Source organism: Coturnix japonica, chromosome 5 (assembly GCF_001577835.2).
Source record: "Coturnix japonica isolate 7356 chromosome 5, Coturnix japonica 2.1, whole genome shotgun sequence".
NCBI lineage: Eukaryota > Metazoa > Chordata > Aves > Galliformes > Phasianidae > Coturnix > Coturnix japonica.
Window position 1 is genome coordinate 42,361,113 of NC_029520.1, and position 144,179 is coordinate 42,505,291.

Below are 144,179 nucleotides of genomic sequence, written 5' to 3' on the forward strand. Positions count from 1 at the left end.
ATGATAATAATGATGGCCACGTTAGCCCTGTGATTGTACAATCCAAACAGGACACAAATTAAAGCTATAAATAATATTTAATCTGCAGTACCAATATACGTTAAAAAATAATAATGACTAAAAATTATTAGAATTAATCAAATGAGGGGTGCTGTGTCTAGTATATTTAGAAGGGTGAAGGCAATCCTGAAACTGCCAGATACAAAGTCAGGGTTGGAAAATTGAAAAGGAATATTAGGAGTTTCTGATGTGATTTAACAAAGACAATGTCTGAAAATGTGAGCTAGTAGTTAGATTTCAATTAATAGGGGAAGACTTATTATTAAAGCCTTGTGATTAGCAGTGTAAAATTCTCATAAAGCAGTTTTATAAATATCCCATCTTGAAGCCATTTTGCAGCATCATCTGTCACTAAGCCTCTAGCTATGGCACCTAAGGGATCATGTTTTCTGTCGCTTGCTGTTACATCTTTCTGCTACATATCTCTATACTTGTATTTTAAATCATCCAAACAGTTTGTATGTAACAAGCCCTCAGCCAAGTCCAGGAGCTGTCTGTTCAGAAATTTCAGGTGAATCTTCAAGGCTTTCTGCTGGCCCAGAAGAGAATCTGATGAGAAGGGGGTGAACACCCTCTCCTACCCTTAAATCACAGTATCTTTTGGCCTTTACTGAGCAGAAAATTAATCTACTGATACTAACGAAGAGTACAGCAAAATAGCAAGTATTTTTGTAGGTTACTGAAATGAGAGACTTGTCCAGCTTTTTGAATGATGTGGCAAGGTTTGTAACGTATGTAATACAAGGTGCAGAAACCCCACAACTATGACCACAAATGAGTGTCTATTAATCTGAACAGTATCAGGTAAGATTATGGCTGTGTTCTGAGCAGTCAGGTGCATTTAAAAAGGAGAACGAGCACCTAAAGACAAGAGCAAAGATAGCACAAGAAACTTGGAAGTTGGGAGTAATTACTGATTTGAATAAAAATAATAAAAAAGTAATAACCGTAAACAATGAAAGGGGAGGTTGACAGTCAAGTTGCATCAATGTGTTTGCATGACAAGGCAACACCATTTCAGATGTAAAATGAAGGATGGAACACAAGTGCACCTAGAAATATTGTTTCTGTCCCTATAAGCAAGATAATACTATACTTAATACAGTGATGGATGAAGGCAGTACAAAAGCTATTTCTTAAGGCTTTTTATTTGTTTCCAGTGCTTTGTCTAATCATATTGTGCATGTATATCTCTAAGATCTGAAATTTTAAACAACCTGCATTTTGCAAACACAAAGGATTATGTTAAGCACCAATGAGTTCTTATTTCTAACCCAAAGATTCTTAAGAAAGACTTATATTTGATGGTAGTACTGTTGTTTCTTTTTTTTCAGGTCAGGTTTGTCTGAGTTATGTGTTCATGTGCATATTTATTTAACTTTGTGCTTATTCAACTGGTCAAATTGCTTTATGTATCCCTGACTATCGCCTTTGCTTTCTGTGGACTCTTCTGATTACTGTGAGGGCAAAGATGATCAGCTGGAGACAGCTCATAGTTGAACTTGGGCAGGAAGCCAACCATGTTGTCAGCAGATGTTTTGCGGTATGTGGGTCACTAGGAATAATCTAAACGTTTTTTTCCCCTTTTCAGCACTGTACAGACCTTCAAGCTGACAATTTGACACTAGATGCACAGCTCTCCTACCTCAAAACTATTTGTTATATAAATACAGTAAATTGTTAGTCTCCTTTGGGGTTTCTGTAGCAAACTGAACAACTGTTTTGTCAGAAAGGTGCACATGGTGTGTATTCTCCTCTGTCATGGCAGCATGCTGACCTGGTTTAAAAACATTTGTATTTCTTTGAGAGGGGCTGGGTGCTCCACAGAACCAAGGAGTGACTTGTCCATTTGGACCAAAATTCTGTATTTTTCATGATGTTTTACTGGGAAGAGAATAGAAACTCTTCTGATCTGTCATTCAGGTGCCATTGCAAGAGCTTGCATGTAGTACACTCTCATTTTTGGAAGTCCTCTTCTGCCTCCCATGACCACCCTCAGTTACACACTCGTTTCTATCTGCAATTTCTGAACATTCATGAATATATATATGAATATATCCATGCATACATATATTTGAAGATCTTTCTCTGCATGTGTTCTGTCAGTTTGGTAATTATTGGAATTAGGGTTAGGTCTTTACATCTGGTGTCCCAGACCTTTTATAGAGGGTATGCTTATATCCTGAATCCAGTTTACGAAGAGCAAAGAGTGATCAGAAAAAAGTCTAAACAGCGCAATCTTTGGCCACAGTTAATTACTTCCACCTGGCACATATGGATCTCTTCCCCTTTGAACCAGTGCCTGATAAAGAGTCAGCCCAAGGCTTGAAACTCTCATAAAGGGCCAAGATTTTGTAGAGAGGTGACTGACTGAATTACCAAAGCCTTTCCTCATGCCATTTTCTGCCCTGTAAAATCTGGCTAGGAGTAATAAACAATTGCAAATGTTAAGTATGAGGCCTGGGGAGAGCCTGAAGTAGGATTTGTTCTGTTCCTCATCTTCGTAGCTGTTGGCCAACCATTCCCCACGCTTCAGATCCACTGTCTTGCAACATCTGCATTAAGTGTGTAGTGAGGGAGATTTTTCACGTTGTCACAAGTGTTCAGCTATGTGCAAATTGTTTTTTCTTTTCTGAAGCTCCTTCCTAAGCTCTTGGACAGGTAAACTGGATCTCCAAACACCCTTGGCAGTTTTCGTGTGGGTTTTCCCAACTCTTCACTAAGATAAAAATAAATTTAATTTCAAATCTCATCTTTTTCTTCTGCTATAAATGATTAAATGCATGTGCATGAAGGAGATGGAGGGAAGACTCGGTGATTTGTACTGAAGTGTTCTTGTAACACAAGAAACCTTTCTTGAAGGAAATTGTGTTTCTTGGAGGATTTTTCACAAGCTCATTCCATAAGCAGGATCATCCCTCCTGAAGCTTCATTGCCACAAAATATTCAGACTGACTCTGTGGCCATTAGCTGACATACAGGTTTTAGTGTCAGCAAGTGCACAATCCTGCATATCCCACACTCTAAAATAGATGGAGATGGCAGCTATTTGGTGGCACCAGGCTATCTCGCCATGGGATCAGGGAAACAGGTGCATGACTCAGCCCAAGTAGCAGTCATTAAGAGGGCTGTGAAAGCACCCTCAAGCACAAGTTCCTATGATAACCAGCGTATGCTTTGCAAGAAATTTGCCTTGCCAGGGGTAGAAAATTAAACTTCCCCAGTCTGTATGTGGAAAAAGAAAGTTTACATCAGTAAGAACTTCAGCAGCCATCATTCTTGCTGAACAGCAGGGAGGTAAGAAATCATGTCAGACGCAATTACCAATTACTTCTCATTTTGTAATATACCATTTTTCTAGGCAGCTGGTGAAGTGAATTATCAGCCTTGAAAAGTTAGACCTCACCAACACTTTGCTTTCTGGGTTCCTTCCAACTCTACTGTACAAGGGAGAAGCCAGTGCAGAGATCTTCTGGGGCTCCATGCTGGTGTGTGTTGGCCCTCTGCATAGGCTGGGGCCTCATCCCATCTGATAAGAGGAGGGTGTAAGATCTTGGAGATAGAAGAGAAAAATGGGAGGGAGCAAGCAGCATTGCTGGGGTGGTGTGCACAGGACTGTTTGTATAGCAGGCCAATGCTGTGGTGGTCCTGTGAGGCAACTAAATCACCTTCTCCAGCCTGAGCAGTCCAACTGTTTGAGAAGATGATGAGGACCGTTCAGCCTGGAGTTTCAAGGGAAACTCATCAATATGTATAATACCTGATGGGAGAGTGCAAAGAGGACAGAGTCAGTCTCTTTTCAGTGGTGCCGCGTGCCAGGATGAGATGATGAAACACAGGACGTTCCATCTAAATGTCAGGAAGCACTTCTTTACTGTCTGAGGCTGCTCAGAGAAGTGGGGTGTCTTCTTTGGAGATGTTCAGAAACTGCTAGGATGTGGTTCCTGTCACCCTGATCTAAGTGTCCGTGTTTAAGCAGGAGTTGGATTTGGTGGACCCAGATGTCCCTTCTGATCTTGGCCATTTTGTCATTATACTTTCCATTTGCTCTTCTTTTCTCACTCCAAAGTACTGCATGGTATGGAAGTATAGTCCCAGGGAGCACTGCTTCTTCTGCTGTTTTAAAAACAGTGATCAGAAGAGGAATACTTTCCATCATTCACGATGTTGTTGTCTCTTCATCTTTCCCTTTCCTAGGTGTAATGCAGGCTGTGAAAGTAAAATTCTGTACATTTTGGTACTGTAGCCACGCTGTGTACGTAGAGAAACTGGAAGATTAAGAACAAGAATAACTGAGTGGTAGAGCCTTATATAAAAAATGACAGATGCCCTGGTTTGAAAGGTGACAATTTGCCTATGCAGTGAAATGGTTATGTCAAGGCATCAGGAAATTTGGGGGTTTGAATGCAGAGAAGGAAGCATTTGAAAATGCAGTCTGCCTTGAGCTTCTGAAGTAGCCTCCGAGCTCCAGAACTGATGTTTTGTAATTTTGCCTTATCATCTGCCTGGGTTTATCATGGTGGTAATAGGGATAATGACAGAGAGTCAGTCATTTCCACTTAGTTGCCAGTTTTTAAGTAATAATAAGCTCACAGCGGGTTCGATTTGGTCTGTGCTGAGAGTACCTGGGGTTATTTTCCCTTTGCTTTCTCATGGTAAATTATCTCAGCCCACCAGGGCCAAGCTGATTTTCTAGCTGTAAAAACAGAGAAGACGAACATGCAGCACCGCACTGTACACTTTGCTGCTTCCTCCTTTGTTGTTTTCTTTATGTTATTTAGGAAGAGAAAATTCTCTGAGCCACCTGTTATGGTTTGAATCCAGGTCATAAAAAGAAGAGTAAACTAATAGTGGACTGTCTTCCCTAACCCCCTCACCCCATGCATCTCTCCTCTCTATTGCAGTCCCTAATGGGAGCATTTAAAACCAGTGCTTATGATAATGCCCTTGTTCCCATGGACACCACAGTGCTGCAGAACCAAGATTAATGGAGGACCATTGAGACTGGTCCTAAAAGATTGTCCCTCTTGTGTATTATGGTCTGTCATGCTGCATCCATTAGCAGAGGAGCGGAGGGTCCTCATCGTGTTGGTATCACTGGGACCAAATCGAGCTACTGCAAGATGGCATTTCCATAGCACATCAACAGATCATTTCACCACTGCTTAAGGCATCGTAAATTGGACTTATAGCTCAGCTGCTGGCATAAATAAGTCCCTTTGATAGTTAGTGGAAGACGTTATGACACTCCAGGGTACAGGAGGGGACATTGGCACTGTCATTTTTTTTCTCCAGCCCTGGCACCCTGGTGCCTCTGATCTTTCTGAAGATTCAGGGCACGCGCTCTTCATTACGGTTTGGGCACCAGGGACTTGTTTTTTTTGCAAGATTAATGAGCGCCACGGAAATTCTCCAGCGCATCTCGATAATTAAGTCTTTGTTTATCAAAAAACAAGTTATATTAGGAGCAGAAAATTCGCAGTAATTATTCATAATTCTAACAATTCAAGTATAGCTACCTCATTTGCCTGGGTAATTCTGCTTTTTAATTTCTTGCATACATTTGCATATTAATTTTGCCCGTCGGCTGCAGCAGGCTTTGACAGTTTGTTACTATGTGATGGTTTTCACAGGGGTGCGACTCAGTTGGGTGGCATTTCGACTGGGTGCAATGATAAATTATGAATTTTCTAATTTGCTGAAAATGAAGTAACCCCTTCCAACCCAATTAAAAAAAAAAAAAAAAAAAAAAGGGAAGATTGTGTCTTTTAAATAATATTTCCCAGGTATTTCATCTCTCCATTTTTGTTGTTGTTGTTTTGCAAGCATGTTTTTTTTTTCTTTCTTTTTTTTTTTTTTTTTTTTTTCCCCACTTAAAAAGCAGATGACTGCATTTGCAGCCTTTCAGAATGACTGTGCCTTTCCATACATCAAACATGATTCATGATTCATATATCCCTAGACTATATTCATGCTGTAAATTGGCCACTCCTCAAGCCTCAGGGCAATCACGGATGATAGCAAAGAAGTCCCAGTTTCTTCTCTGATGTCCAATTTGGGCTGTAGTGATCTGTGTGTATGAGTCTGTCTGTCTGTGTGTCGGGGAGCAGGGATTTCAAATGAGGGAAATAAATGATGTGTGTTTGTTTTACATACTTACTCAAGAGGCTGTACTGTTGTAAATTAACTGCTAAACTACTGTGTGGGTTTCCTTCTAATTTCTTAAAATGGTTGTAGAAATAAATGTATATGTATTTATTACTTCAGCTCTGTAAAAAGGGATCTGTGGAGACTTAATTTGTGGGTGAGAGATAAGGGATTTTAGTTCAGTGTTGGTAAGTGTGTTCAGTACGTTTGGTAATTTTATGCTCATAATGCAGCACTTAGAAAAGCACAAGTATTGCTGGGTAAAATTTGTGGTGTTTCATTATACAACTGCAGACGGGCAAAACAGTTTAGAAATACTGTAGGCCTGATGCCATCCCGACTTTAAAGAATCTGAAATAACCCAGCCAATCTGTTTAGCATGATGCAAATACTGTAATTATACAATTATGCTGCATTTTTAATATAGAACAATTCCTATACATTTTGTTGTCTCTTAAAATTCAGCGTTATTAAGAAACCAAGCCATGATTTTATTGGAGGCTACACCACAACCACACGGCAGTAGATCATGGAGGATTTTGACATTAATACCCTACAATCAAGCCGCAGAGAGCACACGGCACTAATGCAAACCAACCACAAAGTGCAGATTACATAAGATTAATTCTGCACGTCCCTGTAATGCAAGCGCAGAGACTCTGTGCTACCATCACCCAGCCTGGCAGTGCAGCACAAGAGGCCCTGACACCGCCTTGCACCGGTACTGCAGCATTATATCAACATTATTATAATACATAGCACAGAATGTACGCCTGGCACAACTGGGCAGTGCAGAGCACAGTGATATTATAATCACACAGCGTTAACATTCATGCCTACAGAACAGAACAACCTGCAGTAATGCTGAGCACAACGCAGCGTTGCCGTAGCCCATATTAGCGTAGTTCAGCACAGTCATGAAGTATGATGACATGTTGCATGTCTATATGTATAAGCAAAAGTAGCTGTTCTCAGGTGGCAGTTCCATGGATGCTGGCATGGCTGGCCACAGCTGTACACACCTAAGACCAGTGTGGGCACCTTGGACCAGAGCACCTTAGAGAAACACAGCTTGTGCTCTTATAGAACAAAATGTGGACCCAAAGCACAAGTCTGTAATGAAACTGGAATAAATGTGTGACATATGCACTCATTACTGCATAATTTGATTGTGGTGAGTGATGCTACAGCTTAGACGCAAAACATTTTGCCTCTTACTTCATAAAGGAAACAACTCATTGCAAAAACACCACAGTAACCCGTTATTGCTTTGTATTAATTATGAGGAAATCTTCCTATATTAAATTGAGTGGAGAATGCAGCTTTGTAAACATAAGTATGTTCCATAAGCATTCCTTGATTTGATGACATTTCAAAGTTAACTGATACAGACGTTAACCAATCTGCTCATTCCTACATGCCTTCGCTTTGTAGCTTTGTATTCTTCTATGATTAACAGGTTTGTTAATATGTCAAAATTGTCCAAGTCGGTGTTATTTTAACAGCAGCTAACCTGGAAATTTCCACCCCGATTTAAGTTCATGGTAAATGTTTGATTCTGAGTAGAAACTTTTTTTTTTTTAATAGTCTTTTCAGTGTGGGAGAATGGAAGTCCTATCTGTCTCTTTTTTAAGAAAGCCAAATTAAAAGCTTGGAAGTGCCTGGGTGATACTACCAGGAATCCAAAAAGTCAGTTTCTCTACACCATGAAGAGCACAATTGCCACAGCCAGGGAAGGATGCATACCATCCAGCTACAACGTGTGAAGGGTGTAAAATGCAGCCACTGTGATGATACTCAGATGTTATTTTTACATCTACAGTAACGAGCCTTCCCATTTTCTGTGTTCTGGCTGGAGACTGTCAGTCTGTAGGGGTCTGTGGGATAAGGTGCCCCACGTTTTGGGCTGATGTGGCACAGGACTGGGAGATCTGAAGGGAGTCCATGTATTGCTGGGATGCAGTGTCACGGTGCAGTATCACAGTCTTGTTTTTCAGTGTCAAAGCATTACTAAAGGGAAGTGACTGATCATTAAGTGCATGCTAATAACATGAGCCTTTTACTGAAAACATCAACATGCCTCAGTAAAGTACCCGGTTAGTACATGACAATATTTATCTAATCTGATTTATATTGGGGCTTTCTATAATGCCCACTGCTGTATCATCTATGCTGAGAACAAACACAGCAGACATGCATAGCGAGGCATCTTCCTAGACTTCAGCCTCCTGCCTTCCCTCATTCTCCTTCACTTTGTTATTTATTATTATTCAAATTTATACATCACTAAACAAAAGAGCACTCATCCCAAGCCACTGATAAACTCTTAAAAATACATCTCATAAAATGAGCAGACTCCATAATTATCCATGGAAAAAAATGCAACAACAACCATGTGACTACAATAAATTTAATCAAAATTACTAACAAATCGCCACCAGAGTTCCTTCCAGCCATATCTTTGCTCATCTTTTGCAAGCAAGCTATAAAGAAAAGACTGGTTTTGCACTGATATCTGAAGGCTGTTTTGAACCAAAATTTAAATGGAGTAGAAACTAACTGTGAAATGTTTTGTCCTTTTTAATACCTGTACTGATTTATTAGGGAAATGATAGCAATAGCATACCTATTGATCTGGCATATACAGCAGCTTGGGTGTAATGCTGCACAACGGCAGCTCTACTGGATGAGCAAGGGTGACGCAAAAAAAAGAACGAACAAACACGTTAGTTAATTCTTGAGTGAAGAATGTTGAGTGAAGTGCATTTCTAAACAGCGGTCCTTTAAGATCAGGGTGGAAGTTAAAGCCAGACTAGTTTGCCTTCATCAGCTGGAGACTAAAAACTTTTCTAATCTGGACTGTGGTTGTTCCAAGGTAGAAGCAGTGAGCTTCTGCTCTTAACTGTACTGCTAGCTGCAGTTGATGTTTACATTTGCCTTTCTGCAGAGGAAGTCTAAGAAAAGCTTGGGATGCTCTGGTCTGGAGTGCATGGGTCTGACCTTCAGCCCTGGAGAGAGAGGTTATATTTGTTTTCTCTTGGGTGTCTTCAGAAAAGAATGGCTGACTAGCAAAGAGAGGTCTTCGTGTGCTTGGGAAGGAGGCTGAAGAGTTCTGCTAAATAGCATGAAGAGGCTTTTGAGGTGTGAAGCTTCCTGGAATGGTTTAGGGGGGCTTCATATAATAGAAAAAACAAACTTGGGACATTCTTTAATCCTTTGGGAGTTGTCCATGTAGGTAGAAGATTAGTCTAAGAGCCAGGCCATGTCAAGATGAGAATCTAAAGCAAAAACAAAAGGTGAGGTGGTCATCAAGTGTTGTCAGCTGCCAAGGGCCCAGTGCCTCAGGACACCGACCTGCTTTCCTTTAGCTGCATAGGTTGTTGGAATCCTTTGCTGATTTCGTGAATTACTTTTTCTTCACTTGTGGAGAAGGGTTAGTGGGTTTGACATTCATTTAAACTTGTTCCCTACTATTTCCTGACCTGAAATCTGTTTCTAAAATTAGCTGTGAGGTGAGCCTAGTTTAGGGATTTAACTCTGTAGACCACACTTTCACAGGCCATTTCCTTTCCCAACACCTCTGTGTTTGACTATCACAAATACTTCTCTGTGTGGATGACTGTAGGTGTTCCAAATGAGCTAATCTTTCTGAGGAAGTTAAATATGTAATATTCCCTTTACATATTCTTCTGATTTGAGAGATGATAGAAGTTCTCATGTTTATTTTTTCAAGATCTTGTACTTCACTTTAGAAGTGTGGTGCTTTGAGTGGTACATACAAGAGTAAAGACAAAATTCAGGGTAGCTGTGCTCCTGACCCATGGGCACTGGGAAGAGGCCTATGAGTATGTTTCCAGGCACCTCATCCACTATTCAGTTTCTTAACAGTGATAAATATTTCACCTGGAAAACAACAACAACAACAACAACAACAACAACAAAACACCAAAATATCTGCACACCATTCATATACAGAAATCTTAGGTATGATTTTGCACTTAAAACTGAATTTGACTCTGCTATTCTTATTAAAAAAGAATCAGAAGCATGTGTAGCCTATCTGTTCAGTCTTTATCATATTGCTCCTGTATTTACCTGCAGAGAGGTGAGTCTAAAAAAAAGACCCACTACTATATTAAGCTAAAGGAATGTATGCCTGCATTACAGAAAGTCATGTATTTAATGCTGCAGATTATCGACATAAACAACTGATAAGTTTACATGCATAAGTACGGTTCTGTAAGTGTACCAATACCTTTTCTTTAGGATAATTTTCAAGCTACTGTTGAATTACTAATTAATTAGCTGTAGTAGATTTTGAAAGCTTCTCCTCAAATGTTAACATGCATGAAGGGAAGAATAAGTTTTTTCATTGCCATAGCAAATCTCAAATCTATTAATCTATAAGCCAGAGAACCCACTAACCAGTGGCAATGTATCAGACAGTTTAGCCCAAAGAAACAATACCTTGTATGTTATTCCCCAGGTACTGCCATATCTTTAAAGTTTCAGCCTGGGAGAGCTGCATGTTGTTTTCTCTTGTGTGCGCAATCACTGCTCACTGTTTTTACTTGCTATTCTTCTAGCTATAGGAGGTGCTCAGCCACCCTCCAGGATGAGTACACAAATAATTTCCCTCCTCCTGTAAAAGCAGAAACTGAAGCAAGGATCAATGAAGTTTCTTGCCTAAATACACATGGTAGACTGTGAAAATACCTAAATCTCAGAAGTTCTTATTCCCTTTTCAGCAGCGACCCTGAGATGCTACATCCTGCCAAATGGACATGCAGACTATTCCACAAGATCATTTTCTAGGTCTTCAGTCATTAGATCAATCAGCTTGCTCAAAATGCAGATGTAGCCTTTTAACTGTGAAACCTTGACTGTTCTTTTATTCTTAGGGGAAAATAATAATAATAATAATAATAATAATAATAATAATAATAATAATAATAAAGGCTTTTTTATCTACGTGGTTTTGAATGTGTAAAAAACAAACACAAGCATCTATGAAAAATCACCATAAAGTCTATAAGGGGATATCTGAAGGTGAAGTGGAAAAGGATGCTGAGCCCAGCTGGACATGGCTCAAACACAGTGCCTACAACAGCTTCTCCTCCCTGGCCTCTGCTGCCTCCATAAGCCATGGCCAACTCTTGGGTCCAGCTGGCAAAACAAAAGATTATAACCTGAGGAAGGTAGGCTACCCCTTTGAGAATAAATTCCTCAGGCTTGGTTTTAGAAATGTTGACTACTACTGTTTGCAGATGGGTGTTTGCATTGCTAGATGTACTGTTCATCTCCTTTAAACAGGAGTATTCCCTAAAAAATGTTTCTCCATTGTTCAAACGGAAATGATTTCAGTTTCTTATCGGCTGGTAGTAAAGTGCAATTGGCAAATCAGACTGAGATGACATCTTTTCTCATTATGAATTTTGTTTTTACAATCAACAAATATATGTCTATATTTTGTCTTCCAAATTAAGCATGTGTAACCAAAAAAAAAAAAAAAAGAAAAGCATTGATTTGAATCACAAAAAGAAACTGCTTAGTTGAAAAAAAAATTGCCATAAACTTAACAGCAGAAAAACTTCTACCACATTTATTAAAAATTGATACTTATCAGTCATCTTCAACGTAACAATAAATATCTGTCAATAATTATTAATAATAAAAATAACAGAGGACTGAAAACGTTTTTAAGTGACTGCGAAAAATATGCAAGGCAGCAAGCTCAGAACCTAAAGCTATAAATACTCAAGGGAATAGTTATTTAACATGTGCTGTAATTTGCACTATTTAAGTCTAATATTAGAGCTGCAGTTTTTTTTTAATGTCAAATCTAGAACTTCTTCAGTGCTTTAACAGTGTTAGGTAAAAATGGTCATTTCTGCATTTGCTGAAATAGGTTGTGCCAAATTTTATAAGCATGTCCGGCAGTCCTAGTCCACATTAGATCCATGAGATCTTTCTGATGATGTGAACAGAACGTACAAAAATGCTTTCATTTTCTTACATTCTGTAAAGACAAACTGAATTTAAATTTCTATAATGAATATCCAAGTACGGCAGTGTGCAGTAAAGTCTGACAAACAGATGATATGCATTGCCTCAACTCTCCTCTTAATAGGTTCAGTCCACTTTATTTGTTTGTGATGCTGGGGATAAATTCAATAGATAATTTTGTGCCATTTAGGGGAGCCATGAATAAAACACAGGATATAGAATCAAGGGAGGGAAAGAGAGAAAAATAATAACTATTCAAATAATTTTAGCCTGAGAAGCAAATAGATTTGACTGCAGCACCCAACCCCCCTAACTGTATTTGTGTACACTGGTTCAGAGTTTAAGATTCAGATAACACTCAGTATTCAAATTTGTCGTAAGCCATATGTGCAGGTGAGAAATTGCAACGTTTTGAACTGTTTAAAATTCATTTTATTTGAAACTGTGCTTCAAAACCAGAACAGTTCTGCTAACATTCTCAACATCACTTGGCTCTTTAATAATATTGCTCAAGATATTTTGAGCAGAGCTAATTTTAAAAGTACAGGTAGTTACCTAGAGTTTACGCCCCTTACCAGCTAAATGAATTGCATCACGTTTACATCAAACTTGATTCTTGTACTTACTTTTAGCAGGTTCTCATCTGCATACCATTGCTTAATTTTATTGCATTTATAATTGGAATGACATGCACAGTGCTCAAAAGGAGAGGAAAAAAAGCAATATTTTAAATGAGCACTTTGGTAGCAGTGGTTTGGTAGGGTGAACAGGTTTTGTTGATGTATTAGTGTGTAAAAAGATTTGAGCACAGGCTGGGAATGGACAATTCTATTATGCCATTTTTATATAAGATATAAACCTAAGCCCGTATATTGGCATCCTGGGGCTTCCTTATTTCACTGTCTCATATTCTTGATGGCCAATTCTGGAGGTAGTTGTGAACCAGGCAAGTTTTGTGCTGAGGTTAGGGCTCAGTGGGAAGCAGAGCTGCTGGGTCTACACAAACCCCATTCTGCCGAACTTCAGCATATCATCTTCCCTTCCCACCCTACTTGCTAAAAGTTTTACAGGCCTATTGTTTCCTAAGCCACCAGAGATGCATTTTGGAATAACCTTTAATTCAGCACCCTGTTTTTATCAGCCCACAGTGCTTTTTGTTCTCCACAAAAGCAAAGGAGTGTTACTTGTTTGCTAACCTAAAAGCAGTGGCAGTATTGAGGAGAGAAAGTAAGACAAACAAAACTGATTAGGGCAAGATTTGCTTTCAGAGAACCTATTTCTGTCACAGGGGGATGGATAAATAAAATAATGTTTCAATAATTTATGCAGCGTGCACATGAAAAACATTCAAAATCTGAAACAAAAACGACATGTAAAGAACGACTGAAGTTGATAACTGCTTTAATCAGTTCAGGTGATAATTCTAAAATAAATGGAAATATGGCTCTTATGTTTGTTTCCTGAACAGTGAAAAGCTTTTGAACGTGCAATCCTTTCGTGGTCTCATTCTCCTCATGGAAACGTGGGGCTGGATTATGTGGAACTTCATCTGCGAGCAGGCTGTGAAACAGGAGGTAGTGCGGGCTGGTGCCTGGCATGGAGCTGCAGGAGGCCGCTGCACTTGGTCTTCACCCCACAGCTCCTTTTGAGAGTAAAGTGAAGCCCGTTCACTGCTCCCTGCCTCAGTTTCTCTGCTTGGAAGATAAGGTGTTTACCCAGGTCTATTGTGTAAAGGACATGCAGATTTTCCAGCCCACAACCTTCCCTTGGTGCAGGAGACCTCCACCTCCTTTTCACTCCCTGAGCTCTGTGTGCCCACTGGGTCGCAGCATCCGCCCTCAGATTCCCACATCAGCTCATTGCAAAAAGAAAAAGAGAATTTGCTATGGCATCTACTTGGTGCTGGCAGGGAAGGTTTAGAGGAGCAAATGGGGCTGCTTGGGGCCTAGGGAACCGCAGGGTCTGAGTAGAAAGGGGAGCCAGTGAGACACGGGGTTGACATCAAGAGCTCTGGCACCTGCATTGCTGCAGCCCCTCTGTGGAAGGGCTAGGGTCTTACAGGCCCTCAGGGTATGACCTGGGTGCTAGGCTCTGGTAGGATGTATGGAGAGGCATGCCATTGTTTGGCAGCAGCTCTTTGTGCCTGCCTGGGGTGGCCTGCAGGAGGCAGGGGCAGGTCACTCCTGCCATGAGAGTGATGTTCCAGTCCAGGGCAGTGGTGTATCAGCCTTGGGAGGCTCTGGGCACTGTTTTAGTGCAGAAGGATTGGCTCCTAAAATGCTGTGCCCAGGGGGGTGCTGGCATGTCAGTGAGTGAAGAAGTTGGAGCCTCTTTTTCCACCTCTCCCTCTCCTTCTCTCTTTCCCCTCCATCTCTGCCTGCCCCCCCTCCCGCCAGCCCTTTGTCGACACTTGATCATTTACATCAAGTTGACATTCGCAGAGTTTACTCAGGGGTCTGTAATTGTATTCTTTCACCGGTTCTGCATTACCAACCATGAAAATGGAATCTTATCATCCCTGACCAATTTTTAATGTACAAAATGATTTGGCCGAGGTTCAAAGGGAGTCACAATTGAAATCAGGTGAATGATACATGTAGGTTTTTTTTTCAGTTTCTCCGTGCCTTGATTTGATTTTTCTCGTACGGCATACAGGGCGATGTAGCTTATTTTTATGTGTATGTGTGTGTACAAGCTATATAAATGCATGTATATACTCGGCACATATATCGATGCGCTATCTGCCTATCTATATTTTGTGTACGTATCACTCAAATTTACCCATTTGCAATGCAATGGATGACAATGATGTTTGCTCTAATCCCTAAAAAGCAATCAAAGAATTGGAACAGGGTTAAAGCCTGCTGATAGTGCACTGCGATTAATGGGACATTATTAAATAGCCCCCCTCCTTCAGCTCCTTTTCCCTCCGCCCCCCTCCCCTGCCATCTTGCCAGATGAAAAGAGGTCTGGGATACAAATTAAATAAATAAGCGAGGTTACATTTACATTATAAAGAATGAGGAAGAAAACAATAGGGAATCCTCCTCACTGAAAGGCATACCATCTCCAAAGGGACAGAGTCCTCAAAGTATGGGGGAGAAGGGGAGTTCCTGCTCTCGAGTATCATTAGAATGTTTTTTATCTTTTGGCAGTTTCATATTGTGAATAATACGGACATTTATAACTCAGTCAAGCTGTTTCTTTCAAGAGTACAGTTCCTTAAGATCAAGGAATCTATCAACTTACATAGCTTCCTCAGCTATCTTATCTAAATGTCTTGCAAACATGAATGTATTTATCCACACATTCCCTGGGCAGGAAGGCAATGTTCTTGTCTCCATTTTATAGATTGAGGAGAATGAGAAAAAGATTCAGGACCTCAAAATAGCTCCTAGGTTTGGAGGACTTGGCTTGAAGCACACAGAACTTCCTTCCTTCCCTCTTCTGTAAGAGCTGCCCCCCATTCTCTCTCCCAAATTCTAGGGTCAGGTTTCTGAAACAACATGAATGGTTTCTGAAAACTGCACTCAAGAAATGCAAGTAGAATCACTGGCCATTTTTAAAACAAATGAGTTCCCTGCGTTCGGGCTGAGATCAGGTAGCCGTCTTTGAACTGAACGTTGTCTCTTCAGTCTACAGGATACTGTTTCCTAAGATGGTAGAGATTCTGTTTTGGTAAAGGTTAGTAAAGTAAAGCTGTACTTCGTGTCTTATATACTTCATGCATCTAAATAATAGCTCTGTGAAAAACATAAAGTAAATCTGGAAACATACTAAAGCCATATGTGCTCAGAAGTAAATCTTGTGTTTGACTTCTCATGAACATGTATCTTAATTTGCAAGTTAAGTTATTTGACATTATTTGACATAAATCCATTTCAAATCTTAATCATACTCCATTTTTAAAGAAAATCTCCCTGAAATATTTGATCACCTTTAAAAATCAATCTCTTTAAGGAGTCATCAATTCCTATAATTTTTGGTGGAACTCCTGAATTGAGAAGACTATTCAGTGTCCTTGTGCCCTTTTTTCTTAGCTGTGAAATAGCAATATAGTAATATACTGAGGGAATAGTATATGTACTATATACTTACTGAGTACACAATAATATAATAGAAACAATTCAAATAGAACCTGTGCTTCTAAAGTTAGCACTGATATAAACTGTAACCTTCCGATAAATACTAATAGGGGAATAAATACAAATTTCCCTACAATCTGTGTCTCTGCTAATAGCGATCTTATTGGCAGAATGTAGGTGTTTCTGAAAGTTCTCGTTCAAGTGCATTTTGCTTGTTGTATACTCTATTTCTCATCTCACTCCTGTAGCTGTGATTTAATACTAGAGATTAGCCTGACCAGAACGAAATTATTGTTCATCTCCCAGATGTATTCTGATAGTGTTTTGATGTTTTATGGTGAATAGTGTTACTAAAGACGATTTGCATACTCCCTTTGGAGTTGTTCTGGCAGGGTGGTTTTCCAGACTGGAGTCAACACATTGCACACACAACTACAGGAACGCAGTTGATTTCTTTTCTTCAGAAGTATCCAGTGACACATCTAAAAACGTGATGATGGTTAAGCACTGGCTCAAAGATGACAAAAATCAAAGAAAGCTTTTCTATGCAAAGCTTTGTTTTCGCAGTCTCTGTTCTTGAAAAAGTGCATGTTGGTGACAAAGAAGTGGGCTCAGCTACTCCTCTCATATATAAACTGTTTGACATTGCTATGAGAGAAATCAACAGAACTGCAACTGTAAATAACAGTTTCCTTGATGCAGAGACAAAGACGGTGTTTTCTAAAGAATGTAAAACGAGAAATAAAATATGTCATTCTTGCTTGAGTTTCAGGACAATGCTTGGAATGACTGGTGATTGTCCTGAGAAACACATTTGGGAATGGCTCGCTCTTTTTCCAATGGAAGGATTCCAAAGGATATTATTTATTTATTTATTTATTTAGGAGGGGAGGAAACTCAAACAAGTGTGTTAGTTCAGCTATTTTAACATGATTTTCAGGAGACTAAAAATGAAATATATCTCTGCCCAGCAAAAAGAGTCCTAGAAAATAAAGATAAATGCACTAAGACACTTGGAAGGGAGGAAGTGTTAATTTTCTGAGTTATGTAGGCTGGCACTGTGCTATATGACCTTGTAACGACCAAGAATGCTGAAGCTTTATTCAGCGTGTTCTAGATGAGAGACAAACTTCATGCTTTGGAAAATTGACTGTGCTTGACTTCAGAAAAATTGCGGTGAGAAACTTGGGATACTGTAAAATCTGCTCTGTGTGTGGCTGTCAGAACAGCATCAGGACAACGGCTCTGATTCTGGCAAAGATGAGATGTGTTGCAGACTGATGGGGCATCTTTACAAATGTTTGTCATTGACTGCTGTATTCTGATATTTAACAATCAAAGTATGATTAAAGACCTTTCTTTTATTTTTGCTACGGTACAAGTCTTTGTCATGATATAAAAATATTAGCACCCACTTCACTGTTTTAGATATGATTTCAATATGATAGCTTCTGCATTTAGCTTTATTGTAAAAATGATTATGTACGTAGTATATTATAATTCAAGATGATCTTCTGGTTTTGGTCACAATGATGTAGAGGACAGTAATATATGGCCCTTGTTAAATAGGAATGAGATGAAAATTTATAACTGGCTATAAGTATTATAATGAATATCTACAATAAAGTCTGCTTTTTAGCTGTTGATTTTTATTATTGTAGAATCACCTGTATCACAGGAGCATTCCTGACATTTCCCAGAGTTAGAGAGATTTATCCTTGGGCTAAAGTGAAATGCCACAGGCAGAAACTGTGATAAATTGTGAGAGTTTTTTATACTGTAAATTATCTACAATTAATACTGAAATGAAGGCAGCTGAACAGACACCCTCCTCCTCTCCAATCAAATCTGGAATCAAAACATCAGGACTAAAACTACCTAAAAACTTTTGTCCAAGTTTTGAGAGCTTATGAGTGATAAAAGAGGAGCTTGTGTAATGAAATCTTAATAAAATAAAATAAAATTAAATTAAATTAAAATATATAGCATCCTTTGGGATTCTATCATTTCACAGCAGAGAACTTAGTCTTTGGAGAGAAAGAAGATTGAGAGTTATATAAAAAAAAGTAGAAGTAACACAAACTGAAAGTGAAAACTAGGGCAAACATTCTGATGCAGTTTGAAGAGATGAGACATTTTAATGCAAACTATTCCGTGTATAAGCTTAATTTTGTTGAATGCTGTTCAACATAAGAAGGTATCAAGGAATCAAAGCTGATGAAAACCTCAGTTTTGATCTCAGAAAAACACAATGGGATAAAGGAAAAAAAAACAACAACCAAAAAAAAAAACCAAAAAACTTTGGAGATATAAAACTTTCAGAAACACTGTCTGCACAATTCCTTAACTGTTATATTTTTGCTTGTTTCTCCATTAAACTATAGCTGCTCTGATTCACACTAGAGCTCCAGTTCATGTGTGTGTTGACCCAGTCAGGACCATACATCAAGCTAACAGCTGAGATTCATTTTGTGAGACACAATTGCTCAGGGCTGTGCATAATTACTGTAGGATTTTTTTGTAAAAGGAGGAACAAATTAGTTTTAACCATGTTTAAGTTTCTTGTGTAATTCAGAGTTAGAGTATGCGTTGACTGGACAGGTGTGTGGACAGAGTACCTGAGAAAAATGTAATCCAGACAGGGAGCTGGATATTGCTTTTCTGCTTGTACCACTGAAAAACATATACTTATCAATGAAAATGGCAATAGGAGAGAATTATCCATGCAATTGTAAACCATGTGGCTGTTCCATGTGTCTTTTTGAGATTGTTCTGGATGTGTCCAGGAGCAGCAAACCCTAGGGACATTGTTCTGAGGCAGAACAGGGTGGGGTCATGCTCCTAGGGCAGCTGCATTTAATTCAGTGGAGTAAACACTTACTGGTGCAGTTCTACCTATTACTCTCTATTGCCCACAAATACCTTTGGAAAAGCTCTTGTTTCTACTTTGTTGTGTGTGTGTGCTGTGTAGTCCTGTCATACAGGATTCTGTCTCATTTACATATTTCTTGTTATTTCTTAGTAATTAAATATGTTTTGGGGGAGTTGTTAAAATAATTTGTAGTTTAACATTTGGAATTTGGAAGTACCAGTGAAAGAGTTGAACAACAATTCTTCAGTGTCTGCAAGGGAGAGTAAATTGCTAGGAAATGAGTTTTATCTGAGAAAGGCTGAAGCCATGAGAGAAAAAAAATTGAAAGAAAAAAAAAAAAGACTGAACACTTTCTAGAGGTATTCTTGGATTCTGTCTCACACAGCCTTTCATCATTTCTATGTTAAATGATTTGTGCAGTGCCCAAAGGCCTGTCCCTGGAGCTGAGCTATTGTCTGGTCATTCCCAAGTCTAAAAGTTCTGTAAGCTTTAGTTGTCTCTGTGTGGGTGCACTGTCACCACGAAATCTCATTGCCCACAGAATTGTTGGAGTTGGCTTTTGTGTAACTTGTTGGAAGATAAGCAGTGCAGAAGACATTGGATTTTTTTTCTCTTAAAAGCAGGCATGACGGCAGCTACATTCAGGTGAGTAATTTGCATGTCCTGGCTCTCCTGAGTAGAACCACATGGGAAATACCCCAAGAGGCCACAATTATGTGGAAAGGAGGCACCTGTGTATTTCCAGCTTCCAGCTGAACTTGGGTCTGCATGCCAAGAGTACAATCTATTGTTGCCTTTTAAATTTTACTCATTACGTGAGATGCTGTCAAGTCAATCTAATATCAAAACTAAGGTTTTGTAAATCAACGATGTGTATAAAGCCTGGCAGCAGTAGAAAAGCTTCCATGACATTTAAAAAAAAAAAAAAAAAAGTCTGTGGGAATCTTAATTTTAAAGAAGCAGCATTTTATTTCTCAGCATTGTTACTCAAAGATTTTGGTATCTTCACGTGTGGAAAAACAGGTAGGGAACCTGATTAGAGACAAGCTCATTCAGTAAAAGTGAGATTGATTTCCCCCTTCTTTCAGTCTATGAGTTGTTTACAAGAAGTAAACAGTGTACATAGGGAGATGTGACTTTGTTGTGATAATCCTGTGCCTTCTGAGTACAGCTGAGAGTAATATTTATTCCTTTTTTTTTTTTTTTTTTTTTTCCTTTTTTAATATAGATGAGATTACTAGGCTTTATTTTATCATCACTTCATGCAGATATTTTCTAATCCTTGAGAAATGGAAAACCATTTTTTTTGTCTCCAGGTCTTTAAATTACTGCATGTGGTATCTGGGAGAGGGAGGAGCTTATCAGGACCTTTATCTGGAGCTGTGCTCATAAGCAGTGAGAGGACAAGAGTGTTTGGAGATTTGCTTTGTTGTTTGGCCTTCAATGGGTTGCTGTTCAATTAATCCTGAAGCACGTTGGACACTACTGCTTTGAATCACAAAGGATTAAGGTATGTGATACTTGGGCCAAACTTTATGAGTAGACTTGATGAATGCTTAAAGGAAAGCTCTGAAGTATCCATACTTCAGTTGCTATCTGAAGGTACTTAAAAATTGTGTCCATGAATCTGCAGGTCAGGTCTCTTGTGGATAAAGTTAATTGTGTTTTTGGTTTACAAAAACACATAGTTTTGAGATACTTTTTCTCCAGTTGTTCCTTTCTAGTTATTGAGACTTTCCATTGCCTTTCAACTGTCTCCTCCCCTTTCTCCATCAGTGCTTGAATTTACCTTCATCCTTCCCTTTCTTACTCATTTCTGCTCTGATTTCCACCTTGTGTTCTTCTAATTCTATCATTCTACCTTTTTCTGAGAGGCCAAGGAAGAAAAGTTTTTTATCAACTTTTCCTCAGGTCTTTGCATGTTTAAGTGATTGAAATAACTATTTTAAGATGGGAAAATGGCTAACCAGAAAAACTTCCTTTTTCTGTTAGGTCTGGAAAAATGGAACTTGGTTAAATGGTGCCTAAATCCACTTCAGGCTCAAGTGCTTTTAGTACTTTTTAAGTTGTAGGTTGTTTTTTTTTTTAAAACAGTTTTTCTGTCTGCATTAAGGAGATGGACAAAGCTTATAGAACTTATAAAATCTAGAACTTATGAAATTGAGGTATTTTTGGCCGTACATGGTAAATTAGCTGGTTTAACCAAATAATGGGAGAATGTAAGGATTGGGAAAACGGTGCTTTATGTTGTTTTACCTGTTCTTGTTCTCTATATATAAACAGCTTCAGTGTTTATCCAGAAAATGCTTACCTCTATGAATAGTTCTTTGTTTTGAGTTTGAGCAACTCTTCCTATTAGTAGAGCCTAGTGACATCAGACTGTTGTACCATGTTTAATTGGAAGTGGCAAGCAAACACTGTACAACTGCTTCTAAAATGCCTGGGAGCTATTTGAAAGCTTTAGCATGTTAGAAGGGTAGATGGCCTGGTTCTATCTTCCTTTTTTTGAGAGAGGGGAGTGGGTGTGGGGGGTGGAGGTGGAAATTAACCTTCCTATGCTCCAGAAGTGTTCTGCCTATACATCTGCCTGGCCTTTGAGGTACTGTTCATTTTGGATTGATTGAATTTCTGCAGATACACCTTCTGTGATGTGATTATCAAAACAACCAACTACTTGCTAATTGACAGTCAGTTTGTTCAGGTGCTATTTATTTTTAATTGGTTACAGGGAAGCTTGGCTATGCTAGTGTACTTGTACTGTAATGTACTATGTGAGAGTCTAAGGTAATAATAGCCTTAGCTACTAAAGCAAATCTAGGAAAGGGCACTCCCTATACTGAAAGCTAACTGGCATCCTGATGCCAAGAGTAGGGAATGACATTTATAGCATCTCATGGTTACAGAGCCTTCAGATAAGCTATCTTCACATTTCCTGGTAGAATTCCTTCTTACAAGGAGGATCACCTTTAGTAGGTTTAGAAACTATTTACTTTTAGTCTCTAATGTAAGTAAGCATGACCTCTACCACTTCAAAGTGTTTTATTTTGTACTATTTTTAATTGTTTGAACGCTATATTTTGACTATAGAAACAAAGCCTAGTGAATGGCATTGTAGTCTTCTAAAATTCATATATCTGTTTTTACATCAAATCTCCTGCCCTGGTCGGAGCATTTATCCAGCAGATGATTAAATCTATTAGGAAGCTGCTCTTGCTTAGCTGCCTTAGTATTGTGGTTTTAGAATTTCATGACAAGTCTGTAATTAATCCAGTGGTGCAGCTTTAGTAATTTTCTGTATATCATTCAAAAAGGGAGAGAAAGAGTCATAAGGTTACTATACGGGACCATGACTACTATTTAAGCAGTTTCAGTGCTTGGAAGTCAAGGGCTTATAGTACCATTTCATATAAAAATGTCAGAGGTAAATATTCCTATAGCCCTTTTAACATCAAATTAAAACTCTCTTCCTAGGAGATAATTAGTTGGTATGCCCACTGAAGTTCTAATTTATTTTGTAAGAAAAGCCTATAATCAGACATTGTTCCCAGCCAATACTTTAGCAATCCTGTGTGCGAGTGGTCATTTCTGTTCCAGCAGCAGCACTTACCTCTTCTCAGTGAAATTTACTTGTACTGCTGAGTGGCCTTTAATTTCAATTTATAACATGGTCTTTTTTTTTTTTGGCCTGTGTGTACATAGTACTACTTCATGGTCTAGAGGTGAGACCACAACCACTGTACCACAAACCATCCTGGGACTGTAGCATATCACCTCAGAGGGCAATAACCAGATAACAGTGGAGATGGAAGGTGGAAGATTGAGAGATATAGTTCTAAAGAAGAAAGAGTAAAATAAATATTCATAAAGATTTGGAGACTTTGGACAATGAAAAATTGCCTGGTGTACTCCAAGGAGGGATTATCAGGAATGATTGCAGGTTAGCAAAGTAATACCCATTGAAAAGTGTTTACTTCTGTTGAACTCTATTAAGCTTAATAGTGCAACTGTTTACTCGTGTGAGCTATACTACTGCCAGCAGAAAGACTAGTTCTTTATATGAGTTTTCAGACCTCTTTTTACTATAAAACAGTCTTAGGAGAAACAAAAAGGTTCCTGAAGGCAAGGCTGTGAGAAGTGGTATGGATGAAGAACTGTGTAACTAATTCTGGAGTATGGTCTTGATGTGGAAGGCAGGTGAATGTAATGAATTCTTTGTCAGTATATCAGAGTGTAGGTGTAAACAGAAAGAACAGGAATTATCTCACAATTGTAAAACCTCAGTTGTGTTCTGACAGGAAATTGTGGTAGGAAATAACAAGGGAAATAAGGTGTTGATGTGGGACATGGCTCATGTGCAGCCTGTAATACTATTGAAAATGAATGGAAGAGCAGGCATCCCTAATTTTCTTAATTACAGTATTTGTATTGTGATATTGCATGTTTGAGGGAGTAGTTTAATAACAGTGTGGTATTCTGAACTTATGAAGTACTTGGTGATAGTTCTCAACTGTAAAAGTCAGGTTTAATGGGATTGAAACTTATTTTCTCCCAATTTTGCCTAGAAATTTTACTCAATGAGTTAAAAGTAGAGCACAAAGAAAAGCCAGTATTGAGATTCCATTTTTGACGTTATGGACCAAATACACATGGTATGTCTCATTCTGATTCTCTGAGTCTGTTTGTCCACATCTTTTGTCCATTATTTGTGCCACTGAAAAACCCAGGGCTTGAATATAGCTGCAATTTTGCTTTGGGGTGGAAAAGCATTACTGGAGCTATATCCAGAAACCTCTGTCTTTTTCCTTCAGCCAGTACAATCATTTTCTCAAAGACCTGTGTCTGGGATTAATATTTTATGCATGAAATGTTTCGTGTACAGTAGTGACATAATAAGAAGAGGCATTTTATTAGTTTGTGCATGGAAGAAGAATGGATTACAGAAACAGGAAGTGTGTAAGGAATGCCTTAAGATGCCATCATTTTTATTACTATCTAAGTTCATCATTTTAAGACAAAAAATGGTTCATGGTTTTTAGTTTTTTATTTTATTTTGCCAAGGCTTGTCTAAGGAGGTAGCACCTCATTTATGTTCTTCATGCATATCTTGTGCAGGAAATAGCCCATGTGGAAAGACAGCAAACGGATATCTGCAGCTGTTGCCACTTATGCTCCACAGCACAATTTTAGGAATTAATGGTTTCTAATCCTGAAAATAATATAGATACAGAATGGTGTTACATTCCAAACTGTCAGGCTGAAGTTCCTTGCTCTTATTTCATAAATATGTTTATAAGAATCTGCCTTAATCTCTCAACTGCAAGAAAAGCTTTAGAGATCACTCTGTGTTTGAAGCTGAAGTTATTGACCTTTGGAAACTCATTGGTAGCTGGGGAAATACACTGAGATATCTCTTTGTTGAAATATTTAAGACAATTGTAAGGCACTAGAGCTACTGTTAGATAAAGCTCCTTCTGGTCTTGCTGTCTACTTGACTGACTGAAGATAAATGCAAATGGTTTTGGCACTTTTGGGCTATTGTTGAAGTGAAGGAATACAATGTGCTTGTCAGACAATTGCATGTTGTTAGACTATTAAATTGGTAATCCCTAGGTAATGGAGGTAAATCTCTCTTCAGAAGCAGTGACAGGATAACTTTAAGATCATTATTATTATTATTATTAGTTTATGGTTTAGTAAAACAATCTGCAAATTGTTACTGACCTCAGATTTTCAGAAATCTTGAATCAAATCCCTTTTCTCTCAAGACATAAAGCAAAACACTGTACTGTTGTCTTTTGTATGACAAAAGTCTTTTTTTCTATCTCTTCCTTGCAATTAGATTGATTGTATTTTCCAAAAAATGAAAGAGGAGGTGATATAGGCATGAGCTGCACTGTAAGGAAAGCACCCAACAACATAAATGTAGTGGTAGAATCATGAGAATTGGGTACTACACAAAGCATTAATTCTAGTAGATTTTAGAGTTACTCTTAAATGGATAGTCACCATAAATGAACAAGATCTGTTCTGGAAATAATGCCTCCTATTTTATTATGTTGTCCTGTAACATCAGAGGTGAATGTTAGTGGTTTGGCAGTAGAGGTTGAGCCTTCCTGCCAACATTCTGTTGCAAGTTGTTGCTGTGCAACAAATGGCAGCAGAGGGGCAGTCTGAGAAAATGTTGTCTGTTGTGGAAGTGTGGATGAAGTAAAAAGTGCATAACTGAATTTCTCTATCCAGAAAAAAAATGGCACCCTTTGATGTTCATTGATACCTGCTGAATGTTTAGAGGCCAAACAGTGGATGCACGGTGGTGGGTGGTGTATTTCAGCAGTGGTAATAGTGATGTAAATGACAAGCTATATTCCAGATGGCAGTGAAGATTCTTATGAGCGTGGCATGCAGGCTCTTGTTCATCAACAGCAAAAGTGCATAGCTACTGGTGGTGTCTATGTTGAAAAACATTTTTGTGGCTGAGAATTTGCTTTATCAAACAGTGTTATCGTGCTGTCTGTATCTGTTGTAGTTTCCATGGAAATAAATAGGAGGCATTACTTTTGGAGTGGCCTACATACAAGCTAGTGGAGAGGGAAAATAAATAATCTTTTTTCAGTTGTTCTGACAGCAAAGAGACATGATAGTGCAAAGCACTTCTGAAAATCAGGCTGCCATTCATATTGTATCTTCATACCAAAGCTGGGTGACAGTGACAGGGTATTGACAAATAAAATACTTTCTATTTCATCCTTTTCTTCATGCTACATTAGTTTTGCTCTCATCAGTAGATGCATTCTTAAAATAAGCGATATCCAAGATGATAGAGAAAAAGCCACCGTAGGAAGCTTGATGTTGCTGGGGTCATGCCAGTCCACTTGTTATTGGAGGCTTGCATCCATCGTCCTAGTTTTATCCTTTTAGTGTCATTTTGTTGTTGCTGACCTTTAAAAGTAAGCAGTTTGTCTATTGTATGAGCAGAACATTTTTTTCTTTCTTAGATAAGCTTTTATAATCTCAATTCTCTTTCATTCTCTTTCTTTCCTATGGCCAAAACCTGCCAGTATTGGTACTGTAAAGCCCTGGATCCTCTCCTGTCCTTTTTCTCACCAGTACCCAACAAATTACTCTGTACCATCCTAGAAACTGGTACGGAGAGAAGAAAAAGTATGAGGAAATATCCAGAACTTGTAAATTGTGTGAAGGACTGAGTGGACTAATCTCAACTATCTTGAGATCTGTCAGTGTGATATTGCTTCATGTATATATCAAAATAGGATAATGCATAAGGTCCATTGATGTTTTATAAAAACAAACCCTAAAAACACTTGAGTAAGAGCAGGCGTAAATGCTAAATATTTGGGAATGAGGTGTACTTTCCAGGAAAATTTTGAAGCAAATAGACTCACAACAGATGTTAGTTTAGGGAGGAAGTGGTTTGATGGATTATTAATGAAAACAGTTACCTAAATTCGTATATTTAGGTGCAACAAGCTCAGATACAAAAGAAACAAAATAATCTTGTTCTAATAGACAAGGCCACATTTAGTAAAATCTAATGAGACTGGGCCTGTTTGACAAGGAGGACACAGGACTGCCTAATTTTTGAAAACATCAAGCTAACATAGTGAAAATGATTTAATGAACATCATAAAGATAGTAGAAAAGATGATGAAAGCAAAATTAGTTTTGGGTGCAATGCAGGACATGAGTATAAGTACTTAAACTGAAGATTGGAAGGTAATAGTAACCATAGAACCACCAAGGTTGGAAAAGACCTACAAGATCATCCAGTCCAACCATCCACCCATCATCAATAGTTCTCATTAAACCATGTCTCTCAACACAGTGTCCAAAGGTTCCTTGAACACCTCCAGGGTCGGTGACTCCACCACCTCCCTGGGCAGCCCATTTCACTGCCTGACCACTCTTTCAGAGTAGTATTTCTTAATGTCCAGCCAAAACCTCCCCTGGTGCAGCTTGAAGCCATTCCCTGTAGAACTGTCACCAGTTACATCAGAGAAGAGGCTGATCCCCAGCTCACTACAACCTCCCTTTAGGTAGTTATAAAGAGCAATAAGGTCTCCTTTGAGCATTCTCCAGACTGAACAATCCCAGGTCCTTCAGGCATTCCTCATAAGGCCTGTGCTCCAAACCCCTCACCAGCTTTGCTGCCCTTCTTTGAACACCTTTCAGGCCCTCGATGTCTTTCTTGCAGCGAGAGGCCCAAAACTGGACACAGTGCTGGAGATGGGGCTTCACCAGAGCTGAGTACAGGGGGACAATCACTGCCCTGTTCCTGCTGGTAACACTGTTTCTGATGCAAGCCAGGATGCTGTTGGCCTTCTTGGCCACCTGGGCACACTGTCGGCTCATGTTCAGCCAATTGGAGATTGACTGAGATTGGAGAGATTGAGGAAGAAAAGAGATTGGAAGTGTGTGAATCAACAAAAGAATGGAGAACTGAATTGTAGAGCACATGCAAATCATCAACATGATGAAATTCATGGAAAAGAAACAGTTGCAGATTAAGATCAGAAGAGGGAGCATAAATAATATATTGATGAGGAGAATGACAAGTTAATGGTAGAACACAGAATTTGCTTCAGAGAAGGTTGGGGAAAGTCTTGAACACTGGCTGGAATGTGGGCATGAAATGATGCCACTGCATTCGCTTGTCATAGTGACAGAAGGCTTTCACAGATCGTCATCTTGTCTCTCGCTGCAGCTCTGGTGTGTGGCTCTGAGAGCAACTTGGGAAATCTGTCCTACTGAAGCTCCTTCGTTACCTCCTGCCTATTTTCAATTTGCCCAATTGTTATTTCTTCAAGTTTCAGCAGAATAAGGCTTAGTGGATTAATTTCATGAGGACGTGACCTTCGAAGCTAATGCTGGTTCTTAGGAGATAGATGATTCCAATGCATAAATAAACTGAGGCTCAACTCTGATTTCTGCTATTGTCCTTGGCTTTGTCCACCATGTGTTTTCTCGTTTAGATTTTTTTTTATGAGCAAGACAGTTGCTTTACAATTTAATAACATGGACATACCATGACAGGGAGCTGTCAAGCCTTTTTAAGTATTATTAAAACCTCGCCTCAAGGAAGATTTTAAATCAGATCACATTATAATCAGCGTGGACTTTGTGTTTGTGTACCAACTTCATATGCTCTTGCATTAGTTTATCTGAACACACTTCTCTTAACTCTTATGATTCACTTTAGAGGTCGCTTCATCTACACAAATTCTTCCTGACCTCACTCCTTTTCATAGATTTTTGTGACCTGGTAGTAGTTTTAAGTAACTCTCAGAACTGTATTTAGCGTTGTTCTCTCACAGACGTTGTTTCAGAACTACCATGTGGGGAACAAAAGGGGAAAAAAAAAAAGGTTCTGTGGTGATTCTTAGTGAACATTGGGCTTGCTGTGACTGTCAATACGTAGATAGCACTGGTTGTGCATAGAATTGGTAACGTCACTTCTGTGGGTAATCCCTGAGCCAAGGAATATCTGTTTGCAAAGCTGGAGAGGTAGTCTTGTCTTAAGGATTGCTGGTGCTGAGAAAACCTCCCTGCTCTGTGCCAAGGTGTTTCATTATTCAATTGCTTTCAAAGTTAGGCTGTTATTCCTGCTTTGAATTTATCAAGCCAGTACGTTTTTTGTCTCCTGATTTAGGGTGCTTTTGCTATCAGCAGACTGATGCATAACAATAATCTGGAGCTCATGATTACACTCCTTGCTAACCTAAGTACGTGGCACTTTAGACCTCAAGTAGTAATGTAGGCTTTCCGGTATTTGGGGCTTCTTTTCTGAAGGCTTTTAAACTAAAAGATCTGGCCAGCAGGACGTGCTATGAAGGCAAGGGTGTAGTCTTTGATATATTATTAGTTTCTGGAAGAAGAGAGACTGAGAGAGTGCCTGGAACCCCTGGACTGCAGTCCATGTTGCTTCCCAGCTGTTAGAAATGCAGAAAGTGTTAGTTCTGCTCTTGCAGATGCAGCTATGCATTACGTTTTTTAATGTTTCTTTTTCCCAAATATGGAACTTTACTCCTATTGTCATCTTCCCTATTATCCTACCAGATGCATTAAGGTGCATGAAGAGTCCTTAAGCCCAGGGGGACTGTTCATTTCGTTACAGCAGACTTTGTGTCCAGAGATTTACCTCTGAGTGTGATGCTAAATGGTAGTCTAAGGAATTTGGGCTAGGAAGCCTACCTTCAATTAAATTGGAAGGGGACATGACATATGAAAGAAGACACTGACTTTCTTATACTTGATCTGACAGAATTTGAGGCTGTTGATCTAAAACTCGCCCTTTTTCATACACTGTGGAGGATGACAGATGTTCAGAGGGACCAAACATGATTAGCGTTTTTGCTCTGGGAGGCACGAGGGGATGTTATGATTTACTTATTGTTGATTCAGTGTGCTTTGTTCAGAAGTTTGTAGCCACTGCTGTTGTTGCTTTTCTAAACTAATGCCTGAGTTTGATGCCTTTCTTTTTTCTTTATTTTTTTTCCTAGTAGCAATGGCTTATTTTGGCTGAGTCTGAAGAGTTTCACACCTCAGCTCCTCGGCTATGCCTCCAGATCATATTGCTACCAGTGGGATTATTTTTTTTGACTGTCATTCATTTGTACTTCAGGCAGTCATCTAGGGGTAGGCCTTGTACTTTAAAAAAAAAACAAAAAAAAAAACACAAAAAAACAGAACACCAGCTCTGACTTGTTATTTTCTGTAATGATGCACAAGGCAGAGAACTTTATGGGGGCAGTAGAAATATAAATATCTTGCCAATACAGGGCAGTTAGGTGTTTGGGTTCCATAGTAATTGTCTGAGGAGCAACTTGAATTTCAAGTAGGTTTTGTATTTCATTGTGAATATTTCACATACTTCTAAGAGACAGCCAGAATCCATAAAGGTCATGTACTATTGTTGATACTGTGTCATTTATCACATAACAGCCAGCTGCTAAGATCCCCCTATGACCATCATTACCTGGCAGCTCAGTTAGTTTTGGGAGGGCCATGTAAGAAGCAAAGGAAGATCAACATAGAGATGACACTGATGCTGGCATAGTGTCAAAAGGCCTGTTCAGAGACATCACCATTGTCTCTTTTCTCTGCAGCACCAGCCCCCAGCTCCTATGAAGTTAACCATTGCATGATAGGAAAATTCGTGCTGCAAAATTGCATTGCTAATACCTCTATTCCATTAACTTCAACTGTGTGCTGAAACCTCTACTTTCCTTCATCTCCTATGTAAATATATTTCTTTTTCTTCCCTCTGCTGGAGAGGTTTGATGTTGGAAGCAATAAAAAGAACAAATTACGATCAAGAACTTAGGAACAAATGAAAACACTCAAAAATCAATGGAGAAACAAACACAAACTGAAACAAATCCAGAAACTGTGCTTAAGGTAGAAAGTACTTCCAAAAATGCTCTTGACATATTATAATATCTGTATATGGTACAGTAAGAAGGTAGTCTTTACCTTGTAGGCAACATAAATTCAGCATATTAATACACAGGCTGACAAGGCTTTTATTTAAATACTGTCTTGAATGCAACATACAGCCAATGTGCATTAACAGCATGTAAATCATTTCTCTGCTATAGCTGCCTTAACCTATTTCTTCTTTCTCTTTTCCAACATTGTCAAAGTTTTGTTTCATTTCTTCCCTTCCCTTGAATAAATGCTGTTTTCAGTGCACAGCTCCAAGCTACCTCTTTATTGCCATTTCCAGGCCTATGGTACCAGGAGTTAATCGCCCTTCAGCTACATATTGTTAACTGTGATGTGCCTGCTACCTATAAAGGAGGAAAAGGCTGCTTTTTATTCCAGAGAATAAGATATATTCTACAGAATTGCTGGGGTGGGGGGAAGCCTTTGTTGAAAGAAGGGGACTACAGCTATTTTTTATTAGTATTATAAAGAAATTCGTACTCCATTGAGAGCACATGCTGCATTGCAAGGGAATGCTACATTTCCTGTGCTATCAAGGCATTATTTGTAGCTTGTTTAATGAACTCAATTTCATTTTTATCTGTACTTTGTATGTAGATAAAGAAACAAATAAAGGAATCAAAATAGGAGATTTTTCTAGCAACGTTTTTGGGGAGGGGAAAAATGATATAGCAGTGTCAACTGCAGATATCTTGGTCACATTGTCAGAATGGACAGCTCAGTCTGTCACTCATTGCCCATGGCAGTGAATTGGGACAAGAGTTGTCGATATGACACTAAACAGAGAATTACATTTTTCTACGCTGTATGGAAAACATAGATGTATTCTTGTTCTCTGTGCCTCTGAACAGGAGAACAATACTGATAGGAGCGCACTACTTTAAATTGTTGTTGGCTATTCACAGCATTGACAATAGAAGGCAGTTGTGAACTGACAAAAAGAAAAATCCTTCTGAAAATGACAGTAAACCATTTGGCATATGCTGAACAGAGAGCAGACTGGTTTTATTCAAACGATGGCTGAATTCTTAAGCAGCCATCAGATTTGTTTGGAGCGATTGTGGGGTGTTCTGTTCTCTTCCCTCTCCCTCCCCCAGGTCTGATTTCAGTTCTTTGGATACCAGTGCAATTAGTTGAAAACTCCTAGCTAGAATTAAAAATATTGTAGCTACTCAATATTACTCATCAAATAGACTTGACGAAAGTCTTGCCTCTGCTCTGGGAGCAGGCATATTGAAACTATGTGGGGAGTGCTGGGAGTGGCTGGTTTTTTGTTGTTGTTTTTTCTTTGTTTGTTTTCCTTGTTCCAGCCAAGCTCTGTATCTGAGTTAATACCTGGAAGCCTTCCTACTAGGGGCATGTAGTTATCTCTTCAAGTACGAGAAAAGAGGTGATGCTCCCCTCCAGTTTGGAAAATAAGTACAGTATTAGTATGTACTCAACAGTGAAAACATACATTCATAATTCCTGGCCTGCCTTTCTAGATGTCTTTGTATGGAAACTTTAAAAATATGGTATATTCAGCTTTCAGCCCATTTCTGTACAAAGACTCTCTTCCTCTATGTTTAAGCCTTAATGTTATCCATAGAAAGCTTAGAGTTGGAAGGTCATTTAGTCCAGTTCCCCTTCCATGAACAAAGGTAGATCAGGTTGTTCAGAGCCTGGTCCAGTCTGCCATTGAATGTCTTCAGGGACAGGGTTTCCAGCACGTTTCTGGGTAACCTGCTCCAGTGCCTCATCACCCTCACTGTAAACAAAAATATCCTTATATCCCACTTGAATCTCCTTTTTATTTTTTTTTAGTTTCAGACCATTTCCCCTTGTCCTGTCACCACAGGCCCTGCTAAAGAGGCTGTCCTCTTCTTTCCTTTAGCTCCCCTTTCAATACTGAAAATATTAAAGATACAATCCCTTATTTATTTATTTCTATTCCCATTAGTCTTCTGGCTGTTGCTCTCTCACCACCAGTTGCTTGGCGCAGAGAGCTCATGAGGAACTCAGGCATGTTGGAGCACGCGGTGTAGCTGATGTGGCTGCTGGCTGCAGCTAGGCTCAGCATGACCGAGTATTTATCTGGGCTTTTCTTGCTGTAATTCCACAAGTCCTGTAATGCTCCCTGGGTTTTGGAGATGAGTTTTAAAAAGAAATAAAATAAGAAGCTACAACAAGGAAAAAAAAAAAATCTCATGGATTTTTTTTTTTTAATTTCCCAACCCAATCCATTTTATTAGTCACGTTTCATGTCCAGTATGTTAGTGAATGCTCTTGTGAACACAAATACAGCTGATGATTAATTTTCTCTGCATTACTTGTGGGAAGGAAATGGGTGGAGTAGTAAGCATCTTTGAAAATGAAATCGCATCTTCTATTCAAGTATCATTTGAAAGTAAATGCACAGGTAACAATGACTACATTCACTTAATAGTTTCATAAATTTGGGAGTAATCCAAATTGATTTGGAACTTATACTGCCTGCTTGACTTCTTTGCAATTATTATTGATGCTGAATAGAATTTACCGGTTCTTGTAAGTTTTGGAGCAACTCCTATAATGAAGAGGAAGTAGCTGAAGATAATAACAAAAAGTTATAATATTTTGTAGCTCAGCAGGTTTTTGTTCCTTTCTTTGACGAGGGCCGAGGGGAGTTTGTACATGAGGCTTTTTATTATTTTATTTAGTGTGATCTAATTGTACTGTGGTATTAAGACAGTACATCTTTAAGTTTTCATGTGTAAGTATGAGCTTTCGTATGACAGAATATCAAAGTGAAAATTAATGTCCGCCACTTGTATATTGCCTAGACGTTACTTTAGAGAGAAAACAACAGGAGCGAGACGAAGCCATACATATGTTAAATTCACATCAGTAATAAAGATTAAGTAGAAGTTAATAGCATCCCAGTCATGCTTGTGGAGGTAATCTCCTTTCTGAAAATTCAAAATTAGATTTGGAGGATCGAAGCAAACAGGGGGTGAGACTTTGGCGTAATATTTTAATCAAATTGTCATGAATGAGTGGATACAATTAAGAATTCTGTCAGTCACAGTCCTGAGCCCCTTTTGTTAGTCAGCTGTTGTGAGGGATGCACCAGGGCATCGTGGGTAGAGATTAAACTTGACCTTTCCCAGGATCTTCATTTTTGACCCTCTGGCTAGGCTTTGCTTGTCAGATGGCTATTTTTTAATTATTATTATTATTATTTTCCCCATTTATTTAATTATAAAAAGACAGCCGCAGAGGTTGGGACAGACAAAGATGTTCTTGCTCTGTGTTGTTTTTTTTCCCCCCCCCCTTTTGCTAAATACAGCAGACAGGGCTCAATAACGGCTCCCCGTCAGCTGCAAAGTGCCCATCTAAACCTTTTTCCTTCATTACTTCTCTGATGTGTACTGTATGTCATTCCTTGGACAAATTTACAGCTGAAGAATCTGTGCCAAAGGCAATACAACTTAACGCGCAGGGAAGTGTTTTCTATTCAATAAGTTGTGCTTGAACATTGCTACAGCGGGGTTGCTTTACTTTTCAAGTCCTTTAGATAACTTGGGCTTCTTTCTACAAATTTTAACTGTATTTCTCTGGGGGTTTTTAAGCGTGGTTTTGGACAATCTTCTGTTACTAAGAAATTTTGTTCTGTGCGCGGTCCTCTTGAGATTATGACAAATTTAACACTGAGATTAAAAATCAAATACTTTTTTGAGTTATGCCTGATGATACATATTTTAATTGATGTTTATGCAAAAATGTTCTTCAGTATGGAACTTTGCTCACTGATTCCCAATAGCTTATTGCAGGATTTTCTGTGAGTGCATATTCTATAGAACCACAGTAATAGATGTTTGTCTCATGGCCTGTTACAACAGTTTGTATTGTAGAATGTTTTGTGGCTCGCACTGAGGCCAGACCCAGCTGCATTAGTCATTCACCGTCTGAAGCAGTTTCTCTTTTCTCTGCTTTGGAATCTGTGGAGCTGCAAATCTATAGCTATCATGCTAGCTCCAAACACCTCACTTGCCTGTGGAGAGACTGTATTAAGCAGACCAAACAAGGAAACAAAAATCCCAACCTCAAAGGAGTGCAGAATTATTTTATATCTCAAATTCACCCTGATTAGCAGTGTTGTTGTTGAAAACCTCTGTTTGAAAAAGATAAAATAAGTGATTTGAGAAGGCTAAGATCATGTTTCTTCCAAGTGACTTTTCCACTGTCCAAGCATTGAAATTGTATCTGAAGTTGGAAAAGCTATAAGAAAAAATAAATAATGTTATTTCAATGCCATAAATGGCTCCCCAAGGCATTAAAGCACATAAACACAACTACAAGAAATGCAAATATTAGAACCAGGGCTCACCACTCATTTATAAATGAAAATAAATCAGTTGTATGCAATAAACCAAGATTAACTTGATGCCTGAAGCATGCTCTATATTAGAGGTTTGCATGTGCACATACATAGGTGGATTGTCTTTTTTTTTATTTTTTTGTTAAATAAAAATGAATTTATTATTTTAAGCTGATTCCAAATGATTCTTTTATCTTCTCTCCTCTTTCTTCTTTTTCCTCTCTGCCTTTTTTTTTACAGTGTGTTTGGTAAATAGAAAGAAGTGCTTTCGACATTGGGTGACAGTATGTAATCTACATTCTCACTGTTTGTTTTACCTTTTGTTACAGAAAGAATTAAGTCTGAGCAACTTGCGCTGGTACATCAGTTTCTTTGCACTCCTCTGTACTGTAGGACCTAATTATATTTTAACACTGCATTTACTCCATTTGCCTGTAGAATTATTTCAAATAAAATGACAGACCTATTGTGTTGCGACATCACAGTAGCTCTCTTTTTGTTGTGGTTTTCTTTTTGGGGTTTGTTTTTTCTTTTTCTTTTTCTTTTTGCCTTTGTTTTAACCACAGAAAACAAGCTCTTCTGTGAATTCAGCAGTAGCAAAAGAAATTGCATTAACAACATTTAAACAAAGTGTTGAAAACATACTGAAATAAATGCTACTGCACTTCAGGGGTTGAAAGGAATATGCATCAAAATGCTTGGCATTTAATTTTTTTTTTTTTTCTTCGGGAATTTAGCCAGTGAAATATAGCTGCCAGTGTCTCAGGCCTGCGTGTGTTCTTCTGCAATATGCTCTCGATCAATCAGATTTGCATAACTAAACTGTCGGCAAGCCCGCTCGGCTGCCCAGGTGCAGGGCCATTTGCATATAGAACAGTGAGGAGGTCCCAAGAGTCACTTCAGACTCCAGTGACTGCTGAGCCCGCAGTCCACACCGCACTGGAAATGAAATTGGAATGACAAAAAAATGGTAGTGCTAGTCTGCAAGGGTGAAATATGCACTTGTGTTTCAAAGGTTATGTAGAGATCACACGACAGCATACAGGCACAAGAACATGCACAAGCCTACAGGAAAGCAAATGTTGTTATGGATATTTTGCTCCCCTTCCCCCAAGCCTAATGATATGTATTTATTTATTTATAGATAGATAAATATGCATATATGTGTACCCCAAAATATCTTTTTTTTTAAATTTGTGTATCACAGTTTCACTTATTTTTCAGTCATATGGTATAGGGGGGGGAAGGAGTGTAGGTGAATTTTAACTGTATGTTTTCTTCCAATTAAGTCTCCTAGAGGAGAGAATATAAATAAATAAGAGACCTTTCCCTTTATTATTTATTTATTTATTTTTCTTTCTGGAATGTGCTTCCACTTTTTCAGCATGCTTGCCTAGAAATGCATCTCCTGTTTCCTAGACTATTTATTACTCAATTAGAAGAGGTAGATGGTGAATAATTACCACAAAGTATTGATAAAGCTGGAAATAGAATAAGAAAAAAAAAATGGATTACAATACTGATTACTAAAAGCTCTTTATCTGGGGCTTGCCGTAGGTATTATTATCAACACTTTACAGGCAGGAAACTGAAATACAATGTGGTGAAGTTATTTTCCTTCAGGAAAGCAGTGATCCATTGATACTCTGGAAGAAACCAAATGATTTAGTGGTTCTGTCTGAGATGTAGTATGAGAATCACTATTCTAACCATCAAGAAACATGGCCTCCTCTTCCTGTACCATGTTTTAAATAGTGTTGAAAGCAAAGGATACTCTTAGTTCTCTTGATCAGGTTGTAATGTTGGATGCTATTTTCTCAAGGCAGTTTTTGGGGTGCAGTATGTGTATATGGTCATGCGTTGCTGGAATCAACTGTACCTCCTCTTGACAGCTGAGTACATCCCAGCCCTGGCAAGGAAGGAGTACTGCAGATTTGGCCCCAGCTGAAATGTGCTGTTTTGGTGGGGGAGGGCATAAGACAAGGTGTCCCTCCTGGTTTGAATGTCAGTTGTTGTCAAGTTGGCATCCTGAGCTGTTTCCATGACAACATCTTTTTGTGCTGGGGGACGAGGTCATGCACCTGTGATCTCGATGAAAAGGACAATGAGAGAATGTACATTATTTAAAGCTTTTATCTTCCAGTACGTGTTTGAGTATAACCTTGAAATTGGGTGAATAAAGGGTAAAGTACATTTCTATGCATAGGAGTGAGGCAAACTGAATTGGTTAGAAAGAGGTGTGAGGAAGATTGGGCGCATTTCACAGTGCGGACTCTTGTCTAAGCTTTCATGGATGAGTCAGGCTGTCTTGTCTCAACTTCTCATCCTGTATATCAGCAAAAGTTTATCTGGAATGGAGTCCATTATACTTGGGAGACTGAAAAGAAGGGAGAGGAATAGGCAGGTAGTTCAGCAACTGGATTTGGCTGGTATGTTCTTTACAAGACACTTAGATCAAGTTGGCTGTTGTGACTGTGCTTTGGATTGCCACCACAGCTCCTATTGTGTGAGGCTCTGATTGAAAACTGAATGAAAAAAATAATTGTTGACATAAAGAGCTTCCAGAGTAATTATGTATTGCTCTCCCTCCCCCTGGCCTTGATTTGCCATGATAGTCTAAATGCTTCCAAAGCTTCACTAAAGTAAGATTGGACCTGCTATTGTCAATTTACTAACACCAAAGCAAGATTGGGCTGGCTATAATTTTCTTCCATTTGAAAATGGTGGAAAACATTGTTGAAGTGGTTTTTTTTCTGATGAAGAATGAGGATTACAGGTGGCTCAATGTGACCAAAAAGAGAATCACAAGACAATTATTTGAAAGAATAGCTAAATAATATTTCAGATGACACAAATGCAAACACAAATTGTATTCTTACCGTTCGTAAACTGTCCTTGTGTTTTCATCTTTGTGTCTAAACTATATAGGTGGATACACATGCTGACATTTTTACTAGGAATGCTTGTATTTTTCTGGCCATGAGTCACATTCTGCATGGCATATTTAAAAGCAGTCCACAGACAACTGCAGTAAAATAGGAAGTTCAGTGAGAAGCATTGAACAAATTTATCCCCAGATAGAAATCATAAATTTCAGAGAAGATTTGGATTTGAATTTTCACAGCTTATATGAATCAAGCGTTTCTTTAAGATAAGAGTATTTAGCGCACTTAGAGCAGCTTTCAAATTTCTGCTCTTTATGTAGGTGAAAGGAGAAAGGAAGAAAAGGTAAACATCACAAAATGAGAAGAATAATTAAGATAGTAACTTAGTGAGGAATGTCTGAGTAATGTATGCAGTTATTAGAAGAGGCCATAAGGGTTAGCTGGTGGAGTTAGGGATGACTGGAGCCCACATGTATCTTTCCTTTCTTACGTTGTAGGAATGCAAGTGACCCCTGCACTGGTTTCCTCATAGAAAATAGAAATTTCAGGCAATTAGTTATTTTCATACCAATGACCTCTTTCTACCAATTTAGAATTGGTGGAATCCAGTATAGTGAGGTTGATGTGGAAAAAAATAAATAAATAGAATAACAGACATAGCTATGTTATAACACTCCAGGGTCACAAAGTATATCCTAGAAGGTAAAACAACCTCTGCTGTGGTAAAACATGACAAGTTAAAGTAGGTTTTTCCTCGATGCTTGCTTTGGTTCAGTGTTGATTCAAGGTATTGATAGTTAACATGTTTCAACTCTCTTGTTCTCTTTTTAATATGCAAGAGGAGACGCTCATTGGTTAGGGTCAGCTGCTCTGCTGTGTGCCACTGGGCTCAGAGATAGCTGAGCAGTGAAAGCAGTGCACAATTGCTGTTACTGGTGATGTATGAGGGAGAGAGAGATCACTGTCACAGTATATCTGCTATTTTCAGTTTAATTAGTAGTCAGAACTTCATTTGTCAACTTAATCATTGCAGACAGACACTGCAGAGATGCAAAGTGGGAGAAAAAATCAGGAAAAGAAACAACAGGAAGGCCCACTTGTATGCATTTTAGATGTTTCTTAGATTAGCTTTTTTTAACTTCAGATATTTCACACATGCTAATGTTTAGATTTAACTGGAAAAAGAATACTACTCAGCTTTTCCAAATCTCCAATTTGTTTATGAAGTAAACAAATATTTACTCCAGTTTCAGCTGCTGAGGGAAACTAGATTTTTCTTGTTCTGATGCTCCCAGCTAAAGCCAAGTTGAATGAAATTTTGCATGAAGTAAGGAGAGAATGCAGTTGATTCATAGAAATCCTTGTCTGCATTTGTCCAGCTCCAGGGACAGGATACTTAACTCCTCTCTGGACAACCTGTTCTAGTACCTCACCACGCTTACTCTAAAACAAACAAACAAAAAAAGCCACACAACTTCTTTCTTATATCCAATCTATGTAGGTTGCAGTCTTGCCCACGGTTGATGTCTGCCAGGAGGCAGTCCTGCTTGCGAAGTAGGCAAAATAGACCGGCATTGCTTCTTGAATTAGGTTGAAAATGCAGGGGGAGGCGTAGCTATTAATTATCAGAACAGAACATAAATTTTGTGAAGATATGCTGAACATGAATACAAGAGGTTGTGCAGCCATTGACTGTTAGATTGTGTGGGGTTTGTGAATGGCCTTCTAGGCATAAGGGCTGGAAGATCGAACTGCCAGGTTTCTGCTGTGATGTAATGAGAAACAACTCTTTACATCTCCCCCTATGCCTTGCTGCTTCTTTTCCTTTTCCCGCTTCAAAAATGGCTCTTCAGCATCTCTCTTTGCTAAGTCCAGTGCCCAGCCTTGTATGGTATCCTGAATCACAAATTCAGATCATCCAAAAGTGGTATTGTAATGTGTAAAATATTGCATATGTATTATAATTAATTTAGTAACTTGGCGCTTTTATGTGATATTATCTTTGTTTCTCAGTTTAGTTTTACTGTCAGTTGTAAAGCTTTCCTTAAGCTTCTTTGTTTTTAATGTTTCTGATATGCCTGAAGTATTTTGGTACGCGGTATTTAAGCACAATAGGAATCATTCAAAAAAAGTAGTACTGGTCTTGACAATGTCACTCTTGCTCCCTCTCCTTCAGTCTTTTGAAGAAACCAGCTATCATTGAAAGCTGTTGGTCAGAACTAATCAAAATGAGCCTTATTCCTACTTTATTAATTTCCCACAATGAATTCTTTCTGTCTCAGTGGAGCCTTTCATTAGGAGAGCTCATAGCTTTTGAAAGAGCAATGAACTTGTATTTCATTGCAATGGCCTGTTGAGTGGTTATGATCCCCGTTCTACTGATGAGAAAACTGAGGAACAGAGAGAAGTGACTTGCCTTGGGCTATGTGGTAAATGGGATTTGAGCACACCTGACTTCAGGATTCAGCCACTTGATTTATCTTCTTTTTTTTTTTTCTTCTTCCCCCCCCCCACAAATCCCTTTTCCTGAAAATTCACGTGAATTCAACAGCTGCTCTCATTTGTACTATTTAAGGTTTCATTTAATATGTTTTTTCTCTCTCTGTATATATATATACACAGAGTATATATGCACAACACATAAAGACAGTATCTTGCTCCCTCTGTCTGTCTTTCTCTCTTTGCATTCTAAATAGAATACCTACAGTGGGGATGTAGGGACTGAACCCAAGATATTACTTGCAGCAAGTTTTCATGTTTGCTGGATGTTGTGGCTCCAAGAAAAGGTACAAGTTCATTTGGTATGTTCCAGTAATCTAATTGGAAAAGTGGAATTACCACTTAAAAGATGTGCAAGAGTGATGAGGAGAGAAGATCTTTAAGTCATGAAGCTAAAATGAACTGAAGTTATATGCTGGAAAATGCTGCTGCTGCTGCTGTGGAGAGAAGCTTTATTTGAAATTACAGAATGAAAATTACCGATCAATGCAGCCAGAATGGAATGATTGATATTTCAATTGCACTTCTAGAAAATTTAACATAGCATAAAGATGTACTGTTTACCTTCTTTTCAATTCCAAGTTTTTGCACATTATGATAAAATATATATATGTGCATAAGTAGGCATTTCCAGATGATGCTGTTGTAAGTAGAAATGTAAAGAGCCACAGTATGTATCAAACTTAAGGGAAAACTCAGCTGCAGTAGTATTTGCTTTTAGGAAAATGGTGTCAAAACCATTCAGTGGTCTTCTGTGGTTGAATTTGTTTTTTCTTTGAGTGATAATGTAAAATGTACGGACCAGGCAAGAACTGCACAAATGATCAAATATCTGTACTTGGAAGTGGACTTCTTGCAAATTCTGTGGAGGTGACCTAAGAGAAGAATTTGAGCTCTTCTTTTTGATGGATGAAATACATTATAGAGATGAAGAGCTTTGCTTTCTTTTGCTTTATGCATGAAACAAGAATGTTTTAGCATTTAGTGGTTGTAATGTAAATCATTATTCTAAAGCTTGGGCCATCCTCATATTGCATTCCTGCTAATGACTTATGATTTATGGCTGTGGCTAAACACTGAACACCTGCTTAAGGAATGGAGAATATTTATTTGCTTACAAATATGCAACACAAAACTGCACAAGGCTTAAAGAATCTATATAAAAGTAGAAAATTTACTTGGGCTTTTGAAAAATCTTGCTTTTGCAATATCTACACCTCTGGCTATATTTGACCTGGAACTACTTCAAGCAAAGAAGATTCCTGTGAGAATGTGCACAATGTGATTTCAAGACTGCCTATTTTTTTTTATTCAATTGCAAAGAAGTATCTACAGAGACAGGTTAAAGCAGCTATATTAGTAGTCTGATTTTTCAGGAATGTATAGCTCATTGTATTTCTATAATCAAAAGAAGAGATCAAGTTCTGTGTGTGGTTATAGAACAGAAATAGCACAATTCTGTCTTCTGCTACAGACTTTCAGCAAATTTACGCTGCTGTAATGGAGTATGGAGTTTGGCCCTGCAGTACCATTATGTCCTATTCATTCCCATAGAAGAAGCTCTAATTTTCTGTGACATCATAAGTGGTTGCTATGGGTATGATTGCTCTGACACAAACATGGTTAGTGACTGGGACATCAGATTTAAAGAGGCTATGTGAAGAGGAACTCTTCAGGAGCTGCAGTCTGTTTTCATGCAAATGTCCCTAGCACAAAGCGGAGGATGAGAAATGCAGAAAATAGAATAAATAACCAGAATTGCCTCTAAATGAAATGTTTTACCAAGTTTTCCCTGAAGCGTCAGCAGCTCTTTAAACATGCTGGTGATGGCCCATCACAAAGCCAGATGTTACCATTTATCAAGTAAAGTAAAGAGCCCCTCCTGCTTCCACAAATATGAACTGAATATGAAATCAAATGGGAAACTGCTGCACTAACACTGGAGAAGATATAATGTAACTTTTAAGCTATTGACAGACTTGAGAGTAAAAGAGGAGCCTGACAGGAAAGAGTAAGTGTCGGCAGCATTACTTGATTCATCTTTCAAAGGCAAAATTGCAGCCATATGTATAGTCTTAAGACACTTGATGGATCTCCTACAGGTTACAGCTTCTTTCTCCTTTCCCTCTGTCACCTTCTCCTCCTTTCTCATATGCAGGTCAAGTGCTTCTTAGGGAAAGGACCCGTTGTAAAAGCTGAGCAGGGTTCCCATAGCCCCAGGCTAGCAAAACGAGTGCGTAAGGCACAAGGATAGCAGTTGTAAATAACTGTTACACTTGCTTGCAAGCATAGTTTTTCTTCCATATCAGTTTGAAACCTAGTGAAGGAAAAAGTTGGTCTAAATCCAGCTGAGAAAGCTGAGCCAGTGCCTGAGTGACAGAGACGTATGTGAGGAGAGGCTAATGCAGTCAGTCCTTCCACTCTTCTCGCTGAGAGCACTGGTCCTCTTGTTGCGAAATGAAGTATCCGGATTCCGATTGACTCCAATGCTGGTTTCTGTGCTGCAGGCAACCTCGGCTACAAAAGGTTTTTTTTTCTAATGATGTTGCACCTAGAAATTTGTCTCCCCATCTCAGCCAAAGAATGTAGGATGGCTATGTAAGGTTTAGTAACCATTGTAATGCTGGATTGTTGTAACATAATGAATTTGGTATTAAATGCAAAATCAATCAAGAACTCCAGGTCTTCAACAAAGACATGCAAAATGACAACAGCCAGTGCTGTTCTAGCTGTAAAGGCCTAATAATGTAAGCATGCAGCGAGAGGAGCAGAAAAACTGATACAGCTGTAGAAAACAGTAAGCTTTTGTGCAGGTAACTGCTTTTTCAGGTCTGAAGGTTAAGCAGCAAACTTCCAAGTATGTATTGAGGGTAACTGTTTGACTAACTTAAAACCTGTAAAGAAAAGGGTAGCTGGGACCTGTGGAGCACTGGGAGATGCTAACAAGACCAGTGATGAGGTCATTGTCTGAATGGATTTTTATTTTTTAATGTTTGAGCTTTTGGGTTATTTGAAATAGCATATGAAGAAAATTATAAAAATGCCATGAAACTAATGTTGCTATCAGGCTCGTGATTTTTAGCTCTGTGTTAGTTTTAAGTTCCCAAACTCTTCTTTATAGAGGTAATGCATATGTCTTCTTCACATGTGAAGTCTGAGAGATCAGAGATGGAAGAGCTGTACTGTAACAGTGTCCTGTGATTACTGATTCTGCACTTTTTATGTTGTGTTTCAGTGTTCACATGGTGCATAGGGGTAAAGTGTGCTACATCCTGGCATGAAGAAGGGATAGTTCCATTGTGCAGTACTGACTGCGGAGATAATGTGTCTGTTTCTGGCTGTGCTCTGGCACGAGCGGTTCCCTTCAGCATTTGGTTGAATTACGTGGACTGCTGAGGTCATTTTAGTAACCACACTGGGCAGTGCTTGGACAGGTCTTGCTGGTGGATTCTCAGCTGAAAGAGATGAAATAAGTACCCTCTGCAACACATGAGCAGAATCAGTGTTGTGCTCTCTTCAAGCAGGGGCCATTCTGTCCCACTGCTGCCACTACCAGTATTTGCCTTCAGAAAGACTGAGGTGAAGTCCACACGTTGTAGTGGCTTCAAGAGGTCCCATGCACCATTTCTGCCTGTGAGAGCTTCCCCTTGGTTTGGTGCCTGTTGTACAATTTGAGCCCAGTATGTTTCAGGAGGGTGGTTGGGGAAGTGGGGGAGGGGGTTGCTAAATTATGGTTGCTGTGGGAACCATAACTTTGAATTTCTTGACATCTGTCCAATGACAATCTCAACATTAACGTTGCATTAACATAGTTTTTTTGCATTTAATTAAAAAAGATGATGGCCTGGAATCTGTTAAGGAATTTAAAGCCAACATTTAAACTGTTTGCTGGGAGCAGAGATGTCAGAGCCTCTGCTCTGGAAATGCTCGCGTGTGCACACTAAGCATTCTGATGATGTACGATAGCCACAGAGACAAGAAGTGAAAGCAAAATGTTTGTAAAACCATTGTCTGTTTGTCTCCTTCTGGTGGTTTTGCCCATCTTTCCTGTCTGAAGGAAACTGTTCTGTCTGAATTTAAAATAACTTGGAAACTAATTGTCTCCAGTTCCCTCATACACTGTCGCCCAGTGTTGGCCACTGACTCACTTTGTGTGCACGCTGAGTTTTCTGGAAGCTCGTTTCTCCAGCCTACGCTGTCGTCCTGCAGGTTCTTGAGAGCTGACTGCAGAAACTCTTTCCATGTGTCAAGATATGCTTGACTATAAATGCCTGACTACATATTCATCCTCATTTCTGGACTTCTAAAAACGTGTTTGGGTTTTCCATGTAATATTCTGGTGCACTTGTTAATTGTTTTTTGTTTTGAAGGTTGTGCAAAAGCCATTTACAGCTGATAGGTGTTTCACCTCAAAGGGTTTGGAGGTGCCGAGCTTTAGAACTCTCTTTTATAACCTTGTGTTATTTCAATAAGTTCAGCTATCAGACAAATAGACATATGGACTATGCTAAAGTTAGGTGATGTAGATAGGAGAAAGATGTTCATATGGCACTCGTGTTATTTAGCCTTCTCTCATAACAGAATACCATACTGTTAAAAATTGTCTATTTTTATGTAATTCTTCCACTTATATTGAGATAAAAAAAAATTATTAGTCTAAGGTTGGCTCACATCATCAGAGCTTCTGAATGTTGGCAACTTCCCTACAGTCTGTTGCAGGCAATAACTGCCAGGGAAGTTGCTTGAACACAAGCAAAAAATAGGTCTTCCCGCAGAGCCACCAGCCCAGCAATGTAAGGAAGGATTTAATACCATGGCCTTAAGAAAGTTTCTGTGTTCTTCACAGACAGTCGTGCCTTTGGTAAGGTGACGGAGGGAGAATATAAAATCCCAGAGTTACTTCAAGCCTTGAAAAAGTTGTGAAAGAAGACTTGGCAGTTAGTAGCTTTATGTAAAAGATTTTTGCATATAAATTGCATATGCATATGACATTTTAGCTCCAACTTTACATGTGTTTTGGAGGTTGGATGCAATCTTGTCCCTGCCTGTCTGTTTGCTTTTGCCATAGCTGCATCAATATTAATCCTGTTGGTTTTTCCCTCTGGCTTTTTTTTCTTAATTTCCCTCTCTACTAGTTTTGACTTAAAAACTAAATTGTTCCTTTTATCCTAGGAAAAAAAAAAAAAAAGGAAACAAAAACGTAGGCATTTCTCTTTCTTTCTTTCAAACAAAAAGAAACATAAAAAAAATCAATAACAAAAAAAACCCACAAATATTCAAATATTGTTCATAATGCATATATATATATATTTTTTTTTTTTAAAAAAAATCTTTTCTTTTCTTTCTTTCTTGTCTTTCTTTCTTTTGGAATAGACCCCTGTATTCACCTAGTTACAAGAAATGGCTAAAGAACCAATAAGGTGAAGAGCTACTCCTTCACTGGAGGCCTTTTCTCTCCTTTGAGGGGAAGGACCATTCTTTAAGTGGTGGTGCTGCCCTGTTTCCTTCCTTCAGCACTATCATCAGAGAAATACAGGCTTTTCCTTACCAAGTGTCTGCAAGCTGTACTTAAGAAATAACTCTATTTTGAGATCAGAATTCGATTTACTGTTTAAAAATGACTGTAAATTAGGGTTTTTTTGTTTGCAAATTTTCAATGAACAGCCTATTTCATTTCCTTTTTGTCTTGGTTTTGTCTTCATGTTTTCCCTAAGAAATTGTGTTTCATTCTTTGGGTTTCTGGTGAACAGATTTGATGAAGAGAATGAGATTTTGGCTTATGTTTTTGAGCTCAGTTTTTAAATTTCATTGCCTCTCACTGCCCTCAAAGCAGAGGTGGCTGTGGACAAGAGGATAAGGAACAACCTACGCTTCTTTGTCTTCATGGAAGGCTGTTAGAGTGGAGAAATTTTTTGCACTCAGCCCATCTAGAAATGGCAGCTTTCCCCCCAGTGTTAGCTGATGAATTTTGCAGCCCCCTTTCCCCTCCAGTTCTAGTAACAATGACTCATTTCAGTTAAGTCATTAGAATTTTTTACTACAGAGAGAGAACTGAAGCTCTCCAGGATATGGTAGCACATCACCTATATCTGCAGTAGAGGGGAGTTTTAACAAGCAGTTTGCAAAACTGCATCTCATTACAAATTTGCTTTTCTACTATCTCACATTTTTGATTATTCAAAATTTCTTTTTGATTTCTTGTTTTTTAAAATTTATTTATTTGTACTGAAACTTCCCTTATTTTTCGTTTGTCGGCTTAATTGTAATGAACTGAAATTTGGAAAGCATTGAAAGCTAGTGATTGTCTTTAAAGCGTCCTGTTTTTAGCTTTTTGTTGGTGTTGATCCTGAGTGTCTTTAAGTCAAAAAGCTGTTGTCTCATAATCATTCTCACTAATTTCCTGAGGTGGATACATGAGGTAATTAATACCTTGAACCTGTGGCCCAAAATAAATGAAATTGATGACTCTGTTGTTCAAGTTAGCCTGACATTTGATTCCATGAGCACATAAAAGTTGCTTCCAGTTGAATAAGAGAATCTAGCAGACCATGGGCTGTAATGATGTGTCAAAAGCTATGACATCTATGCTCAAATCATTTATAAACAGCGGAAGAATTTTAAGAACTGAATTACTACCTGATCTTCAAAAGATACCATGTACTTCTATTAATATAAAGAACAATTGCGGGCTGTTAGCCCTTAAGTTATTTGAATTTGAAATTTGTCAAAAAAGGTGGTGGAGGAGGAATATATCTGCACTCTAATGTGGATAAAGGATCTTCTGTGCGAGGTAAAGTTACTTCTGAAAGAAGAAAAGTTTGAAGAAGCTCTAAAGAACAGGTTCAACTTTCCTTCTAGAGTGCTTTTATTCTAACCTCAACTCCAGCCATCAGCTTCTTTTTGTGCAGATCCCAAATAGTCCTAATACACAAATGTATCTTTCTACTGTCTGGATCCATTCCTGATAACGAGTTCTCTGAAATTCCCCTGGATCTTTACAAACTTTTGTCTCTCTGATGTGCAACATGATGTTAACGTTCTTTTTACTAGAAATGAGTACACATGACTATACATTGTCATAGCAGAACTTTCTGACATCATCTTTTCACCTCTTTCTTAGCTGGTGAAAGCCCTTTCAAAGTGCAAAGAAGGGTCAATATTGTGAATTGATGTTTCTAGCACAGTTTAGCTTTGAGAGAATTGTAGCTAACAACAGATAAATTTGTTTTCTGTATCAGTAAGCAGAACTGGTGCTGCACAGTAACCTTTGTCCCTGGGACCTGGGCGGTGATGTTTAGCTAAACAGATAAATTACCACGTTCAATTTGTCAGCCTATTTAAGGGGTAAAATGAGCAAGTTTTAGCGTGACTGTACACCAGCTCTGTCTTGCTAATTACTGCTTGAATGCTGTTTTTCAAGGCCCTGATATCAACTGTGCACAGCATAGGAAAACAGTAATGAAGGAAGCTTGACATTCTTCTTATAGGGTACGGAGTGTGTAATTTTAGCCTTCTGATTGTTAGATTAGCTGAACATATTCCTATCGTCACCACGCATTGATTCTGGATAAAACGTGATAAAATGTAGCAAATTGGCGGAGGTAATCATGAGGCAGTTTGAAGAAGTCCACTTCTGTCTGTTTGTATGGGAGACACGAAGTCAGCAGTAACAATACCTGCAGGATCCTGTGACACTTGTTAGCTTGCTTTGTAAATAATTTCTCCGTGCTTTCCTGGCTCTGAAAGGGTTTGTTCACTCTCTAACTTTCTGTAGGGTCAACTTGGGGTGGAGGAAAATCTTAGGAAGGAATGGAAGCTGAAGTGAATGGGTAGATGGGATGTGGTTGAAAAGAAAAAATTAAACAACCATAGAAACCCAAAGGATGAAAGCAACCAACATTCAAATATGCTTTGTTTCATTCAGTTAGATGTCTTCCTGGTTAGCAGCTTTGGAGGCAGGGTGATTTGGGAGTTTTGTGTAGTCAGATTATGGTCACTAAACTGTAGAAGAAAACCACAAAAATTTATTTCATGTCTAATGAAGAACAAGTATCAAGCCCAAATCTTTTACTGTACAGAACTAAGTCTGAATTTAGTCTGAACATGTGAATGAGAAAAAGGAAATAGAGGGAAAAAAAGCTTAAAGAAATAAAAAGAGGAAGTAGGGATGGGGGTGCAAAGCGGATGGGGGGAAGACAGCACTAAAACTGCAGTCTTAGCTTTCTAAACCCTTTTGCTTCTCTGATTGATACTTTTCAATTATACCTTCCCATTTCACTGACATTTGAAATGCTATTTTTTTCTAGCGATAACTTCAAATGCTTAAGTTCCAACAGCACCAGTAACCCTGTTTAGCTGTAGTAGTAAATTGGTTCCTTGTACAACATAATGGCAGTGACAGCCTTTTGCTAGGGAAATGAGTTCTCCAATGGGACATGCCTATGATAAGACGTCCGGTTTTGAAATTGTATTTCTCTGTATCAGAATTAAATCTGGACTTTATATTTCTTTGCTGCCAGTGCTCTGTAGCTGGTCCCTATACAGTACGACCAAAGACTGACAAGTAATGCTTACACAGGAACCCTTTCACTTAAATTGGATTTGTCCTTTTATGTTTCCTCCTATTATTAGCTATTAAAATCTCTCAAAACCTTTTTTAAACAGTGATAGGGTTCGGCAAACCTGAAACTCACAGACTGGGAGGAGGAAAAAAGAGAATTCTAGTATTAACAGCAGTAATTTCCTTTCCTAGGTAAAATTAACTCACACTTAGTAAAATACAGTATTGATTCCCTGTGTTATATGGTAAGATATACGGAGTATCTTCATTGTGTTGAGAAAGGTCAGGATTTGAATGTATTGTATTGGCACAGCTAAAGGCCTCTTAAAAAGGATACTGAAGAAAATACAAATCAGTGCCACTCCTGCATACCTTCAGAAAATCCTAGCCAGCTTTCTTCTGGCTGTCATATTGTATTTCTTAGAGCCTTTAATGGTTAAAACAAAAGTAATGTGCTGTCTATACTGTTTGATTTTCATTGGTGCCTGACAGTACTGTATGTGTGTGCATTTTGTTAGTGTATTAATACTGTATGCTGTAATGGAACTGCACAACGGAGGTCACTAGGAGATCATCGCCACATGTAATTTTGTTTTAACCTTAGCTTTACATCGTCATTTAAATAACAAAATAATAATCAGTCTGTGGGAAAGAGGAGTTTTTTCCCCATTTCTTGAGGTAAAAAAAAATAACTCACTGTGATCCCTATATTGCTTGTCTCATTAGAGATACCAATGTTATTTCCTCTTTCTTCAGAGAAGTGTTCTTTGCAATTGGAAAAAAAACCAACAAACTGCTTGGAACTTTAGAGATCTTCAGAAAGAAAACGGTGTATTACATTTCAGCAGTGGTCTCTGACTCATTTCTGATATGTGTCGATGTCTTTGTGGTAGCAATTACAGACAAGAATATGTTCAAACCAAGGTGGGTCTTCAAATACACTTTCTTGTAAATACTGGTCTCATACAGGCTATCTGTATAAGATTTGTGTGTTTTAAAAAGGCTGCAGTGTTTTGTTTTCAGCTTACATTGGCAATTTCTAACAGTGGGTCAGATGATATTTTTCCTAGTTACAGTTGTGATTTCATTGAACTCACTGAATCATTAAAATTATTTTACTAAATGATTAAAATTGCTGCGTGGTGAGTATTTGGCCCTTTAATTGATGATCTTTTTACTTTTTAAAACATTGACCAGAATATAACTTTTACAGCCACTGCCTGTGTTTTCTAAATGTCATTAATAATCAGAAATGTTGAAATCAGAAGGGCAAGTTAAATCCTGTCACTGAAACAGCAAACAGCTTTAGTCAAATGTATTGGCACAGGATTAAAAATGCATCAAGCATGTATTTGTCTTCTCAATGGGAAGCCCTTATTAATAGTTTGAAGAGTAGAAAGCTTAGCCTTATACAACAAGCACTGTAGTAGTTGGGTTTTTTTTGTTGTTGTTGTGTTGTTTTTTTTTTTTAAATAATATATTTTAATGTGTGAAATTGCAGGATGCCAAGGTTGCCATTAGAGCTCCTCTCTCGTTCCAGTAATTTTCCCACTTAGATTAATTCTTTCCTTTCACAAAAAAGCACTTCATAGTGGTCACAGCAGAAATGCAGTGATACTGAGTAGAGAGCAATACTCTTGCAAGGTTAATTACTACACCACTGTCAAAATATTGGACATAACTATAAGGAAATGAATCAGCTCACTTTCTAGGAGAAATCTCTCTCTGCTTTTCTCATATGTGCAAGGCTGCTCTAGGAGAGCGTATATACTTTATTAATAATTTTGGTAGAAATCTGGAGTCATAGGCAGGTTACTTTAGAGAAACGTCCTTCTTTCATTATGACCCCAGTGCAGCATGGTAGCATGAGACCTCTGAGTTCAGTAGACTTGTGGGCCCGACTCCTATTTCATCAGTCTCTTTGAAAATAAAGCAGGTGAACTGTATATATTCAAAATTTTGTTTTGGCTTCTGACTGTAAAAATTTGAAGGAAAGTAATTGGCTTCAGCCTTGTCATCCTTCCCTGTTTAGCCAAGACTTGTGAGGTTTGGGAACTTGAGAAGTTGTGTCTTTGTATCTGGGAGAAAAACACATCTAATCAAATTTTAAAATGAAATTAAGGGAACCTACCAAATCTATATGTGGCCTGGCAGATATCAAAATCTGTGTTCATTAGCTGTGGGCCAACAGGTTGGAGACCTCAGAAGGCCATACTGGAAACTGCAGAACAGAACAAGACTGATTTCTCTACCTCTTTCACAAATTTGATCAAACTCTGCTGTAACGAAGAATATGTATGAGGCTCTCCCTGGCTTATGATTTCCTGCAAGTACTCAAGAATGCTTCTTCTACAGATGGTGACAGAATAGCTAAAGGCAAAATCTGACCAGATTGGTTCTGGATCACACTCTTGTATTCTGAACCAGCCTGTTGATGCCCCTCAGCTGAGTTAAATAAAACTCTTGCTAAGAGGTCACCATTAGTCCACTCCTATATTTCACCTAGATCTTTTTGTGTTGTCACTTCTGCTTTTTGACAGCCAGCTGCTGTCACTTGACCATATTATTGTGGTCCTTTTGCTGATGCTTTCTGGCCAAGCATGTCCTTTTCTCTAGCTGTCAGGGCCAACCCAGCCTATTGCCACCAACTGATGTAACTGGCCTAGAGGTTTTTTTTTAACAAGGCACCCAGACTTAGGAAGCATGTTTCTATGTTATCTTTCACCAGACATCTTTATTCAAGGCACTGCTCATTTGCTGAGGCAGTGCCAGGATTGTGGGTATGGTATAAGTTCTTCAAAGGTAATTCAAAGGTACTTTTTGTGTGCTGGAGAAAAATTGATGTGATCCACTAAGATGTTCCCAGTGTTTGATTTGAACTTCTCATACAATTGGACTGAGAAATGGGCTGAAAATGTTTGAATTCTGACAGAATAAATGTGGAAAATATCTTGTGCTTTGCTCCACTTTCATACAGCACATATTTTATTATTTATTCTTCTCAAATTCTTTTTGAAATATGCTTACCACATTATTCTGTGAGCAAGAACAAATCATGTTAAATTAACAATGCAAATAAAAACAATTAACAAGATGACCATGTCTGCTAATCAGCTCAATCAGATTTGCAAGCTGACAAAAAAAAAGCATCACAACAACAAAAACACAACACAAAAAACAACTCCCCCCTAAAGCCCCAAACCTTCAAACCATTATAATTTGTGATTTTTATAAGAATGTAATGTGTCTTCAAGCTTGCTTGGAAGCTTGAGGCCTTTCCAACAAGTGTAGCTGTGAGCCATCTCCTCACTGGTGATTCTTATCTAACAGACAACTGACCTTTCAGTCTAGGGGCTTTTACCTTCTGCCCTTTAGCAGAAGTTAGCAGTTACGAAAGTGAGAAGGGTGGCTTTTTGAACAGCCAGTCTTTAAAGATGGTGAGTTAAAATCAACACCTCAAATTATACCCCCAGATGAACTCGGCATCCCTGGTGAGCACAGTTCTTAAGCATCTCTTCTGAATGCAGCAGACGATGGGTGGTGGCATATGCACTAAATGAAACTTCTCTTAGATAGGAGTCTTAAAGTTCTTTGTGGTTTTTCTTTCCTCTTCTGTAATTAATGGTGAAACTGAGGCATGGAAACTAAGTCACGTGTCAATGTCCATAGCTTGATTTTTGTATTCAGAGCTGTCTTACTTGTCTTAATTGGCAGTTCAGGTTTTAAATAACTGCCTTTCTGAATCCCTTCCAGTTGTGTACACATGGCATTTTGTTAGTTGAAGCTTATTGTCAACTGGCTTTTTTTCCTCGTAAAAAAATCAATGTAATTTGAATTTTTCTATCCAGACCGAATCCTTGGTAAATTGTTGTGGATGGTTATTGATTTCTTATATATGTGAGTGGTTTTTTTTTATTATTATTATCATTATTTTTTTTTTAATAGCATTAAGATAAACGGAAGTCTTATTGTGTACATTTACAGGACACTTACCTAGACAAAAGAACACATAAGTACACAGCTTACCTATAGGGAAGATTTAGCAAATCACTTCTAGTAACACAAAACAAGGAGAACAAAACCTTTCCATTGCTGAGCAGAATGGGGGGTTTGTTTTCTTGTCACTAATTTTGATTGAACTGAGTCTGTGCTTTTGGAACTGGTTCACTTATAGAAGATGCATACTTTAACTATTTCTTACACTTTTGTGCCCCCAGAAAATGCTATAAAGGCAAAATGTTTCTTAAATTAGGATTGTGAATCTGATTTTCCCCATTGCATCTGGTAAGGGAATGGAAGCATATCTATCTTTTAGACATCAGGTTGATTCTTGCTTCTAGACTGTCTCTATAATAGAAAGGTGAATCTCCTATTACACTTTGAATTCAAGTTGAGCAGCCATTTCTAGAAGTAAAAGATAATGGTAAGTTGAGGAATGTTGATAAGTTTATGAGGTCTCCACCCATCAAATAATTTTCATTTCCAGTGATGCTTAAGGCTTCCAACCTTTGGGATACAAATATTCCAAGAAGGCACTGCAAGATTCCGTTGCAGTGAATCTGAGCCTGACCTTCGCCATCATCTGACATTCTACTGGAAATCCAAATTGGACTCCAAACTGAGTTGGATAGTTTCATATCAGTGTATTTCAGCTTACTGTGGTGGCATGTTAAAATAGACAAAGCAAAATCTGAGATGAGCTACAATTCCATAGTGAGACATGGAATAATAATTTTGGCATAGTAGAATGAAGGAACAGATAAAGAATTCTAGCAGATTAATGATTGGCTAATGTGGGCTTCTTAGGAGAAAATGCACTTCTAGGGAACATGTCATCCCAGGAATGACTTGAATTTTGCGAATGCTGATGCACAGTAATGAACTATTATGGACTCTTAACATTTCACTTTCAAAAGAGCTGATATTTATGTTTTATAATGTACAACTTTTTTAGGGTTAGGACATATACCAGAGTTACTGCAGGGAAAATTTGAATTAATTATTGTGAAATGGGATAATGAATGGTAGTAGTAATCCAGAGGAGGATATTTTGAAATGTTTGATGTCTCTTCTTTTTTCTCTTCTATTTTTTTTTTTTTTTAAATTTCTTTTTTTAAACTTTCATTCTTTTCTGGTTCCCTGTGGAGTGTTCAGTTCCTGGGGTGGCCTGAGGAGCGATCAGTGATGCTGTGCTTTGTGTAGTCTATTACAGCACAGCTGTTCATCAATTAGAATGGAGAAAATAATCCTGCTGTTTTAGAATAGCATGATGTGCCTGCTACGTTATCAGGCAAAATGCAAACTGGATACATGAAACCCATGCAGTGAGGCAGCCAGTGTCAGGAGAACCTCTGACTCAAAGAAAAAATTTCTCCTTTATTTCTGTCTCTCTCTCTCTCTCTCTCTCTCTCTCTCTCTCTCTCTCTCTTTTTTTTTTTTCCTTTTCTTGCCAGTTTAAAACTATAATTATAAACTTGAGCACCCACTCTACCTTGTGACATGAAGGAGCATCCACAGTTGCCCTGCAGGAGCCAGTAGAGCTATTAGTGATTTAGAGTTCAAGAGTAAAGCTAAGAAATCTGAATCAGTGCTATGCTAATGCAGTGTCAATTTTTACACTGCTTTTTTTTTATTCTTTTTTTTTTTTTTTTTTTTTTTTCCCTTTTTCTTTCCATCAGGCCTTCTTTTCTTGTAATAGCACTGGAATGTATGCTGAAAAGCAGATAGTTAGTGCCACTCTGTCACCATATGCCTTTATATTTGGAAATTTGCATAAACAGCAAAACATTAAAACAGGATTTATAACCTCCCTCAAAAATAGAAAATATATGCAGAAGTTTCATAAAGAAGCTATAGTAGTTAAGTTAAAAAGCACCAACCTTAAATCCCATTAATTGGAAGCTGTATGTTATATTGATATTCATAACATCTCTTACACAGACTGTGTAGAGTACAGTATGTTGTTTGTATGTGAGTAGCCCTGTGTATTTCTGTTGTGATTGTTAATTTGTGGAGTAGACAGCTGAATTAAAATCTGAGAGGCAGAGGGGGAGACAGAATTGATCCTCTCTACTCTTCCCAAACACCTTGGTGTGTACTCCAGTGCCACCAGCATTTACATTTGGTCATTATGGAAGGGAAGGGCATACCTGGGATCCTGTAGATCCCCTCCTCCTTGTTGAGATACTAATTGAAATATATAAGAACAGCAGTGACAAATTAATTAGGGAGTGGGGTCACCTCTGTACTCATCACAGATGATTTACAGCTGCAGGTTATGCCATAGTCACTGAATTTTGTCTTGGGTTCAAGACCGCTATCTTCAGCCCTTGTGAAAGGAGATCAGCCCAAGGCTGAGGTTAACTGAATTTTTACTTGGGAATGAAGTGGGAGGTTGTTTGTTCGTTTGTGCTGAAGACTTCTTTATTAAGTAGACTGAGCCTTATTCTGCCTTAACAGTTACCTGAGAAGCATTGGTGTTCGCCTCTGGTCTCTGAATGGGAGGCCTCAAAATAATAATTGGCACCAGAGAATGTCTGGTTGCCCATGTGCAGATGTCAGTAGCCCTTGCAACCACGGTTTCCCATCTCTGAGCACTTCCAATTGCTTTGCAAACCATCATATTGCTTTTTACTTTAATTCTTCTTCTTCTTTTTTTTTTTTTTCCTCTCTTCCTAGATTTGCATTTGAGCTCAGCATTTTGTAGCTCTTCTCACTTGTGTAATTGTACATGTGTATGCATTTATGATTTTTGTTGTTCCCCTCTTTCTTACCAACACTCCTGCTGTTGCATCTTTCACAAACATTTGTCTTCATCTCTCCCTCTAGTAAGAGAATATACTCTTTAAAAGCAAGAATGCTGGAACAGAGATTGTGCTTTATTCATTTACTTTGGCAATTATACTGTAGTGAGTTATTCATTATTCATAATGCCTCGTGTACTTCTGACTAGTGCTATATAGCTTCTAAATGTAAGGAAGTTTAATATGAGACATTAACTGATATGAGATCCTACTTTTATCATTGCTTCTGCTTAGTCTTGCGTCATAAGTGGGGACAAGGTAGCCATTCAGAGTGCAAATCAACAAGTATATAGATCGACATTAATCACTGGGAGTTGAATGGTTAATCTGTACCCAGTCCTTTTATTTATTTATTTTTAATTTGTCTTTTCTGGGAGGAGTCTGAAAATAGAATTCCAAATCTTCAAAAGCATTTGCTAACTATACGGGTCTACAATTTTAAGTATAATATTCGGCTTGTGAGCAGTTTGTAAACAGCTTCTTGAAAAGTCGTGCACTTCCTGTATGTTAGGTTTTGCATTATCTAAACAATTTCTTAGTCCTGTAGATATATCTTTGATTTCATCCATGCAAATCTCTACTGTCAGCACACAGGACAAATGGCGCTCAGCTGGGTACCACATGCAAATTGAGCTCTTTATTTCCATGGAGAATAATAAGAGGTCAGTGAAGGATTTTGCAACTGCCTCTCAGCCTAGTTGGGGCCTTGGCTATATATGAGGTAGTTTTACTGAGATGGCTCTCGTGCTGTTCACGGTAGTGAGTAAATATGTGCATGATAGAAAAGTGTGGAAATAATTCCATAGGTACCTTGAGGAAAAGTTCAGTTTCATTAATTGTGCTATGTATGCAGTAAAGTATTTGGTAGGAATTCAGTGATTCATTTCATTCACCTTTGGCATGTACAGAATTGTCTAGTGTCTCTTTTATTTGTTTCTTTATTTGTTTTACTTAAGGTAGACCCTTGAGTGAGTTCTCCTATAATAAACAAGAAAAAATTTGGGGAAAGATTCACCTGCTGTTTCTGCTCACAGCTGGATGAAAGCCATCCTTTCAAATGCTCACTGCTCTCCACTGACCAGCCAGAGAACTCTGCTATAAAGGGGGATATTAAAGCTGGGGGAGAAGAGTCCGGCCTTTTGAATCCACTCAGCATGTGTAGGGCATGAAGTGGGCAACAAACATTTTCTGCTTACCTATACAGTTGTATCTCAAGTGTATCAGAAGTGCTTAGTAATCAGTCTTCCTAACTGACCTACTGAACACAAAGGGCCAGGCTGGCAAGTGAATGTGATGTTCCCTGTTGGGATGAAATGCATCTTTGCTCTGAGCCAGCAATGGACTCCTGACCTGTAAATCTCAAGTAAATGCTAAGAGCAGTAGTTAGTGTTAGGAATTTGCTTTGGTCTTTAGAGTGCTGCCCTTCCACAGCAACTGGTCTGAAAACATAGGACATGATTTCAGAAATGGAAACTTTTTAGATGCTCAAGATCAGGCTTCCAACTGCTCAAGGGTTTGGGTTTTTGGTGGTGATTTTCTTTCAGTTCATGATTTTGGAATGCTTAACTGATTTCTGGTATTTCTTTAGAATTTTAGACAGGGATAACGGAGGCATGAAAGCATGGCCTTTGTTTACAGTTGTGGCTGCTGTTTGAAGTCATTAGGTCATTCCAAGGTATCCTTAAAGGTAGAAAGGGAAAGTTATGTGTGAGGTTATTTCTGTTGTATGTTCTATGCCATTGGAGACCTCCAACTCCTTAAACTGTAGTCCCTTAAGTGTATTTAGTAGCTGAGCTGGTTTATTGTAGTATCACTTTTACATAGGTCACTATTATGGTTTAATTGTACCTAATCCACAGTATTTGCCATAGTAGCAACTTCCTTTCAAGGATTTATCAGAAATGACTGTGTAAAATTAATTTCCCCATATGCACTGCAAATACAGGGCAGCACAGAGTATATTTTACAGGAGAAGCAATGCTGGTTGCTAGATTTCAGTTGCCACTGTGACTATACACACCATTGATGCGTGGAAACATTGCTTCTGGGCTACTCACTGTGAAACTGCCCAGCAGTTTATGTTCATGCTGATGAAAACACACTTTATTGCTGGTAGTGTTTTTTTTCCAGAAAGCTTTTCCTGAAATTTCTGCATGTTTTATCCTAATTCTCAAGTTCTGACCACTCTTCTTTCAGAATTATCATGCAGGAATGATGAATTTCTGGTGAACAGAAAGAATAAGTGCAGAAAACCTACCCCAACCTTCTGTTTTAGAGTGTGTTTTGGAGGTTTATATGCAGAAGATCTTCAAACTGTGGCCCTTGCAAGAAAAAGAAACTAATATGCTTTTTGCTAGAATCTTACTATATTTGCTTTATTAAAGTTTATGTTGAAGTGAGAGGCTTAAATCACCAGTGAAATTAATTTGACAGTACTTCACTAATTCTTACTTAATGTCTATCAAAGTTGCAATATAGCAACAGTTCAGCATGACTGGTGGTAGAGCTGTGAAGCCTAGTATTGGAATAGCATATTGATTGAACTTTGGCACTAAAGCAAATGTCTGAATAGCATGTGAGAAGAGTAACAGCAACAGGCCTTAAATTTGCCACTGCTTTGCTTGCTTTGCCTAGTAAAAAATAGTTCCCAACAGCAACAAAACAATAAAACCACTCCTCAACATAATAAGATAGGAAAATGAGGATGAAGTTCAAGCTTTATGTAAGTCATTTATTAAATAGCCCAAGTTATCTGGGATAGATTAAACCAATTCAGGAAGTACAAGTTACTGAAAACATAACAAAAGATCCAGAATTCTCGAGCTTAAAGGCAGGTTTTAAAAAGCACATTAGAGACCTCTGAAAAGATAACTCTGAAACCAAAATTGCCATTCCACAATTATTTAATGGATGGAACTCTATTCAGAAATGCAAAAGACTGTTGGATTCCTAGAAAGAACATTTGTAAAACCTTTGTTACCAATACTGTTCAAATCCTTTTGTTCACAAACATCTCGAGTACTTACTTAAATTTCATTGGTCTTGAGTTTAAAGTTGAGCTCATTCTTAAGCACCTTCTGCAATCGAGGTGAAGATTGTGACCACAAATGTTTTACGTTTGAGGAAGACTAGATCCATCTCTACCAGAAAAACAGTTATCCATGTTTTCAAGAGAATGACCTGTACTTACGTAATTTGCGTCCTCTTAAATGTGCTGAGGTTTGAAAACAGGGTGTTACAAACATGCTAGGAAGCTATTGAGGCTGGAACAGAGATCTGTGGATCTGTGTTAAACTTTTCCTTGCTGTGTCCCCATACCTGTGCTGCTGTGCAGTCAGTTTTCTGAACAAATAACCTGTGGTTTAAATATAAAAAGATATGATACATTAATTAACAAAGTTTAAAAGAAAAAAAAAGATGAAGGGCTGCATGTAAGTTTGGAGGAATTCATTATTTACTGGTGTCTGTGGGAGACCTCAGCTTGCTCTGTTCTTCACCCCAGCGTGGAGGCATGTTGATAGAATGCCCAGTGTAACAAAGAACTCACACCGCAGATATTTTTTGAAATGGAAATGAAACATGCGGTATTAGTATCCTGTCAATGTTAAAAAGATATATGAGAGACTAAAACAAACAATTCAAAATGTGTTTTTTCCAGTGCATAGATATATACCTATATACTTATTCTAATGTAGCAGGTTCAGTTGGTCTGTTCTTCTTCCTCCCCCTCCCTTTCTTTTATTTTTTTATTTTTAAGCATATAAATTCCAACCATGTTTTGTGTGAAGGGTCTCAGTGCATACTGACATTGTGAGTGTCAGCTCCAGATCACTTTAATCAGAGAGTGGATATGCATGATAAAACGGATAAGGGACTTTAATCAAAAAATCCGCTGGTCTGGAAACGTGACGCACTCCACCAAACACACTTCATCCCACTTTTCTTGTGCCACTGCCAAGATTTTTATTTCATGAATATGCATTGGACATGATATTACATTAAAATGTGACATTGTTGTGTAGTGGTAGGGATTTAGAATTAGAATAAATAAATAAATAAATAGACTTCTCTAAAGTTTTTTGTAATTGAACATTAGTATCATGTTGTGATTTTACATATATTTATTCACCTACCCCCACCTTCCTCCTTTTCTCCAAAAATTCTTCTTGAATTGCATATTGGATTCCTCCCTTTCTGCTTAATAAGAAAAACAACAGTAACAGATAGATGCATTATTTAACTTTTTCCTATAAGCATAATGTATAGAGTTCTCACCAAGGAATTGTATTTTTGCATATAAAGTACATGTCGGCAGCTTTGTGGCTGGGGGCATTTTTGCTTCTACAGCCAGGAATAACTCTAGCAGAGAGCCCACTCCAAAGTCCATTATTTTCTATGCAAAGACTGCCTCTGAATTTTACAGGATTTGGATCATGCAGCTAATAAACCAAGAAACCCTTTAGTTCTCCCTAATTTTGCTATGTTACATTGTTTCCTGGAAATTGATGAGGATTATAAAACTGAAATTTGCATCATTAAGCCTACACTAGTCTCAGTTTTAGTGCTGTATTTTTTCATGTAGTTGGGCCAATCAGCTTTTAGTCACAATATTTAAGTATTTCTACATCTGTCTCTTTATAAACCTCCACCCCATGAATTCTGAGAACTGATCTCTCAGACAATATACCTTGAAACACACATCCTGGCATGCGGTGAAGCATTCATCAGATTAAAGATGAATGTGTTTGCTGTCTTACCATTTCTCTGCCGCAAATACATACAGGATGGCACTTGAAGAAAACAAATTTGTTTAAATGGAATGGTTTGCATCCGAAAAAAAAAATGTTGGACAGGTCTAAGTGGGTACAAAACTGTTGTCTTCAGTGGAGCTGTGCTTAATTACACAATGGCTTTGCCTTTCAGTACATGAAAACAGGCTACTACAAAAATACTGGTGTGCGGTTTTGTGGTGTATCAGGGGCAGATAACCAGGTGGTATGAATTGTGGAACAGAGTTTTGATTTATTTTCTCCAAACTAGGTGATTTTGGATTACATGGGAGAGTGATGCTGCCCTGTTTTCGCTTGTGATTTGAAATCTGCAGAGGAAAACATGTTAAATGGTTAACGAGTTCTCCTTGCTATTACTATTTTTAAGCTGGAGAGAAGAACTGAGACTATTTACTAGCTGAGGACTGTTGTGTATTGGTTGTTCAGTGAGGACCTCTTCTTGTAATGGATGCTTTCTGAGACTAATTTTAATTAAACTCAAACAAACAAAAATCATAATTACTTGACTAATGATCTGAAGCACCAGTATTTCATAACCTGTGTTGTTGAAATGTAATAGAGAGGCTGCACAGTGCTTGCTTGCTCCTTGTGGAATCGTATGGGATTTTTAAGCAGTAACCAGAGAAGTTGGTCTCATCTAGCCCTTAGCTATGCTCCAAACTTCTGAAAGCCAAAAAAAAAAAAAAAAAAAAGTAACTAACTATTGGCTGAACAGTGACTGACAAGGGCAAGCAATATTGGAGATAAAAATGCAGAGCTCTTTAAACTGCTTCTACACTAAAGTTATGGTCATTTCAAATAGAATTGCTTTATGAGACCCAATTTCTGTAGAATTTATACCTGCAATATATATTTTCTGCTGGTGAAAGCTTGACATTGTCCCAGATACTAATCAGGAAGGGAAACTGTGACTCTTTCAGGAATTTTAGACACTTAGCAAGTTTCCAAGGAGGCCTATGTCTTCTTCCTATAGTTCCAAGTGCAGAAGGTTCTGTGCAAACTGAAAGATGTCCTTGGTATTTATACAGCTTCAGAGGGAGTACTGAGGATTCACTAGCAAGATCTTTCCTCTCGTAATCCAGCAGCAGGGTCTTATTGCTTTTAGTGTCTGTCCTTTTATCTTTTAAAATAATACCTTCCTGAAGATGACATTTTGGTATAATACATCTTTATATGGTTATGATAATTTATAGACTGCTTGTTATATGGAGCACAAACTTGGTTAACTGAAAGCTCCTGTGATTTCTGAGCTCACACAGTGTTTCTAATTAGGAGATGCTTTTTATTGTCAAAATTCTTTTCAAAACCTTTTTTTTCCAGCTCCTAGTATCACCTCCATCCTCAGACACCAAGTCATCTGAGTAAGAAGTTAAACCCTACCACTCCTCTACTGCCCAACTCACGATGTGACAGAGTCATAGCTTTTACTGTAGCCAGGCAGCTTAGGATGTGAATGGAGTTGGTAGCACAGTAGAGCAAGGGATACACTCTTCTGTGTAGATTTCAAAAGGGAGATCATGACTGTGGCGATAGTCAAGCTGTCAATAGACTGCAAAGGACAATGACTTCATTGGAGCAGCATTCATGGTCTGGAATACCTATAGATTATGGTTGTGCACTTGTAGGAGAGCTTTTGGAAGCTGATAGAGATATCTGCAAAGACAGGCATCACTCAGAACTGCCTAATTTAGAATGAAACATCCCCAAAGGAAATTACCATTACAAAAACTATTATTTAATATTAAAGGTAATTGTAATACAAGGGCATGACTCATGTCCTTGTGTTACAATTACCTTAATATTAAATGATAGTTTTCTGAATGGTAATGAGGGGAACTTAAATCTGAAACTCTTTCTTTAACCCTTGCTACTGTGCCTGGGAGTTAATATTTCTAAAAGCGTGTCTGTACAGTCTGTCACCATGTACCCTGTTAGTCACAGCAGGGGATGGAAGGCAGATGTAAGTTTCTCTGTAAGTTTCTCTGTAAGTTTCTCTGTAAGTTTCTCTGTAAGTTTCTCTGTAAGTAAGTTATGCCTCCTGTTTATTTCCTTGGACGCTACAACAGATGCAAAGAGCGCAATATGCACTGTTTAATAAAGCAAATTTTCAGTTACAAAACACCTTTTTTTTTTTTTATGTAGACACCACTGTTCATTATGCATTTTCACTAGCGATGAATGAAAGCCTGCAAGCCATGCTAAGAAATATCTGTGCCAGTGGAGGTGACCTGCTATTCAATTACTGCTATAATGGTGTTGTTGCTAGGAAAATGTTTCCCACGCTGTCCTTCTTCCAGCAGCAGTCAGAAGGTTCAAAATCTGCACTATATTATGGGTGTGGTAGGACAATCTAGCCAATATTGTCAATATATGCTCCATGATCTTCAAACTGGTAAGTCCTGTTATGATGTTGCAAGAGGGAGGTTGTCTTCTTCTGAGAGTCTCAAAGATTGAGACTTCATCTGAGTCAAGAAAATGATGCAGCAGTCAGAGCTGATATTCCAACTTTGCTACTGTTGTTTCCAAATCATGGAAGTCAAATTCAGCTCCATACACCGTTTCCTAGTTGTAATCTGCTGATTGGTGTAGATGAGCTGATCGAGATGTTTGTCATTCGATGCTGTGACAGCTGTGCATGACTGTCCAGAATGCGGCTTGTTTCACACCACTGTCGCCACTGCTGAAATGTACCACTCATCACTTCATTGTGCTGTTTTGTCACAAATCTGCTGTTTGGTCTCTATAGACATTCAGCAAATGTCCGTGAGTGTTAGTGGGTACAGTCATTTCTGTACGGAAGAATTCAGTGACGCACTTGTGCTTCATACGTACTTCCATGTCAGACTGCCCCTCTTCTGCCATCTGTCACACAACAACAACAAAAAGGAGTGGAATATTGGTGGGAGGGTAATTAATATACCATCAACATCTGCCTCTGGTGTTGTAGGTTGACATAATAAAATAGGAGGCATGCTTTTTGGATCAGTCCTCATGTAGTATCAATTTTTTTGTAATAAATTCTGGAATTCTTGCATTGCAGTCTCTTCTGCTGGATAGCTGACCTTTACAGTCACCAGAGTACAGATTACAGATGCATTCTGTTGATATCATGAGCACTCTAGTGAGTTACACCTTGACAGATAGAAAGATTCATACCCTTATTCTTCTGTGCACCATTTTGTCTTCCTAATTTTCTTTCTTTGGTGTGTTTTTTTTTTTCTTTTTTATCCTTGTTTTTTTCTTCAGTTGCTACACAGTTCCAGGTTGTACAAAAAATGTGTACAAAGAAAACACAAACATATTTGATGTCCTGATAGTGTTAGAAAACTTTGAGCATGAGGATTTCTATTCTGTAGAGCATTGCCTTTTTAGTTCCCAGCAGAAAACAGAGGCCTTAGTTCAGAAGTAGCCTTACCATCCCTTGAACGTGACCATTATTTTCCTGCTTATCAGTACGTGATGTTTTGACTGATACTGCACAGTCATCTTTGCTGCAGTCCCATATCTGGTACCTAAGTAGAATTCACTGGTTAACTGTAGGGCGGAGTGCAGAACTGCCCTACATATAATACAATAAAAATAATAAAAGAAATTCTGACACGCTTAGTCAGAATTAATAATTTTGCATTCAGTTATGCTATGTTGGGTCATCTTTATGGTTACATCATGTCATATTTCATTATGTCAGAACCCATGATAGACAGTAAATGACAAAGCAAGAACCACTGTGTGCAGTTTATTAAAAAATTATTAAAAATATATACTGTTTCCTTATCTACTTCTAGCTGTGATTTCAGCTAGAGAACTCCCATTGTGAATTCACGTTATTAATTAGCAGGTTGGGATAGCTGCAAAAAGCAGATAATTCTGAGATAGCAGCACACAGTGCGTTAAGGCAGATATCTCAGGATGAACTCAGCTCTAAGAATAGGGTCTATATATGAAAACAAGTTTAAACTGGGAAATAGGATTGAATATACCATCCTGCTCCTTGATGGATGTTATTGCTTTGCTGTAGATTTAAATATGGGAAGAGGGATTTTGTTCTTACCACTTGAAAAATCAGACTAGTGCACATGGTTTTGCCTGTAATTGTTCAGGTTGCTCTCTAGTGCAGGTAGACTGCACAGGATGTCCCAGGAGATGTGCTAGTCCTTTCTCCTTAGCAAACACCCTACTGCATCAAGAAGGAGCCTTCTCTTGTCCTGAATTGTGCATAAGGTTTGGTGTGTACAGTGGCCATGGCAGAGACAAGATGTGTTGTAGCAGCTCAGGTCAGAGCTCTCTGTTTTTTCAAGTCCCTTGAATATACATTCAGAAGATAGGGAACTGTCTGTATGGCAATGGTTCCAGCTCTGAAAACCCCATGAGTACATATTTACCTGATAGATTTACTTGACTTACTCTGGAGGTCTTGCACAGTTTTCAGGTGGAGGCTTCCATTGCCTAAAATGTAGTGCAGAGCAATGGTGTTTCCACTGCAAATTGGGTTCATTCTTCAGGACATCAGAAGAAGCTGCTGTAGGTGAGGCAGGATCAAGTGGAGACAGTCTTACTGAGATTTCTGTCAATTTACCAGAAGCTGGTGAAGATAAAGAAATTCAGAAGGCCTTTGAGTGCTGGGTGTAGCTTTAGCAGTTTAGAATCTGCCCACAGAAGAATGGTTTGGTCAAAGCATTCAAGGGTTAATAGGCTACTTCTAGGTTTACTGACATTTACAGGCTGGCTGCAAGGACCTCGTAGCATGACTGGTGATATGCCTATACCTAGATTAAAAGGTTCTGAGTTGTATGATGGCAAGATCATACTATATCCAGGAACAGTGTTAATGTAATACAGGCAATGCAAAAATGGCTCTGTGCAGATAATTTTCAGAACTTGAAGTTTGCTTTGTCTTGCTTTTTATAGAGAGAGTATACTGAAGGTGAGTATTACTCACCTGTCAAAGAATCTAGCTACACATCTAACTTTGCTATTATGTTGCAAAAAATGAGAAAGGAGCATCCCTTTATTTATTCCTTTCTCAGCCCTTCAGTGGGTTCAGGGGAGCTGTAGCAGGACTGCTGATGTGCATCAAGTACTCGAGAGATGCATTTCAGATCTGGAGGCAGAAGGCAGGTTTGTGCAGTGTTCTGGTTAGCAGTTGCTATGTGCATCAGGAGGGATAATCGCACCAGACCAGCAAAGTACTTCAAGATCTGCTTACCTTGGAGCATACAGGCAGCCTAATTGACTTAACTGAGATTACACACAGGCTTAAAGTTAGTCATATGCTTTGCTGGATTTGGGCATTAATCCTGTGGCCTGAAGTCTGTGAAAGCTTTCCAGTGAACTCAAAGTCCATTGAAATGAGCTTCCCCCAAAGGCCACTTCCACAGGAACAAACACTACAACTTACTGCAGCACTTTCTGAGGAGCTGGATCTCCTGACAGAGGAATGGCTGACCTGCAGTTTTAACTGGACCTTACCAACTTGTTAGTGAGCTTTTCCCATCTTGTTTGGAGCATCTACCAGCAAATCCTAGATGGCTTCATGGATTTTGTTCATTATCAAATTTAAGGATTATCTTGGTCAATGAAAGCACTGTGTTTGGTTTGCTATCAGTGGTGCTCATTCAGAAGATGAACTGTATACTGTTGTGATTTAACACCAGTTTATGTCTTGAGAGTGAGGGGTAGCAAAACATCAGTATGAAGCTTGCAATTTTACTGCTGAAGAGTTATTTCTTACAGATAGAAAAAAGTAGGGTAAGGAAGCACTTCAAAAAGTTAAATCTTCCATTTTGGATACCATTATGAAATGAATTATTATTATTTTTAGGACTAAAATCAGTTTCAGGTATTACACATGCTCATTCAATTTCCAACTTATGTGGCATAATAATCTCACTTTCTTATTTGTAAAGTAGAAACAAAATACCAGAATGATTACTTTCACATTACATATTTCTGAGGATTTTTTTTTTAACATGAAGTTATTTTTCTCATTGAATTTTTTGCATTGTCATCTTATATTGCATTCATTACCTAAAATACACTTCTTGCTTTCTTTTCTCTAGAAAAACAAACAAACAAACAAAAAACCCCCCAAAAAATAAAAAAAAAACCAACCAAAAAAACAGCAACTACAACAGCGAGCAGAAAAGAAAAAGATGAATGAAACTATTATACCTAATTTTTTTGTAGTCATGGAAGTTGTGATAGCATTTCTCCTACGGGTAACATAATAATAGAATTTGGTTTTAGTTCAGCATTGCTTCTACATCCCTTACTATAGCATTGACTCCACTGTTATGTAGTATTGAGTTTCTCCAGATACACCCACAGTGAACAAGCATGATATAGACGCAGTGGGATTTTGAGGATCCATGCACAGATATAAACGAATTAGGACATGAGATACCTAAAGCACTTGAGATAACTCATCTGAGAGATTGCAGGACTTCAGATGAGGTGGAGATCATGGCTGACTTGCATATAGATACTGCCTAATCTGCTTTGGCAATATGAAACATGTTGTTCCCAATCATTAATATTTTATTTGATTCTGAGAAACAAGTCTAAGTGATTTGGCTCCTCGTCTTTACCAGGAAGCTAAAATAGTGCTTCATTCAGCCTCATTTCACTCTGCTAATTCTCCTATCACAGCTGTCAGGATCTCTGCTCCTTAATTTCCAGAAATTTTCCCATGAAAAGGAAATCAACAGAAATCTTCTTGGGTTGAATGCCACACAAATCTTGATGCACTTCTGCTCTTTGGTTGGGAGATCTGTGGCAATATAAATGGAGAAAAGAACAAACCATCTGCTTTAGAAATTATGCTGTTTCCTCTTAGGTCCACGGCCTTTAGGAAATCACACACCATCATTTGACATCTTAGGAAAGAACTTACCTGGAGTGGACTCGTTTTGGAGATTATTTAAAACAAAATACAATCCTTCCTTCTTTTTTCCTTTCTGTCTTTTTCCATTTTCCTCCCTGTCATGGTAATACAACTCACCAGTTCACCAAGCTCTGGAAAATTTTGCAGATAGTTTACTCTTAATTGGAAAGGTATAATTAGAATAATACTTGGAGGATGCTTGAAATGCTAGGTAGGCTTAGCTATTTTTATGGTTTCAAAAGAGAAAGAAAAAGCCTGGATGGCAAATGTTGTGGAAAGCCCGTTGCACAAGAGATTGGTCTTGGCTTTTTGGTTGATACTACATTGAATGTGATACTGAATAGGCCGTGTACTTTGAATTTTATAGCACTGCCATGTGAGATTATGCGCAGAATTTAAAAATACAGACTGCTGTGTTAAGAAGCCAGAAGTAAAGAGCCCCATTTTTCTTTCTATAGGACTGACGCACAGTAACTATCTCAGCAATACTGTTCTACTTTTACTTGCTACCTTGTGATTACCCTTCTTGCTGGTATTCCCAATTGCTGAAATGGTTCCTTTGCACCTTGCACCTGTTGGTATCAAAGCTACTGGGGTAATGCTGCAGCACATGGTGGTATGAATGCAGTCTGTTGTTTCATGTGCATGACTCGTTGGCCTTTACTGAAAAATATCACTTAACTGCAAATTAAGAGTTTCTGCTTACTATAGAGCTCTTAGCTCTACAGGGAGGTACGTGGGGAAGGGTCAAGATGGATGCAAGCCAGTAAGACTGTGTTGCAGATTTCATATAGTTCTAGATTTAAGTCTGATATTCCATATAAAATTAAATAGTATCAATAGCAAAAAAAAAAAACAACAACTGAAAGTACGCCTTAGATATTTATACATCTGGCCAACGAAATGAGTAGCTGATGTTGTCTCCATGTGTCCTTCTTGCTGTCTGTGTCTGAACAAAGAGGTCTGAATGGTTTCAGATCTGGATGATTGCACTCCTAGTTCTGCAGTTACTGCACCAAATGATGCTGCTATTGGAGAAAGGCTGTGGGTGACCTGTCTGACGCCTGAGAAATTGTGTTTGCAGTTGGTAGTTTGTCACATGTACCAACATGAGTGCAAATGTAGCATGGAGAAGGTCAAAAAAAATAAGTAAATTGCCGTTGTCCTTCTGAAACGAGTAGTTTCAGAAGTAATAGTATCTGTTTGGCTTTGCAGTTTGTGTGAGTGCAACTCTCTCATAGATATTGCACTGTTCGGAAGTGACTAACATCAATGCAGAAAAGGTCTGACTGAATAAAGGCTTAAGTTTCTGGTTTATTAAATCACAGAATCATAGAATCATAGAATGGCTTGGGTTGGAAGGGACCTCAAGGATCATCAAGGTTTAACCCCCTTGCTGTGGGCAGGATTGCCAGCCACTGGATCAAGCACTAGGTCATGTTGCCCAGGGTCCCATCCAGCCTGGCCTTAAACATCTCCAGGAGGGTCGGGGCATTCACAACCTCTCTGGACAACCTGTCCCAGCACCTCACTGCTCTCTCAGTAAAAAACTTCCCCCAACATCTAAATCTCCCTTTCTTTAGTTTAAAACCACTCCCCCTGAAGAGCTGGGCTTAACTGGGCAGTTGCTGCAGGGATGCTGCAATCTTTGCTATGGTTCCAACAGTAAGGGTGAAACTGCAGGAGACTTGGAGGTCTTGTGCACGCCTTTTTGCCTTTGCCACCTTTTAACAGGGATGGTGTGTGCACAAACTCCCGCAGTGCTGACTGCTAAGGCAATGTATATCTGCTGTCTGGAGTGAGGGAGCAGAAAGATTCACTGCAAAGCTGATGAGGCCGTGTGATCTTTGATGCCTGCTGGTGTAAACATTTAAAAGACCTTTAAGTTATAGCATCTCTCCAGGAAGCAAACAATATGGAAACATTAGTGACCATCATTCTCACCAGGGGCTAAGGGAAGGAAAGATTTGTCCTTCTGTGTTACCACAGAAAGCTTCTCCTCTTAGCTAGCTTGCTCATTTATAACTGGGGTTGGAAAGTGCAAACCAAAATGAAACCTGCATTAAAAGAATTTTGTGGGCTGTACAAATCATAAGGGTAACTACTTCACAAAATTCTGTCAACTGAGGCATATATTTAAAAGGTTAGATAAAATATCTCCTACCCATTTTTTTTTTTTCCCAGTTCTTTTCTTTTTATAGTCCACTGCAAAACAACAATAGATAAAAAGGCTGTATATAATGCATGTTTTTTTTTCTTTTTTTTTCTTTTTTTTTCTTTTTTTTTTTTTTTACCTTTCCCAAAGGAGTCTCTGTGCTTCCCACACTAATTGTAGGTTTTTCTGAAAATGCAGCATGAATCATTTATAAATAAAGAGACTTTAAAATCCCTAAAAGACTCCCTGAGGTATTCAGTATTTCAGCATAAAATAACTGTTAAATGGAGTTATTCTGAATTAGCTTTTACTGGAAAGTGGGGAAAATAAAGTTTTCTTTTCACTGTGAATGTGCAATAATTCTTTTACACAGCTACCCAGGGTAATTGACAAGCGATTTTCATAATTCAGGTTTTAGCAAAGAAATCATCTGAAGTGGCTAACATTAAATGAACAGTGCTGCTATTAAAACATAGCTTTCAAGAGAAACTGCATGAGATGTCAGAACCGAGGGCTCTGTGTTGAGACCTTAAAACATAATTCAGGCTATAAAATAAAAACATAGACATTCAAGCTCCACAACAAATTTATACGTACACCCTCCTTGCACATGCATGCATGCACTTAAAAGTAATAAAGAAGGATTTCTTCATCTTTCCCTTGAAATCCTGTGATTATTTTAGTGCACAGATAACCCTAGAAAGACAAGGCGCTCAGGAAAGGAAACTGATTTGCGTGACTCCTTTGGACTTCGTAACCTTGACTGTCCATACCCACCATGCATTCAGAGGTCACATTTGATCTCTGTGTGTAAAATTATGCAGAGGAAGCTTCCTCAACACTTTGTAGTTGATTGACAAATTGGTCTGTCACTCAAATGCTCCTTCAACTTATCGTGAACAGTAAAGAAAATTATCTGTTCTGTGCATATGTGAGAAAAAGCCTGTTCATTAACCTCTAGACTGCTGAAGCTGTGGAACATATAAAGCTTCAAGGAATGTGTACTCTACATGAAAAGTATGCAAAAGATACAGGTGTATGCATATATTTATACACATACATTTGTGTGTGACACATATAGAAATATGCATCTATAGTTGAGTAGCTCATATGATACATATATATTTCTGTGTATGTTAAGTCAGTTTGCAGAGCAAACTTTAGGCACCCTTTATATGAGTTTTGTGTGTGCAGTAGCTACAGAAAGGCAAACACCCCTGAGATGCTTTCCACGAGTATTTGGTACAGCTTGCTTCATAATCTAAGATGCCTTTGACTGTTATCCCTCAGATATCCTGCCGTACACTGTAACTCCCAGATCCTAGGTTATTTACAAACATCGGTGTCTCACAAGTACAAGGATTTAAGAACAGCTAATAATAAAGGCAGGGGCTAACTCGCTCCAAAGGTTAAGCAGAGACAGCTTGGATAGGTATAGTGGAGCTGGGCCTGTCTACATCAGCAGCAAATTTAGTTTTAAGTACCATGCAATACACATTTGGAACCCAGGTACTTTAGCTTGGAGAAAATTTTGCAAGTAATGTATATGTGCACATCTCTTTTGTACCCCTTGCAAACTGCTAGTGTACGTAGTGTTGTTTTTCTGTCTAATCTGGGTAAGAAGAGCTGATCTCTCTGGGCATTTATTTCTAAATGCTCTGTGTGTTGCTGAATGTTAACTATGAGATCTACAGAAAAACCTGGAGCTAAAGGGTGATGACACTTGTGTGCTCTGTTGGTCTCTTTTCTTTTTAGTTTTTAGGTTATTACCCTTAAGCCCTTCATACTGGTACCAGAAAGCAGTGCTGAAGCAAACTCTTCTATTTCAAACCAAATGAAAGTTCTGCTTGATGCCCTGTTTGCCAGCTTCTGTCCCAGCCCTGGTGATAAGTAACACAGGAGAGCATGCTTGGAGAGAGAGATTTTGACAGGATGAGAGAACCCCTGATTTTGTGCAATGCATTTGCTTCAAATTGATGTTGCTGAGTGGCATAGACTTGGGAATGGGGGGGGGGGGGGGGAGGAAGGAATAGCAACATAATTGATCTCAACATAATTTTTATTTTCCTATATAAAACTTCTTTGCTTTTAGTATTTAAAATTTTTCTTTGCCAGTGGCTGACTAGCTTGAAGTCTTTGAAACACTGAGCTTTCTATAAAATCCAAATAATTCTCTGTAAATCAAAGTACTTGGCATGCTTGCTGCAAAGCCTGAAGGTTTTCTTTTTTAATTTTTTTTAAGGTAATCTCTAGAAAGTAGTTTGTACTCATGTTTTCACAGTGATTAAATATGCAAAGTAATTTTCATGATTATCACCCCGTTCTGAACCAAATCAGATGCGGCTATGCTTCTCTTTGTACAAAGCCAGTTATTGGATCAGATTCCAAAACAAATCCCCTGAATTTGGCGGATCATCATTTTAAAAGGGGGCTTGTTAAGGTAATGATTAAATTAAACCACCCCTTTAAGAATATTTAGATCTGGTCCGCCAAGCGGAACGGTCTAATGGTTTTTAAATTAGAAGCTGCGAATGCTAGTGAATTTCTTTTGTGGGTCAAGTGGGTATTAACAAATGCTAAGACTGTTCTCTCTTTTGTCATCACCTTGAAATCTGCAAAGAAAAGCGAAGAGTGAGAAAGACACAAGGAGAGAAGCAGTGTTAGTATTTAAAATCAGAGCTTTTTAACCAAGGGCAGCTTCAGATTTACAAGGTTGGAGAGGAGAAGGTATGAGATGCAGCTGCTAGTAATCTCTTTATACTTCACTCTTGAGAGAGAGACTGAAGCTCGAAGCTTCAAGGAAGTGGAGAACCCAAGTGCATTTGATTCTGGCAGTCTTAAGCTATTGCAGAGGTGTAATAGCCTGCTAACCACAGAAGCGTGGATAACAACCCATACCTGTGGCTTCCAGATTTCTTAACCCTGTCAATTTAAAATGTGCTTTTATCCTTAGATGCAGCTGAGAGTTTGTGGCATGGAGAGACAATTGTTTGCTTTTGTGGAGAGGATGGCTGGGTTCCTTCCAATGCCGGAGACTTCTCTTTTGAATACCTAAGGCAAACTGTATTTGTCACTAGTATTTTTCATCCTCCAGCCCTAGCCGATAGTGGAGTTCTGTGAATATTGGATTTATGGGGCATAACAATCTCCCTGGTGGGAGGAAATCCACATTAAAATATAAACCTGTCAAGTCAGGTCAAGTCACAGCTAACAAAATATCAGTGCTGTTCTTCTGCGGTTAGTTCCTGTTCCTTTTTAGTCATACATAAGTTTCTGAAAATGGCACCTCTTGGGCCAAATTTTTTCTGTACTAAGATGGTTTGAAAGAAAACTGTTGCGTGGGGGAGGTCAGAGGTAGAGTCTGATCTGCTCTGAGCAAAGTGGGAAGAGAAATATGTTTCTGTTTATTGAAACAAAAATCCTTGTGGCCATTTTGTTTATGAATAGCCTTCTAAGTGAAATGGTTATGAGTGAAAAGATGGCTTGGGCTACAGAAATAACAATAAGTGGCAAGGTGCACTTCTGCAGGTGAAAATGTCAGTTTTCAGTTGACTGAATTATGACCCTTTAGAAATTGCATGCTTTGGACATGCAGTTCTGTACAGTTTTTGTATGGCTTTCTGCTAGGCTTGTAAAATATGCACTTAAGGAGAAACATGCCCTGTGTGTGCACACTGAGGGGGGGAGAAAGAGTAGGCTACCTTCATTGTGAAGTGAGTATTTTCTGACCTTACAGTGTGGTTAGGGAAGATGGCTGACTATTCTGAGCCCTGTTTTGTTTTTTTTTTTCCATTGCAAAACAAGTAAAGAGATGAAGGAAAGACAGATTGTCATGCTCCTATCGTGCTGGCTTCATTTCACTGCTTGTGCTCTCCTTAATGACCTGCAAAATGTCCAGTAAGATGCTACTAGAAAGTTTTGAAATAAGAAAAAAAAATCATTAGGGAAGTGTTACTGCTTAACACCTCAGAATTAAAAAAATTCAAAATTCAGGCTTGGTAAACAGCCTTAACCCTGTTCTTTCTATTTAGGCATCCTGATGCGACCATTTCTGATTCACCATGCTGGTTTTAGATATGTTTACTTTCTTGGGAACAGTGGGCAGTTCTACATAACCTTCTATATACTGTGCAGCAAACTAAGCAACAAAGCAAACCAAAGATTTTGATATGTACAGCAGTGAAAATGGTGCTGAAGGACTAACCGAAGCAGTTATCACATATTCTACCAGTTAATTCCTCTCAAGTGGAAAGCTTTTGTTAATCACAGCCAGGCTTCTCTCAAACAAAAATAGTGGTATGCTCCAAATAAAAATCAGTGGAAATAAATAACAATACACAAAACTGAAGAACTAAAAACTCATTTAGAAAGGAACAAAGAGGAGATTACGGTAGATCTGTGTAATCTATCATTGCATATGTTTATTTGGGCTCCCTTCATTACCCTTTAATATAATACAGCAACTACTAAGACTGATCAGATTCTATCTTGTATGTGGGATTACATTGCCACATCATCTTGGTCAAGATATTGGTTTAGTGGCTTGTCTTTCATGTCGCTGTTAGCACCGCTGAAATGCAACACCCATCACCTCACTGTCCTCACATCCACTGTTTGATCTCCATAAACATTCAGCAAGTGTCAGTGAATGTCAATAGGTGCCATTTTTTCTGCATGGAGGAGTTCAGTGACACACTTCTGCTTCGTACACACTTTTGCGTCAGACGCCATTTTGCCAGAGTGCCCCTCTGCTGCCGTCTGTCATACAGCAACAAAATGTAATGGAATGTTGGCAGGAGGGTTCAACCCCTACTGCCGTACCACCAACATCTGTCTCTGATGTTGTGAGCGAATATAATAAAATTGGAGGCATTCATTAGTTTTGGAGCAACCCTTACTACTTAAAGTTTGTTGTAGAGACTCTGTGAGTAATCAGTGAGCCTGGATTCTCGTTTCTGCCTTCACCAAAGTAAAGGTGTGATTGGATCCTGGAATTTGGAGCTGATGGTTCTAAATATATTCATCAGCAGGTTCCTATTTCCTAACAACATCAAAGAGTGCTCCTTTACTTTTTATTTGCAAAGTCCCTGGGAAAATGGCTGCATGCTTTGTCAGGTGGTACAGATTATTTTCCACAAAGAAACATGATAGGTACATGCAAGTATTATCTCTGTATCTAGCAGAAGTAAATGAGAATCAATAGCCCTGGTTTAAAATACCCTCATCTTCTCACCATTCTGGTCATAAACTTGGGAGCCACCCTCTCTCTAGAAGTGGATGCTACAGAGTGAAGTTTTGCCTCAGTGTGCTTTCAGAGCCTGCAGCATTGAATATATTGGGTCAATGCTATCCAAAGGGCAGCACTTGCTCCCAAAATTTTGCACATGAAATCTGTGGCCACAATTGTTTTCAAACTTAAATCACCTGCATAAAGATGGAAACCAGGTGGATGGTCTGTTTTAAATTCAGCTATGTTATGGCTTAAATAGGCTTTCATATGAAAATAAAGATTGTATAATTTCACAAAGATATAAAATGGATATGAATGCCAAGATTTTTTTTTGTGTTATGCTAGAGTATGAACATTTGTTTGAGGATTGAAGCTGGCTATTTTTAGGTATCTCACCTGACATCTTACTTTCACTGCTGAGCTGTAAGGTCAAAACTCTCCTTTTGGGTTATCTGCAGAGGGGATCTGGACTGCATAGTGTGCCCTTGATCCCTGCTCAAAACAGCCACTGACGTCAGCGTGAGTTTCATGTGCAGATTAGAGCTGTGTAAGCGCTTTGTAACAAAATCTGAGGTTATGCAAAAACTGTTAATAGTTTGGAGCTTCCACGTGGAAATAAACATGGGAAAGTTTTATGCAGAGATTGAATAGCAGACTTTGCAAAGTGACGCCTCAGTTTGCTTACAGTGGGCAGTCAGGATTTTCTTTTGATGGGTGCCATGGTTTTGCCTTCAGGTTTTAAAAAATGTGTATTGGAAGCAATACCTTTGCTTTTGAACTTCACCAGTAAATCTTTAGCTGTATGATAGACATAATGGGAATGTTTTTGATCAAAATTTTGAATGCCAGAAATCTGTGGGAAGCAGATGAAGAAAGCGTAAGGATAGGGACCAAATGATTAGTTTAAGTCATAGACTGCAAGCAACTTTCCAACATAACTAGCTGGAGTCAGGTTTTTGTTCTACTTCGTGTGTGTGTCCCCTGACTGGCACGTACTCAGAGCAGAACCTCGGGAATGGGAATATAGTGTTGAGAATCATAAATTGCAAATTGGTCTAAGAACTAAAACCAGTATAATTTGCAATGCTGTGTCAAAGACGTAAAAGTAAAAGTAGTGATCTGTTTTGGCAGGTGAGAAAAGGAGCTTTCCTCCTAAATCTATACAAAATAGTGGCTCTGTGTGTATAACATTTTCAGCAACTCTTGGAATGTGTGCATTTTGCATAAAGCGACAGATTCCTGATGTCTGTGAGTGAATTCTCTGGAAGGCCAAAGTAAGACTACGGACTCCTACCAGGATAGCAGCTTTTTTACCATCACTGTCATAAAGTGACCTAATTAAAAATTGCAAAAGGTTACTTACCTGCTCAGACAAAAATGGCAATCCTTAGATCAGTTATAGTCTATTAGTAAATATTATACACTTTAAAAAGATTTATAAATATGCATTTTACCAAAGCAGTCATTCTGGTCTCTTAGATAATTAATATGCATTGAGAACTTCCCATTAAAGACTTTTGACTCTCTTCTTTTCACTTTAAAAAGCAAAGGAGTTTAAAAAATAAAGAAAGAACAATTCAGCTCCTTGAATAATGATAGGCTTGGAACATAAACCATGAAAAGCCAGGACATAGAAACTTCATTAAAACTTAGGGTTACAAAACTTGTTCTGTAAAGCTGATTTACTTTTTTCTTCTGCTCCTCCTTGACAGCTGGAATTAAAGGACAAAGTGTCAGTTTAAAATTAAACTTCCTGGCTTTGGTCCACTTGTGTTGCAGCCTTAATCAGGAAGAAATAGTTCTGTTGAGGGTCATATTATTTTTGGTCCATGGGAGGGATGCTGAAGGTGAACAAAAGGGCACAGAGCTTTAGGCAAGATGTTGACAGGACTGAGCAGGGGACTACAGCTTTCACTTCAGAAAGGTTTCTGACACAGGGGTTCCATTGTCATATGGAACCAGGAGGGTTCTAGGAGCTGCAGTCAGTGGCACCTGTGCTTCTATGGGGAGAACTTGGCTCTCAATTAGCCTTTAGTCAACTGCTAACTCTCCCTGTGAGACCCAAATATCTGCCTTGCTTTTCTCATATGGGAATCAGCATTTTCTTAAGGCGTATCTGAAGGCAGGACTTTGTCCTCTTGGATAGAGGTCCAAAAGACCAAGGGAGCTGTGATTATGGACTGCTCTCCACAAATAAATGCTGAATTATGGAGATGGTGCTTTTATATTTGGCATGGTGTTTGGACTTGTCAAGCACTTGGCTTGAAAAGGACATGTTTATGTTTAAACTAAAGAAAAAGCAGGAAAAATAAGTGATGCAGTACAATGAGATTCAGTACTAGGAGTACTATGAGTACTAGGATATGTCTTATTTCCTATTGGATTTATTGCGTAAATTATGGGAGGTTTGGAGCAATGCTATGTCTACCACAACCATTTAGAGGTTTATAAACTTAGTAGGCTTCCTAGTGGGCTTGGCTTTGCAAAATCTACTGTTGGGGAAGAACTGTGCAGATGTTACAGGGGATGGAAAATGCAAACAGCTACAGCTGTTCATACAGCTCATGGCTTCCCTGCTTGTGCCCAGTGTCTTTATCTGTGTCTGTGGTATGTGCTTCAATGGACAGGAGAAACCAAGAGTGGCCAGAACTTGTGGAAATATTTTAAATTCCTCAGCTATTTTGGTAAGATGGTTCAAACCATTTTTTTTCCAGGAGAAAAAAAAAAAAAAAAAAAAAAAAAAAGTAGAAAAATGAGAAATTTCATTGATTTTTTTTTTCCCTTAGTTTTTCCAGACTTTCTTAACTTCAAAGATTTAGAGATATTTTGAAATTGAAATTTAAACAACTGTCAGAATTTCCACAGGAAGAGTTTTAGTATTTGATAACAAACTCAGGTCAATAGTTAACAATTCACAAAAGTCTTCATAAAACAGGGCATGCTTTACAGCTCACTGAAAACCATAGAGAGATCTAGAATGATTTCTGCAGATTTTGCATCATGCTTCTGCTAAATCATAAATTCACTCAGAGTTTACCCTGCTTGCTGAAGAAGAGAGACCTTACTATGTTTCTCTAATCACAAAATGATGTTATTTTATTCTGTTATACAACTGAGGGAGTGATACACTTAGTGAAAGATGAATTCTGATCTCCTGAAGTAGCACTAAGCTAAGATGTCTCTCATATTCTTAGACTGATATGTGGGGACATACTTTCATCTTCATAGACGATGTTAATGTGATGGCACAGAAATTTGGAATGAATATAATTCCTGCTGTACCATGGCCCTCATGAAAATGAGATTGTTTGTCTTTTAAGGGTGTTCTGGCAAACCAAAGATTAAATGAGAGAAATAAATGCTCTTCAGTTTTATTAGAGCAGTACATCTCTGAGCTTTGCGGGATTTTTTGTACAACACTGGATAGAGTGAAAGGAACCAGTTGACAGGGAGGTAAACTTCTGTAGTGTTGTATCAGAGAACAAATGCACCCAGCTCTTTGATAACGGGCAAGGATGTTCTGTTGACTTATTTCTTTTTTTTATTGTAGGAATGCCATGCTTCCATAACTAAACTTAGTTCAGAACTTCTATTTTAAATTCTCTTTTTTCCTGCTGACAAAATTGCTGTCGTGCTCCATCCATATCCATGTCCTGGAATGCTGTAGGTTTTCTTGTTCTGTTTTGTTTGTCTGTTTGTTTCTAGAGAGAGTTGCTTTATTGAAATTTCTTTTCTCACTGCTTGCTACCTAAACTCTATCTCTTAGTGAGAAACTTTAGCTGAATCTTTCGAGGTGTCACCATATATCATTATTCTTTTTGTTTAAGTCTCTAGGAGCATGTGCACATGTTTGTGACTGTGTGAAGGGCTGTTTTTAGCTTCCTTGTGTCTCTTATGTAGTCAAAAGAGGACTATCAAACTTGGAGAGACATTCATTCTATGAGTTGTTTATCTGAGTCTCAAATATTTAGTAGGGAAGTCTGGTCCTAAAGCTTTTCAAGTATGTAAACCCTGTTCTTAACTACATTCTTTTACCAAGCCTGAAAATTAGTCCTCGGACTGCTCCGGTATATTTTCTTTTTCACTCCCCTGAGTCTTTAAGGCTGGGATTTCTGGTGTACAGCTGCTGGCAAGCACTCCAGGTGCACTGGGGAGGATCAATACACAGACAGTGCCTATTCAGGCATGCACACCCACCTGAGGTCCATGTCCAGGAGTTGCATTGTATTGTTACATTACTGTGTTCAGTGGTTTGTGTTTAATATTTTTTAAATGAGAGAATAGCAAGGAATAAGAGAAGCAGAGGCTGATGTTTCATTTGTATGATTCCCAGAGCTTTTATCTATTCAAACATGTTTAAAGAAAGAAGTCTTCAGAGTCATTCTGATGTTCCATTTTGTCATACAACCAGAGTCTTTTAAGAAACTTTTCTTGCAGTTAATGGTTTGGAGGAATGACAATATGCAGTATTACTATACTGCTAATACTTACTGCCTAACTTGAACAAATGTTCTAACCAGAAAATGTATTAAAAAATCCGTTTCTGAAACAAACCAAAATAAATCATACACCAGTGTTTTATTATATCATGTTTTATATACAGTTAAGTTTCCAGACTATCTTACTTGCTTTGAGTAAGCATACTGTTGTACTAACAGCCTAGGCTAGTTTTCTCTCCAGCTTGTTTTTCATCATTTTGTCGGATGCTATTTTTTATAGATTTCTCTGTTCAGTAAAAGTCCTCACTTTCACTAATTTAACATTAATTTGTGATTGATCTTTTCTGAGGTGGAGGAATAAGGTCGAAGCATATATTGGCATCCTGATGGTTTGAGCTGGTCATTGCCAGCTCTTGATCAGCAGCCAACTTTTCAATTAGGAGGTGAGAGCAAGTGATCTGTGCTGTTTTTGCCATTTATCTCATCTCTAAGGAGAGACACATTTTGTCTTTCTGAAAACAGCTAAGAAGACTCTGCAGTTCAAGTGCATTTTGATCAGTGACTGATCTCCGCCTCACATCTGAAAAGTTCACTGGGGTTCTCAGCACCTTTCAAAATGCTTGGAGGTGAAGGTATGAAACACAGAAAATGGTCAGAGTAGTAATGATGATAATACCAGGAAAAGGTGGATTGGTGAAGCAGCTAAGATATTATAATCCAAAAAAAAAATGTTATGGGTAATTTTCTTTCATAACCTGAGGACAAAAACTTTATTACTCTTTAAACTCCAATATTGCACCAATTAAATTCCAGCTTAAGAACTAAGGTTTCCAGTCCACTTTTCATTTGAAAATGTATCTCTTATTCTTGTTCTCAGACATCCTATAAGAACAACTCTTTATTCTTTTTTTTTTTTTTTTTTTTTAAATCTTCATATTTCCCATAATTAAAAAGCATGAAGGAATATTAAGTTACAGAAACTTTGGCAATGTGCTTTCAGTTTTGCAGAAGTACATTCTTGAAATAATGCTATTTTCTCATAGAAGAAATAATATATGTGTATTTTTTAAAAAAAAGAAACTTCAAGCTCTTTTCTTTTTTCCTGCTGCATTTGACTTTTCTACCTCACAGCTCAGATTGCTTTTTTTAATCAAAGCAGTAATGGAAGAACAGTCCTTATACTCAAATGCAATCACATTTAATCATATTTAATATCCTTATTTCTCAGCTGATCAGACTCTAAAAATTTGATTGCTTTAGTTTGATTTAAAACTTAAGATGAGTCAAGCCCAGTAGAGAAGTGTATTTTTGTTGTTAGTGTGTTCCAATTGTATGGTTTCTTAAGTTGCTCGAGCTTTTGTCTACTGTATTGTGGAACTAAAATTTCTGAAAAATATCTGTAACACTCTTGCAGTAGAGACACATAGATTAAAATGGTATGATTTTAGCCAAACGTATTAAATTTTTGCATAAGCAAAAAATGATTTGACCTGATAATTCATTAACCTTTATCCGATAAGAAACAGCCTCTGATTTGGAGAGAAAGCATTGTATTCTTGCATCATCCTTTTCTGATGTTTCCTCTGAAATTGCTTCTCAGCAATGGGAACATATTCTGAGTCATTCTTCTCCCTGATAAATCCAGAGTAATTCCAGTTGACACTAAAGACTTCAATTTCTGTCTGCTGTTTTCATTTTCAAGCTGTAAACAAAAGACTACAGCTGAAGTGATGACCCTCATCAGATCTTTTGACTACCTTAAAGTCCATTCTAATTGCTGTAATTACCTTCTGAGTTCCAGAACGTAATCTCTTTATAACACACAAAATGCTTCCTTCCTACTTGTATTAATGTAAAGGTAAACTGTGTGTTCAACATGTCAGAATTTCTTTTGATGTACAGTATGTGGGCTCCTTTATTCTCAAACTGGATTATGCGCTTTATATGAGAACACATTAGTTAAAAGTTCCAAGCATGACCATCACTGATGATGGTAAAACATGCCCAAAGACAGCATGCTTTAAAAACAAAACTTTAGAGACCCATTAGCCTGTTGTGAGCTGGATGTAGGTAAACAATTCCTTGAAATCTCCCATGTGGATGTATTAATTGGAGCCTTACATTCATGAGAATGCATGGAAGAATAATGTTTTCCATGTAGACTGAGACAGCAGAATATGCTAAAACTTGATCCTCCCAGTCCAGCCACATACATAAAATCTGTTAAGCCCCAGAACTGAACAAAACTAATGAAATATTCCATTCATTTGTAATTTGATGCATATGTCTTGGATGGATGAGAAGGAACAGAAAAGGAAAGGTCAGGCTTGTACTGAAGTTCAGGGTCATGTTGCTGTGGATTCTTAGAGCAATCTTAGAAATTGATCTTTGGATTTCTGGAGATGTTAGATCGTGACAATTCAACAGGAAAATATAAACTGTAGGAAAGTTTCTTTTGAGAGATAGCTGAACAGCAATGAGAAGTAATAAAAAATGACTGCATGTTGTCTGTGTTGACATCATACACTAGGAGTTTGTATGGAAATATAGTTTCATTGATTGATCATGAAGGTGAATTTATAAAATAGTGGACACTTCTGGGGAATCTGGCATACTGCAGACGAAGGCATTATATTTATTAGGCCACGTTTATATGGCTTTTTGGTTACTTTCTTGGATGCAGACTTGTTTTCTGCAGAGCACGTATTACCTTCTGTGAAATTCATTCTACGTGCAAAAAAAAAAATCCAAGAACAAAAAAACAACAATAAAGAGGGAATGTATCTCCATTTTCCAGAGTATAACATCCTTATAATATATTCCTGGTTGTTGCTTTCATATGTCTACCCACCCATGCTGTAGCAACTATTAGATACGGTAGAAAATGTACAACATTTGACAGAAGATGTGTACTTTTAGCATGTAGCATGGCTGTCATCCATTGCATGGCTGTCCTCCATTGCCTTTCCTTAAGTCCTGTGTTCACTGCTTGGCAATTTTGGGGGGGGCATTATGGATGAAATCTCTGTAATTTTCAAGCAGTCTTTTAGGGGAAAAACAATAGTAGCGCATAACCTCATGTCTTGGTCATGTTCCAGTTGGCTAGCAGTACTCTGCCTTCCATTGTTCATCCTGTTGTTTCATTCTGATATTGTGTTTGAGCTCATTTTAGTAGCCAAAATTATTGTACCAGGATGCTGCATAGTTACTATATTCCACTCAAGGGGTGGGTGAGTTTTGAAGGTAATGTGAAATGATTCTCTCATAGCTCGCAATATTGTTTGGGGCAGAAGGCCCTGCATTGATATAAGATGGTGATTTAAAGTTTGGCAGATGTTGGGTAACAGTTACCATGCGTTTTTCTTCCAACTTCTCCTAATTCAACTTAATAGGCAAATCATGTTTTCTCTCTGCTTTTCTGATCATCCTCCATTAACCTGCAGTCTTTGATAAATATGCATTGCCTCATAATGTTGCATAAACATTTTTTAGATGGCAAATAGAGAGTAAACAAAGCTCAAGTTAAAATGATATTAAGGACTTTGATGGCTTATTAATCATTTATACAAAGCTTATTAATCAAATGGATACTTTAAAACAAAACGCTTCCAAAATCAGAAAACAGAGGCAAAGCTGGTCTTATCTCTCTTAGGACATGAAGGCTGATAGGAGCCAGTTCTCCAACATTTTTAATTCACTTTCAAAAGTTTAGACTTCAGGAACAAGAGTATACCCCAGTACTGATTCACTGATCCCTGGCTCTGTCTAGACATGGGTCTTTGATTCAATAGCTTTGCCCGTTCTTGGTATAAAATGTTATTAAACCCAAAAGCCTGTCTCTTCCATCATGGATTTCCTCCACTTTCTTTGCTCTGTCATTTACTGCTAAGTGAATGGTTTTCTGACCCTCTATTCAAAGCCTGGTAAAACGATTGCTTTTAACTTGGCTTTGTACACCCAAGAACATATGATTTTAAAAACATGAACATTCCTGTCTCTCCCAGATTAGCTCTTCCCTGATTGAGGTTTCAGCACTCTGAATGTAAGCATAGCATTACAAATGTCTGGTCCAGTGGCAGCTGAGGGAGTGCTGGGCTGGGATGTAAAAATGAACTCTGGAGGCTGGTGAGAAAGAGGAACCACCAACAGCAGGACTATTGATGAAGAATTCTAGCCAGAAAACTGGAAATCTTTGGAGAAAGGTGGAAATAAGCTGCTGGGAGCACAAGGAAAATAAGATGATAGAATTTCTGCATTAGTCTTAAAAGCTAAATTGGCTACTATTTGTGAATCAGTGTTTCATAGGTGGGTGAATGTTTTACTTCTTCTGCAGCAACTATTTCTGATTCAGAATCTCTATGCAGTTGGGTCACAAAAGTAAAGGAGTTGGGTCCCTTGAGATATGGAGTCACAGTGTAATTCTGAGCTCCTAAATCAGAGCTCTAATAATAAGTTGGCACTTTTAGTTAACTTGTTCCAATTAACGTATTCTAAAAGTTATGGGGAAATTCTAGGTCACTTGAAGTCCATAGCAAATTTATGTTGAATTTATAAGGGCCAAGATTTTGCCTGTAATTTAAATGAGGAAGAGCTTCTTTTGGCATGTGCTAGCCTTGTCATGTTGAAGCATAATTTCTTCCTAAGTGCCCAACGTGCCTAGTTGAATGTGTGTTAAAGGATGCATGTCCTGGTCCACATTTAAACATGTTAGCTGGACCATGTTAGAATTCACCCTTTAATTCCTAGTCTAGACAAAGTCACACTGTAAGATCAGGGAGAAGCTGTCTGCAATCTGTGTGATTAATGGGCTGAAAGCAGATGTGAGATATAAAAGAGTTTGTAAGCCTTCTCTACTACCTGAAGGTAAAGTTTGGCTGTCACAGGCAAGAGAAAAGGGATAAATTTCAAAGGAGGCTGAAACTGCAGCCAAAATGCATTATATGATTACACGGCCAGGACTTACTTTGATCACACCTCAAAAGTAAAACAAACACAAGCATGAAGAAGAAAGGTTTTTTCCACCCCAAAATAGCTCAAAAGGATGAATTCATTTAAAGAAAAACAAGCACTCTAGGGCAATGGTAACAAACATGGTTTGGGGTTTTAAATCCCTCTTCCCCCTGTAAGGGTGAACAGGACACTGCAATAACCCTTGCAGTATCACATGAGCCCCAGGGAAAGAAGAGATTGCTATGAATCTTTGCATACTCACTAAGCATCTATCTGGAAATTAGGAGGGTCCAGCTAGTGCACTTTGTGCAGTCTGTTAAGTATGTAACCCAATGCTGAAGTCATCAAATATCTGGATATAGTGCCAGTGCAAAAAAGAGCCACTGTGCCAGGAAAAGAAAATGCAGTAATAGCAACTTGCATGGATAATGTCTGTGGATCACAGAGCTGCAGAACCTGGTACTGTCATCTCCAGTTTAAAGACTGAACTAGAGAAGGAAGACAAGAAAGGGCTTACGCCAGCCATTAATGCTGTGAAAAGTAAAAATCCCAGGTCTCTGTTTCAGTCTAGTACTATGTTACAACTAGTCTTTCTATCGTACAACTAGTAGAAAGGAAGGAGGGCAAGTATACTCATGTCTGTTTTAGTTTGGACTCAGAGAAGCAGGCAGTGTGATGAACAGACTATGTTTGCTATTTGTGACAAGAGTTTAGGCTAGTTAATTTTTGGATTCAGGAGGGCAAAGCAGAGTGACAATTTGTTTAGGTAGTTTAACTCACAGAATCACAAAATCACAGAATTACAGAATTGTAGGGGTTGGAAGGGACCTTTAGAGATCACGAAGTTCAACCCCTCTGCCAAAGCACGCTCCCTACACCACGTCACACAGGTAGGCATCCAGGTGGGTCTTGAATATCTCCAGAGAAGGAGACTCCACCACCCCCCTGGGCAGCCTGTTCCATGCTGTCACCCTCACTGTAAAGAAGTTCTTCCACACATTCGTGCGGAACTTCCTATGCTGTACTTTCATCCCATTACCCCTAGTCCTGTCCCCACGGACTACTGAAAAGAGACCAGCCTCACCACTATGGCTCCCACACCTCAGGTATTTATAAACCTGGATCAAGTCCCCTCTCAGCCTTCTTTTTTCAAGGCTAAACAGACACAGTTCCCTGAGTCTCTCCTCATAGGGGAGATGCTCCAGGCCCTTCACCATCTTAGTGGCCCTCCACTGGACTCTTTCCAAGAGATCCCTGTCTTTTTAGTATGGGGAGCCCAGAACTGGACACAATATTCCAGATGAGGCCTCACCAGGGCAGAGTAGAGGGGGAGGATCACCTCCTTCGACCTGCTGGACACGCTCTTTTTAATACACCCCAGTATGCCATTGGCTTTTTTGGCTACAAGGGCACACTGCTGGCTCATGGTCAATCTGTCGTCCACCAGGACGCCCAGGTCCCTCTCTGCAGAGCTCCTCTCTAGCAGGTCTTCCCCCAGCCTGTACTGGTGCATGCAATTATTTCTACCCAGGTGCAAGACTCTACACTTGCTTTTGTTAAACCTCATCCGGTTTCTTACTGCCCAGCTCTCCAGCCTGTCCAGGTCTCGCTGAATGGCAGCACAGCCTTCAGGCATGTCAGCCAATCCTCCCAGCTTGTCATCAGCAAACTTGCTGAGGGTGGTCACTATCCCCTCATCAAGGTCGTTGATGAAGATGTTGAACAAGACCAGACCCAGTACAGACCCCTGGGGGACGCCGCTAGTTACAGGCCTCGAGACTCCTCAGACTGGGGAATGGCCTGTCCAGAAACGAGGTCAGATCTGAACTCTAATTCAGTTTTAAAATCATGCTGTGTGTACTTTGCTAGAGGAAGCAGTCAAACTCCCTGGGTACGTACTTTAGAACTGATGTTTCTCTTCAAGCCCACTTCTGATGATATTTGGCACTTTACAATTCCAAGCTTTTGTGGGTATTAAGTAACTTTGTAATACAGTATTGACACACACAAAAGACTACAGTTCTCTTTCTCTGCCTTGTTTTCATGCATATGTAGGAAAGAATCCAGGTAAAACTCAGCGGCAGAGTCACTGTGCTGTCTGATAGTGTGCATATAACAAACTGACAACTTGAATTTGTAGCATCCTGTCTTCTCTAATTTTATGCATCTGTAAGTTGAACAAGTTTCTAGCAAGAGAAGGTAGGATCTCCTGGTTTATTCTTCTCTTCAGCTGTTTGTACGTTATTTGGCCTATCACATACAGTTTCAAATCCTCAATTTACTGAGGCTCAGAAAGCTGAGCTGACATATTTGCTCTTTCTAAAGTTCTTTATGGTTAAGGTGGCAAAGATTTTTCATTTTATTATTATTTTTAATGCCCAGTACTGCATCTGTGTAAGTTAGAATTTATGGTAGGTATCCTTATGTAACAGCACAGGGGCAGAAGTCTATTGAAATCTCAGCCAGAAAAAGTATAAGCAAGTCTATGCCAGTGATTTCCTGGAAAGCTATGCTGGTTAAGGTTTTTAGTTAGTTAGTTAGTTAGTTAGTTACTCATGAATTGTTAGCAGAAGTTCTAATAGCAACAGCAACAAAATTACAGTGACCAAAGAAGTATTGGGATATTTCAAAGTGCAAATACTAGAACATTTTACTGATGCTGTAGAATCAGGAATGCTCTTCTGTCACAGATGAGGTCTGCAAACGCATTTTAAGTAATTCCAGCAGCTGTGAGTGTGTCTAATTTGAAAAAGATTGCTCTGATAATATATATATATATGTGTATATATATATATATATTAAACTGAACCTGGAAAACAAACATTTTTTTCTTTGGTTAAAAAAAATCTGATAACAGAAGTAGCAGTGGAGGATGATTTCAATAAGCAATACAAGCATTACTGGGTTTTTGCATTTTTACATTTTCAGTCTTATTTTACAAAATTTTTAAGAGGAAAAATGCCATGTAATTAATGCCACAATTTTACAAGTGCCGTGCGCAACACTGATGGTAATAACTAATATGACAGCCTCAGTTCCTCTGTCAAGGGAAAGGGTGAAGTCTTCATTTACTTCTACTGTAATAGATTAAACTGGAGAATCCATTTTAGTCAGGGAAGTGTGGATGCTGGGGAAGTTATGAGCTTTCTGCACCTTTTAAAATGAAATATTTAAACAAGTGGAACCCTATGTGGTTGTGCATTAAGCTGAAATAGGATGTAAATCAAACAACACCTAAATGTCCTTTAACAAAGTCAATTACATTATATAAGTGTTAACAGAGATGGAACTCCTTTATCCTGTGCATCTGCCAGTTTTTTTTTTTCTCTTGAGATAAAAACCCTTCTACAGATGTGGAATATCTTTTATAACTGCTCAGCATTGTGTTATAAACTTTAAAGAAATTAAAGAAAAATGTATTCTTTATTAATGCTATTGAAAAATGATGTTCTGTAGTCTAAACATCTACTGGAAACATCTACTCAGTTCCTGAAATCATCTCTATTAGATTATGTAGATACCATCTATTGAAAATACTTCTAAACTTAATCTGTCAAGACTTCAAAGAGTCTATAAGCAAATACTTAGATTTGCATTAGATTTTTGACTTTGAAATCCATTATTGTAAGTTCCTTGCTGACTTTGATGTGCTGCCTTTACACCTCCTCTCTGAGAAAGGAGGTGTAAAGGCAGCACATTAGTTTATAGATGTTCACAGACTGTTTTTCGGATAAGGCCATTTAAATCTCTTTTGAAGGTCAATCCCAGCTCTTATCATTCAAGAAGTAATAATAACAGAGAGAGTCTGCCTAGAGTAAGGACTGCTTTAAAACACAAAATAGCAGAGGTGGAATGAACTTACTTAACTCATGACCTAGCACAATATCAGCATTCTAGTGTTTTGCTGTGACAATGCCCTGCTAAGGCAGAGTGTGAAATTTCAATATAGGTGTATGGAATTAAATGATTAAGGAGAACAAGAGGTTATAGTTGTTTACAACTGGCTCTTTCTTTCTTTCTTTCTTTCTTTCTTTCTTTCTTTCTTTCTTTCTTTCTTTGGTTTCTTTGGTTTCTTTGGTTTTTATTGTTACGTACTGATGAGCCATTAAAATAGTTCTTGAAATACAGTAGGACAAACCATGTTCAAACACATGACAAGAATTTCCTTTATGCTGACATTTTCAAGCCTGGTTGCTTAAAGTTAGACTTTGAAAATAATCTGGGAGCAAATTTCTAAGTTTCCCTGGGCCTGATCTTTCTATTCTCCAGATTTTTCTCCTTTGGTGCTAAGTTTTGGATAAATTTGGCCAATAAATGTTGGATAAATTATAAGATGAACTTTGAACCACCGTGAAATGTTACTTCCTTGATTCTTATCATCCTTCTCCCCTGACTGGGAAAAAATGAGAAGCAGCCATTTTTATTCTTTTAAGAAATAGATTGTATCCAGAGTCTGGTTCTAGTCCCATTGCCTCAGTTCATTTTGGTTTCAGTCATTATTTGTTGTATGCAGCAGACTTACATAGACAAAGGATTTCAGAATGTGTTGTAAGGGTCATTATTCTCTAATGATGGAGCTTTACTTTTGAGTGCAAAATCTGGCAAAGAAAGCAATAGAAAGCTCAGAAAAGAATTGAATTAGTTAGTGACCAATGTCTAGCAGGTTTTATTTATTTGTTTATTTTTTATTTTGTGGATTCTGGATAAAATTTGGTACTGATCACAGTGTGACATGTTCTGCTAGGTGAGTGCTGGCAACTATTCAATAACTAGATGAGATTTGTGAGTAGCAAGAATTAGTTTTGAAAGTAACCTTGACCAGATGGAGTTCTGTGTGGTTTCAGCAGCATTTTCTGTCTCACTAACAGGTAGAAAGGAGCTACAAAATGCCAAAGTAGTGCAGTTGTGTTGTAGGAAAGCTTGTCTCTGGTGTTCTGATAAGACAGAAAAGTGAAGCTCTGGAGAAAGCGGTGGTATCATAATGCTGTCCAATACGCAACAGAAGTGGCCAATATCAAAGAATTGTAATATGGAAATATACTGTGGTCCAGACAGGACTACTCTGATTTCAGAAATTTTGTACAGGTGTATTTACCATTGTGTTTTGAGATGTTGATACATGCTGCTAATTTTGTTTTCTGGTGCTTAGGAAGATATAATTACCATACTGTGCTTCACAATGTTTTTGGAGATAGTAACTTTGGAATGAATGATTTTATTTGCAAAGGAATCTTCTTGCCCAAATTGCCTGCAAAATATCACAAAGTTTTCTGAGGAAATGGGAATTTTAAAAGCTTCTGTTTAAATGATGAATAACATGGTAAAAGTTAGATGTGTCCTTCATCGACATGCTTACATACATGCGGCACCTAAAAGTGCAGTTTCAGCGTAAAACATTTGTGCTATGATCCCTTATGTGTTTTCTCACGTAGACAGTTTCAGACCTTTGTTTTGCTTCTGTTGACTTTAGGTGCTTATCAGGTCAACATTCTGAGTGCTTCTCTGCAGATCAGCATTGCCATGAAATATTTGTCATCCACTTTTCTGCAAATGGGGAGTGATGCATAGGAATGAAATGGGTGTTTTACAGACACTTTGTCAGAGCAAGTACTTCTGCTCACCATTCCTAAGGTCTAGGTGACTCTGGATCACTGCAGTAGCCTTACCTGCTTCACAGCTTTTGCAGCAAGAGGAGGAAAATTCACAAATCTGAGCCATTCTTCTATGTGTAGATGTAAAGACTGTTGAACAATTTAACACCAGCTTTTCAACACTTGTGTTGAAAGAATTTTCTTCAGAGGTAGTGCACTGGTGATTTTTTTATCGGTACAATAAATGTATTACTCTGACTGCTCTAACTTCACAGGCAGGTTGGAGCATTTGTGCCACAATCTGTACTGCGGAAGGCTGGAGGAAAGCAACAGCTTGTGGGTAGAAAGGCTACTAAGCCCTCTGCACACCGGGAAACTTTTTTTTATCCTGAACTTTCCAATCTGGCCTAGAAATAAAAGCACTCCTAATGTAGGTCAGGAGGAAAAGAAGTCGTTTAGGCCTCTTACCCTAAGCTTACATGCTGTAGCAGGGATCATTCTTGTCACTGATGTCAAACAGTAGATTTAGATAGCTAAAACTTTAACTCCTGTAGCGATGATGAGGAATATCCAGGATCTACTTAGATAAGTGTAAGCTTATGTTTATTAAATGCAAATGAAAAGGATGTATGCCTCAAATTCTTAAGACACTAGCTGAATCTGACTCAGGAACTTCAGTATGTATATGTAGGGGAATCAAAGTAAACTTCTTTCACAAATACTTTTATAAAGATTCATGATTTAAAGACTTTTGTGGTTATTTCTTTAAAACCTTTACATGTAACTTATTCCTCCATCCTTTGATAGTTAAAAACCAAAGTGAAGCAAAATAAATCAACAAAAATCAACAGCCAATACCGTCCAGCAGAATTATTGCAGGGATCTCAGATTTCACTTACCTATGATGTAGTTCTGCTTGGGGTCCATCTTTCCCCTTTTCCTACTGACCTGACAACAGCAATGTATTTCCTGTCTGCCTGAAGATCACTGGAGAAGTGCCAGTCATAATCTTCCCCTTATTGATTCTGGTCAGCAGCTATTGACAGCTTTAAAAAGATTATGTTTTAATTGGGGATCAGATAGATGGCATTTTAAGGTATTTAATTTCACTTTGTAACTCACTATAGATTATCTGAGTGGTTCCACAACTCAAGGAGGATAAAGATGAATGTGTTGTCCTTTTCTTTAGGTGACCCTGAGTGCAAATGTAGCTCAGGCTAAAGTGACTGAAAATCTTTTTCTATCACTGGGCTGAAAAGGTTGAATGTGAATTCATTAGTGTTATCTTTGTTTAAAACACAGTATCTACACCTTACCAAGCTCACATCTTCAGTGGTCACACTTGTTCTTCATGTGATTTAAGAGAGAAATAGACACACAACTGAAAAATCAAGATAGTGAGTTACAATTCTCATTGCCCTAAAACTGGTATGTTCACTTATAGCTCTACATAGTATTGAGTGTGCAGAATTACTAGCAAAAGGTTTGGATAAAGATCCCTAATTTGCTGATGAATACTTGCAAATAAAATTGAAAACTGTGCTGTAAAACATGTTTCTTTAACTATTCCTTGCACATTCAAAGGAATGAAAATACTCATCAATGAAAAAACAATTCAAGAGATGAGTATTTCAAAAACAGAGATTTCTGAGACCTACACACCATCATGTAACTCATTTTCCTTGTGTCAGCATGCTGGTTGAATCATCATGGCTTCAGAAATCCCTACAGAAATATGGAGAAAATATATTTTAGCCATGTGGACCTGACTGACTCCCTACTCCTGTTTTCTTCCTGCTTTTACATAATTTTTCCCCCTCCCCTTGCCAGAACAGTAGTCAGAAACTATCTGTAGGTTCTCAGAACTGAAGCAGAGTTCATTATTTTGGGCAAAGGTGGAAGTGAACTTGGAGGAGCAGGAGAAAACTATGAAGTGGGATGATGGATCAGTGGGAACTGATTGAGATCTGAACCATTTTGCCATCTGTTTGGCAGCAGTGCTTGACTGGCATGCAGGAGGGTGAGATGGATATTGGGAAGGAGAGGGGGGGAGGCTGTGGTAATCGAAGGGAGAGGTGAATGCACTGCAGAACTTAAACTACCCACTAAGGAGAGCCTCTCAGAAATACCAAGAACTACAGTGTACTTTTGTACAGAGAATTTAATTGAAGTAACCTCCAAGCCCATGTTGAGAAGGCAGTATTAATTGGCTCTGCCTACCTTAAACGTTGAACAGCAATTTATATTTCATGCACTAACTCTCATATGGGCCAAGAACCAAAGAAAACAAGATTTCCTGTGGCTAGGGATGGAGATGGTGCCTTTTCTCTTTACATCAGATATTACATATCCCAGAGCTATTTCCTTACATTGGAAGAGACTTTATTTGTGGCTGAGGTCAGACTGACAGGCTCCAGGGAAACAGCATCAAACTGTCCCCATAAAGTTTATGCTCAGAAAGTGACTTCATTCACAAATGGTTTGGCTTGTGCTATTATTGTTGTTAGTAAAGAAAAAATAATTACAAATACATTAATCAATGTATTGAATTTTGTTGTTGCCAATAGTTTCTGTTTTCATAAAATGGCTCTGAGGAGGAATTCCTTTATCTAGTACATCTCAAACCATTTTTATTTATTCTTTTTTTTTTTTTTTTTTTTTTTTTTTTTACCTAGGCTGAATTCAGCACAGTCCTTTTCATCTTTATGTAGAAGTCAACCCTTTGGTCTTCTTCAGCCTCAGGTTATCCTCATTTGCTTTTACTGGTCAGCAAACACATTGAAAATCTTTGCTAAGATGCTCACTGCTATTTAATGGGCTGATTCAACATCAGAGAGAGAAATGTCTCCTGCATTTTCCTCAGTTTTATCCTTCATGCTCCCAATTCACTCATTCAACTATGCTACCAATAGGAACTGTGGGACTCCACGTATGTAGATGCAATCCCACCAGACACTGATATTTGAAGCACTGTGTTCTGTAGACCTGCTTTGAGCAAGGTTAGTCAACTCAGTGCTTGAAAAGCTGCCAGCCATCTGGTGCCCAGCCTACGCCAGAGTTCAAAATTGTTTCCTTCACTGTTGGTAGCAACAACTGGGGAGCTGGGGGAGCTGAAAGCTTGCTTAGAAGCTGACTTGTAGAAGGGAAAAATTCACTGCAGGCTGAAGTCACAGGGTAACCCCAGATCCTAGAGGTTCATGGACATTGTGCCCTGTAAAACAACCTCTGCTTAGAGGCATCATTAAACTCCTGATAATTAGTAAGTCATTAGGTTTCAACTACACTTAAAGGTTAAAAGGAGAATCACGGGTGATGGATATTTTGTAATTTTCTTTTTATTGTGTTCTTATGTATTCTCTTTGTGTTAAGTGATTCTAGTGCCCACCTCTTCCCCACAAGCTGAAATCAGCTCATGTTGAAACTCTTCTTTGAAAACAAAGCAATAGTTATGTCAGCTTCTCTTAAATTGAGGCCACAGTAAAAAAATAAAAGAAAAAAAGTTAGTGTAGGTAAAGTTTAACACTGGTGACTCTTTTAATTTTTGATCAGACCTTTGGAGATGTGAGTTTGATAGCAAGCTCGAGCTGTATAGAGCAGTGCAAGCAGTGCAACACAGCAAAATGGCAAGATGAATATCTATGCCTTGATGAGATAATGTGGGACATGTCATTTCCTATAGTCAATATTTCCTGTAATAACTCCTTCAGTATGATCTTGTTTGATGAAGTGTTGCTTCAGCACTTCTGTTATGTCTGTCTGTCAATCCACAAACTAGTCAAAGCTGTCCTGTTGCAACTGAAACAAATCTTAAATAATCCTTTTTGAGCTCCGGAAGAAGACAAAGTGTGTCATCCCAGGTGTTCCCAAAGAATTGTGCTAATATTGCTGGGACACCTTTTGTAATAGGCAAAGCACCGTACTGATAGAAATACACAAGTTATTTGCAACAGTTGCGGATTAGTTTTCATGAAGGTGAAAAGCACATTGCAGAAATTTTTGCCCTCTTCTCACTTTCAAATTCAGGGAAATTAAGTAGCCCCTTTAGTGTGCTGAATGTATTTTACTTCATTCTATGCTTGTAACTAAATGAAGTGAAACTAAAAGAAAAGGAACAAAAAGGAAAAATATTACCATGTAATAGAATGAGTGGAGTGGAGGAGTCAAGAGATGCTCTTTGTGATGGCTGGCTTTTTAGCCCTGCTGTGTGTTACAGTGCCAAATCTCAGCTTGTTTACAGCACTTTTGCATTGCTTTTCCTGATATAATCTACAGCCTTTCCCCAGAGCTTTGGCATTTGTAGAACCAGTTGTGTGTCCCATACACCTTGCTGTTGGTCACAGCTCAGGGGACAGCTGAGGACTACTGAGCAGGGAGAGGATACTCTTGTGTCCTGGGAGTTCTTCACTTTTGCAATAGCTAGAGGGTGTCAGAGCTGACCTGCACGGCTGTGTGAAAGCTTGACTTTGTCATGGTTAATAGCAGATATTGGCAGCAACACATCTGAGGCGTGGTGTGACTATGGTTTGTCATATTAGGTGGCAGAAAGCATTCCTCTCTGCACTTTTATTAATCCTGCCTAGACCCGTGGTTTTCACATGGAACTGTGTGAAGCTGCAATTAAAAACCAGAAGCTAAATGGTTGGCTTGCTTTTCAGATTTTTACTCAGTAATAGAATATTTTACCTGCAGATAGCAGCAAACTCCTTTGCATTGCGACATGATATCTTAGCTTGGGGGAAGTACCTATTTAGGTTTGGTTTTTTTTTTGTTTTTTTTTTTTTCCTAATAAAAGAAGGGAAAAAAAAGAGAGAGAGAGAAAAGCAGTATTTCTCCGCCTAATTGATGAATCATGGCATATTTACTTTGTTAGCAGGTTTTTTAGATCACAGATATCCTAAAACTTGACATAGTGGCATGCACTCACTGCAATAACTGCTACTACTGTGCTATATACAGGTAAAAATGAGTGAAATGAAAGGGCATAAGCATTTGTGACTGGCATTTCACCAAGTCTGAAATAAGAGAATGGCCTACCAAAAAATATAGTTTCCATTTTGTAAGAGAGTATAAATTGGCATCTTAAATAGCTACAGAAAAAAAAACCCACAACAACTAGTATTTGAAATGGGGATCATCTGCAAGTTGGGCCCCTTAGGTGTCAATAGAGGAGAGTATCCAGAATCCTGTGTTGTTAAGGGGGGCTATATAGAGTACTAAGTGAGACAAAAAAATTTCATTTCTATTAAAGTAAGCTTTTCCCCCAAAACCCAGAAATCTTTTGGTTTATGTTTGACCTCCAGCTGCTTGATAACAGTCACCTTGGGCAGTAGTTCATTGTATCTAGTATTTTATGGCATAGCATAGTATTCTCAGTCTTATTGGCTGTCAATATTTAGATTGCAGTCACTCCAGAAAATATATAAGCGGGTGCCACATAATGACATTATTTCACTTTCTGACATGAGCTTGAATTAAAAAGAGCTGGATGATCACAGAAACCCCTTTATCTTCTCTGATGGTAGTCCTTTCAGGCATCAGTGGCACAGGGCACAGAGGTACATTTTCATAGGGCTGTTTAATGGCTGAACACTGCAGTTTAGGCATCTAAATTTTAAACTTAATACAAGAAAAGGGAATTTTCCAAGCTGAAGGTGGGCAGGGCTCTGCCTCTAAAATTTTGCTTCAGGTTGAAGTACTTGAGAATTCAGAAAGGTATTGAGTTGACAGCAGCATATCTGAGCCCTCAAATGAAGTTCTTTTCCAGCAGGTACTCTGCTCCCGGTTAAGATTATTGATACATTTTGCACTTGAGTTAGTAACAAGAGTTCACTTTGAAACTGAACTTTGGAAGTTTATGCATTTCTCCCGTTTTCCTAATTTTTGGACTGGTATATGTTAGAAAATACTGTATGTGAGAAAAGTAGACAAATGAAAGATTTTTCATGTTTGTATTTCCTGATGTCCTGTTTTTATAAATGTAAGAGCCTGCCACTGCATTAACAAATTGTCTTGGGGCACAGCTCTTCCGCTGCTAAATTGTCGTAGCTCCAATGTAGTCAGTGGGGCCAAGGACCTGCCTGACTTTGCAATCAAGCAATTGAGTAAGTATTTCCTGTTGTGGATAGTCTACTCAGTAAATATGGAGGGTCTCACCTTACCAGAAATACTTCCATCCTTTCCCTTCCAATTTTTTCACTTAATACTATATGGCTAATCAATAAATTGCTTGATCAGCTGCTCACCTACACAGACGTGTCCTTAATGCTTTCTGTGAGTTTCTAACAACCCCTTGGCACCAGATGTGGAAGTTCTGGGAACCATCTTAAGCGAAGAGACTGAAAATGCTTCCCTAATGATAAATGCATTGCTTCTAAGTGAAATAAACTTGGACCTGTGCAAGTTCTCAGGTTATGCTTTAAAGTCTAGCACAACAAAGGTGCCTTTTGAGCAAATGTTCTAATTTCATCAATTATCATTATTTGATGGTTGTTTTTTTTTCTGTTTTTTTTTTTTCTTTTTTTTCCTTATCCCAGAGCTGCTGATATGTCAAATTATTTTGGTATCTAGGAATCCTTCTTTTAAAAATGCATATGTATGTTTTATAAGGGAGATTATTATTAAGCCTCTCGTATCATTTTCACCATCTTACCACCATCTTAGCAGCAGGTTTTTGGTGTTCTCTTTCTCCTTCAACTATCATTTTCCTGAAGACTAGACTCTGCTGTGAGAAGCTGTTGCTCTCATTTATTCATTCATGAAAAACTCCAGGCTTCCCAAAAAATACACAAGCAATGAAGCAAAAAATAAAAAATGAAAAAAGGTGCTAGGTAATATTGCTGAAGGCTTCTACAGATGACTGTAGCTCTAATTGGAAATGTTATTCTGAACATATTTTTTGTTTTTCTGCATAGTAAAGAAATTCCTTGGCTTATTTATTTTGTTTCTTCATTTGTGCTTCTGTGAACTATTTAAGCCTTGTACATTTCTATTTTCATTTTCAAGGCCCAGCACAGCTTCTTTCCAATCCGTACCTCCTCCTTTCCCTGTTTGTTACTGCCCCACTAAGCTGTCCTGGTAGTCACTCGCACAGTGAGCAAGCAAATAGTTGACACAATGTCTCCTCTTGCTGTGAGAGTCCAACAACTTCATTGTTGGATCAAGCTTATTGCCTGGTCCACCACTGAGTCTGAACTGTAAACAGCTGTGGATCTTTGTAGTCATTAACAGACTCCTCTTGAGTGGTGCATAAGCCTGAAATCACTGGGGAAATAGAATTGGCAAAGTGCCTAATGGTGATGCTTGCAAGTTTTAGAATGGGGGATCTGAAAATGGGCCAGAAACCCTGTTAAGCTTAATTTCATTATTTATTTTCCTATTCATGCTGTGTATTTCCTGATGGGAAACTAAAGAATTCTAGGTTGTGCCCACCAGAAGTTAAATCCCATAGCCTGAGTGCTGCCAGCAGACCTGCCTTAGCAAAGTATTAGAGCATGCCTGTAGGGTGTAGGTAAGTGAATCCCTTCGTCCAGTTTTCAGGACTGAAGTAGAGAATGGCAGTGGCAGTTGTTTCGACTTTACTCTGATAGCAGAGATAAATAAGAAATGGCTTCACTGGAGATGCTGAGTTTTCAATAGCGTCATCACAAGATCACATTTTCAGAGGAAAGGGCGGTGTGATGAGCAGACAGGCAGCAGAGTGAGAGAGTAACCTGTAATCACCAGCGTGGCCTGCAGGAGGCCTTGCACAGATATGGCCACAGGTCTCTTCATCACAGGACATCAGAGAGAAAGTGCATGTACTTTCTCTCCTACATGCCTGTAATACCTGAAGAGAGCAGGATTCCCACAAATGTGCCAAAGCTGGTGAACCAACACTTTTTTGACCAAAACTTTTCATCTGAAAATTCCCAACAAACCAGAGTGTCAGTGGGTATGAAACTGATCCTGAATTCCTTAGAGAACTTACCTGGAATGTAATTTGCTCAAATTTAGAGAGAGAATTTATATGAGGTCACTCGATCTGTAACCTGACACTGCAGGATTAATGGTCACAGTGAATTTAATTTTTGTCTGCCTCTATGTTAAATACAAATTTTGAAGGGATAAATGAGCATGCCCACTTTCAGTGCTGTTGAGTGGCACTCATGTCAGAAAGGAATTTACACTATGGCTCATAATACAACAGAAGGAATGTAATTTGGTTATTAAAAACAAACAGACAAGAACAGTAACATCAAAATACCCCAAACAAAATCATGAATCCTCAACACCAACTCTAGACTGTTTTCTTCCCTTGTTTTACATACTACAAGAAAAACAAATAAATGTGAAAATATTATCAATACAGTATGCTTTTAAATTTCTGAAAGTACTAATAAACACCCTGTCATGAGGTCAAGTTAGAAAAATCCAAGAGTTGATCAAGTGGTAGCTACAACATTGCCTACTGACATGTTGGCTGATGTTACAGGTTAGCTGCTTCTCCATTAATATATTATTGTCTCCTCTTGGGCTGTCTGCATGTTGAATTCCAGCTCTTCTTGCATCTATCTTACATGACCATGTAGAGCTAAAGAGTATTACAGAAAGATGTGTTAAAACTGGAGTACCTACCCAAGTGCTCTTATCAGCACAGTGCAATGCCAATGTATGTTTTAGGCAGTATCATCACTCTTCTAAGGTTTTATTCTTTTAAAGAGTGTTGACAGTTCAGTCAGTCTTTGTGCACTGTGTTTGTACAAGGACTATCAAACAATGAAGGACAGCTAAAAGTACATCTATTATTTGCATGCTTTTTTGTTTTGAAGCACAATTGCTTCAAATATATATTTTATTTTATTTTATTTGGAAGTGAGGTGATCTTCAAAGATGTTACTTATCAGGTGGAGAAAGATTAGTATCAGCTTTGGATGATGCATTTTGGATTTGAGTGTGGCTCAGTAATGTAGTCTAAGGAACATGAGATTTGTTCCTAGGTCTCAGATTTGCTAAAACCTATTGTATTTGCTTTCTAGGGTCAAAAGGGTGTGCTCTGAATCATTCTTTTCCAAGGAAAGCATCTAACTTTGCCTGCTCTTCCCTTCTGTTCTTTATAAAAGTCCTTTAATTTTCAGTGTTTTGAAACCTTGGTTTCCCACAGCAAGAAGTCTCAGAGGCCTTTACTTTCCAAAGCAGATGCCAGGTGAACAAGAAATTGCAGCAGGGGATGTCTCTGTGTTTCTCTTGGCTACTGAAAGAGGTGAGAGTCCTCCAGAGCTGTTTTCATTCTGAGTGCTGGGTACTGACCCATCCAGCAGGGTGTAGTGCTCAGACCTAATGCATGGGAGGAGATCATGGAGAACAAGCAAACCAAAAGACCTTTACTTCCTCAAACTGGGCAACAGCAGTTTGATTTATTCCAGCTGTGCCAAAAGCACCCAGTGATTTCAGTGGTGCAGCCATCAACCCTTTGAGATGGTTATTTCAAACAGAAAGCTTGCAGCATTGTATTAGTGTTAGGGTTTTTTATTGTGGTAATATCTAGAGCTCTTTGCAAGGAACACAGAGGCATTGTCTGAACTTCAGCAATCTGAGACACTGACCTTTTCTTTTCTTGCTCAGGGAAGCTTTTGAGGGTGGATTTCTGGCATGCTCTCTCTCCAGCATAAAGCACTTCTGTATTTCTCCAAAGTAAAATGGAGACAGAGCTGCTTGCACAGGGAAATAAAATAGTTTTCTCTGCACTTTTTTCTTGGGAGTATGCAAAAATCCCATGTGCATTTTTTTATGAATTGGACTCTTCTGTTTTATAGCTGGTAGTATTCATGCTTATTACAATGCCATATTATGGCCTTAGACACTTTTTATGTCCCTATAACATAGCACCCTAGAGAAAGATGCTTCACTAAGCAAGAACCAGTAAACTTGCTACAGAATCAGCGGAATACTTTTCACAAAAGTGCATAAACTTCTGTTCTTAAACATTGTCATCCTTCACCTTAACAAGCACAGAGAAAGGTTCCACTGGTTTCTATGCCTTGTTAGGTCTATCATCTTTTTAATTAATAGTGTTTTTACGAAGCCATCTGAACTGTGTCATTTTCATTATCAGAAAACCATTGCCATTAATGAATAATTTTCATTTCTGATCCTTGATATCATGCTAGTTGATCTCCTGTTTCCATGCCACCGAATGATAGCATCGTTTTCTGCCCACGATCAAATTTAATTTGGACTCTGATTATATTATGCTGTTGCGACTGAAGTGTCAATTTTTGTCAGGCAATTAGGAGCTATAACCTGTGAAGTTAAGTTTGATAGGCATTGTAATTGGATTGTTACAGTAATAGCTTGGAACATTCCCTTTTTTTCTTGCTTCTTTGATTCTTGATGCATACTTTAGTTGTGAGAACAAAGGCATTTTGTTATTATGCAACCATGGGATGTTCAAGACAACAAGATGGAGTTCAGATTTTTCTACTTCCCCCAGATGGACTTAATTTAGATTTTGTTTTGACCACAAATTACGCTAGGATTTTGAAAGAATTCTGGAGAATTTGAAGTAAGGGGTGTGGGATGTGTAGGGGATGGGGGCGGGGTCAAGAAAACCCTGAGAAAGCAAGCTTTGGACCCAGAGCTGGATTATAACAGGGAGGTATACTCAAAATTAAAAGGTTGAAAGGCAAAGAAATATCCTCAGAATGGAAACGTGTCACATTACCTAGGCAACTCTCATTCCTTTTCGTGGCCTGTGTGGTTTATATTCTTTGCAAGTATGGAGGACTATAATTTCAGGTCAGTCTATGGCCAAATTTTCTACTCGGTTAAATCAATAGAGAAGTTGGCCCTGTGGAAAATAACCACAGCACAAGAGCTAACACAAAATGGAGAACACATTTACTTTAATTGAATCTTTGCTGACAGACTAGAAGTTACCTGCTTTTTCTTTTATTTTTTCTAAAAGGGCAGTGGAAAGAGGAGAGTTTTCCCAATGCTCATTTGATGGGGCATTTTTCAAAAACACTGTTATGTAAAAATCAAAAGGTGAAGGGAAACACTGATACTCCAGCTGTTATGGAATGCAAGAAAAAACTCACCTGCAACACCTGGATAAAACTGATTTATAAGTTTATCTGATTTAGAGTATCTGATTTTCAACCTGTAAATCAGTTTTATCCAGGTGTTGTAGGTGAGCTTTTTCCCGTATTTGGGATGCCTGGATGCATCTGGAACCTCTGGAAGCAGCAGTTTTCAGACTGTATCACTCAACGGTCCCTGCTAGAGGGTCCATTTTGTTTGTACTTTGCACTTAGATGCTGCAATATGAATGTATTGTGTTGGTTTCTTTTTTCAGAATAAATTTTTCATTTTGTCTTGCTGTGCAAAACTATTTCAAAGGAGCATTTATGCTCAGACCATATTTGCTTGCCAGTTTTTATTTATTTGGATATATTAAGCCTAAAGATGGAGACTAAGCTTCCTGACATTGCCCCTTTATTCTCATGGTGTTGAAAACTAGATCCTGAAAGGATGCATCAGGGCTGTTACTGAGGGAGTGGATTGCTGATGTAACAGAAACAGCTGCATATGAAAAGATGATATATGGAATAGAAAGTAAGTCAGATGAATTTGAAGGTATTTGTAATCTATTCTTCAGCTGCATCAGAAAAGATGTCCTGAAATATGATAGAAGATAGTGTAGAAAGGTTGAAGGGTGAATGAAAGCTTTTGTTTCAAAAGGTAATAATAATAACTTATTTTGTTGCTTTTCTATTGCCTACTTTTCTTTTTCCTTTTCTTTTTCTTCCTCCCCGGGAGATAAAGACGGGCTACAATTATACCTGAAAAAGGAGTGAAAGTCATATAAATTTTTCTGTACATATGTTCTATTTGTAAAAAGACAGACTCAGAATCTGATGAAAAAGAGCAGTAGGAAGACAAATGTGCACATGAAAATCCATTCCAGGCAGTTGATGTATGCAACTTTCTAGAATCACGTGGTGAGGGGAGTGTGCATTAAATTTCTGCTTTTCTGTTGATCTGATACAGGTTTAGCAATTACCACAAATCGATGTCATTAATTGTAATGTTCTGTAGCAGTAATCAATGAACTCTGTTTCCTGAAAACAGTTTCACCTTTCTGCTATTAGTACTATAATGAAGAGGGTGCAGTATATACTTACATAAAGAACTTAGAATCTATTAGCACCTGTGTTGAACAGTAAAACTGCTGATACTTTGCATGCAAATTGTAGTCATCATCTGAGAAGAAGCAGAGTTCATAGGTTCAATATTCTCTCGCTTTCAGTCTCCCATGTCAGCTGTGTCTTAACCAGCTGGGGGCAGAATTACATTCTGGAAATTATTGAGAAAAAACGGTTAAAATTGAAAATATACTATTTCTGTATCTAGCCTCACTATTTGTACAAGACAATATGAAAAATCCCAGCAAGTATAAATGATGTCTGATTTCACATTATAAAGTGTCAGTGCTTGAGTAGGTTTACATTTGACAGGTGATTTAAATACTTCAATACATTTCTATAACTGTAAGAAAAAGTCTTTATCAGGATTAAAAACTTGACGGAACTATTCATTTCTGTATTATTGCAAGGAGCATTGCTACTCTTTTTGACATGCAGATGTATGAGGCACTGTATTCATCTTCATAATTTATCTAAACATTTCATTATTTGAGAGTATTTTAATGACTGCTCATTTATGTTGTTTTTACTATATTTATCTTTTATACTCATTCCTGAATGCTATGCTCTGAGTTCATACCTGATTATGACAGTACTAGCTGAGATAACCATCTTTTTTTTTTCTCTTTTATTGAGCTTACACTTGGCAAAAAGCTTGTTGGGGTTTTTTGTTTGTTTGTTTGTTTTGTTTTGTTTTCTCATACTGCAGTGCTGTTAGTGCCTACTACAAATATATGGCTTAGCCATCTCACAAGCTCCACCACATTCCCCTTCACATCCATCTCAAAAATAATAAAAAAAAGAGTTGTGAACGTTTCTGTGTTTAGTTCTGAACATCATGGAACTGTTCACAAACTCTCTGTGCAGTCCTGTGTGAAATAATATTAAGACAGACGTCTTGTGAACATTGTGGCATGGAAAGGAGGCACAGAAAAATTACATCTCTAGACCAGTAGAGTATAACAATGTACAGAAATAATGAAGCAAAGCTGAGAAAAGCACAGAGAGGGAAAAAATAACATCACACTTGTATGGACAAGAGATATTTTGCTTCCCTGACTCACTTTGGCAGTGGGTCTGTGATGGTTTAGGAATGACTCCAGGAGTGTTTCATCACCCAGCTATGCAGACCAAACAGGTGAAAAACCACTGACAAGTATAGTGAGATATAAAAATACTGAATTGAAACATTCAATACAATATTGGGATTATATGAAAATTCTGACCAGATAAAGATGATGATTTTTCTGATTTAATTGTTCATTAGTACGGACTACCATATTACAATTTTCAGGTGGGGTTTTCCAAAATATGAGAATTTGGATGTTTGCTTGTGAAGATAAGAGTACATTCAGTTTGCATTAAAATTGTCTCAAAATCCAGCAATTTTTAAATATTTCTGAAAATTCAGGATTTTTTGTTTGTGCTTATGTTTATTTAAAGTATATCTCAAACGTCTAGGAGAAAAATAGAATTAAAAAGTATATGTAGGTAATAGATAACTACTGTTAAATGTCTCAGATCTTGAGATTTTCAAATCAAAAGTAGGTGCTATGACTGAACCAAAGTTCTTTACACGTGAGTAAATTGGTTTTATAGCATGAAGAATGTTTTCCTGTCATGACATTAGTCTAGGAAATAAACAATGGATTAATATTCTGGGCTCCAGTTTTCAAAACTGCTCTCAACATTGACCTGTCTCAGCCTCAGCCTGTGCTAAAGGAGACTATCACAAGCACTACTGGGTAGTTAGCTTTCCACCAGCTATTAGCAGTGCATTCAGCCAAAAAGAAAAGTCAGAACAGTGTCAGCTGCATTGGTAATCAGATAAACAGAAAAACCACAGAGATCAGTAATCTTCATTATAGCAGTGACCATATGCTTCCTAATGTCCGGTGTTTTGAGCTGGGAGCACAGGCAGTTTGTCTGGACTGACCCAGGAGGGGTTTACCCCTCAGGTAAGCTGGCAAATTGCCCACTTGACCACACAATGAAACACAGTCCATTTAAATAGAAAGCATATAAATTATTCTTCAGCTCAGGAATTGAGAATAGTAATCTCACACCAAGCTCTCAGTTCTGTAACTTTCTCTGTTTTCCTTTAGAGGAAACTAGGGCACTGATTTAGGTCTTTTGCTCTTATCTCATCTGCTGTCTTCATGTAACCAGTAGGAATATCATTTTTGAGATTTTTAGCCCTGAAGTTCAGATTGGCTAATGGTTCGTTCTTTTGTTGGAAGGAAGGGAAAGGGGAGAGAAAAGAAAGATGGAGAGACAGACAAATCAGTTACATAAATCTTGTTTCAATAGGAAGCCAAGTTAAACTGCCTTTATCTGTAGGAATTGAGAGGACTAGTTATGTAACTCTTCGGCTTATTTGAAGAGGTGATAAACTGTTCCTAATTAAGCATTCAGCTACAGTCCCATTATAAGACTTTTTTTCTTCTCTCCAGCAGCTCAGTAATAAATAAAACAAAATTGAAATATTAAAGTAAAAAACCCCCAACAACCAACCCATAAAAATCCCTACGCGTTCACATTTCTAGGGTTAAGACCCACTGACAACTAAACTACTTTATGAAAATCGTGATTAAATTGAGTAAGTACTTTTTAAGTCTTATAATAGCTCCTTTATTTATTTATTTAATTAATTTTAATTGCAAGGTCTGTTGTTCCTTTGTATCCATCCCTCTGTCCAACCAAATAATATAATACCAGAGTGTGTATGAAACAAGCAGATTTCAATACTGACTGCGCAAGAGTAAGCTTTTAGGACATGAATAGTAAGATGTTTAAGAAATATCTGGATTTTGGGGGGGGAAAAAAGTCTGATTTCTCCACTTGTGAAGATGTTAAAGAAGGATAACAGCCCCAGAAAACAAAATACTTTCACCACCAAGCTCTGAATTGCAGTGAGATGTTTCCGAAGTCTCCTTTTAAAACTCTCTTCAAAATTTCCCACAAATAAAAGAAAGTCCATTTTCCAGGCATAATCCAGAGGAATTAGAGGGCAGTGATTTCCTGACGAGGTGGCAGAGCTGGGGAGGGAACCCAGATCTGTGTGTCCTTCTCACTTGGCTGCTTTTGTTGGCAGCAGCTGAAGAAGCTGAACTGCCTGTGTGATTTTCTGCAGACTGCATGCACTGCAAAAGCCAAAACTCACAAATGTTCTTACTTTTCAGTACTTCATTATGCCTTGTAAAAGATGTGGTGATTGGGTACTCGTTAATAGTAAGGGATCCTGGATTTTGTTTTGCAGCCATCGTCAGCTGTGACATACACCTTGCTAAGATGCTGATTTCCATGTAGTGCTATGTTGCTGTGATTTATTAGCTTTCACCCAGTCTTGCCTTAGTAATGGGAAAATTAAGCCCTCGTGTTCTCACATTATATTCTGTTCACATTATACCTTTTCCACTATCTCAGTTTAATTTGCCTTGACTTTATATAAAGATTTTCCTCCAAAAGCCCTTTCCTCTAGACCAAAGCAGTGAATTCAGTGTGAGGAAGGCTAGGCATCATCTTTTCACTCAGAAAAATAGAGCACAGAAAAGGAAGCCTTTAAAATGCTGCTATCCGTCTCTTTACTTGATTAGTATATAAAGAGCACAGTACAAGAGTAAGGGCTGAAGAGTTACTCTCTTACATTAATCTCCTCCATTGCATTAAGTAATCTCTTCCTAAAGTGACTATACAAATGCAACACTACTAGTAAAATAAATTTCACAATGGGATTTTTAAAGTATTGTAACCCTTGAATAATTTTCTTTTCTTAACTCAGTCACAAAATTGCATCCCAAACACTATACAGACATCTGCTCTGAAACGTCCTCGAACTGGTGGGATTGGCAGCTCTCTTTACAGTCAAAACATTCAACAAAAAGATTCCTCAGTTTTCCCTCATCACACACAATTATGAGTTTTGACTTCAAATACTTATACTTACATAATTACAGTATTCTGAGATGATGTCCTAAATATATATGTTTCCCTGCTTGACTGTGACTTCATGCAAATTCTCTTGTCTGGGGTGCTTGGTAAAGTAAAACTGAATTAGGAGAGTACAATAAAGCAAGTTAGAGTGTTTAGATACAATAACCAAAAATAAAGTCAATTTAATCTTCCAAAGTAGGACAGCTTTTCAGTGTATTCGTCACTATGGAGATTTAACAGTTGATTCCAAATTGCATTTTAATAGCAAACTTATATAATTGTGAGTCCTGGTGTGTTGCTGCTGAGTGGATTAAGGTTGGAGTTACTAGTTAGACAGATCCTGCTTAGCCTGGTAGTGAAAGCATGCAAGTTTACACATGTGCATGACAGTTAATAACCGCCTTTATAATCACCTTTGGATTTCTCTTTTCTTTCTCACTCAGCACTGTCTAAAAGAGGAAATAAATGTTAGTGGTCAGTGCTGGGGATTGATAATCAAAATTCCTGATTTTTCTTTTTGTCTTTAGTTAGTTTTACGAATGAGAATGAACTGTTATTTTTGCACCGTGTATTTTAAATAAACACTCTTCTCTTGCTTCCCTGTGTATTTGGAGGTAGAAAATATATTTTGCTGGATGTTTTTAGAAGTACTTGTGAGGGAAAGGATTCTCAGATGTCTGTAAGAGATTGCTGAGCACTTGAATCTGGGAGAGTGGGAAGATTATTTTTGGTTCTGACTGAAAAACTATTTGGTTTTGGCAGTGTTTTTTGCATGTGCCCTCTCCCTTCCTACATGCTTGCTTTGTAACCAGTTTTAGTTGCTGTGTAATGTTAAGCAAATGGTTTGCTTTCAATTGGCTGTGCCTTAGTTTCTCCAACTGGTAAATCGTTCAGAAAAATAATCTATTCTCAAAGTGCTGGGAGGGTTAATTGTTTAAAAGTACTTTGAGACTTTTGCATGAAAAGCATTATGAATGTGTAATATATAATTATTATTAATGTATATTTCAAATTATTTTTATCTCTGGAAATTTTCCATTACTTAAAAAAATTAGTTTAATGTAAACTATTGGCCAAATAGACAGAATTGCTGCAATTCCTTTAGTAAAAGTTCAGTGATGGAGTCATGTTGACTTTTATCTTCAACAATCTTCCCTTAAAATCTTTCAGAGACACAGAACTTGAGCCGTGCTCCTAATTGTTGGCTTCAGGCTAAAACTTTTGATCACTTAATTTCTGCTACTTTCTGTTAAACTCGCTGAGTGAAAAGGCTTGATAACATTTTATACTGTCTAATTCTTTCTTTTGGGGAATATGAAAGATGAATTTGACCTTCTGAATTTTTAGTCTAAACTTTGCCTAACAGGGTGCATCCTCATTCTTGTTTTCATTCATATTAATACTGCATCTATCTCTTTTGCCCTGTAAAAAGCTATTAATATTGTTCTATTAACCTCCTTCTAAGTAATAATGACCTTTCCCCTGAAAATGCAATTATTGGACTTTTTTCCCATAATAAATCTCATTTATTAGAAAGTTTGGCCTCGTGCACTTTGTTCTCTGCCATTTTCTTAAAAAAATAAAATAAAATCATGCTTTATTTTCAAATAAGTACTTTACTTTTATTCCGAAAAATATTCTATAACTCATACATTTGGTCATAATTCGAGAGGAGGTAATGATGGCTTGGTTCAGCTGTTTCACTGATTTCAGAAAGAAGCAGCCTCAAATGACAACGCTCAGTGTGAAAATCCTTCCTATGTAAGACAGACAAATCATCTGTAACTGCTTGTAGGGTAAAGATAGTTTTGTGGTTATAGCAGTAGACTGGAAATAAGTAGAGCTGTATTTGTATATTCAGAGCCTTGATGTGTTTCAGATTTTGTATTTTTTGTGAATATTGTTTCTTTCGCTTGACCCATTGAAATAGAATATTGCTTTCTTTAAGCAAGGACTGAAGTAAAGGCTGCAGTTACAGACTCTGTGTTAGAAATCAGAAAGCAGTGAGTGCTGGGGATTCCTTAACAATGACATAAATGGAGTCAAATTTATAACATGGACAATGAAAATGTCCTTTCATGACTTTTCTCCACCCATCTCCCAAATTAACCAGACACACTACTAGGAATGTTAACACATTAGTAATGATTTCAAACAGTATTAAGTCTGCCATATGGGTAGGAATACAGGAGCTACACCATATTCACAATTTTTAAGATGAATAATTATTTTTTTTTAAAGTTTGTTTTTCTAACATTTGCTTGAACTGCACACTTCAGAAAACCGCATCTTCTTTACATTTCCTGGCTCTGTGACTCATCAAAATGAGCTGCGTTAGTCACATCAAATTATGTGTTTTGTAGAATAAGACAGGAAAAGCAGCACATTGAGTCATCGTCACAGGGAGGGCGGCTGCCAAGCCAGTATCAAACAATATAAGGAAAAACAGGCATATGAAACAACCAGGGTCACAGAAACACAGCATAGTGACGGGAAATCATTTACAATCAGGTGAATGTGAGCCTTCTCATCTTTTCAGTCTGTTTTTCAAGAAAGAGAGGCACATGCTATCATGATGTTTACCTGTCAGTTCCTGATCCCCAGTAACTTTCTAAACTATTGGCATCTTTTACTCAAATTTGTTGAAGTGCTAGGGAACTCAAAAACATGAAATTCTTGCATGAAGTTCTTGTGCATTTCATAAGGATTGTTCTTTCTATCAATCAAGATTATGTCTTCTATGCTCCCCTGAGAGTGCTCTGTCTCCATGTGTGGAAATTTTTGCTCAGCAGCTTGCTTGTATGACAGCACTCTGACCGAGGTGTTTTGTTGATAGTGTTATTTGTAGTAAAACACTTTCAATTCTTTGTAGTTTCAGTAAATCACTGTAGTTTAACTGATAACTTGATTTTTGAGTGCTCAGGTCATGCTCCATTCCGGCCACACTTCAATTTTTACTTCAGTTCCCTTAGGAATGATGTTTGAAGCAATTGTACTGTCTGTCTGTTCGTTGTCCCTGAACTCATTTGATAATAAGGCCCAATTCTGACAAAACTGGTTGAGGAGTGGAAGTCCCTATTTAAATTCTTGTAAGTTTAATGAAAATGAGTGTGTGGCTAGAAAAAAAAAATAGCTTAAGCTAATTATCTCTCAGTAAGCCAATTAGTAGACATGTCCCAGCTAGCCAAACAGCTTGCCTATGCTTCCAGACTGACTATAGGATGAATTATCTTTTCCTTGCTGGAGAGTTACACAGGTGGGGGGAGAATAGGGATGATAGATGATCTGGGATTATTCTGACAGGGGAAATAAAGGAAACAGAATAAACACTTGCAAGACATTGAGGTTTCTTCTTTCAATAAAACAATTTATATTTTTTTTCTTCAAATCTTTGGCAATATTCTTTCATGAACTTTTTAGAGTTTGGAAAGGGGAAAAACTATGGCAAAAACTATGGCTCTATTTTCTTTGAGGGTTGACTTATCTTATCTGGAAGGTGAAGCCTGTCTGGCAGCCTTGGTGGGAAAGTGTATCTTTCACCTCCTCTGATAACTATAAGGGGTGATATTGAGTACAGATTGCTTAAAATACCATAGAAGTAGGTGAGGAGGGGGAGGAGTAATTAACACTCAGCCATCCAGTCCTTGAAGGAAGGATGTCCCCGTGTTTGCTTTGCTGGTGAGTACAAGGAAGGATTACAAGCACTACAGCTCTCTCTGAGATGGCATCACTGGTGTCCATCACGTCCCTCACTTTGAACACAGCCCAAGGGTACTTTTCCACTAACCTGAGTGTCAGGAACCCTGAGGTCATGGGAGAGGAAACTCTCCTTATACTAATATGCTTCTACCATAAGCCACCTGTAATGAGGAAGAAGAACAGACTATTACTTCATGCTTTTTAAATATTTGGAGGTAACAGTGCTGTGATTGGGTTCTTGCCTTTTCGATAGATAGTGCTGTGTGTCAGTGGAATTAGCACTGCAGTGTTTGAAACAGGAGCCTTCTTGGAAACACTCCAGTTTGGTACAGCTGGCTGTCCTTTCTCCTGGGCCTAATTTCATTTCAGAGGTTTGGTTGTCTCTGATTTTGCAAAGTCAGACAGTGATTCTAGGAAGCTTCTTTTTTCAGTAATTTTCAAGGGAGAACACATAGTCAGGTTTGGTACTGCCCCATTCTGACACATATGTATGTGCATCCACATCTGTATCACTGGTTTCAGAATGCTTCCCAAATTGCCCAATGTGACTACAAACCTGGATTTTGGTATCAAATTTGTATAAAAAGAAATGACAGTTACACCAAATATTAGTCTGTTAGAGCCTTCCTCTAAGTGGATGTGCTGTTGCTGCAGTAATGTCATATAATAACTGCTTTGGATAACTCTTCTTGATCCCCAGGGTCTTCTGTCTGCAATGGAATACTGAGCAGTTCCACAAAGAACTTTAATCATCCTCCTTAAATATATTTATTTTACTTTCAATAGGACAGGTACATCCTGGCACACTTTGTGCTGTTGGCTGGAGAAGGTGACTTCAGGAACAGTAGAGACAAGCGTTATGATGAAAGTCCTTAGTTTCATTCCCGCTTGCACTGGACACTGAACATTTCTCTGGGAGCCTCAGAGACAGAGTAAGAGTTGTGAATAGAGAATGTCGTCAATTCCTTAATAGAAAAAAGGACTTAGCAGAGCCACTGTTAATAGTCTGAGAATCAGCTCATCATGGCTCAGAAGCAAAAGGGAGAGATGAAACCAAAGCCTCCTCCGGCATATCTTATCCCAACACTCATCTCCCTTCTCAGTATCAAACTGTATTGTCTTAATCTGGATTTGTGATTTATTTGTGAACTATCTAGTGGGTGGCAGAGGTGGGGAGCAAAGCTGCACAAAGCTCCCCAGAGCTGCTGACCGAGGTAAATAGTGTGTCATAGCACATTTATCAAATAATAATGGAAACCATATAAAACATATAGGAGAAGGAGGGGGAAAACCCATTCCCCTCTGGGAACTTACTGAATATTTCAGCTGGTTTATAAAAGTATGTGTACGTGTGTTTGGAAGGGGGGAGGTTTTCCTAGCTTCACCTCTGCAAATAAATCATTGGTCTAGGATGTCTGAGCAGACAAGTGAAATGGATGAGCACATTACAGATCAAGGAGGTGGTATTCCTGCCTTGGTTAGTCTGAGGGAGACCACCCAAGTGCTGTAGGACTGTGATGAGACAGTAAGTTGTGCCTGCGGAGTTCCAAAAGGCTCAAGCTTCAGCCTCTGGCATGGTAGGAAAGGGGTGAATAAGATAAAAGAAATGGTATTTCTCAAACAGCTGGAAAAATTAGTCATTTACCTGAATGGGCTTTTTTACTAATACTTTTTTTCCCCTTTTTATTATATTGCTGATGTAGATAAAATGAAAAAAAAAAAAAAAAAAAAAAAAAAAAAAAAAAAAAAAAAAAAAAGAAAAGAAAACTATTCCTGCAAAAATACATGTTTTAAAAAATCATCATGGGATGATTCCCCCCTTTGGTTGATCACCTCTAGAATGAATCCAACAGCATTCTCAGCCAGATGTTGCCTCTGCTATTTTAAGTCAGCCGCTGCTTTGGGGCAAGTATTCGGCTGGGATTTGTCAGGTGGCAACGTGATAAACTCACCTTTGACACCACTCAGTGGATCCAAGGCCACAGTGCAGTGATGCCGGTGCTTTTTAGGTGTTCTGCCTGTTCTGCCCAGCAGAGCGTCAGCTATGTTCCTGGTGATGGAATGTGGGAGGCTGAGATGTTGAGCTCATGCCATCATTAAAGTGTCTGTATCACATTTCTCAGGAATGGAGATATTAACTCCCCACATTCAGGCCAGATTTCATTTTCAGCTCTTACACTGTGCCTACCTAAATCTCCCCTGAAGTTTTGATTTGATACAGTACTGCCCATGTGGTGCGTTAAGCTTTACCATGCAGTATTGCTGCCTGCACTGTTCAACATCTGCTTGGCTTCACCTCAAAAGTTGCTGAGTTTGGCTGTTTAAAAAAAAAAAAAAAAAAAAAAAAAGAGTCTTTTACTTTTTTCCCCACTTTTAAGGCAGCTAACACAAATGGAGCTCTAACCCTTCCTGGGCAGGTGCAGAACAATTGCTGTTTGTGCTGGAGAACAAGGCTACAAGAAATGCGAAAGAATCTGTCTATGCCCAAGGGTATAGGGCACCCAAGGAACCCATGCACAGCTTGTGCCATAAACTTTGGGTTGTATTTGCAGCTGTGAACTCTGTGTGAGTTTTGCAGCCAGCAGATCTGCCCCTGCTGCGTTCCTAGCTTGCTTAAAGCAACCCATTCTGTTCCCAGCAGAAAGTGCTTCACGTCAGGCTGGAGGCGATCCGGAGGCCAATTATGTTTATTCCCTGAGGAGTCTAGCAATGGGAGAGAGGACAGAAAGCAAAGAGAGCTGCCCTGAATGGCCTGTCATGGAGAAGTTTCTTCAATGAGGGGTCCTCTGAAGGGGAACCTTTTTTTCATTTTTCAGTGCACTTTGCAATTCCTCATCTCTCTATTGTAAGGCAAACTCAGTGCATAAGATGCACACCTGACAATTAATATGTAAGAAACATAACATTAAAAGAGGACCAGAAAAGGCTGATTTGTTGTTGAAAGTGTTATTTAATATGTAATCACTGAAAAGATTCTACTTTGCAGAGAAGAAGACAGCTTTTCTCAACATAAAGTATAGGCCTTGATCCCGTAATTATTTTGGCAGGTGCTTAATTCCCAAAGTGTGAGTTATCCTATGAAATTCAATGCACACAGTGAGACAAAGGAGTGGGAAGGGAGTAGGAAGGGATTACAGATGTTGAGAGAAAGGCAAGAGGGGCTTTCTGAACAAATGGGACTGAAAGAAGGATTGAAGGAGGAGAGGACGGGCGATTGGCAGATGGGAATAGGAAGGCAATTCAGATCTGATGTTGAATCAGCATTTGCTGACACGAATGTGACACTAATGGAAAGTATTTGGGAGAAGAACAGTTATAAGCTAATAGATTTGTTCTCTTCAAAACATTCCGTATGCAGGTAATAACATGTAGACATTGTTTATAATAACTTAAAGTGACATTTTTGGTTTCAAAGAGAATTCACGGTCAGAAACACAGAGTGCCACGCTCACCTGTTTTCCTTCGTCTTTTCTTCCCTCTTGAAATATATTTCTGGAAGTCATTAAAATTCAGATCCCATCATTTGTAACAAATGATGTGAAGTGTTAGGTACAGTACTTGGAGTATATGTTTGTTAAAATGAAGGAAGAGACTCTTCCAACACTTTGGGATTTTATGAATGATTTACATCTGGTGCTAAAGTTCATAAATGAAACGTGGGAGAACCAGATGCTTCATTTCTTGACTGAATCGTGTCTGCACATACTGATGGTGAATTGAAAACAGGGATGTCTCATAAATCAAGAAAATCTATTTTTGTACTCTTGATTTCTATTCCGAACATCTATATAACACCCAAACAAATGTGGTAAAATTGGTTCCTTGAGAAACCCTTTATGTTTAGTAACAGCGTGGACATGTTAATTTAAAAAAAAAAAAAAAAAAGAGAGAGAGAAAAAAAAAAGAAAGGGAACCAATCTTCAGAATAAAAATGCTCTGAATGAGCAACTGTTCTTAAATATCAGTGAAGAAGGCACTTCATTTAGAAAATAGTCTGAATGGAACTCTTAAGCAAATTCTGGCATTTGTGCAGAGATGAGGTATGGAAAGAATAGGGTGACATTTCCAAACTTTAGGCATTAGGGAGGAAAAGAAATTAAAAGCTAAATTATTCCTTTGGTTACTGGCATGATAACTGAAGGCAGAATGTGGCCTGTGGTTTGTATAAGGTGAATAATGCTCACTAGAAGAGATACGCGGAGAGCTGAGGGAAATTCATATTTTTAAATGTTTTCATCAATGCTTTGGAATGATACACTGCCTTCTCTCCTTTCTCGTTGGCATCTCCTATTAGCCTAACAGGTGTACGTGGTTTGTTACTGTATTTTAGTGTCACCAGATTTTTTTTTGCTAACAGGTTTTTAAATATCCTCAATTGAATTACAATGAGAGAATAAGCAAAAGTCTTTGTGCCTACAGGTTTACTTTTTAATAGAACGAGTAGATTCACATTATCCTAACTCACCCTACACACTTCCAAAAGTAAACAAAAACCCCAAATCAATCAAACCACAAATGAAAAAAACCCAACACTTTTAAAATGATTATTCCGCAGCTCCAGAACTACCTGAGAGAAATGGCAGGTGTCAATAATCAGTACGATTGAACAAGCTGTACACAAGAAGGTTGCCTTATACCAGCTGACTCATGGTGAAGCGGTGACTGCCCACGAGTGACCCAATAGCTTCCAACATACTGCATTCGGTGATGGCAGTGAGCTCAGCACGCAGCACAGGGTGTGAGGTGGGCTTGACTCACCTTGCATTTTTTGTGGGGGAGCAATGAACACACAGGAAGCTCTTGCAGCTCAGCAGAAACTCAATATCTCTCGTTAACTCTGTTAACAATAGAAATATTTATTAAAATGTATTTACACATCCTGAAAACAGGTTGAGAGTAAGTGTGCTGGCCAAAGTCAGACTTAAGGAGGGGTTTCATGGAGGTTCAGGCAATGGTTAGCAACCAGGTTTCAAGGAGGCTTCCCTAATGCCATGGGTAACACGAGACTGTGGAGGCATTTAAAGTGGTATCAAGGTGGGCACTGCTGGCAGTGCAGATGGATCTGGTGAACTGGGCTCATCTTCAGGGTTGGTAGGGAGACTGTGCACACATGCATCAGCCTGTGGATCTGCTGCCCCACTGCTCCTTTCATGGACTCCAGTGGAAGTTTTGCTTTTTATTTCAGTGGGAACAAGAACAACCTTTTTGGGTGGTGATGATGGGGAAATATTTCTCCATTATATGCTGGGCATCTTGCACACTGTGATGGTTGCTGCAAGTGGCAGAACTGCTCTGTTCTTCTCTTGGTTACATTCCTGCTCAAAATATGTCCCCAGCTAATACAATTTGCTATATGTCATAAAACACAAAGGAAAGCTCTTTTCACGCCAAATATCAGAAAAATGCTCTCTTTTCTCAACTGCAGGAGTAACAGAAATGATGTGTTCATTTTAAATTCCATTCATGTAGGCCCTAATAAAAGCTATTATAAAATACAATTGTGTGGAGACAAAAAGAGAGATAATATCACTATAGCTCAATATAAAATTTAAGTAATTAAGACATGAAAACTATTACACAATTTACTTTGAATGCAATGTGAATAATAAAATGTTTAACTATTTCACTTCTGTGTTTTTTGTTTTGTTTTGCTTTGTTTTTAGCATTTGAGGTTGGAATAATGCTGAAGACCTAAATTCCACATTACTTCAGAAGATGAGGAGGACTGGGAAGTGAGCTGTGTTTTCCAAGTAAGTCATGTGTATGTTTTTAGATGTTGATGTAAGTATGATACTTTGCCACATCATTGATTCTATGTGGAAAATATCAGTCTCAGGTGATTTTGATGGTGGCTGTAAATAAAAAAGGACATACTGAGTGAGCTGTGGAGTATTTCAGCAGTGCAAGCTAAGAAACTGCATAATAGTTATGAAATTGTGTTGACAGGCTGATAGATCCCAAGATTAAAAGAAAATCATCCATAAATGCATTGGAAAGAAAATAATTTTTAAGCAGGAGCTGCTTAAGCTCTGCATTTTTCTTTCACCCAATTCAGCACTTCATCTCTTTTTTGGAGGGTTTTAGCAATGCTACTGGTAGGTCGCTGAGAAAAATGCTCTGTTTAGTTGTTCTCTAGTTGAGTGAATAGCATAATTCAGTATCTTTAGTATGCATTTTATTTTCTCACACACTGACATGCGCATGACAGTCACAGGTGTGTGCCAGCACTGCCTGGTAACACTTAGCAACATCTGCTCTATGATCCAGCACTGGTTTATTTTTCATTATATTCCAACTTGGTTGTTGTGTACGTTTGTTTTGTTTTGTTGTTCAAATTCGTGGCAAACAATTTGCTTCAGCCCGTGTCCAGGCTCTCAGTGGAGCAGCATTCTACTGAGCTGCAGGGACTGATGGCTCGTCCTTGTGGTTCAGTAGGTGGCACTCTTCCCTTAGATCTGTCCAAGCGATGTCCCAGGTGTTAGTGTGTGAAGCATTGGTCCTGCAGGAAGCCAGGCTGCAGACCTGCAACTTGCACGAACCACTGGGGTGTCAGGGACTGACATCTGCCAGTCCCCAGGTTGGAGCACATCCTCCACTGGGTGCAGTCTGCACGACTTGGGGAGCACACTTGGTATGTGTGTCACAGTATCCTCCTGCACACCTGCCTCGTGCTGGGGAGGAAGCATGGCATGTGGTGTGACTGGCTTTTTCTGGGCAACATTTACCCTCAGGCTGAAGTTTCATCTACAGACAGAACACTGGTAGTGCTATGGAAACAAGGTTGAAAGGTCAGTAATACACAGCTCTGATGTCCAACATGTTCTTTAGGGTAACACTTTCAAAAATGCATCTTACTCATTTTTATGATGAAGAAGCTCTTTATGGGGACTACCTCCTAGACACTTTTTGTGAGTGTTTAAGCATGTGCATATTACATATACACATGTACACACTATATTACAGCCATTGCAAAGTGTTGTAAGCAGATTAGAATGGAGAAGTAAAGTCATCGCAATCTGTAAGTGAAATGGTGAGAAATGACAGGCTTCAATTTTGGCCTATTCAGTTTTAGTGTAATAGTTACGTACATCACCATTTGTTCTTAAAATTGCTAAATACTTGAATAAGATTTCTTAAATCATTGGCTATTTACACACTTTAAAATAAGTCATTAAACCAACTAAGAAGTAAAGGGTACACAGGTTAAATCTAAGCACAGACTTTCCAGAGAGGAAGAGTTGCAGGTTTAAGGTTCCTTACTCTCCCCAGTAACTTGTCCCATACGTAGTTTAATATTTGAGATATAAATTATTCATGAATGGTTCTTAGCAATCAGTGAATTAGCCACATGCAATTAAAAAAAATTGACCTCCTCTTCTCACATTTAATCTGACTAAAGTTGGCGTCATTGCCGTGTGATTGGGGTCTCATCTATTTTTATCTGCTACAGGAGCTGTTTTGATTCAAAGTTGACAAAACCACCCCAGAAATATAAAAAAGAAGGAAAGAAAAAAAGAAATAAATAAAGTAATGAAAAGGTAAGGTATATATATTGGTGCTAGCAGTAGGTGCTGTCCTACTGTGTGGATTTCATTATTTGCACATACTGTAACTCTGGTTAAAAGAAAAAAAACAACAACAAAACCCTTTCATTTGTGTCAAGCTATTTAGAGAACTCCGCATAGGAAGAGAAGAAAGGCCATCCAGAACGTGAGCAATCCTATTGAAAAGCTATGAGGAATGTCTAGAAAAGCCTGAGCGTGCTGACCAAACAGTCTGATGTCTCTGTGAAAAGCAGTGTCATTTTACAGTAGATAACTCTTCTTTCCCTTTACCAAATAAAGAAAATACATCATTTGGAACAGTTATTAATATAGAAAAAGATTATGTTAGAAAAGGGTTAGCCATGTAAGTAGGCAAGTTCAACAAGACATTATTAGGGTCTCTGGAATACATGTGTGTGAATTTATGAAGCTGAGTAGGTGGTTAATTTAGCCTTACGCATACCTTTTTTCACTTGGTTATTCCAGTATATATATATGTATGTATATGTATACATATACATATCTATTTAAGGAAGCTCTAACGCCCTCATCTTTATCTACCTCAGTTTGATTTCTTGTTATCTTTATAGATACTACAGAAAAAATGCTTATTTATTCACACATATGACACTGTGTAAAAGACATGTTAGTATGAAAAGACTGTGTTAGATGAGGATGGGAGGTCACTCCAAACAGTAGTGGATGGAGTTGAGGAATGTGCATTGAGGGAAATATCAAAAAAGTGCTCTCAAAAAGAGAGCTAATAAGAACACATGAAATTAGAGTAACACAAAGTGGTGAGGACAAGATTTAATAGCGAAGATAGCTGGTAATAGGAGAAGCTGTCGAGATGTTCTCAGAGATGTAAGAAGATTCAGTCCCTGAAGTTTGACAAGGAGAAGAATAGAAAACCCTTAAGAGAGGTTTCAGTGCAGTAAAGACTGAAAATCTGATTGAATACATTCAAGGAGTAGGCTACAAGAAATTAATTCAGCAGGAAATTGTAAATTATGTAGATAGATAGAAATTCAATAAGCTGGACTAAAGAGGAGGACTGAATCATAATGGCAGAGGTATCTAGGACGAAGCATGGACATACTAAAGGTAAAAGAGACTTCTGGCAGGAACATATGATGCTAATCACAGGAAGATTTTGAGAACTCCAGAAAGAAAAATACACTTTTGGGAAGCAACACTTCAGCCAGCTCCACCTGGTCAGCTTGCCCCTTTCAAGACTGACAAAGTGCCCTGTTATGTTTCTTGTGTTCAGCTAGCTTAAAGCTTGAATCTGGGAGCTTATGGCTTCTGTTTATAAGATAGCGGGCTATTGTTTAAGATAAGAATCCACTCTGTGTATTCTGCAATGTGCTGTGTTAGAGCAAAAAGTCCTGAGCTGGTACATCCTCTAATTATCTTGGGTTCGTGCAAAAGTCAGTCCGAAAAGTAAAACTTGTGGAGACAGCCCCCTCCTCACTTACTTTGCTCAATCTCATAAATGACACTAGCTATCAGCTTTGCTTCCAGAGGTTTTCCAGACCTCTGCTGTTTCTTTTTGGTCTGCCTGTCTTTGTCTGTTATTTTCCTCTAAGTCGACATATTCAAAGCAGCGCCTAAGAATGCAAAGATTATCCACTTCCAGTACCTTCTCTTAATGGACAGACCCGTATAGTATCTGCTGATGAATGACAGCTTATTGTTCTTTCTCATTACAGTAACATGTAAATCTACTGACTGTGGCTAAGGAAACCAGGAGCTTGTTTGCCCTATAAACTTTCTCAAGTGCCTGCTGGAGGCAGAGTGTGTTTCCCAATCACTGTACTTCACTAGCAATCTCTGAGAATGCAAAACAAACAAATAATCCTAATGCGCATAGCACAGTACAGACAGGAAGGATATGTTTTAATGTAAATTGACTTTAAAGTTCTCAGGCTGAAGTGCCTGAAGTAGTTAAAAGTTAGCTCATGGTGCATAATAATACTCAGTCTTTTTTTCTTGTTTCACCGTGTAGGAAGCATTGATTGGCTGGGCTGATTATAGCCTTACATGTCAAAAAGGCGCAAGTTGTTCTTAACACTAGAAAATAAGCTCTTGCATGTACAGGCTTACTGCATGATAAGCTGTATGATGTAGGCATGAATTTTGTGTGCTTGAGACTGATGCAAAATATGCTAGCATGACATATCCATGCAGGTATGGCCATTAGCTTTTAGATTGTGTTGCAGCTCATATTCATTGCTTGCAGTTAAAGTAAAAATCAGTGTCATGCAATTTTATTCAATTCAGGGGGAAAAAACAAACAAAAAAAAAAAAACTTATTGTCCTTCTGCCAAAGTTTAAGTGCTACATTTTTTCATTAGAACTTAACAAATGTTCGTCTTAAAATAGACTGACAATGGGTCAAACTGTTCCACTTTATCTGTTATGAACTTAAAATTTATCAAAGCTTGTACTCATTCTTTCAAGAGCAATTTGTATTTTTGCTCCTGGATTTAACTATCAAATTCTCCTTTGAAACTAACATTAAAGCAGGTATAATACCATGATGTGCTTGAAAAAGATGACTGCAAGGGTCTTCCACTTACACATCCTGCACACAGCATGTTACGTAGATGTTTTGGGGTATTGTTATTGTTTATCAAATTATATCTCCAGTGCAGAAGTGGCATAGTTTTTTCAGGGAATATTCATGAAAAGCATAGCTACTTCCTTGTCCAAGCTCTGACATCCCTCTTTATCCTGGCCAGCAATGACCATTTGATGAACGCTGTGAATCTAAGTTTGAAGTATAAACTATTTCTTCCTTCTCCCTTAGATTTTATTCCACTTTGTCAGTTGCAGACCCTTGTCTTGAACTGGGACTCCTCTTGCTGTCATAATATAACTAATAGTAATACTTGAGTAGTTAGGTGTGATCCAGTGTGAGAAAGGGCATCTTAATCTTGCCCTCTTATAGTAAAGTATATTAAATCCTGGATTTAAAAGTAGACTAAGCATTGATGGGATTAAACATATTACATATCTTTAAGGAAGGCACATTCATTCTTCAGTGTTTAGTATAAGTCCCATGTTGAACTAAATCCAAAAATGAGATGTAGATTCTGGCATATCTAAAAATGTTGAGCTGGATCTCTTGGTTCTTGCTTTGATGTGGCAACGTTCTTTTAGTGCCTGAATGACATCTTGGGTTGAGGTGAAAATGTAACACTGAGCCTTTTATTTTCCTTGTGTTATTTATAACAATTATCCAAGTCAAATTAAAAGTAAATGGCTACTAATCTTTGTGTGTATATCTATGTGTGCCCAACAGTTCCTATATGCCACTAGGAAATTAGAGTAATTTTGATATTAAAATGATTACTACCACTTTTGTAATAAACTGATGCGACTTTAGAAGTCTGTCCCTGATATCTTTCATGATTTAGACATCACACAAGCTATAATTGTGCTATTAAAGGAAAGAGAGCTAATCTTTTTGCATTTGAAGTAAGCCCTCATCATCAGACCCGACAAAGCTAGACAGATCAAAAAAAGAGTAAAAAAGAGCATTTAAGGAAATTAGTACAAGTGTCAGTTAAAAGGTAAAAATTAATGCACTTATTATTGAAATACAGTTGAAACCTACGTTCTTTTCATTTCTTTGATATTACTAAAGCATAAAACATTCAATTAACTTTCTATTGTGTTTGGGGGGTAGCAGGGAAAGACAAGCATTGTCAGCAAAGTGTTAGGTGTGTAGGTGGCATGTGCAAGGCAAAAATGATTAGTTATGAGCAGAAGGTATGGAAAGGCTTTTACTTTGCAGTTGACAAAGCCAGTCAACTCCTTTAGTGTGTTCCAGGACAGCGTTCTTATATGCATACTGCTTTTCCTAAAAATATAGCATTGAGTCTCTAAGAAGGTAGCATACATTCCTTTCATCCTCACCAGGGAGTATTTCTTTTCCTGATTATTATTATCTATATCATTGAAACCTGTATGGTTATGTACCTCTTTCCTAATAAAAAGTGAATACAGATAAATTGATAATATTTTGGACCATTGAATAATAGTACTTTGCAACATAAGTGAAATAGATACATTTAAATCGTACTTACCATCAGCCATAAATATGAATTCCCACGGCTGTATTCTTTTATTCTTTGAAAGCTGTTACAAACAGTGCTGATTTGTAAAAACTGATCTACGATAATTCAAAACATATTCTTGAATTGCAACTGTTCTATGTTGGCAGCACCAAAGCTGCAAATAATTTGGAGTAATGCAGTAGTTTTTCCCATCCTTTGTGCTGTTTAAAGGGAAAGCAGCTTTTTTTTTTTTCTTTCTTTCTTTTTCTGTTTAATATGAGAGCAACTTAATGATATAAAATGTATAGAGGGAAAATATTAAAAACCATAAAAAGCTGAACCTCTCTGAACCAATACAGCTGGGTTGTTAACAAAACCTTTGTAATACATAAGTGAAGACTTTTCACTCGAATTCTACCATCCCTACATTTTATTTGAATTTCAGTAATATTAAGACAGTACTGTAATGTTCAACATGCTTTAATTAAAAGAAGTATTTGCTAATTGGCATAAAATATCTGTGTGATTATTTTTCCATATATTTACGATTTTGCAATAAGAGAACAGCTGCTAAATATTTTCTTACATGCTGATTCCACTTAATCAACGCTCTTCTTAATGGAAGTGACAAAAGTTAGAAATTGTGGTTTACAAATGTGTTCCATGAAAACATCAGCATGATGGCAAAGCAATGCCCTTTGGGGTACAAATGATCAGATCTAACACAAAACACTTCTATGTAGATAGGAGATAAATCTTAGTTTTACAATTCTTTACTATATTGAGTACCTTCCAAGCCAAATGTGTACTAGCACTTAAAGAAAATATTAGCAGTTTTAACACCCAAACTCAGTGGATGTTTTGATTATTATTCCTATTAATATGCACATGATAGAAGTTAATGCCATACTGACAGATTTAATGCTTTGTAAATGTGCTAAATTAAAGTAGAAAGGTAAAAGCAGCCATTACCCTAAGACCTAAAAGAGAGACACTAATCAACTGCCTTTTTTCCTCATATCCTTTTTACAGACGGCATACAAGTTTTATTTAAAATGCAAAGCTACAAAAAGATTAGCCACAGGAAAAAGAAAGGGTCTTGACCCTTATATATTGATTCCATTCTATTGATTACAAGTGATGGGGGTTGAGAGATTTTTGAAAATATAATCCTAAAAAGAAAAGATCAGGATATTTACAGGACTGCATAGTTGCAGAATAAAAGACAAAGAAGAGGGAGAACTGAGCACACATGGACACCAGAGCTGATACCAGACCTCATAGATTCCTGGCAGGAGTGCTCATGCTGTCAGAGGAAACTGTGATATCCAGCAAGGGCAGGCTTTACATATGTTGGTAGATTGCCTACTGTGGGCAAAGGGGCACATTGCTTAAGCATCCTTTTTCTTTAGCCATGCTGAATGGTATAGCAAGGGGAGACCTTCCAGTCACTGACAGCTGTGGAGAAAAGGTAACATGTCTGTAACCTTACACTTTGAACTAAACTTTGAGAGTTCAGTGGAAAACTGAAAGTTTCAGGGACAAAGAGAAAGAAAGACTGTTTTATGGCATTAGCAAAGAGGGTACCTACTAAAGGCATTCACAGTTCAGTGGCAAGTGCTTCTATGTAGACCAGCTTCTCTGAGAAGCACTGCATTTACATGAATCCCAAAGTGTCTGATTTACTTGAGAAAAAGTCTCTGTAATTCTCATTGTCAAAGTTCTAAACCATTTCTGTAGATTACTGAGAGGAAGAAATACTTACGCCCTTGGAATATGCTAAAGCCACAAAGAATTTGCTACAGATACATTGACAAATGGAAACAATAAATACAGAAAAGCATGTAATTCAAGGCAGTAATATATATTTTAACTCAAACCACTGCTGTACTTTCTGCATGCTTACTTTACTTTTCCACACTACGTAGCCCAGGATGCTCATAAGCTTTTCCCTATTCATTTGCCAAGGGAACACAAAATATGCTAGATTGTTTCATCGTATACATTTAGGAGAGATGGCATTTGAACTACAAGGACTGTTCCAAAAGTAATGCCTCCTATTTTATGATGTTGGCCCAGGACATCAGAGGCAGATGTTGGTGGTGTGGCAGTAGATGTTGAGACTTTCTGTCATTTTGTAACTCTGTGACAGATGGCAGCAGAGAGGCAGTCTGACAAAATGATGTCTGATATGGAAGTGCATATGAAGTAAAGGTGTGGAATTGTATTTTCCCATGAGAAGAAAATGGAACCCATTGATACTCATTGATGCTTGCTGAAAATTTATGGAGACCAAAGAGTAGATGTGAGCACAGTGAGGCTTTCGGTGGTGCATTTCAGCAATGCCAACAGCAGTGTGAAAGACAAGCCACGTTCTGGATGGCTATGCGGATTTTGAAGTGAGCGGTATGCAGGCTCTTATTCATTGCTGGCAAAAATACATATTTCATAGTGGTGACTATGATCAAAACTAGAGTTTTGTAGCTGAGAATTTGCTCCATCAAATAGTGTTGTTTTACTCTTTGTATTTACTTTAGTTTCCATGGAAATAGATAGAAAGCATTACTTTTGGAGCAACCTTCCTTTGGAAAAGGACTTCAAAATAATGCTAAAAAAAGACTTCTAGGAAAGGTTTGCAAAATCAGTATAAAGTTCATACCAAGTTATTAATTTATTTATTTTCTTAAAGTGAGAGAAATAAAACTAGGCAGAGAAAGACTGAAGAAACGAAGGGGGAATTTGTATTTAGAAAGTCATAGCAAAGACAAAACAAGGTACGTGGAGGGTAAGATGTGCAAAAAGAGAGATGTATCTTCATTCTAAGCCCTTTCCAAGGGCATTCAGTGCTGTGCACCAAAAGAAATGCAAACAGCAAAGGAGGAGGGGCATACTACACTGTGATTTTATTTGCTAGTTTTCTGCTAAAAAGTGTACTAATATTCCCAGTCTTGTCATGGGTCTCTCATGCAACATACTTGCGAGAATTAGAAGTTCAAGGTCTAGATACTATGGATTTATAGATATACAACCAGATCTGTATAAAGCAGACCGTTGCATGCATCGTATTTCCTGAAATCAGTGCTCTGCTCCTGTGCTGGAATTATATTTTCTGGGGTCTTGTTACAATTTCAAGATTACGGGATATTTTCAGTATTTAAGATCACCCAGAGGCTGCACTGTGTTTTCTGTTCACCCATCCTTCCCAACTTTACAGACACACTAATTTATGTCCTGATCCGCGCTCTTGGAATTAGTGTCATGGCACTGAATAAGATCGTAAAGAAGTAAAATCTTCATTTTAAATTTTTTTATTTTTTTTTTAACCTCGGTATGTTGAAGGTACTTATCTTGTTGCATGAATATGGATGATAGTTTCTTATGAATATGGAAAAGACTGGGGAGGGATGGGTCAGTGTTTAACATTAACTACTCTTAACCTTTCCACCAGATTGACCTTACCACAATATGATGCATAGGAGGGGTCAGACTTAGCTGATTTTCTGTAGAATGCCATTAGTCATTTTTTGCCACATATGTTTGCCCTAAAGCCTTGTTTGCCACCTATATAATTATTAGAAGACTCTTATAATTGTATTTGAAATTCTAAGTTGACACTTATGTCACAGTACCATGGCACAGTATTATGTTTAATTTCTCTTTTGTTCGTCTCATTTAATGTACTGAAGAATTATACTCAAAAGATCCCACACACTTCTTTTCCTTCCCATTACCAGCTACATGTTCCTCCCCTACCTGCTAGAACCATCAATTTTATTTAAAAAAAAAAAAAAAAGAAGAAGAAAAAAGCATGTATAGTTTTGCATGCTTAATATATAAAGTGGGTAAACACCTCATTTTGTACGTTGTTTTCTGAAGCTGAAGTAATAAGATATTTACATTTCACTGATAGATAGAACTAATAACCTAATAATGTTACAGGGTCGTGATGCTAAATTAATAGTGACTTTGACATATAGTATAATCTAAGGTGGCCCAAATTATATTCACTTAATCCATATACAGAACATGCTCTTTTTCAATTAACTTCCTCCACACTGGCAGGCTTGTTTGAGTGCATCTTTTGCAATGCTCCCTTTTTTCCCCGGATCACGTGGGTGAGTCCCCTTAGTAATAGGACCTGTGAGGTGTTACACAGTGAGTGGCAGCTTGGCCATGTGCCCATTCTGTCTGGATTGACTTTGACATGGAAACTTCAGGTGCAGCCACAAACTGTTCATCTGCGAATGGTTATAATGGGGTTACACTGTAGAAACGGGATAGGAAGGTCATTTGGGCTCCTCAGGCAATGTTGTTACGTCTCCATATGGTTGCGCCTGATCTCTCACAAAATCTCAGAAATTCGTAGCAGTGGGTTAGTGCTAGAGAAGGAGGTCATCTGGGCTGCTTTCAGGTTAAGACTGTAGGGCTTAAAACTCAGATTTAATACAGAAAGGAATGTTGCCGTAATTTTCTTTATTTATTGTATTTTAAAGTTTCCTAGTAGGTTTTACGTTAACAAAATAATTACAAATGTAACAGAATAAGCATTATTCTGTCCCTATAAAGGAAGTGGAAATGAACCTTTTCCTTATTAGTCACTTTCTATTTATCCACAGCTGCAAACTTTCATCCACCTGCTGCAGATTACTTTCTAGATTAACTGTTTCAATCTGAAGCAGTTTCACTGTGGTAGCAGTCCTGGTTCACCACTGTTCTTCATCTGTTATTCTCTAAATATTTAAATTTTGCTACAGATTTGTTAACTAGCAGATATTTTACTTTTTTTAGTGATTGAAAACTGATGGGATGAGAATTTAAACTGGTTTTCAAGGGAAGATGAGTAAGTACAGAATGGTTTGATTTGTTTATTAGACTGATGTGGTTAAGGTGAGTCAATTTCTATAGCCAAGAGCAATACAAAGGAGTGATTAGGAACAGATGTGGCTGTCTCTGTTTTCTGGCATAATAGATGAGGTTTACAGTGGTATTAAAGTAGTAAAATTTTACAAGGGTCAGGTCTGGAACATAAGCTTACAGATTTAGAGCAACATTTTGTTTGTTTGCCTCTGATTGACTGTAACTACCATAAACGTAACTGGATGCTTCTGCATTATTGTGTCTTTAAAGTCACGTCAACCTGTCTTTGAAAACCTGGCTTTTGCTGGTCAAGTGTAAGTCTGGTTAAGTTTTCATTATTTGGCAGTTTAGTACTAGTAAGATACTTCAGTGTTGTTATATGTACGTATGCTACATGTTTCCAACATAAATTAAGATCATTTTGTTGTAGTGTTAATTACTGTGGATATGTATTGTATGATACAGGATGATCGCTGAGAAAATGAGTTGCATTCTAGGAGCTCTGTGCTGCTGTGGTTATCATTCCTCATTTCACTTAAAGATTGTCAGTTATCCTACACAGTACGTAGGAGAGATATATCTTCAGACACTATCCTACAGTTTATATTTTAAATATGCAAACCAGGTGAAGAATAGGTGATGATGTGTGCAGCTAGCAGGATCCAGTCACCGCTTCCTTAGTGTTGTCCCTTCAGAAGCTGTCTAGCATAGATTAAGATGCACTCGCACAAAAGTGTTGTTTTTCTTTTTTTTTTTCTTTCTTTTTTTTTATTGTTGTAAAGTAAATGTCAGATACTCCATCTGCCCCTCAACATAACCGTCATTAATTAGCTGATTTCTTTTAGATGTTGTAGCAGAGGTGGATTTTAAAGGATAGATTTCAAAGAATGAGGACAATTGCCTGACAGCTCAGTTCAAGGAGGGCACTGCATGTGCGAGGGGCAGGGTGGAGCTGTGGGAGAGAAGCTGACAAACAGCAGAGAAGATTGTTATTGTTGGTGGATTAGAAGGAAGAGCATGTGTATGTGAGTGAGTAGGAGAAAAGCAATTAGAGATAAGAACAGACAAATAAAGAAGGGTGGAGTTTTGAAGAGCCTTGAAGCTGAGGACAAGAAGCATGAACTTGCTGCTATGAAACCAGAAGGGATTGAAAGGGGGATGAATGATGTGGTCAGAGCAGACAAGGAACGTAACCCTCAGGTGGGGGAGGGGGGAGAATTTAATGATGCGCTATGTCTTGATAAGCTCAGAAAGCACAAATTGGCAGAACAACCTCTGCTTCCAAAACCTTTTAGAGGCTGAACAATTTTTGAAGAAGAAAAAAGGAGAGAGATGGCATCCAAAATAGCACATATTAAAAAAAAAAAAAATTAAAAAAATCCAAGCAAGGGCATTTGCAGCGCTGAAGCAGAATGTTAATTGAAATCCTACTGTGCCAACAGGAACATTGGAAAGAGACCAGTCAGGATTAGACTAATTAAGATGTCTTTAAAAGAAAATGGAAAAAATCTACTGAAAAAACTGAACAGGTTGGATTGTCTTAAAGAGGAATTTACCAAATATACAGAGAGTTCTTAAAGATTTTCTAAAACCTATGCATCTTACAAAAAGTGAATTGAAATAAACTGGAAGATTGAAACAGTTAAATAAAAGCATCTTTGGGGGCTGATGTCTCACAATGTACTACACAGTAGTTTTTCATCCCTGGCATTTTATTTTGAGAGATGTTAATGACCACTTTAAGGAAGTTGGTGGCTTCCATGTAACCTGCTCTAGTGCTTTTCCCTAAGAGAAAGTACTTATGACAGCATTCTTCTTCCTTGTTTTCACTTGCTACCATTTGGCTTTGAGTGCCTGGCTGTAGAAAGGGCAAGGGAGGTTCATTCTGTCTGTGCTGGTGAAGGGAATTTCTTGTTTTATTGAGGTTAAGGTAATGCCCAAGGTGACCTTGTAACATCTGTGACAGGGAGGAGATATCCTTCTTCCTGAGCTTTTACTACACCGTACTTTCAGGCAGCACAGAAGTGCTTACATGGCACTAAAACAGGAGCAATAAAGATGGCAATAGCATTTCAGGTTGTCTTTGCTAAGAATAGTGCAGCGTGGGGTACACAGACAGAAGTCTGCGATCACTGGTAGAAGCAGTTAGCCAGGCAGCTTCTACATCTGGAGTTGGTGACCCACATCCAAGTCTTCATACAGCCCTTGGTAAGATAACTATTTCTCCTGATGTTATGGAGAGATAATGGCATTTGACAGAAGAAACCATGAATATTTTAATCCTTTAAAAGGAGTAAGGAGTATGTCTAGTGTTGAGTCAAGCTGTCTGAATTATTCAGTGTGAATAAGTGAGCCAATTTATTGGACCTTTCCTGTGTTCACAGTTCACTCACAACCTCATTCTTCTTTCCACTAGCAGGGTGGCTGTTCTCAAGTGTTCTATGTTCTACAAATAGTTTATACACTCATCAGCCTATGAAATGCGTGTTCTCTTTCCTTCAGCTGTTATTAGCTGTTTGCCTTGTTTAACTTTCCAAATTATTCCTCTTCTGAGATTTGATTAGTGGGACTTTGATAGCATGGAAAAATTAAGTAGTGCACAATGAATAAATAGATTTCTGTGCAAAAACTTTTTTTTTTTTTTAAACAAAATTTCAGATATGTCTATTTGTGCAGAAAGCAACCATTACCTATACAGTCATAAGGAAGAATGAACTCTTAGTTGATGAGTTTCCAAAGTGGATTTTACTGGGGCTTGAGATGTGTAATAGCCTGACTGGAAGCTGTCTTGTGAGTCAGGGTCACATTTTGGCTGGATCCACTTATGTCTGACACTTTACATGCATGTATTCTCTCCAATAGTAGCTTTAAAATCTGTCTACTTATTTCATTGGAGATGAACACTTGCAAATTTGAAGAAGGATGAATATAAGGTTCACTAATATAGTTAAATAAAAGTGAACTCTAAGGAAATATATCAGAGTCTTATAGAATTATAGAATGGCCTGGGCTGAAAGGGACCACAGTGGTCATCTAGTTTCAACCCCCCTGCTAAGTGCAGGGCCACCAACCAGCAGACCAGGATGCCCAGAGCCACATCCAGACTGGCCTTGAATGCCTCCAGGGATGGGGCATCCACAACTTCCTTGGATAACCTGTTCCAGTGCATCACCACCCTCTGTGTAGAAAATCATTCTCCTAATATCTAACCTAAGCCTCCCCTGTCACAGTTTAAAACCATTCCCCCTTGTCCTATCACTGTCCTGTATATGGGTTCCCTTCAAGTACTGGAAGGCCGCAATGAGATCTCCCTTCTCTTCTCCAAGCTAAACAAGCCCAGTTCCCTCAATCTTTCCTCACAGGAGAGGTGCTCCAGCCCTCTGATCATCTTAGTGACCCTCCTCTGGACCCACTCCAAAAGCTCCATGTCCTTCTTGTACTGGGGGCCCCAGGCCTGGACTCAGTACTCCAGATTTTAGCTTGCTTGAGTTCTGTGCTGGTGTATTTATTTACTTACCAAAACCACAGTCTTTTTACAAATAGTGCACTGTAATGACATTCTTGGGAGGTCTGTGGCTTGTTTCACATTTTAATGTTTATGGAGTCTAACCAAACAAGTAAGCTATCAGTGTAAAGTCTACATATTGATTTAGTACATTTTAAAATATCTCATAGGAGACTACGCGCAACAGAAAAGCTGGAATCTTTCTAGAAAATAACATAGACAGTAAGTTCCATTCTAAGCCATTTATCTAAGCAAAATGGAGTGTACAAGGTACTAAACTAGCCTGACAACCTGTATTTAGTGTAATGATTTATTTGCTCTTTGGCAAGCTCTAACCATTTACTATTAACTATTGCAGAGAAAAGGTAAGGTTATTATTACCTCATAAAGTAAATAGTGATACTTAACAAAACAGAACATCTGCCCCCCTTATTAAAATATTTTGACAGATTTAAACTGGTTAACATTTAATCTCATTTGTTAATTATGGGAAGCAGTAGTATATGTTCTGAAGATACAAAAATAAATATTTTTGTGATTAGGAAACTTGTTACACTCCAATTATATGTATATGTGTATATATATATATGTGTGTGTGTGTGTGTATTATCCTCAGGGTTCTTTTCTTAAACTGAAAGTAATGTAGATGTTACTTTGGCATTCTTGGAAATACTGAAACTACTTGGAACTAAGCCTACTATTTTAGATATCTTAAAAATCCAACTCTTATTTATCTTACTGGCATTTTAGGAAGGGAAATGCAGAAACAGTTTTCTCTATTTAGGTTGATATAAAGGAATCTGAGGGGACAGGCTGCAGGGATTTCTTCTCTTGAGAATAAAATCAAGTGTTTTCCTAGTGGATACTTAAATATATCATTTTAGAAGAGAGCCTGAAAATCTCCTGTTTGTATGTTTTAAGGGCTGAGGGCCAAAACTAAATACTAGCCCAGAGAAAGAAAACCAGTACTTTTCAGAGAGCTGTTAGTTGCTCCAGCCCACCATGTGCATGGTCATGTGAGCAGAGGTACAACACACCAGGCAGGAGCAGGTACACAGGAACAGACAGGAATTTGTAGTCTGTGTCTCTGTGGGCTCTCACCGGATGGAAATCACTCTTAACTGTGGTTGGTGATGAGGATCTCAGAAACATGAGTTGTGACTTCTGATGCTGCATCTCCTTGTTGAATAACCAACTGCTCTATGCTTTTTCTGCCATTCTTCCCCCATGCTAATCAGTTTTCTCATCCATCTAGCAAAGTTCTTTTTCGTAGTATGTTTTTTTTCTCTTACTGCATTTCCACAGTATCAAGAATATTGAGCTCTGTTTCTTATCTGAAGGCTGTCACTGTGGAACACGGACTCATAGGAGCTGCTTGTGGCTTTGCAGAAGTTGAACTAGGCTGCATTGCATTACCTTCATCCTTACATGTGGTAAAATGTCTGAAATGTCCATGCTCATCAACTTTGCAGGAAAAGTGCTGTATAAAACAACGTGTCAAAAGCATTGTAAAGAACAATAGTTACTGAGTTGAATAATCAATTATAGATAATAATACAGTACACTACAGATAGCACAAAGTGTATAATTATAGTATTTGATTTGGTTCTGTTAGAAGTCAGTGGCAATTTTAATGTTCACATCATCAGTAGAAGCAGGAAGCCTGCAGTAGATATATGTTCAGCATAGAGTTAGCTGCGAGCTCTGGATCATCCATTCACAAATATTCTGTAAAATTTCAGCTTAAGCTGAATCGTGTTGCATTCTATTTCTGAGATGATGATATAGAGCAGTTTAAGGTAATATTAGTTTATCCTATTTCAGTTCCAATATCAGCAATCTGACCTCTCTGAGGACTGTATTGATATTTTAAATGTCATCTAAGCTCTGTCATTACAACCTATTCAATGGATTTTACCGGTTTCTTTAAACAAATCTTCACAAGCAAATTGCAATTTTCTCTGCATTTATCCTGTTCTTATAAATTCACGGAAGCAGATTTTTCTGAGCAGCCCACACCTCCTCCCTTTTAACCTGAAGCTTACAATTAATCCTTAATACACACACACAAAAAATGTAAAATATATAGCTTAGTTGTTTCTGGTGACGTGGTTTTCATGGCCTTGTGTCTATTTCATCTGGATGAGAGGAAGCCTTTTAATCAGCTTTCCAGTGCAAGGATTTTGGAAAGTGATTTTTTTTTTTTTTTTTTTAAATTTTTTTTTTTTTTTTTTTTTTTTTTTTTTTTTTTTTTTTTTTTTTTCTTAAGTTGTATCTCAGTGAGCACAGAGAATCTGAAGGTTCACTGCTCTTGAACATTTGAGCTGATTAATCTTGGTTGCAGAACCAACACTGGAGTGTGTTTATATGTAGATTTAAATGAGCACTCTTACAATTTTATACATTATTATCTCCATACAATTTATGAGTTTTCAGAATGTAAACTGAGTTTTTCCTTTCTGTGGGTTAAAAGAGTCTCATTGTTCTTTTTTGTGTGTGTCTATTTTTATATTCAATCTATATTTTCATTATCTATCATGATATGTCCAACGACTTTCTGTAACTTTTTTGACAAGATTTTGTGATTAAAAGCACTAGGACCAATCACTATGGGTGAAATTGAACTAATAAATTGTATGTATTCCATCCAATTTGTCTAAATCCCAAGTTTAGTCATGATTTCATCTTTTTCTAAATGAGATTTCAAGTATTTCCTCCTTTTGTTTTAGCTTGAAGCAGTTGTGGTCCTCAGGACTTAGAGAATTCATATTCTGAAACACAAAGAATTGTTATATTTTTAAATCCTATTTAGTCTATGTATATGTGTTTTTTATTATCTAAATATAATATATATAGATAATACTATATTATCCATATTATTATATATATATATCATATCATATATTATATATGATAATACATTTTATATATATAAAAGATTATATAGATCTAAAATCTAGGCCTAGCATAATTGTAAAAGTGTTTGTATATAACAGTGTGAACCTGCTTTCTTGGTTGCTTTCATTTGTGTGGTTTCTTTACTTCTGTGTCAGTTTAGGCTGTTTTCTCGGTGTGTGGATTTCTGAAACATTTCTAAACGTCATATAATTTAGTCCTCAGCACTGAGTATAGCTAAGCTCTTCCAGTTAAGTTTTAAGAGAGAAGTAGGTAAGAACTTAAGCACCATCAGTCACATGGTAAGTCATGGAAGAATAGAATTTGGCCATTAAGCAACTGCTTTGTATTTCTGTGCTCTGTTTTGTCTGCACTGGAAGCTTCAGATCTTGACTTAAAGATAATTAAACATAAAAATATTAATCCTTCTGGCCCTCTTAAGCTGGTACTCAGTCATTCTCCCCCCGCTCCCTCCTTTTTTTTTTTTTTTTTTTTTTTTTTTTTAAACCTGGCAGCTTAATAACTGAGAAGGAAAAAAAAAAAAAAAAAAAAAAAAAGGAAAAAAAAAGACATTTCATCCTAAGTAATTACCACCCTTCTTTTACAGCCTTACATCTCCATAAGATGAGCTATTGTGCTAAATAATTAGCACATGCCATTCAGAATATTATAAGAATTATATGCAACATCAAGCAGGAACTATACACTGACACATGACCATATTTTCCATGAAGCTGTACTTAACAGGAATTAGGTATTAGCAACAGGTACATTTAAAACAAGTTATTAATTGTTAAGGGAGAAAAAGAGAATGCTGTCATATTCAACCATTAACACAGTAAAGCATTTTAAAGTTTGCAGTGATTTGAACCACGACCTCTTTGAACATATCCTTTATTCATTTGCATAGACAAACATTAATCCTGTGCTTGAGCACAAAAATGCATTTACATAAAAACTACATTGTGATTTATAATTTATTAAGTAATTGTGGCTGAGATGTTATTGGAAACAAAGAAAACAACTATATTTAAATGCCAAGCTCTAAGGGGATGTAATATATAGCAACTTCTTAATAAAGAAGAGGAAATCTTTTTCTTCTAGCATGTCACTAATTAATACAGATTTTCTTTTTGATATATTTATTTTTGCATGAAATTTTATGCTCTGAGATGATACTGTAATGGGGACCCTGGAGACCTGTATTCTCTGCTTACACAGTTGGTAAATGATTATCACAAAATACGTTCTTACATTGACCAGACAAAATGCTAGGTCAAGCCTAGTATAAGTCTTCTGCAGGTTGCATTTCTCTTGTGGATCCCAGATGAAGATGAGCACTAAGCCACACTGATTGGAGAAATTTTGGCATTTAAAAAGTGGTAACCCTGTGCACTAAGGGAAGCAGTGGTGATTGTAAAGTTCTCTGAGATGAGCAGTAGATGAGCAGAGAGATTTTACATTTCAGTTTTGGGCTGAGATGCCATAACGTCCTTGTAAGTGAAATCTACTCCCTGTGTCCCTTGGCATTCCAAAGACAAGTAAATACCAAAGTGAGGAATTGCTTCAAAATATCTAGAGGAAATATATGGCATGTTATTTATTTTGAACTTATTGCTTATTTTCTTCTCCTTCTTTTGGGGCATCCAGTCTCAGTTTTTTATCTGAAGCTGGATTATTTCATAGGCTTTCCCTCTTTCTGTTCCAATAAGTTCAGTTTTTGTTCAATCTCTCAGCTGTATTTGAATTGTTCTGTGGTATGCAAGGTTTACAGTCCATTGAGACCAAAGGAGGGGAGAGAACATTATGGAACCAACTTTGTTTTAGGAGCCTCTTCAAGGCCTTTTAATTCTGTAGGAAAAATTTAAATAGATAAAGAATTAATCATGGCTGTGTTTTGCTTTTTTGTTGTTGTTTTGTTTTTTTGTTTTTGTTAGGCAAGAAGCATAAGAGTAAGAAGCAGATCTGAGAGGAGAATCTGGGATAGTCATGCTGCTGCTTGAGGGGAGAGAATAAGAGTGGCTTGGGTTGGAAGGGACCTTTGAAGTCCAGCTAGTTACATCCCCTGCTTCGGGCTGGTTGCACCTACCAGATCAGAACTCCATCCAAAGTGGCCTTGAATGCCTCCAGAGATGGGGCACCCAAGACTTCTCTAGACACCATGATACTGCCTCACTGCCTTCCACCTAATTCTCTTCTCTTTTAGCTTAAAGCTGTTCCCCCTAGTCCTAACACTATCAGTGTAATAAGTTGGTCTCCCACTTGTTTATGAGCTCCCTTTAAGTATTGGAATGCTGCGATGAGGTCTTCTAGGAGCTTATTCTCCAGGCTGAGCAAGCCCAACTGACTCAGCCTTTCTTCATAGGATAGGTTTTCCAGTCTTCTGATAGTCTTTGTGGCCCCTCCTCTGAACGTGCTCCAACAGCTCTATGTTTTCTTTGTGTTAGGGCCCCCACAGTACTCCATCCAGATGGGACCTTAAAAGGCAAGAGTAGAGGAGAACAATGAGGAAGGGCTGCTTTCAGCAGCAGTGTTTTCTCTTCCCCTATGCTTGTGGTCCTGACCACAAGCACGTTTTCATGCCATCTTCAAAGGTAATTGGCCTGCAATCCAGGGATCTTGGCTAAAGCAAAATAAGCAGACTCAAATTCTCATCACTGTACTTCATGTTCATAGCTGTTTCTTACAGTCATTTGAAAAGATCATTTGACCCCAGAGTTTAAACGGACGTTAAGGTTTCTGTGCTCAAAATATTTAAGCAGCTGCAGAGCTCTGAAAAGTTTCTTGTCAAGCATTTACAACATTCTGTTCTATTAAAAGCTTACTACTTGACCAAATGCATATGGTGCCGTAAGCTGCAGCAGTGACCAAATATAGTGCCCTGAAATTTCAACACATGAAGGAAATGGCAAATAAGAAATATAGCAAACCGAATTATTAAAATATGGTGAGATTCGATAACTAGCTTTGTATGATGTCTTGCCTTAAATTGGCAGCCTCACCTCTAATTGTGGCTCTCTGAACTTGTCATGTTAGGTATTTCAGAGGCATTCTCAAGTTGCAGTGGAACAAATCACTATTATTTTAATTGTCCTGTTGAACTTTTAAGATAGCAATGGGACTTAAATAGTTTTCAATATTTTGTAGGGTAGACATTGCATAATAATTTTCTTTCACCAGCACCTTTCTAGGTATTCCTGGAAGCTGATTTTTTATTTTTATTTTTATTTTTTTTATTTTTATTAAAAGCTTATTTTAAGTCATATCTTATATTTAAGATTCCTTGGGGGTTGGGAGGAAGCTGTTTGTATGTGGAGGACAAATGCTACTAAATAATAATTAGTGGACTGCTGTTCTTAGAACAGATAAAGCCCATAAAGCTTCAGATGGATTTATTGATACGTTGAAAAATATGTAGAAATAAATAATCAGCTGTCACTCTTCATATATGTGCTCTGTTTTCTTTAACATTCTTGTGTCAGATTCTATAAACTCCAGTGAGAGTCTCTCTGTTATGTGCAACTTGGCAGCTTTAATGACACATATTAACACTTCTGGCAAAAAATGTTTTGAAAGCCCTGATATAACAAATCCTTTGGATTTTTAGGAATAAAGTGGTTCAAGGTGGCAAACTCTATGGAAAACATGTTTGTTAGATTGCTGGATAAGCAGCTGTGGGCCATCCGGCTTTTATTCTCTGCAAAGCTCCACAGTGAAAACATCTTTCAGTAGTAAAGAAGGTAATGTAATCAGTCAATTTACTCTGTCTACATACACAGTTGAACTTTTTCAAAGCAGTATTTTTAATGCATTTTTGATTTGGAATTACTGCTCACTGGTTTTATTTTCTACTCTGCTCTTCTTACCCGTCTTAAGTTCCAAATGGACAATGTTTATTTCTATGGCACAAAGCTTATATTCTGATTATAGTAGCACTGCTGTGAAATTCCATGAAAGACAGAAAAGCTGGTCTGGAGCACTGTATACTGGACTCAAATATCAGAGCTGGACTGCATAGTCACTCAGTAATAAGGATATTGAGGAAGCAAGGTATATTGAAGATTTCAGGTTTGTACATAACTCTCAGGCATGCTCCTTTTAGCTGCCAGAGGGTGTGGAACTGTCCTGAAGGACAACAGTTTGAAAATTTTGGGTGAAATTTGTTGCTTCTTTATTTGCATCTGAAAGATTAGTTTTGCTCGCATATGTGCTTACAAATTCCTTTTTAAGTCATAACATAAAATCCCATTGTGATACCTATCTTTAATGCTGAATTAATATTAACTGGGCTGTGTCTGGAGGAAAAAAAAAAAAAACATGTGAACATAACTTCTGGAGCAATCATTGAATTGTTTATGACAGCAAGTAAAAAAATACTTTTAAAGATGTCAGTTTGTAACTGCAGCAGCAGTTCCAGATGCTGTAATACTATATGAACAATTAAAAATCACATTTTAATTTAATAACTAAAAATTAAAAACAAAATTATGTCACAGGTTGTGATTAAATTGATTGTGGAAAAGATTTTTGTTGAAACAACTATCTGGTTGCTTTATTTGAATCATACTTTTTATTATCTTAGTGTGTCTTGTGTTAAATGAACTTGATGACCTTCAGCTTCTTGTTCTGAACATACCTGAGATATCTGAAGATGATTCCACCTCTGTTTTAATCTGTTAATACTTCTTAAAACTGAATTAGTACTTCTTCAGTATTGTATGCTTTCATTTTATGTTTCTTTATGTGTGTATTCCTGTCTAACCTGCGTAAGTCAGAATTGGCTGCATTTGTAAAGCCCTACTTCCTACCACTTTGACAGCAGATGAATTAGGGGGCAGCTACATGTGCAGTTACACTGGCAAATCTGAGGGAGAGCTATCTCTGTTTATTTCAGCTGCGCCATGGTGTAGCTGTAGCTATAATTGCTAGTCTAGATTGCCAGGTCCAACCATTGGCCAAAAATCAGGAGTCTAACTTGAAATTCCTGTGTCTTGAAATACACAATATGTTTGAAGCTCTTTTTACTTGCCTCCTTGTTTTTGGAAAAGACAATTTCACATTTTCACAATTTCACTAGTTTTCTTTACTAATTCTGATGGCTTGGAATTATTGCTGTTTTAGCAGAAGCAGAGGTGTAATGGTTAGCGATTTGATTCCAGCAGCCATGTGTCAAACAAAAGCAACTGGTATGTAACATAGGAGGACAAGGCATTCAAGGTGGAATTCTGGGGCTACTGTTCGATGTTTAAATATCTAGGGTGAGTTTGTATGCTCCTAAAAACTCAGAGCTCAGTTTCTTTGGGAAGACAGTATCTCCATAGTAGTCTTTGTAGAATGAGGACTTATGAGGACATCTTTGCAAGCCAGATGGTACCAAGGACAGAAAGAGCCCAGTGAGGGAAATGTTGGAGCATGGAGTGTGATGACAGTTTAGCAGATTAGAGTACAGCCTCAAGTTGCTAATGTGGTGCCTCTAAGGTGATCTAGGTTATACTGTGGTACAGAATTGATTTCCTTCTAAGAACTGATTTCATCAGTTTTTTATGCTGGCTCAGTTCTATTTTTTGTATACTTAAGTGAAGTGGAGAAAAAAATAGAAGAGATGAGATTGGAAGGTAGCTGCAGGGAAACTCTTGTAAGTTTTTAAAGGCTCTCTCTTTCTATGTGTACGTGTAACTGTATTTGTGTTCTGAGAGATATATATGACATTGGATAAGAAGAAAATATTTTACTTGGAAAAACTTTATTTTCTTTAGGAAACAAAAAGGAAGTGTAGAAAGAGGCAGGGAATAGGTAGTAATAGGCTATACCAAAGCTTGTAGTCTTGGAGTGATCATTCTCAGAGGTCTATGCAGACCCATTCTCACATCAAGTTCTGCAATGAAATTTCACCTCACATAAATATGCTTGGTTTTATTTATGTTTTTTGTTTGTTTGTTTTAAAGTGCTCTACTCTGTTGCAATAAGAACACTCTTATTTGGGACTGCCAGTGAAAACTGGAGTCTTCCTCATTTTACTGGTTAGGAAGTCTTGTTTAACATCTGAAAGGTCAGACAAGTTTTTCTGGGACCGCACTGTTTGAGGAACGGGAGTCACTATACATTTTCAGTACTTGGAAAGAATATGTTCTTGTTTAAGCCATTATAGATCCTGGCTTGGACAAAATGGTCCATGGACTGTGTACCTGCTTGTTTCATGCAGCCCCCAAGAGAATCCACGTAGGAACTGGTGGTCAAAAGTGCTGAATTCAGGTTTGAAGACTCCAGGTTCATTTCACTTTGAAAATTACAGAAAAAAAAGTCTGATACATTCTGAATACCATTGTTCATTAATGAAAAATAATTCCATGTTTAACCACTGTGTATTGGGAAGTCCAGCTAGTTCTTGCTGAAAGTAGATCTTTACAGATTATTTTTTTCTCAAGTTGAAAATTTATAGTGAAAGAGGTCAATTTTACACTGTAATTATAAATGTCTGAAAAGCAGATTTGTAAGGGGAAGGGTGACATCTCCTTACTACCATGTCATAAACAGAAAGTATATAATACATGCATTTAATGGATATTTAATAAATATTGCTCTTTTTTTCAGGAGATTTTGAGAGTCATACACAGTGAAGTGACTTTGAACAAGAAAGGATATATAGGATGAATAGAGTGTTTTTATTATCCACTGAAAATAGAGATAGATAATGAGAAGGCTATTAATAATTCCATTTGTGTATGTGAGATATACATGATAATCAGAACGAATGCAATTATAAATATATGTTTACTGATACACAGTTTTTCCTCTGAATTGCTAGTCAATATGGTACAAGAGAGTTGGTGCCTTTTGCAATAAATTCACTGTTGAAGTTAATTGTGTTGTATTTATAGCCCATAGAGGTGGTTCTCATTTTAGATCTGGACTTTCCTTGGTAATGTACTAATAACCACAGGTTCCAAGAGGCTAAATTGAGACAAATACAGAAGAATTCAAAACAAAACATGCAGGGGTTCTACATAAAAGTCACTGAATGGAACAGACAAACTCCTTAAGAGAGAAGAGAGAAACACATGTGTAGAAGGGAGGAATTCTATATACTTTTAGCTACTTTTACTTTGTTTTTCACTTTCCCTTTTCTGAATGGGATATTCTGGGCATAATGATTTTGCATCCATTTATGTGCAATATATGTTATAGCCTGATCTACAGTCTGTTTGAACTCCTGATAAGACAGTAAAATTGCAAAAGGCCAAATTGTCCCTCTGCAAAGCAGGATCATGTTTCAATGTTAGGATTAATTGGTAACTGGAAAATAGATGCACTGTCATGAACTTGGAGTATGTCTCTTTCCTGTATCTTGTTTTAATTTTAATGTCTCTTGCAAACATTTTAATATGGAACCTAGAAAGAAATATGTCTTTTCTTGCAGAACTATCTCTGTCCTAGGCTTTGGCTTTGGTTATCTTTCATGGTATGTTTATTGCTCCACACTGGAGGGATACAATGGATATTGCCCAACTGGCAGAATTCCAGTAGCTGCATATGTGCTGGGAGTAGTATCTGCATATGTGCCAGGGGCAGCCCTATTTTGTCATCTAGAGTAGAGTTTTCCTTGTGGTCTGTGGGAAGATATTGCAATAAACTGATACAATCTCATGGTTGAACTCCTGTGGTGTTATTCATTTTATTCAGGCAAAATACCAGTTTACTTGAGTGGGAATTATACTTGAGTGGGAACTGAGTATAAGGACTTCAAGGTTTTGTGTTCAGAGTAGAACAAGACATTAAGCTGTAGAGATATCCTCTGCTGTTCATTAAAGGAGGCTTTTTTTATTATTATTTCAATGAAATTTCTATTCAAAAGGGAACATAAGTAAATGAGTAATTTTTTCATTGTTAATGATAATTCCTATGAATTACAAGGCAGAGGAAGTTCTCTCAAACAATGACAAAAGCAAGTCTGAATTGTAGAAAATCCTGTTAACAATGTTGATACTGTCTTGAAAAAAGTTTCCTTTCCTTGAGCAATCCCAATTTTAAATTTATCCCTGTGAGGAAACCCATGTATCTAAGTTACACGCTGTTTAATTCTGTTTTATTCAAGCATAGTGTGCTTTAGTCTTTTTAATTTAAATATTTCAAAGAACCAATTTATGACAGAGGTGTTACTTTCCTTCTTAAGTACACATTATGCATTTTGTATTACAGTTTTACTACAGCCAAATGTCTTAAAAGCCTGATTCACAAACCACTTCTCTACTCTTCAAGAATGAAAAACAAAGAGTATACGCTCAGAACGTGACTTACCTTTCGAAATGTTATAAAGCCATAGAAATTAGAGTAATTTAGACCCCGCTTTTATTTTTAGGTTTCAGAGCATTTTGGCATTTAGTTTATTTGGTTTGATGATTATCGTTTGATGTAGCTGTGGTTATTTAAAAATGCTGTCTCCATGACAGCCTTGTAAATGAACCTTTTGACTCGTACAGGCTCTCTTTCTTTTAAAAATAAATCTTATTCACAGGAAAAGCTTGCAATTGAAAATATGTACAATTTCTTTTACTGTGGGAATACCATGTGGCTGTTGAGTAAAAGTGATTCTGACACTGCATATTTTCATGCGATTCAGGGAGAAAATTGTCCATTAAATGATGGCCTTCCAAACTGATGCATGTTAGGAAATAGAAATGTTTTTACAGAAGGACTGTGGAGGTTCAGAGGAGCATCCCAGACTTGACTGGTATCAGAAAGTAATTGATTTACTGTTTGTAGCTGTGCACTTGTTGTTGGTCATGGTGGATGGAACTGGCTTGATTCCTGAAATTCAGCTAAGTAGCTCTCTTGTAGATTTCTTACCTAGGATTCCAGGCTAGATATTTCTAAATCTCTCTTGTCCAATACCCTGTCTCTAGCTGGCAACATCCTTTTCAGTGGAGGTTATAAGGAAGTACAGTACAGTACAGTAACTGAATCCAAAATTTGTTAGGCCTCGTGTAAGCAGCACTGTAAATTTATGTTTATAGAACAGGAAGCCTAAGCTGAACTTTGCCTTCAGGATATGCTAAACTAGTTGTGTTTCTCTCCCCCAATATGTAGTATCTGCTAATTGGCTCACATTTACTGAGTAATAGTAGCAGTACACTTTAGACGAGTCCTTCCAGTTGATTCACATCCAGAAGTCTGATGGAGTATACCGATTGTTTTAATTGGATAGTTAATATTTTATTGGATATTTAATATATTTCTGTCAATTTACATTTATAATTAACTTATTTTAATCCTGCCAAACTCCAGATTTCAGGGGAAAGAGATTGTCGTGTTTTCCTTTTCTTTTTTTTTTCTTTTTTTTTTTTTTTCCTTTTCCAAGTGTAGACCTACAATCTTTTCATGCTTTGTGAACATATTAACTGACCAGATCAACAATCTAAACTGGAGACAGTTCAGGGAGGTTAATGGATGTTTCCTAAGTTCACATCCTAAGATATCAGTAGAAGAAATTAATCTGTGGTAGAAAATAGTGTATACTTTCATGATAATATGCTGCAGTAGAAGAATGGTTTGAAACACAGATGAAAGTTTTATTTTGAGTATGACTGCGGATTTTTCATATGATTAAGTCTGCTGATAGTGTCCATTAAGAACATGTGAAGGAAAGTGAAATAATCTTTCCTTACTTCAGTAGCTTACTGACATAGAACTTCAGATACCAGAAAAGACAAATAATTAGCTGGAAAATGAACAGAAATAAAATTATAAAGTAAAATCAGAACTATAGATCACTGTAGAACAGTAGTGACTGAGATAGTTCTGACATATTTCAAAAATGATTAGAAGGCTCAGAAACCATCTGGAGTTCCAAAACTGATGCTCAGTAGTTCGCTGGTCAAAATAACAAAACTTGCATGGGATCTTCTCTGAAAATAATGTGTTTTAGGGGATTGTCTGAAATTTTCATTGTTTGAATTCTGTTTCAGGTTTAAAACTTATTTTCTGAATGATGGCAAAATGATTCTTATACAGCTGTGTTTCAAGTGTACTTTTGCATCTGGAGTGAATTATCAGTAAGAAATACAGAAGAAAAGTTACTGTCTGGAGGGCAGTCTAGCTTTGGGATAGGAGTGAAAAGGGAAATGTAAACTGAAAGGGAGAATATTAAAATAGTCACATTCTAGAGCAGTATTAAAATGTATACATAATTGTCCATAGTAGATGTTTCTCTAACTTTCAAGACAGTGCTTTGCATAGATACCTTGGTTCACTTTTTATTTCTCATACACAGAAAGGTTTTTAATATCTGAAAAACTTTGTTTTCCTGCATATTTACTGATTTTTGTCTTCAGTGGATGCAAGGTGGTCTTGCTCCCATCCTTATAATAATCCTTTGTATGTGGCAAGGCCTTCAGGTAGTTATTTTCTCTTCTGTAGTATTTTACATAGATCACATTTCCATTGGATTTTAGTTACTATTTTTTCAAGTTTTCTGAATTCTTCTTTGTGAGTTCTGTTACACTACTAATATTTACTTTTTTAAAAAAACATTTTTCATATTGCCATCTTCTTACAGTAACTTTAAAATTACTTTTCACATTTAAATTTTTAAACAGAGCACAATTAACTCCGAAATGGCTTTCTTCCTATTTACCGTCTCTGCATAAATCTAGATTCTTCACTGCTTCTTTCCAAGGAAATTTTGGATGGCCGGTGCTAGCATTATTAATTTGCATTATTAATCTGATAAATTTTGTCCTTCTGACCTTCTGGGCTCTTCTTTTTTACTAACTATTCAAAAGATGTCTAATTTGCTTATTCTTGATTTAGTGGTCAGGTTAAAAATACTGAGCTACTTTGCTGTGTTATTATGTGGATTTGTTGGTTTCCTGCATTATCTGTGTAAAAACTCTTATCAAGCCTAAATTCTAGTTGTAGTCTCTCCCACTCCATAGCAGCACATAATATGTGTGTTGTTCCTTAAGTCTATCAGTGGTGATCAGATCTGTATGTGAGAATCCAGTGAGAAGATGGCTGGAATGCTTTCTACATACCATTCTTTCCACATAAGAAGTAGTCTCACCTATTTTTACTGTATCAAAAGTAAAAGCAGGTTAGAAGAAACGCAGGGAAGAATCTTGAGAAGTATATGGGTTTGTTTCAGGTGTGGGCAAACATCCCACTGGTATAGTATGATGTTCTTGAAATAATTAACATTTTCTCACTTTTGAGACATTGTCTTTGACATAATGTAGCAAACAGCCTCTGTAATGGTCTTAAAAATAATGACTAAAGAAATGATGGTGGAATGAGCAAAGATGATTTAAAGTATCACCGTTGGTTGTGGGTTGTGGGTGATGCTAACAACATATTTTCAAATAATCTTACTTCCATATGGCAGCATCAAGGTGAAAAGAATACTGAAAAGCTTATATTGACTAAAATTACTGAATCTGTTCTTTTCCAAGAAGAAAAAGTTCCCTCGAAGTAATATAGCATAAACTCTTTTAGATACTTGGAAGCTAAAAACCAAACCTGATCAACCTATAAACACATTTTCACCACCAAAAATCTCAGATCTAGTTCTTTTGAAGAACTGACAAGCAAATAGTCATTATTTGTAATGCTCGAACTACAGGTTAAATGGATAATAAATGTGCTCTAAATAAAAGTGGACTTAATTTCATTTTCATTACCATAAAAAAAAAAAAGCCACAACAACAAACAAACAAGGTAATTGTTTATTTTAACCCCACTGAGTCTCTTT

The 144,179-nt window shown here is 37.9% G+C and overlaps 1 long non-coding RNA gene across 1 annotated transcript; it reads left to right on the plus strand.

Moving 5' to 3' along the window:
• The first annotated feature begins 20,538 nt into the window (after positions 1-20,538).
• LOC116653545 lies at positions 20,539-117,111 on the plus strand. The gene is made up of 3 exons (XR_004307634.1): positions 20,539-20,680; positions 115,235-115,321; positions 117,022-117,111. It is a non-coding gene; the product is annotated as an uncharacterized LOC116653545 (long non-coding RNA).
• The last annotated feature ends 27,068 nt before the right edge of the window (positions 117,112-144,179 follow it).